The 144,179-nt window shown below is 39.2% G+C and overlaps 3 protein-coding genes across 4 annotated transcripts; 1 reads left to right on the plus strand and 2 right to left on the minus strand.

The window, feature by feature from the left end:
- Window positions 1–13,766: 13,766 nt before the first annotated feature.
- On the minus strand, window positions 13,767–17,837 carry LOC137272598 (haloacid dehalogenase-like hydrolase domain-containing protein 3). 2 transcript variants are annotated; one of them, XM_067804990.1, is made up of 2 exons: window positions 17,784–17,837; window positions 13,767–17,125 (listed from the first exon to the last, which is right to left on the minus strand). In XM_067804990.1, exons 1-2 carry the CDS (start codon window positions 17,815–17,817, stop codon window positions 16,353–16,355), a joined length of 807 nt encoding a protein of 268 aa, XP_067661091.1. In that variant the 5' UTR covers window positions 17,818–17,837; the 3' UTR covers window positions 13,767–16,352. The 2 variants fall into 2 exon arrangements, with proteins under 2 accessions (XP_067661091.1, XP_067661089.1); XM_067804988.1 differs by having other exon boundaries at window positions 17,772–17,820.
- A 6,169-nt stretch (window positions 17,838–24,006) lies between these two features.
- LOC137273838 (centriolin-like) lies at window positions 24,007–92,103 on the plus strand. The gene is made up of 51 exons (XM_067806711.1): window positions 24,007–24,248; window positions 26,829–26,953; window positions 32,570–32,842; window positions 33,451–33,637; window positions 33,850–34,043; window positions 34,737–34,865; window positions 35,870–36,104; window positions 36,665–36,831; window positions 37,452–37,589; window positions 39,058–39,211; window positions 40,458–40,678; window positions 42,696–42,872; window positions 43,228–43,362; window positions 44,200–44,334; window positions 45,623–45,751; window positions 46,227–46,319; window positions 46,671–46,772; window positions 46,968–47,126; window positions 48,078–48,188; window positions 48,600–48,747; window positions 49,487–49,600; window positions 50,921–51,117; window positions 51,629–51,952; window positions 52,427–52,580; window positions 54,460–55,380; window positions 62,772–62,890; window positions 67,327–67,392; window positions 67,701–67,769; window positions 68,215–68,381; window positions 68,940–69,120; window positions 69,695–69,901; window positions 70,710–70,774; window positions 71,091–71,217; window positions 71,493–71,525; window positions 74,116–74,280; window positions 75,028–75,303; window positions 75,577–75,794; window positions 76,417–76,574; window positions 77,582–77,655; window positions 78,069–78,257; window positions 79,635–79,688; window positions 81,869–81,970; window positions 83,136–83,205; window positions 83,544–83,644; window positions 83,935–84,018; window positions 85,380–85,520; window positions 86,371–86,505; window positions 89,883–90,008; window positions 90,230–90,436; window positions 90,744–90,852; window positions 91,321–92,103. Exons 1-51 carry the CDS (start codon window positions 24,011–24,013, stop codon window positions 91,326–91,328), a joined length of 8,211 nt encoding a protein of 2,736 aa, XP_067662812.1. The 5' UTR covers window positions 24,007–24,010; the 3' UTR covers window positions 91,329–92,103.
- A 5,387-nt stretch (window positions 92,104–97,490) lies between these two features.
- On the minus strand, window positions 97,491–114,550 carry LOC137273839 (paired box protein Pax-6-like). The gene is made up of 6 exons (XM_067806712.1): window positions 114,518–114,550; window positions 112,824–112,971; window positions 101,289–101,444; window positions 100,406–100,648; window positions 99,556–99,737; window positions 97,491–98,716 (listed from the first exon to the last, which is right to left on the minus strand). The coding sequence occupies exons 2-6, from the start codon at window positions 112,966–112,968 to the stop codon at window positions 98,396–98,398; spliced, it is 1,047 nt and encodes a 348-aa protein (XP_067662813.1). The 5' UTR covers window positions 112,969–112,971; window positions 114,518–114,550; the 3' UTR covers window positions 97,491–98,395.
- Between the last annotated feature and the right edge of the window lie 29,629 nt (window positions 114,551–144,179).

Consider the following 144,179-nt stretch of genomic DNA (forward strand, 5'->3'; position numbering starts at 1 on the left):
ATACTTGTGCCTGTTAAAACAGATGTCTTGCCTTTGTTCGAGATCATCATCCCAAGCTCATTCCGATGATTTTACCACTCTACTCCATGGGAACTATATGCATTCTCTAAATAACACCTGTCACTAGACCTTTTATGTTGGTGCTCATTAACGGTGTTATGCAAGTGGCGTATTCAAGAAATCTCATAAACATGTCAATAGATAATTGATTGTGATGTCAGTACGCGTAGATTGGAGCAAGTAGTCAAATGAATTAATAAAAATCACTGTGTAACAAGATTTATATAATCATTTACAAGAATTATGTTACAGAATATTTAAATGGTGCGTCCCGGTCTATCATTTGTTTGTTTATGTTCGGCGTACATAAATTTTTAATTTATTATTCATACATAAAACAGAACTTACATAACTGGTGACTTTCATGAATATAAGAAATTCTTAAAGTGCTACACAATCATACATCAGCAGTGTCAACAGTGATAGTTCACTTCATACACAACTGACCCAACAAGATGGGAAAAAACTTTTCCATACTCTGTTATGGTCTTCCTTTCTGCTTGAAGATGGTTTTTTTTGTCTTAAGTCTATGGTTACTTCGGTGAGCATCCACAATTTTACCATCAAGACACCAAAAATAATCATCTTACCAATAGCATTCTCGTAAATGCTCCATATTGATACAATTAGTTTGTATGTGTGGAATGCACTTTACAAAGGTAAATAAACCAAAGTTCTAATACAAGATTAGCATATGACAAACCACGAGGTTAATTCTTCAATCATATATAGTATCAAATCTAAAAGAAGCAGTGACGATGAGGTAGGCAGATCTTAAGATGGACAGATTATTAAGATCAGATAATTCACTATTTCCATATAAGATTGTCTTCAAGCTTTACCCATGTTCGTTATTCAAATTTATATACATATGTGACAACACATGCTGTATTTAAATTTTGTATTGTATGTTGTATGGTACCGGTGTCGATATAAACTGTAAAGCTGTTCACAATCCCATGTCATTTTTTACCAATTAAAAGCAAACACAATAATCAAGCACAAAAATGAGATGTGTAAATCATTCCCTCTGCTGGTGATGGCTGTGTGGGATTAATTAAACGACCAAACCCAGTTGAGCATGCCTTATAATTCTCTTACTCTTAAAATAAACAACTTTAGTCCAAAGAGGATACCACTAGTGGGATTATTTGGCCGATTTGAGTTAGTGTTTTGATAACGCTTAGTCTTGATGAACAATGGTCTATTTCAACAACATGGTCAATTGGTAAAATTCATATTAAAGTGACATACCTTTATTTACATGTTTCTCAAACCGTTGTGTACACGTGAACTGTCCAGTGTATTTCTTGGTTGGAGAAGTTACAGAAAGGAAGAGTAACTCAAAGTAATTTGATGACCTTTTGAGATCTAAATACATATATGAACACCCGATGGGAAAATGCAGTTGATCATTGCACGCCAACATACGGACATTTTTGCTATCGTGAATTTGAGACTTTACATCTACAAAGCCGTTCAGAATGTCTGTCAGCGATATTTCCTCAGAGGGCACATTCAGCTCAGGTGAGTATATTGCAGATGATGCAAGTATATTATTTGTAAAATCAGTAAGGCAACCCTGATGATGCCATGTGTTCCTTCAGCAGCATGGTTGTTGAGAAATCTTACACTCAAGACTACCATTTCATTTAGCAGGGAGCTCAATATACAGAGTCGTAGAGTATCCCTGCCATTCAGTAGGTGTTTAGTATATTTAATCACGATATGAGAACAACAGCCCGACTAATTGGCTGATCAAAGGTTTATTACATGTCATAAATATCCTTCCTGGGACTTAATCAGGCTATGGGGGTGCAATATATTCCCCAGGTAACACCAGCTGTTTTTGTGGTTGAGCTGAAGGATTACCTGTTGCATGTAATTTCAATCATAATGTATAATCAGTATAAGACTGATTTTGGACATATTCTTACAGATGTAAAATGTTCTGTTTTATGTTTTAAGAGATAGGTTTCATCAAAAACAACAATGACGGAGCAATACAGACTAATCCCAGTATTCATGCATATACGTATTTTGGGTTCCCATATCACACGTCATTATATGGATGGAACAGTGACTTTAATAGATATATCCTTTTAAAAATCGCTAAGGCATTTCAAAATCAAATTTACAAACACAAATATATTTTAAAAACTAAATTGATTGTTTATTCCTTTGTAAATGTTTATAACGTTTTCAGACAAGATATTCTTATACGATGTTGTATTAGCAGTAATTCGACTTTATTTAAGACTTTAGTTGTAATACCTGCTAGTCATTTTGTTAGGTTTTTCAAAATGCTAATTGCATTTTCCCCATGAATTTACTTTCACAGACAACTGTGAGGCAGGCTCTACGGAATGCTGAGTCTGTAGAAGGAATGACTCTAAATCCACAACAGACGTAAGAATATACTTTAATATGGTATAAACATATTTATTTCCAGAAGGGGATTTGGATTGGTAAACAAGCAATATATTGCTTATGTTAATACCGCTCCAGGATACAAGTAACTTATATACAGCAGTCGTGAGGAGAAAAGCATGCAAATATCAAACAATAAACAATAGCTCTCTGTGAATGTAACAATCAAAAAGTGATAATATAGCCACTTATAACATTAAGATCATTAATGTCGGAAGTGCAGTTTCATTTTACTATTACAACACAAATCTGCCTGAGAGTACAATGAAAGAATGGATAGATTCTAATAGTTTGTGATTATCGTTAGCAGATCCACTAGAGTGGCCGTATAGTATTGATTTGATATCACATCCTTTGATATAGAAGTGCATTTTGTGTCTTATGTCAGAGTAATTTATGCACGAAAGAAAATAGTGAATTGGATCTTCGTAAGAGTAGCCACAAGAACAAGACGGATTTGAAGATAAAAATCGTTCATATTTGTGTGCGTTTAAATCACTGCAACCGAGCCTGAGCCGCGAATGAATAATCTGACAGAATCTTGATCCTGAGTTTAAATTAAAGTAGGTTTGATTATTATATGACACACTAATTTTTTTCTTAAAACTACCCAGAGTAGCCGATTCTCTATGATCAGTAGACAAAGAATTCCACAATCTTACAGTATCTGGGAGAAATGACTTAGCATAAATTGTACTTTTGCTATCGATAGTTTGGAGCTTCAAACGATGTCGAAAACTGTAGTTTGCTGTGCCAGATACATTAGGAGGGACGAGATTGCTCAAATATTTTGGAGTGAAATTATTAACCATCTTATAGAAAAATGTTAGTTTTTGGATGTGTCTACGAGTACATAGTGGTTGGAAATTTGTCTCATCATAAATTTTCTTATGCCTCGTACCGCGAACAGCACCGCAAATAGTTCTGAGTGCATCAAGATTAAGTTTTTCAAGTGTTAATGCTTGCTGTTTGGTACAGTTGTCCCAGATGTGACAACAGTAGTCGAAAATAGGCAAAATAAATGTATGTACATTGTTTGCAACGTATTCCGTGAAAGACGATATTTTAAACCTCTAAGACAGTTTACCATGGGTGCGACCTTTTTAGCGATGCAGTTAACATGGTCTGTCCAGGAGCAGTCAGACCCGTGAAGGTCCCGGGCTAGAATAGGCCTTCAGCAACCCATGCTTGCCATAAAAGGTGACTATGCTTGTCGTAAGAGGCGACTAACGGGATCGGGTGGTCAGACTAGCTGACTTGGTTGACATATGTCATCGGTTCCCCATTGCGCAGATCGATGCTCATGTTATTGATCACTGGATTGTCTGGTCCAGACTCGATTATTTACAGACCGTCGCCATATAGCTGGAATATTGCTAAGTGCGACGTAAAACTAAACTCACTCACTCACTCAGGAGCAGTCATGCTGTAAAGTAAGTCCCAAATGTTTATGGCTATTAACACCATTAATGTTATAACCCTTCATTGTTAAATTTAGTTTTGGGCTTGGCCGCACTTTACGAGAGAATTGTATAGAATCTGTTTTATTGGGATTAAATGTAACTTGCCATTTGTCGGCCCAATCAGAAATTTTACGAAGATCATTATTAAGACACAGAGCAGTTTCGGCAGGATCGTCTATTATAGCATCAAGTGATGTGTCATCTGCGAAGAGACGGATATTGCTGTTAATTCCTTCAACAATGTCGTTGACATAAACTATAAACAGCAGGGGTCCTAGGACAGAGCCTTGTGGAACGCCGGCTGAGAGTGATCTTTGGTCAGACGTATAACCAGTTATAACAACTCTTTGAACTCTGTTGTCTAGATAACTCTCAAACCATTTCAACAAATTACCCCCGATACCATAACGTCTTAGCTTGTGTATAATACCTTTATGCCAGACCTTGTCAAAAGCCTTACTCACGTCACAAAATACAGCCCTAATTTCCTTATCTCTATCGACTGCACTCGCTATAAAGTCATACAGGTACGCTAGTTGATTTACTGTTGAATCACCTGGCACGAAACCGGATTGTAAGTATTTAATTATCCCTAAAATGATTGAATACGTGTTTGAAAATGCATCGTTCAAAAGTCTTTGCTACACAGCTTGTTAGTGCGACTGGTCGATAGTTACAGCATTCATTTATACTGCCTTTTTTGTGAATAGGAACAACTAATGCCTCCTTCCAAATATCGGGAAACACTTTGTTCTTTAATGATATATTAAAAACTTCAGATAAGGGAACTGCTAATTCTCTTGCATTCATTTTCAGGAATTTGTTGCCAATACCATCTGGGCCTGTTGCTTTAGTGGTGTCAATAGAGAAGAGAATATCGTAGATTTCTTGCGAACTAAGTGTTAGGTCACATAATGGATTATCTACCGCTGAGTGAATTTCGGGAATATCCCTGTTTGGAGCATCTACTCTTGCCTGATCTGCAAAGAAATCATTCATAATGTTTGCTGTTTCAGCACTGTCATCGTATAGTTTGTCGTTGTGGATTATCGAAGGAAAAGTGTTAATATTGGTGATATGTTTACTTTTTACATAATTCTTAATATGATTTAAATACAGTAACTGCAAGAGTTTCAATGCATTAAACCATTCAACAAGTAAAACTTCAGGTTCTTCTACAATAACCTCGACATGAATTTATCTTCACTGTGCTGACAATACATTTAGAATTGTATTTTTTAGGTTGGAAACAGGACAGAATAAGGACGCTAAGGCAGCTCTCCCTGTTATTCCGCACGCTGAGTTTCAAGGTATTGCAGTTCTGCTTAATGCTCTGTCCTATATGCATCAGTGCACAACAATAAATGAGCACAACCCACTGTCATATAAATAAGAATGCTCATTTCTTGAGCTCCAAACAGTAAAATTATGTAACAAACTGTGATGTTCATGGGCGATTTTGTTCAACCGTTTGAATCGGGTGCATGTGTTTGGTGACGACTTCTTGCTATAATTCTGTAATCACTCTATAATATACGTCAGTTTTATTGAAACATAAAGTTTCTGTCAGGGTACTGTATTTTGTTTGCTGCAGTGGCTATGACAAGATGTTTGCAGACAAAAAAGGAAACCGCCTCAAGAAAGAAAAACAACCAAAACAAACACAATGATGTCACGAGAAGACGTTCCAGAAAAACTACAGTAAGTAAACATGAAAACCAATTTAAGTAGCTTTCGGGAATCAAGAATTAGATGACATTTTTTTAAGAGGAAATTGTCTGCTTCATATGCTGATACGCCGATGGCTCATAAGGTGGGGCCCATAGTGTGTTCAGAAAGATGATGTGTTTGATGGGCATTTTAGAAGTATGGCGAGTCACAAGAAAGAAAGATTCTTTATGGATAACAACTTTTTGTACTGTATATGATGCGTCGTTTCACTATGGATTGATATACCGTTGTCAAACAAAATCATATACACTATGTTGTTATCCATAAAGAATGTATGTAGAGATGTTGGGTTTTGTAAACCCATCTCTGAATTTGCGTTCGATCCAATAAAAAATCATCTCAGTAGAGATGGTGAACGACTGGAAACTATAATTCGTCCAAGTACAAAGCAGGACTTGAAACTGACAAGCGTTTGCACTAGTCTCCGTGAGATCCAGTCATCCGAGAAAAACGGATGTAGTTTCTTTGCAACCCATAGACACAACTGTTGAAACAACTTCTTCCCCCAGCGCTGGGGGAAATTTAGTGAATCGCTTTAACTCCGAATTCGTGGGTTTTTTCCATCGCGTTTTTTTTTCTTTATAGGTTGAATTGGCATTTCTTATGATTTGTTTCGGTAACTGCATACCAAAAGGTATCAGAATCTGCAAAGTTGTGTTGTCCTTTTCCATGTGACCTTTTAGAAAGTTTCGTTCCATGAGATAACCTATCAAAATAATGCAACATATCAATAATGCCCTATGTTCCAGGGTGGGCAGTTCTCTCTTGATGTTTCTTTTTCTTTGGGAGCAGTGTCTGGCCAGCACTGTGTTGCACCATGTTCAGTTTATTAATTTGCGTCTCCAGTCCAACATGAAATTTATCATCTCGAAAACGTTGGGATGGGCTTTTCCAACAAGTTACTTCAACCTCCCATGCCAACCTCCAACCTGTTATTTGTCCAGGGCACATTCCTGAAGGTTATTGTTTAGTTATGTTAAATATAGCAGCATGTGTTAACCGCAACTAGCCCGTGTACAACAGGTGTAGTCCCACGAAGCCTAAAATTATTCAGTTGGCTTATGGGACTTCATGCCTCAATGATTTTATGGGATTATGGTGGATTGTTGCTTGGCTGACCACAGAAAGGAAGAATCAACAGAAACAACAAAAATCAAATATGATTGTGAAATATTTCAAAAGGTGACCTATCCCATCTGTATCACTGGTACTATTGGTAATAGTTGGATCGACCACATGATTCATAGCAACATATACTGTCATGTGTTATGTTATCACAACACAATCTCTATCATTTAGCATATTATCAGAGGTAACAAGGTGATATTGTTTATGGTTATTGTTATTCACTGTTCTCAAACACGAAATAAGTGGGATACTGAGTCGGAATTCTTTTCTAAACAGCTTGCGCATAGTGAAAGACACACTCATGCATCTTCACTCCACCGAACACTGTAGTAAGAGCATCAGCATCCTACCCCTAACAGAGTAACCCCTGTCCACTGAACAGTGGTCTGTCCCACTCTTATTTCACGCCCTAATTACCTCATTAATTATGTCGAGGGGTCAAACTGTAATTAGCCTTTGGTATTTATTAGGTGTGAATTTGAGGCCTTGCAGACCGTTTTACCATCACCCACCAGTTATCTCCCCTTGTGGATCTTTACAAATTGTAAATGTCTTGTAAACATCATCTTTCCAAAATTGTAAATGTCTTGTAAACATCATCTTTACAAAAGATTTACAAGCTTGTAAAGGTGAACTTTTTTTCCAGTGTTAGCAATGAGGAAAAAAGTCTTTTCGCAATGTCAGAGCTACCAGTTTGGAGCTGACAGGGACTCTCCTTTATGTGCCAGGATTAAAAAAAGCAATTACTGGCTTATCCAAGGGAGACTACTCTGTACAGTGAATTGTTGCACCTTACACCACTAAAGAACTCAAGCCTAACTTGACAAGTAACGGAAATAAGAGTAGACCTGTTGCGATTCATCCATGTATTCCCTGAACTGGAACATATCCCTTCTTAAATTCGTTTTTTTATTTGCGATGATTGAAACTGAATTGCTATTGATAAATTTACTACAACATTTTACTTGAATTCAGGTGTTACTGGTCAAATCAAAATATGCAGTGGAATATCCAAACCTGGTAGATAACATTCAACACCTGTTGTGCATTTAATTTGACAATTATGTGCCCACTGCAGCAGGTTATTGTCTGGACAAAGTAACACTGTCAGATTGGTCAAAATATTTCAAAGAATTTATTTCATTTTTTGTTAAACTGAAAAAAAATGTATAATACACAAACTGAGGACTTGTTACTGTATTCGTTAAAATATAATAAACATCACTGGGAATTCACTGTGCATATGTAGCAGCTCAAGCGTAAAGCTTACTCATGCAGATTAAACAATATTTGATGTGATGTTCCTGAACTGGTATATCATGGATACACTGTTGTCATGCTAAGGATCACTGTCAGGGAAGATCTGATACTGATGCACCTGATCCTCACCAAACCAAGGGAAACAACTCATGTAAAGAGCATCACCTTGGCCACCTGTCATGAGTGAGTGAGTTTAGCTTTAGTCTGCTTTTGGCAATATTCGAGCAATATCAAAGTAGGGGACACCACAAATAGTCTTCACACATTGTGGCCATATGGGGAATCAAACACGGGTCATCGGCGAGATGGCCAAAAGTTTTAAGTATGAGGCTACTTCACTGCCCCACCTGCTATTAAACCACACACATAAAGCATCAATGTACATTTTTTCAGACAATACAAGACAAAGGTCACACAAAAACACTACAAAATATTGCACAATTTCAGCTTAGATTAATTACAAGTAAGCAAAACGAATACTTTGTTACATCAGTTCTATTTGAAAATAGCACAGACTGTCACTAAAATGATTTTATTTGGACTCAGTTTGGAACGACAGAGAGACGAACAATCCCAACTGAACAAAAATATGTGCAACTTTTTGTGCAACGTCTCAAGACACAAAGACCAGCTATCAAAAAAGATACCTGCTATTCAAGCAGTGTTTTCAGCAATAAGTACTGAAGATGTCCACCATGGCACAGCTCCGTAAAAAATCTAAAACAACATCAGGAAAAAACACTGCTAAATTCACCATAAACTCATTTACACTGGCCAACTATCTCAATCACAGCATCAACAAAACAAATATAATCTCACATTCAGTATCAAGATCATTTATCATTTCACCATTAACCACATTAATAAATATGATTAAGTTACACAATATAAGTATGTCTAGTCTTGATGTATAAGCAACTAGGACTTATATTATATATTCCTAACAACTCTTTGATATGGAGACAGGTGCCCTGAGTAATGTTTAACAAGACACAAACACTGGGCAACCACTGAGACCAAGACATTACCTTCCTAGTGTATACTCCATTGTGCTATAACCAATGGTTTCATCTTACTGTGTTAAAAGGTTTACAATCACATTCTCCCACCTTGTCTTGTGTTTTAACATTTCTTATAAAATATATTATCACATATATATATATAATCTTTAACACCTGGAAACCACAAACATGGACGTGTACACAGTAATGTCAAGGTAAATCTTTTCAACTGTGCCAAAAATGACTATTTTTAAAAAGAAAAAAATAAAAGCAAAATCAATCTTGAATATATTGTGTATTTCTCATAGCCTAATATAAAGATAATTTAAATATATATTAACACAAAGGACATTTTAATGAATGGTTTAGATATGCATCTTCAAGTTATCATGACAAGAGTGGCAAACAAACAAAAACATGCCAATATCAATGCCACTCCCTAACAATACAATTACATAAATAGTGACATACACATGGACTGGGTGCAAAAATAATAATAAGGGTAATAGTCCGATTACATGGTGCTTATATCCAGGCACCTTGCCTGGTAATGGCGCTACGTACATAACTATCCCCGGTCATAGGACACTATTGTACTTTCCAATATGTTTTCAACTCCCTGGGGATCATACAGCCATGATGCCTATTAGGCGCATTGAACTAAACACTCTCACTGTCAGCAAATCCTCACGGCTACCCATTTTACAGTTGGGTAAACCAAGGTGCCTCCACTGGGGATCGAACCCAGGACTTTTTACCACTGCACCAACGAATTACCACTGCACCAACATGCTCTACAAAACAAAATGTGAGACAGCTTACAAAGAATTGTTTAAGGCAAAGAAACTCAGTTTAAAGATTTAAAAGTACATGTAGTTGTGAAGTTACCAGCAAAACTCTGCATATACTCTAGAACTAAGTTAGATAAATTGACAGAATTTGGGGGAAGGTATGCTATACTTATATAAATCAATTGAAATGATCTTCACAAAAAATGGTCATTTACAGTGCTATAAACCTTTTATGTAAAAAAATGTTAGACAATGCATTACACGTCATGTCATATAAGTGAGTGAGTTTAGTTTTACGCCACTTTTAGCAATATTCCAGCAATATTACGGTTAGGGACACCAGAAATTTTCACTCATTGTACCCATATGGGGAATCAAACCCAGGTCTTCGGTGTGATGAGACTCCCCTGCCGCTGTTACTTAAATACAGCTGTCAACCATATGTTATGTTATATGATATACCAAGAATGTTTAATAAAAAGTTGCTTATTTTAGAGCTATAAACTTCTTATGTGCGTACATATTATATTTATGTAAATGTATTATTTATCATGTAGATAATAAAAATTACTGTCCCAAAGAATGCACAAACGTAAATGACATTTTGCAGCATGATCCTTCTTCGGTTATTTGCCAGTTAACATTTTAGCATTAACTGTACCATATTAAGAACATTAACTGCCAATTGTCTACAACTCGTTGATCTTTGAACTACATACCCCTGCAAAACAACCAGGTTGTTCTTACACCCATCCAAAGGTCCAACTTATGGGATCTAACCGCACTTCCTTATGAAAGATGAGAACATTATGATGTGAAATTTGCATGTGTACAATTTTTATTTTCTAAGGAGAAAAAAAGAGGGAAATGGCTAGAAATAAACACTAACAACTGTGTGATACGAGATGATTGTTTTAAGGTGATTTATCAGCCTGCCTGAAAACCATAAAAATCAAGAATAACACCCCCTGCACATGTACAGGGCTACTTTAAAGTGCATGTGCACCCTATGCATTGTGCTTAGGAGTTGTGATGAAGTGAAATGGCGGTGTGTTCATAAAATGTTGTCTGACTCAGCATTCTGCAGATGAGGGAACAAGAGTTAGCTTTGAAATGTCATGTAAATAATAAAAGAAGTGGCTATTAAAAACACTTTCCATATATTCAAATGCTATTCAAGAATTTTCTGTACTGATATGAGGTTATTCAACTGATCGAAATATTTTATTAAATCTTGACATTTGATGGCACTTCTCTAACATACAGGAATTTGATAGGAGAGCATACAATCTTATTTTGTCATTCAAGTCTTGTTTTCACTAAATGAACTTTTCTATCACTATGCACCTACATTGAATGCACTTCATCACAAGGGAGGGAACTGAGAGTGGGTGGGAGAGCACCCAATGGAGATTGAAACATTTTGGGAAAATAAATGTTACAAAACAATTATGCAACATGGAGAGTGGGTGAGTTTAGATTTTAGCCAACAAAACTACAGTGGGGGACACCCAAAATGGGCTGCACACCTTGTTCCCATGTGGGGTATCAAGCCTGGGTCTTTGTTATGACAAGCCAATGCTTTAACAACTAGGTTACCCCACCGTCCCCGCTAGTTCAAACCCAGTATCATGTTTCTGACGGGCATAAGGAGTGGAACTATACAGAGAGAAATTGCTATATCTCATATGATTGTGATACCCTACAGGCCCTCATGTCAATGCAAGGATTAAAGGGGCACTGATGCGGAGCGAATAATGTTTCTCGCCAACGGTCTAATTACGGAACCAAACTACAAATTGGTCAGCGCCCGCTCTTTCGACCGTGACGGACAAAGGAACAGAATATTAGCAGAATTTCTTCACCCAAAAGAGTCAGGAGGCCGGATGCCCATCATATGCCATTATTTAAAAATATCCATGGTATTCCTTGTCTGATCGTAACAAAATATCCCAGCAGTGTAGTTTTTTTCGGATGCTTGGATGGTATAGTTACTCAATTTGATCATATTTCTCTGTTTTTAACCTCGATATTCAATCATGTTACATGAAAATATGATGTCTACAGGCACGTAGCAAGCCATTTGTTTCACTCCAGAAGATTGCAAAGCTTCATATTTAGGTAATTTTGAGTGTTGGTTCAGCTGTGATAGCAAATATCATACGTAAATTTCGGTAGCTATGGTAGCTACAATGGTTTATTATTTATGATAATAAAAACACACAGTTGATTTATTTGAATTCATAAACAATAAACGACGACTTTGCCTTTGGTAGAGAAATCTGAAAATTTTCTTACGTAAACCTCCCCCCCTTATTTCACCTATTTACCCAAGTACACAGCAAATGCTTGTATGTATTACTTATGTAACGAAATTCCGTTGGTATCCTCAAAACAGTTTCGGCCCATAAGTGTTTTCAGGCTGCATGCGACACAGAGATTACATCTTCCTTGCTGTAACTCGCGTTTGATGGTGTAAACCTACACGTGTTATTTGTCATCATTCTCTGGATGGTCAATTAATGAATTTATAACAGGTATAATTAGTAGTAACACCATTCAGGTTACTCAACAAAGGTTCCCATTTGGCTTTTCTCCTGTCTGGAGTAAATACTCAACATTATAAATTAAGGTCTGTAGCGGCAAATGTATTGCATGTTATGTAATATGTGCATGTAAGTGATGCAAGAGGGTTTATCAGCTGAGTTACAAAAACAAACATCGATCAAAGGATTAACCGATAACACACTGACTGATTAATTACTTTTGTCAAAAGGTAGTGTGTGTAGATGACTACACCCTGTCGTAAAGTGCGATTGTAAAAACAACATCCTTCCTTCAAAGAATTAACCACCCTTGCGTTGATTGATTGATTGCTCATTATTGGTTAACTAAATTACTTAGAATAGCGGACATCATAGAATTAGTTGTCAGGTGTGCTATCTTGGGTGACCAGTGAGAGGTTTATCAGGTTTTCACCAACGAAAGACGTGAAACGATGTGTTACTTTTTCGCAAATTAGACAGTTGTGTAAGACACGCGACACAGAGCAGGATTATTTACCAGCTGCAGATGAATGGAATATGATTTCTTTTACGTGGATATTGATGGATACATTCCGGAACAAGGTAGTAGCCTGACATTGTTGCTATAAAATTAGTCTGTTTCACATTCATTATTTGCATTTTGTTTTAATTTATTTGTTGTAGCATTCAGCAGAATCGATATGACAGAAAACACACACTAGATCGCGTATGTGTGTGAAATAGGATCCACATTGGCAATCTATACAATGTATAAATGTTGCTGTTATGTTACAAATTTACTATGAGTATAAGCAGACTGTGTGTTCTTTTATTAATTTTCAAAATCATACAAATATGACAATAAACTAATTAGGGTTATGAGACAAAATATAGAAACGTACATTGGCTTCGGTATTTTCCTGTCCTAATAGTTTTTTACCATTTCTACCACTGACAGATGATTAATCTTCAAAGTGTTTCATTTGTTTTCATAATACATTTGTAATGAAGTAAAAATGACTTCACCTCAGTTGATCTGTCTATAATTAAACTATCAGTTGCACATACGGACTGCGCAGCAGAGGTCACGAACCAGTCACGAATTCTGGGATATCATCCAGGTACTCACTGGAGAAAAACAATAACAAAAGTTTACACCAGTCTACAGAAATTGCTCCGCATCAGTGCCCCTTTAAAGATTTTTATAAAAATATAAACATTTTGAGATGACCCACAACTTGAAAGGCTTTACAGTGCAATATATCTATTGTACCGTGAAGTGTTTCAAGTCAGGGGGTCATCTCAAAATTTATATATTTTTTAAAAAAATCTTTATTCCTCACAATGACACGAGGGCTTGTGGGATACTCTACCTCCCATGTGTCTCTTGAACATGGTTACTGTTATCTCTGAATATAGTGAAACAAGATTTGGGTCTTGGGCACACTGAAGTTTATAATTCCAAGACCTTGCATGAGATAAACAGACTGAAGACTACCATTGTACGTCAAAATGACATGTCTGATAACCTTAACAAAATAACTATCAAATTTACATAAATTTGGACATGAAAGAGTCGTTGTAATTGCAGACAGTGTTCAAAATAGAGCAGTCGGACAAACCTACAATAAAAGTTTTAAGTGACTGAGTATGGTTTCCTGCTGCTTGAGCAAAAGTCCACCAGTGTCACGGCAGGGGACACCTGAAATGGGCTTCACACCTTGTACCCACATGTATAATCGAATCCAGGTCATCAGTGAGACAAGTAGATGATGTAACCACTGGACTACTCCACCGTCTCATTTTAATTTTTAGAGTGTATAGGATCCTATTCGGGAAGTATGGATCAGGATCAACTTATCTCTGGACATATTGCTGACATGCACACTTTTCACTGCCACTACCTCAAGACAAATGACATATCTGAAATATTTCTGGCTTTATGTATCTGCTTCCAAAAATATTGAAAAGGTAGGAAAACATACTTAACACTTCTTAACAACAACTAACATGAGAAACAGTATATCAGAATATTACCCTGATGATCACATGAACACAGTCGTAAGTTACAATTGTTAAACATGTCACTAGTAGGAATACAAGTAGTAACAGATATTGCTTTATGTCACATGAGCAATTTCCCAGCTGTTTGCAGCTTCCTGTAGACGTGAGAAGTGGTTCTAAGAGCTAGATGCCTTGTCCTGAAATTCCATTGCTGTTTCTAGTGTGGCATTTCCTTTGAAAAAACTGCTGCTACAGAAAAAACAGGTTGATGTCTTACCTCCATGTGAAATACATTAATTTCTTAGGTCAATGACAGGTTAACAAGCTTCCATGTCACCTCTCCCAGCAGGGTGACAACTGAAAAAAATATTACACGCTGCCATGGTAACCACCAAACTCTGTATCGCTAACAACAGTATGACGACATAATATGACACATGCAGTGCCTGGAGTTAAAAAACCGTTGGATTTGCAGTTTTTGAGTTCACTGTGTAGTCATTAATCATTTTGACTTTCACTGCATATTTACACTATTTTTATACACTGAACCATTTGCATTCTCAACTTGAACATAATAACTTAATAATCTTGAAGCAGTTTTAAACTTGTCAGAATATGTTGAGAGGTAGATGCCATTTTGTTGAGATGTAATATTTTAGGTATAAAATGGTATTTTGTACATTTAACATGCCAGCGAGGTAAATATGTTGTATGCTTCTCCCTCGCATAATACGGTCTGATGTACACCTCTTTAGAGCAGTGTTATTCCTTGACTTCTGGACCAGGTAACAAAGCATTAGTGTTTCCTTTAGACCACACAAAGGGCAGGGTGAAGTTTCTACAGAAAAGGGCACCCTAGTTTGAAAACGGCACAAATCACAATAAAAACCAAAACAAAATGATCAGATTGAGCCTCATGTATTATTCAGCTACAGTCTCCTTTGCACTTTTCTTAGGAAGCTTTTCACAACAGCTTCCAAGTTGAAGTCATTGTGGCTGTCAGTCTTTAGGCTGATCACAAGATTACAGTTGCTGACTTTCAGTCTGTTCCTGTGCTCCGTCACTACCAGCAAGTACTGGGCAGATCGCAGTAAAAAGGGGCAGGGCGCCAGAAAAAAGGGCAGGGCGCCAGAAGAAAAGGGAAAGGCGCCAGAAGAAAAGGCCAGGGCCCAGCGCCCTTTTAAAATGCTCTGAAGGAAACACTAAGCATGTATACGTCAGACTGTATTACCCTTGAGAGAAGCGTGCAACTTATATTATTTCCAAGTTCATGGTATAACAGGACAATTTCATACATGTATTTTGATAGACAAACTGGCAGTGAATCTGAAGACATATCTTTTCTAATGGAAGTGAATGGCAACAAAAATATTCTTATCAATGTTATGACTACACTTAGCCAAATAAAACAAGAATGTTTAAAAATAAGTATATAAATATTTCAGTATCTCAAATGTACATAACTGTAGTGTTCGCACAGAATGTCTTTCATGTCAATCTAATGTTTTTAAAATTAGTTTACAGTTAAATGTTAAACGGACGGAACATTACCATGATTACCATTACATTAATTCACGCATCAAATATTCATCGTCATTTTAAATTTACCCACCATGTAATAATCCAATATGCACATGTAATTAACCTTTATTCAAGTCAATTTTCCAGTTATATTTGTTTCGCAAGCATCATGAATTTTGTGTTGTGACTCTAAATACCCCTGAAGCTGGGATTACAAGACATCCTACCAGTTTTCTTCCTTTTTCCACCTTCCATCAAACTAATTATAACAACAAAAATATGAAAAAGGGCTGAAAAATATGAGCAAAATAAATGATACTTCTCAGATTTATCTTCCAGTTTTGTTCAAAAATCTACATCCAAAGCTGGACTAAAACACAACATCTACACTCCACAGCAACTCAGCCCACACTTCAATATAAAACCTGAAAAAAATCATTACAATTCAGTAGACATAGTACGAACACGAAGGCACTCAGGGAGTTCACCCAGCTCTTGAACAACAAACTTTGGATCTATGTTCTTTAAAGGCTCATTTCCTTTATGTACAAGATAACCTGTCATACCAACATTAACAGCACCTAAATAATCTTTCTCATAACTATCACCAATATGAACAGATTCAGATGCAGGGATTTTTGACAAAGCCAATGCATGTTCGAAAATACGCCTGTCTGGTTTCTCATACCCAACTTTTGCTGATGCAGTGACAAAATCAAAGTAGTGCCTCAGTGCCAGACATGACAATATTTTTTCCAATCGTCCATCAAAGTTTGAAATAGCACCAATCATGACACCATCAGCTTTCAGACTCTGGAGGAGATCCTCTGCACCTGGTAAAATCTCCCATGCTTTTGCTGTGGAGAAATGCAGATACAAATGATTTGCTATCTGAGTCAGTGTTTCATCTTGGTTGGTTGTTGGCAGTACTTGAGAATTAACACTGGCATCTGCTACTGATTTGAAACAGTCTTTGACCAAATCAGTCCACCATTTGTACGAAGACATTCCAACTGCTGATCCAAAGTTAGGATACTTTTCACTGTATTGCCTATATCTGTACTTGAACGATGTGTTGATGTCGCTGACTTTAGCCTTGACCCCGTAGATACTGGCCACTGCTGCATACTGGTGTCCTGGACTCCCAGATATCTTGAGGAGGGTGTTGGTGACATCCAAGGTCACCAAACGAAATCTAGACATGGTCCAGCCTGTGGGCAAAGATGATAGGAAATCTCAGCAAACAAAGGTCCAAAATAACACAGAAATAATGTTTTAAAACCTAAAATTAAATACCCATAAACTTTGATATAAGTCTTCCAAACTTATTAGGTTGTCTGCATTTCAGTTAAATTCTCATTGCTGTTAAAATAGCCAGTTTCAAATTTGTAAGAATTTCAAAAATATGGCAGTTAAAGTTCTACAACGTTTTTCAGCTTTTTCGATAAGTTTTTAAATAATCAGCCTTGATAAATTGAGTGTTTGATCTGTATTGTGAAGGTATGTAAAAATACGCTGTTGGATGCGGGCATATCATATGTCAAGTTGGTGTCACAACCTCCTCACATAATCGTTTTGCCGTTTTAACTGTAACCAATAAATATGTTTAAATACAGTATATCATGTTATATAAATCGGCCTACTTTTCAGACATTCCCCACATACGATTGCATCTTACATTTCAAACACTACTCCAGCTTGTACAAATTTATAACATGGAAATATTTTGGCCAACGTTTTTTTCGTCATTAGTCGGGGTCCAAATTTAATGTTTCCAGTTAAGTTTACTCGGCGTTTACACTTCAGTAAATCGATACTGATACATGAACCGAATGCCGGTTCAAGATTTATGTTTACATCCACTGTCACCTTCACAAATGTCAACAAAGTCGTGTTCAAGCATGTGCCAGTGTTTACATCCGGATTACGTCGCACTTCCTAGAAGCCTCGAAAACAATTTGTGGAAATAGATTTATCGTCTACACACAAAATACGCTGAGCATCTGAAATATGTTTGTATATTTCTTTGGTTTTCAGGATAGCTTCTTTGTGTCATAGAGCAATTAGAAATATTTTTCTATTGAACCTTGTGTCCCGTTGTTGTCACAGACTCGCAGAAACTGGCGGGTAAACAACATGGCGTCGTTCGATACTCGAAAATGATATATTTTCGTGCATTTTGGCTGGTGAATTAAATTGTTGCAGTTTGAACGCAAAGGTAAGTAGATGTTTGTCCAAAGAAGCTACGAATCACCCCCTCCTTTGTTTAAAATATAAATTACAACTTCTGACACATAATAAATCAGCTTCTCAAAGTAGAGATTTCGAGTCATGAAGATTACATATGCATAATCGCAGATGATATATTGTACCCACTTTGGGTTCGCATTTGTTCCTGAAATGTATAAATGGTTGGTGTGGGGTGTACTGCACTGATGAATTTTAAGAATATTAGTTTTATAATTTTGAGTTCAGTCTCCAAAGTTGACGCAGTGTTAAGGCGCGGCTGTCACCCTGATAGGTGATCGGTTCCGCTGTCGATCAACTTGTTATACCTGTTTTGTGAAATTCTGCTTTCCGAAAGAAGTCTGGGTACACTTGTTTTATCCAGGATGACAACAGAAAAAACTGACAATGATGCATTTGAATGTATTTTCTCAGATCAATATAGTCTGCCAATGTAGATTTAATGGGTTCTGTATCTTTGGTTACTTACCACGCTTACATTGAGAGTTCAATGTACTCAAAATATATTTCCGCATACAAGCTGAATTCACCTTTCTGGAGACCCAGTCACTGTCATGAGAAGTTTTATTGACAATGGAAATCAGGAAATTAAGTTGTATAAGAAGCAAACAAATATAAATATTATTTACCCCAGATAATTATCACAGCGTCATACGTTTTCATACGTCATATGTTTTCGATCAGCCATTATGATTCCCATTTATGGAAAATCCATGAGAGGCATCCTGCATGTTAACAACACGATCCCCGCTATTGGTGGGACATAAATATACTATGAATCAAAGTTAATCGTCAACAACAGTAAAAAATCAACAAAAGATTTATTTTAACTAGGGAATCATTAATGCAATATCTATCTCATAATCAAATGCATAAAAACCCTAAATCTTTACTCCAAAGATGCCATTCATGTTTCACCTGCATGGTTTACATACTACCTTACAATATCACGTTACTAGTCATATGACCACGCCGCTAGAATATTTTCAGGGCTCGCCAAAATGGCAAAATTGATTACGTAAAATCAGAATTTAATTGCAAAATTCATTTCCAAGCAGATACTAGTGTCGTTTAAATTATTTTGCCCCATGAAGGCTATCAACGCAAAAAGGCCAGATACCGGCAGTGTAATTATTAGGCTCTAGATAATGATGATAAGGGGTAGCTGGACGGGGAATCCTATTTCTTTCCATCTCATATGGTACACACCATTATAAATGACATGGGAAATCTACTAACGCAGGTGGTTTGTTCCAAGCTACAGTTAAAACTGTTTTAGAGCAAATTAGAAAGGGAAATTCTTTATTATCTCTGCAATCTGAAATGTTTGACTTTACAGTGAGAGTTTTTGATACATTGGGCATGTCGTACTATCACAACATTGCTAAATATATTCAGCCAATGAAAGGATCGAAAACATATGATGTCACGTCCGGCGAAACTTTGAGATTTGCTTCGATAGAAGTGGCGGCTTAATGATAGAAAATGTGTGATATGCATGGGAATATAATAGTTTATGAAATAAACTTCATCTTGTCTGAAGGTAGGCTGAACGATATTAAAAGATTGTATTTATTTTTCATTTACAAAATGTTTTATTGTTATCCAATCGAAAACCTATTATGCCAGGATAATACCATTTTAGATGCAAAATCACAATTCCTGTTTAATAAAAAATAGAAGGAGAAAATTCAGTAAGATCAGTCATCTGCAGCTGACAGGCAATATATAAACAGAAAGCCACGTGATGACAACTCTACTTTGCAATGCAGAGAGAAAAGTACCCTAGCCAGGATGAATGTACAGAATCGTACCCTAGGATGATCCCATTCTACATCGGAATCAGCACTGAACCGGTTTCTCAAACACATACTTGTATACCTGCCTGTCGAACCACAGAACAAATGCAGCATGGCAGTGTGTGTTTGTCAAGAACAACCACATATCTTTCTTTGGCTTGTAAAATATCAGCTCCGTATTCGATTGTGTTAGAATACAAGGCTAATAAAACAATTTTTAATGCCCAGAAAGTGCTCGAAGTCAGGTGATCTGGAACAATACCACAAACTGGTTTCGGTTTTGGCTTGAGGAAAGTAGACTCGTCTGCTGTTTAGGGTACCGGCTGCGTTTCTGTACATTTACTTTGGCAAGGGTACATTTCTGTATACAGAAAGGTACCTGGGGTACATTTCTGTAGTACCTGTGCCAACGACCCCATCAGTTTAAGCACCTAATCACCAGCACACAGATTCAGCCAGAATCACTTGAAAAAAATCAGGCAGATGCCCATCGAGGTGTAGATTTTCCCCTTTAAAATCTCAAGGCTCTAGGTCCAATAGCAAAGGGGAGATAAATCAAGATTAATGAATTTTTTCCAATTTTAACTTCAAATATCTCCAAAACTACTGATGCTATGAGTTCCAGATTTCTTGAGCAGATGTGCAATCAAAATGTCTAGAATTTCACCTGGACGGGTCGAGTCGCTAAAATGCACCGTTTGGCCGCTATTTTGGATTCAAGGTTTGGTGCTGTTTTTCAAGCAAAATCCCAACTGCTTTGCTCCCAAAATCTGCTGCACTCAAACTACAAGAGCTACGGCTTTCAAACTTTCCAGACTTTGTGCCTATCTTGACATGTTGAGTCACTAAAATGCACCCCATGGCCCCTGACAGAATGTGCTTTTACAAAAAGAACAAAACCACATTTGAGGCGTGCCTGAAATGGAAGGAAAGAGTGCGGAACAAAGTCGGTTGAAGCTAAATCACACGGGAATTACGTTTGTAAGAATGTACCAGTCATGATAAACAATATTGGCCCTCAAAAGTCACAAGTTTTGGCAGATGAAGAAAATAGGCACTTCTTTATATCACCGACGACCCAAGGATACGCGACGGAATGTGGGAAAAGTTTACCCTCACTAAGCATATGACGATTATGGCCTCTTCTTCAATCACTCTGTCGAGCTCTTTCATGGAGACTAGCTAGAAATCTTTGTGCAGGACTACGCACCGCCACTCACCATAGTCTGCATGTTCAACAATTCCATTCAAAGTTGAGTAATATATGTATAAATATATGTGCTTTTGTGTAATAGTTATTCCGATATTTAACTTGTGAATGGGCTGATACGCCAGCAGTGTAATGACGAGGGGGCCCTTCCGAGGCACATTTGGTGTAATCACTCATACACCGTGTACACTCGGAAAAGTATGGAAATGCAAACATCAATCAATTTTATAAAATAAACAGGAGCAGTTTGATTGACACATTTATATGAAAAGGTAAAAATCTTGTATTGAACTCGAAGGTTGGCAAGGTGTTGTTTGAGATTACTTCTTAGTTTGGGTCACAATCCATGCTTTATCAGTGTTTTGGACACGCTGGAGTTCGGTAAACTGTTCCTGGGTTATATTTCCCAATCAGCTATTTACATAGTCAAGTTCTGCTTCTTGCGGTAATAGCTGTCGCTGCTTGAGTTGTGAAACGGGCTAATAGAATTACCACTGATAACAAAATTCCACTGACATTCCAAACTGTATGAAGAATAAACTGTCGACACATTTCGTTACAAAATGAACAAATGTTTATTTGGTCACAGATATTGTGAACCAAACTTTCTTATTAACACATCTATGTTGTGTCAGCTACAGGAGAAATGCATGATCAGAGACACTCAAACTGTCCCACAATGTTTCTTAATTTTAAAGTATCGGAAGTTCTGAACAGCAGGTATTCCACATTTCACGAGGGACTTATTCTCCATCGATCACATGATTGTCTGGTTTGTTTCAGGCCGCTGTCACAGAGCAGGAATACTGCTATGCGACTTGATGCAAAAACTACTTCCATTTTTAGTCACATTTTCACATTTGAATGACAGAGTGCAGGGCCTGCTTCCTGCACTGACAAAACTCTTGTCACCGTGGAGTGTTGGTCTTGTTTTGGAAACATTAAGCTGTTGAAGAGAAGTTGACCGCAGCTGTTCCAGATGCAGAGGGGCTAGGCAGTGAAGAGCTTTAAACACGAACATCAGTTTCTGAAAGCCTTATAAGATGGGCGTAATTTGCACATGCCTACATGTTCCTTTTATCAATCTTGCCGCTAAGTTCTGTACCTTCTGAGGTTTGTGCATGCGTAGTTGAATTGATCCAGGCAGCAGTGAATTTCAATAATCAAGCCATAATGTCACAAAAGCATGGACAACTTAGTTTCCGCAATGCATAAACACCACTTGATTTCAATGATAATTCGCAGGAGGTAGTAAGCAACCACACTTCCAACACACGCATCCAATAAAAGGCATTCGTCACTGAAGCTGATATCATTGGCCTAAACCCGAGAGACAACGCTGTGTCACCTGCATGTTAGGGAAATGTGTTCCATTAATATATTTTCTAGTTTTGTGACTGTTTGAACAAAGTTTCCCTTTCTTTTCAGATTCATGATAACTAAGCAATATTTTTCAATCTAAGGAAAACGGTTTTGAGAACAACTTCAAGAAACTTCCAGTAGTTCGTGTTGAAGAGCATTCGACTATTAGTGATATCATCCATATTAACAAACACTTACTACTTTCACACGTCAACGTGTGAGTTACAAATAGTTGGATTGTATTCAAGGCAAGGAGCCCTCATCGATGCTTGCCACTATATTTTCTTCTTGTGTTTGTTTATTGTTATATCAAGGTATAAGTGACTTATGCAGGTTCCAGACTAAACGTAACTTTAACAACATACTTGTGTTCTTGTAACAACAGGAAGTATCCTCAATCATCTTGATCAAAGTTTTTATCACAAGGGTTCACTTGCAACAGGGCAGGGGCCCGTTTCACAAAGCTCTCTATTAAGCCTAAGATCTCGTAACTTTTCTCGTAGCATTCCTGCCTCCTATGTTACAACAAGGGAGGTACGAATGTTACGAGAAAAGTTACGAGATCTTAGGCTTACGAGAGCTTTGTGAAACGGGGCCCCAGGTGACTTCAAGAAAGTAATTTGCCTTGACTAATTTTCCACTTGCCCTTATCTTTATGACATAATTATGATGCTGTTATTATGAAGGTATAAAACAACATGATGTTTGATGTTAATGTTTAGTGAACTATTTATTGAGAAGTAATAAATGCCAAAGAAAGTTAACTCTGCTTTATGATCATTGTGAAATTAAATAGCCACATTTTGAACCAATATGAAATGAAATCCAAGTTTATTTGAAGTTTGAAACTCTCAGTAGAAATTATCTAGTAGCCCATGGATGAGTAACATACCATTATTGATTGCTCGAATGAAAACTGGCTTGTCCCACAGATTAGCCTAACCTTTTTCATCTGTCACTAAACATGATTGGTCTAAAGTATGCTTTCAGTGACCAAACTGTTTTTGTTAAATTTGCTGTTGCACATGTTTACTTTTCACAAGGAGACTTACAAAGCCGAAGTGCTAATTGCTTGAAGAACATGGAGAGACCATTCTTGCCAAAGGTACAGACCATTCTGACTTTGCCGGTTTGTCTCATTCAGATGGCAGTGACACTAAATGAATCAACAGGGACCACCAAGTTATGCTTTGTAAACTGTGCTTTTGCACATGTTTATGTTTACCTCACTAAAACGAATAGTATAAGTAATTCTTTGATAACAGTATTTTAACACCTTACCTCAGTTTCCTATTTTTGATACAGGACTGGCTACATGTTCACAGAGCCAGCAACCCTGTTCAGTTATCAGCCCAATGGGCTTCCTGTTTTTTAGGAGGTTCATACACTGTTATCAACCTGCGTGCTTCAACTTCAAGCAATAACTAGCTCTAGTATTTTTTCATTTTTACAGAACGTTATCACCAGCATCCTCTACGATGAAGAGGAGTACTGGACGAGGCATGTCCAACCTGCCAGTCCCAAAGGCATCCAAGGGCAGCCCTTCCACAGCCACGTCCCATCTGGCCAGGGGGAGGGGCAACATTGCCCGGTCTGCTGAAGACCTCCCCCGTCAAGTCAACCTCACCGTTGGTGGAGGTCAGGGCACCTCGGCCAGGAGAGCTGTTTCTCCTGGCAGTGATCAGAGGAAAGGCTTATCACCAGTTCGGACACCAAGTAAGTTGTGGCAATTCACAGCAGTTTTGATGAAACAATGTCATTTTGTGGTTGTGCATTAACACGTGTTCAAAGTATGTAAACTTGGCACCAGTCTAAGTAAACCTAAACCTAATCGTTACATTATTTGTTACACTCCTATACTGTGTCTAGCAAACCCTAGTAGGAGGTCAAATGATTGCTAATGCCATTTTCCGTACTATCGATGCCGGTAGATGCACATGGAGCACGCCACAACAGTGAGTAAACAGTCACTGAAAATAGTGTTTCGTCAGTATTCACGGTTGTCAGCTTACAGAAATATTAACTAGTGGTAACCATGTCAACAGAAACCTAAAAGCGTCTATGTTGCGAGTCAAATATCTGCGTTTTATGCAGATTTTCATTTGTTGAGATTTCAGTGTCATTGACCAGAGAATTTATAAACAGTAACTGTTGTCTGATTGGTTAAATCCATTTGACATTTTGATTGGATGTTCATAGGTCGCTCAAAGGTTACCTGACACGACCTCCTACTAGGGTTTGTTGGACTCAGTGTAGGAGTGTAACAAAAATTATTGAGACTAAATTTACATAGACTGTCTTAGCACAAGTAAAAAGTTAATAAACCATCTGTAAGATTAATCTCTTCACTCAGTGTTGGGGTCATCAATTGTTTTCAAGTAGGAAGGAGTCAATTTACTGTTTAACTCACCTAATGTTATCTAATTTTTACAAACATAAAACTATAAATGTATTTCCAAGTTTGCCTGCCCGTTGTCCTTTGCCATGTGCACCAGATTACTTCCCTCATCACACTACTATCAACATGCTATGATAAACGAAATGTTTCTACTACTTATCCATTATATACGGTAGGACAAATAAGTCTGATTGTTCACTTACATTAATTTTTTTAGGTTAAGAATACTCTGTGCAAAAGTTTCTGGGAACTTCAACATAAGGACAGAGCCTCTTTTATTACAATGTCTACATGCATGGTGAAATTAACAAAGGGCAACACCATAATCAATATGCATTCACCATCACTAATAGATTGGAGCCTGTGTTGTTTATAAGGCCTGTGTTCCATTGTTCAAAACAACCTTAGCTAAGATCAACCTTAAACAGTAAGATTAGACTTATGATCACCTTATGTGAAAGATATGCCTGTTGCACAAAACAACCTGAGGGCAACCTTAACTCTGACTCCAAACTTGGACAATTTTACTTCTTGTAATTCAGTTAAACCATATGTTCAGCATGTTCAGGGTTGTGATTTGTGTATGGAAAGGGAGATAATTTGAACTTACTAAATAGAGTAATGTATCCCATTGTCCCCAAATTACCAAATCATGATCTATTTATCAGGACACTTGTGTTTTTCTTGACAATGCCTGGGTAAATGAATATCCGCATATCTGAACCACAGGCCATATGTAGAAAGGCTACAGATGTAATCAACAAATAAGACAATAACAAAAGACATCAACAAATAATTATGCATACACAAAATCACATCTTGTCAAATACAGTAGTAAAATCAATAACATGTGTGAACATATCTTTACATGTAGATGTGCCCACTTGAAGAAAGAGATCAAAGCTTTTTTGTACTGGCTTTGTAGAAAAGCTACTTCACTTTCAATAACACAGTGAGTTCAAGTTTGTCAATATCACCTGCTCACTTGTAGTAAACAGGAAAAACAGCAATGGGCAAGATTTGAATCGTTTGATTTACAAAGGTTAGCTGAAGTGTACGATCCAATAACCAAGCTTCAAACAGTTCATAATTAACACTGAAGTGTTCGGTAAGATAAATATGTTGTTCACTGGTCCCTCAGGGCCCATGGGTTGATGTACCCTTTCGTTTTCTTTACTATGTGGTCATTTTCACATACAAAACATTAGTTGTTCGCTGGTTACGAGGGGCCCATAGGTTGATGTTTCGTCAATATTTGTTTATGTTCCTTGAGCCCGAAGATAATGTTTTGCATGTGAAAATGACAATATGGTAACGAAAACCGGATTTCCAGATTAGTGGGTAATTTTACAATGTTGTGAATTCATTTTAAGGAATTTCTATTCAGAAGGCGAGTTTCCAGTTATCTGAGGTTCAAATAGGACACTGCTGTGTATATATCATTTTAGGCTTTTTTGTATCATTACTCCACTTGTCAGGATTATGTTAATGTTACTGAAAGTGGATATTTCTGCCCTGCCACATTTACAATATCCCATCAATAATGTCTGAAGTTTAGAAATATGAGTGTTATTCACTTTGAAAGAAGAGAACATCACAACGATCGAGTTATGAAAAATAATACTGTATCAGAAGGTGTTGTCAGTGTCCATGTAGGATTTATTTTGTTAACAGGGTTTTTGTTAACCCATGCTTGTCATAAGAGGAGACAAACGGGATTGGTCTGGCTTACTGACTTGGTTGACAATTGTTCAACACTTGGTGACATACTGTTGATCACTGGATTGCTTGGTCCAGACTTGATTGTGTACTGCCATATGGCTGGAATATTGCTGAGTAGGGCATAAAACTTCACTCACTCACTCACTCACTCACTTGGTATATTTCTGCTGTTGCAGCATCTCAGCCTGGTGTTCGTTACATCACGGAGGAAATGATCAAAAAGATGGCAAAGGAGGACAACTTTGACATGATAACAAGCCTCAACCTAACACTAGGCCGGGAAGGAGGCAAGAAAATCAAGGTACGGTTGTAATACTGCTTCTATCTGTCTATCTTTTATCATCTGCCTGTACAATAATGTGGGGGTGGGGGGTTATAGAAATCAGCTTATCCGTCTGTAATAATTTCTTGTCCAGATCGTGTCTCAGAGACAATCCAGCTTCAAACATCATGTAACTGGGCCAGCACTGGCATCTTTCTGTGCCATTGGTACTGGCATAATGTACAAGAGATAATGTCTAGAGCCAGTACTGGACCAATGATTGTTTTCCGTTAGTGACCCGTTGCAGGCAAAACTGTACTGGGCCATATATGGGTTACTGTAAATAGTGTAATACTGCACTGCAATACTGTACCAGCCCAACACTGGCCCAGTACAGACAGTGCACTTCCTGTCTAGTGAATTGTGGGGGATTATCTCAGGACCAAGTCCTCTGATCAGGAGAGGTTTCCAAAAGTTAAAGTGTGACATTTTCCACATTTCTGAATATAAATTTATTTTATGTTTGTTCAGAAACACTTATGAAGACTGTATTTTCAACCAAGGTTAAGTGTTGAGCAAAATGTTGAACAATAACATGCAGCCTGAATTTCACTGCGACAAGGGCATTTGAAACATTCAGTGTGCGTTGTGTTGTTAAATCATGGAAATCCCGAATATGACATATGTTGCATTTGACCACTTTCTAAATGGCATCGTGTAATCAAAGAGGTTTAAAGTTAGCTCCCTTCCATCGATTTGCAAAACTTACTTGATTTTCATGTCATGCATGATCAGTGTTATTCCAGAAAAAGAAGTACTACCACGAAGTAACAAATGCGTACAGCACTCCCAGCAGGGTACATGGAAATGTTACTTGCTTGTAAGCGGGGTACACTGAAAGTGATAGAGGAGCACTCAGCCAATCCGAAAATGACTTTTATGTGTGAAGTAAGATAAAGAAAATATATTCAAGGCTTGCAGTAATCTACAAGCTCATCATTTTTGTCTGCATGTTCGACCAGTTTAGCAGATTGCACAATGTTTCTGTTTACCAGCAGTTAGCGGTATTTTACTGATAAAATATGCCCAGTACCGGTAATCTCCAATGTTGTTGGTTCAGTGTACCAGTAAAAATCATATATATGCAGTTGGCTATTAGACAAATGGAGGTAATAATACATTAAAAACACGCTGACATGCAATAAAATCAACAGACTTTTTGGTCTCGTTTGTTGTCTTTTCAACAAGGAAAAAAATGATTATGGAAATCCCTCTGATCTATATATAGAAGTCACCAAAGTGATCTTGACATTCCAATGTTCTGATTAGATGAAAAAACGATTCACAACAACTCATGTCCTCTCTGAGTGGCAGGAAGATACGCATGGTTACAATGGCTTTCAAAGCACATGTCAAATGGCAGCTCAAAAGCAGACAACACTGTCCTCCTTTTTTGTTTGGTATGGGTCAAGTTCACTCCCCGGAATGTAAGGCAAACAAAAATGAGGAAGCAACTGGTGACAGTAGTAATAACAATGATGGCAAACAGGATTCAAACTGTCACAGTGATAAGAAGAGAGTGAAGCAGTTTAATGAGACTGGTTTCATGAATTTCACTGGTTACATACCAAAAATGATCTTGAAAGGGAGAATTGAAATGTTTGCAAAATATGTGAAGCAGCTGTTAAATTGAATGGATTAACTCGTAGGTGCATTAGTTTACAAAAATCAGCATTGAGTTTGAAAGACCACCGTGACAGCAATAGTCATCATGAGGTTGTTGTATTCATGTCCCACAAGAGTGATGGATGCTGTTGCTTTCAAGCGTGTCCTTCTGGCATAGGTGTCACATCATTTGAAAAGAGCTGTGACGTTGAAATCAAGGAATATTTTGATGTACTTGCTGATTTTGCTGTACTTGCAGATTTATCACCGATATTTCCATTAACAAGTGTTGCCAGCCGAACAAGGATTTAGCTTACAAAACAGGATCCACACCACCAGTCGTAATCGACTGACCCACCACAACGGCAACTATGCTTGTTGTAAGAGGCGACTAACGGGATCAGGTGGTTAGGTTTGCTGACTTGGTTGACACGTCATCTGTTCCCAGTTGCACAGATTGATGCTCATGTTGTTGTTCACTGGATCGTCTGGACCAGACTCAATTGTTGACAGACCGCCACCACATAGTTAGAATATGCCTCAGTGTGGCGTAACTAAACTCACTCACTCACTGACCCAATGCAGTTTAAACAATTTGATGATGTTAAATTGGCATGTGTTGGACACACCCTTTGATTTTTCACTTACTGCAAAGTTATTCAGAACAAATAAAGACATGAAGATTTGAGGTGTGAGCATTTTGTGCTTATTCTATCAAGTTTAGGTTATAGTATAATACTGTTGAAAATCATAACATACCAACAAAAATTCATTCTTGTTGATACAATGTACTGGTGGTTTGAAATGTTAGTGGAAACACCGTTGCAGGTTAGCATTCACTTTGTGCTGTGGTTCCAGCAAGTGTTCCTGAGCCAATTATGTGTACTGCACTATGGTCTATAGCCATGAAGATCACTCTTCAACTTGGGGTTCAGCAACCCATGCTTATCTTAGTGTGAAGATGCACGTGAGACTTGGTCTTCAACAACCCATGCTTACCAGTATCTTCCTTTGAAGATCATGGTTAGACTTGGTCTTCAGCAACTCATGCTTATCTTCCTGTGAAGATGTGGGTTAGACTTGGTCTTCAGCAACCCATGTTTATCTTCCTGTGAAGATCATGGTTAGACTTGGCCTTCAAAAACTCATGCTTATCTTCCTGTGAAGATATGGGTTGGACTTGGTCTTTAGCAACCCATGCTTATCTTCCTGTGAAGATGCGGGTGAGACTTGGTCTTCAACAACCCATGCTTACCGGTATCTTCCTGTGAAGATCATGGTTAGACTTGGTTTTCAGCAACCCATGCTTACCTCTCTGTCAAGATCCAGTTTACAATTGGTCTTTAACAACCCATAATTGCCATAAAAGACAACCAATGAAATCGAAAGGTTAGACTCGCTGACTTTGTTGACACATGTCATGTTATCCCAGTTGTGGAGATCAATGCTCATGCTCTTTATAACTGGATTGTCTGGTCCAGGCTCGATTATTTACAGACCACTGCCATATAGCTGGAATATTAGTGTGTAAAGTAAAACTAAACTCACTAACTTACTCACTTAACAGGGTCATATCAGGCTAGATGACGTTTTTGACACATGTCATTGTATCCCAATTTTCATGTGAGTCACTTGATCATTTTCATCCAGATTCATTTACTAACAGACAGTCTCCATACCATCATAAGCTGCAGTATTGCTGACTGCAGCATTTAACAACAGAAAAACAACATGTAACTGAATCTACTACAACAGATTCTGTAGTTTATTTGACAGTAATCTTGTGACAGTGTCCCATTACATGCTTCTCATTCTTCTTTTACAATCTAAATGCCAGGAATATTTTCAGATTTTAATCAAACTGGCAAGACTGATACTGTTCAAACCAAACATTCTCATAACACAGTATGGAAATTTGATGTACTTTATGTACACAGCAACCTGTATTAAACCTACCTAGACAGAAACTAGGGATGTGTGCAAAGTTGGATCAATTTACTGAAAAACATAATTCCACAGCGTTTCTGTATAGCTGATAACAGTCAGAAGCTCCATATAAATTGTGTACTTTGCACAATTCAGCATTTTGTAGTGATGTGCATTTGGAAATTTTTTCTGTATTTTTTTAAGGGCAAAAAAATGCTGTATGGTCTGTTCCAATTTGTATTTTCCAACTTTAGCAGTGTAGGGGTGATTTTTATCATAAAAGTGGGTGAGTTTAGTTTCTTGCTGCACTAAACAGTATTCCAGCTGTATGGTGGCTGTCTAAAATAATCAATCCCGGACTGTTTAATACAGTGATCAACAGCATGAGCATGGATTTATGCAGTTGAGATACAATGACATGTGTCAACCGAGTCAGCGAGCCTGACCACCTGATCCCATTAGTCACCTCTTACAACAAGCATGGGTTACTGAATATCAGTTCCAGCATAGATCTTCACAGGTTTTTAGCCTATAATGGGTTTGTTGTCTCTGCTGGATTAAGCCTACAAAAACATGGTGTCCATGGGGTATTTTTTAGGATATGGATGCAAATATGACAGGTGAAGTAGGTGTCAGAACTTCCTGCATGGTTCAGTGATCAATTCTGGATGAACAAAAGTGATTTATTGCATTTTTTGTCCTTTTGACAGCAATGTGATTGGCAAGATTCAGGAAAAGAGTGCTAAGTATGTGGGACTCGATAATGTGATACTGCTGGAATATTGCCATGAAGGACGTTTAAAAAGTAGTCAGCCTCACCTAAAATATGATACAGATGCAATTGTTCCAATGTTTTATTTTTCTACATTTTATCTGTCAACATCAATCAAACTGGTTTTGCTCTGTTCCAGAAGCATGATTCCCATTTTTTGTAGCTGTTTGTCTTGGCGCGTTTGTCTTGCAAAAATCTGCATTGAATGTATCAAAAGCATCATGATACAAAGTATGCAAGAAACATTTTGTTTGTTTGATATAGACGAAAGTCATTCAAGAAGAATTTCAGTATACTTGTATTTGTGAACAGTACCCACCCAACTTTCTGATGTTGCAGTCTTAAAGACATCCCAATATTTTCATTTATTCATACTTGATGTCAAAGGTTTAGACTTCATGCTGAATTCTCACACAAGTGTCAGCTCTCAGTATATTGTAAACAGTGCCAGCTTGAATATCTTGGCAAAATTTCATTTCTAAAGATATAAATGGGGCCCTGTCTAAATGTAGGTCAAGCAATCCAAATCTTTGAATGCTGATTGTGACAGGAAGTCTTCTAGTACTGTACTGAGCATAGTTTTATGACATTATCTGAGGGCATGCCATTATTTGTCCAGTACTGCTCAGTATGCTGTTCAGTGTTGTCCAGTACTTCCCAGTACATATCAGATCAGTTTTGTATTGTCAATACTGTTCACTAGAGATTAGTAGAGTTCACTTCTGCTCAGTACTGGTCATTACTGTTCACATCCTCACTGTTGCAGTACAGGGCTTAGATTTTCAACGCTCTCTTAGCGCTGTAATAGTCGTAAGTGCCATACATTAACATCAACTTACGACTGTCTTAGCGCTGAAACAGTTTAGATTATCTAGGCCCTGGTCATTAGGGCTGCAACAATTCACCCAGATCTTGATTCGATTTGATTTTTGATATTGGACCCTCGATTCAGTCATTTCCGATTTGGTTCGTCATACAAGTAAAGTCATCAGATTTCATTTTCCTCTCAGGGATCAAGTGAGTTGACCTTTACAGGGTGAAATCCATAGTTAACTTGGCAATGTCTGCTACTGACAGTGAATAATAAGCCCAACGTCAATCAATCATACTTGAGTTGACTAAAAACTTACGTTCTTACTGTGTAGAAGAAATAGAAGTAGAGATTCAGTTATCAAATTGGAATAGTGATAGTGGTTATGGAAAATCAAGAACTTAGATGTTAGATTTGATGAATCAAATCGAATTGTTTGAACCCTACCAGTCATAATTGTTCCCTCCCTCACTGTTTGCAGTACATTGAGAACTTGGAGAGGCTGAAGAAGCTACACACCCTCAACCTCAGCAACAACATCATCGAGAAGATGGAGAAACTGGACAAGCTACTGCGTCTTCGAGATCTCAACCTGTCACATAATTCCATAGTGAAGATAGAGGGCATCGAAAACCTGGTCTTTCTCCAGACACTCAACCTCAGCTGGAATAAGATTGAGCACATTCCACCATGGATCGGGAAGAAACTCAAAGCTCTTCGGAACTTTAATCTAAGTCATAATCAGCTTGCATCGGTAGGTTGAATCTGTGGTGAGAAGTCACCATTGCAAGAAAATGCCAGCAAGCAAATGCCACATGTTCATATGCACCAAGTTCACACAACTCACACACTCACATACTCAGACAACTCACATACTCAGACAACACACACTCAGACAACTCGCACACTCAGACAACTCGCACACTCAGACAACTCGCACACACAGACAACTCGCTCACTCAGACAACTCACTCACTCAGACAACTCACACACTCAGACAACTCACACACTCAGACAACTCACATGCTAAGACAACTCACACAGACAACTCACTCAGACAACTCACACACTCAGACAACTCGCACACACAGACAGCTTACACAGTCAGGGAACTCATGTGCTCAGACAGCTCCCTCCGTCAGACAACTCACTCACTCAGACAACTCACTCAGATAACTCATTCAGACCACTCTCACTCAGACAACTCACAACACCCACACAAATCAAAACACTCACAACTCACTCAGACAACTCTCTCTCAAGACAAGTTGCTCACTCAGGCAACTCACTCACTACAGTTTTGCCGCTGTTTGTCTGCCTCCTCATTCGCACATGCTCAGTTTACTCATGACTGTCTTTCAGCTGAGTGAGCTGTCCAAGCTGAAGCCTATCCCTGACCTCACACAGCTCGACGTGAGTAGTACCCCACTGTCAGAGCTGCCACACTCCCGGCTGTACATTGTCTTCCACCTGCGCACTGTGGCCACACTTGACGCTTCTCATGTCACAGCTCATGAGCGGGACCTGGCTCAACAGAGGTTTGCACAAGGTGACGTTCCAGCTTTGTCATTGGACTTACTCAGTGTGTTAAAACAGAATGGGTGTTTATACAGTGCCAGTGGATAACACTTTTTTTATGTGGTTACCTATTTGTGAGGAAAGTCCTGACCTTCTCTTTCTGTCCTCTTCTCCTTTCCCTCCTGTACTACGCCACACCACACTCCAATTCCACCATCCCTACTCTGATTGACTGTTTTCCAGGAGAGTTAGAGAAGCTGGAGAAACAGCTTGAGCAAGAGGAGGTAAAGAACCGGCTGCTAGAGGAGAGCCACAACAAGTCACTTCAGGAGAAATCCCTGCAGGAGGCCACCACCAACCAGATGAAAGTCAAGGACAAAGAACGCCAAGATCAGGTGTCAGAGCTACAGAGAGAACTGCAGGTCAAGAACGACCTGGTGAGCATGTCTTTTCTCTTCAGTCAGTTATCAGTGATATGACACTATATCCCATGTAATACCATATTTATGAAATGAGTGAATGGTTTGGTATCCAACGAGCGAAAGTGAGTTAGATACCGATACATTTTATGAGTTTCATAAATATGGTGTTACATGGGACATAGTTTAGTGTTTTATTCATTTTTCACCCAACATTAGCCAAATAATATCAAGCAAAGTACTTCTTTCCTAAGAATTTGACGAGTGTGATGGCTCAGCTTTCTGCAAGGTCTAATACTATTGTGACAGAGGTATTAGCATTCTGACGTCATGACTGTAAAACACTTTGCCGTCATACATATGGCATAATGTGATGTTATTTCACAATGTTTAATAACTTTGTAAAATTATTAAACAGTGATACCTTCAATGGATGAGTAACAATTCATGTTCTCCCACTAATTTTCAGGTGACAAATGACATACAGATGCTATTTAGATGTTATTAAGAGGTGGTACAATACGTGAAGCCGGGTTTTTTTTGTCCTCCACCACAAAGTTGCCAGATTATTGCTCAAAGGGGCAGAACTAAACACACTCACTGTTATGAGGTAGTAATTGATATACTGTTACGTAATGATTCTGTGCAAGGAGGCAGTACACCATACTCCCTGTAAAAGTCTGATGCTTCATCTGTGTTTTCTGTTGTCAGCTGAAGAAGAAGATGCTGGAGCTGAACAAGGCGTGCGAGAAGCACTACCAGCTGGAGCAGGAGCTCGCCTTCTACAAGATAGACTCCAAGTTTGACAGTCTCAGTGAAGTCCCTCGGCCTCAGGCCATGGTAGGTGTTTGTGCAAAGTCACACTTACCTTTATAAGATGCCTGTTTATCTCCCCATTCAGCAATATTCGAGTTATTGCCTCGTAGCCTGTACATCTCTGCCAGGCAATCTAGTGATTCATATTGTGACCAATGTTTCATGTCTATTCACATCCTGTTACATAACTGTTAGGAAGGTTCGTTGGTTAAATACCACTGATGTTTAATGCTGCTCTCAGCAGTATTCCAGCTGTTTGGCAACAGTGTTTAAGTAATCAAGTCTGGGCCAGACAATCCAGTGATCAACAGCATGAGCATCAATCTATGCAAAGGAGATACGATGACATGTGTCAACCAGGTGAATGAGCCTTATCTCCCGATCCTGTTTGTAGCCTCTTACGGTAAAGAAGGGTTACTGAAGACTTAAGAAAACTGAGAATGTTGGAAATAAACAGCTTGTCACCCTATACATTACACAAGCCTCTGCTCAAAAGAGGCACATTTTTCACAGTTTCATCACACCTACGTCTGATGTAGAGTTATTTTAACCAGAATATGTTCAAATAAAACTTGTATTGAACAATTTCTGGCACATGAGGTACACAAAAGTAACCTGTTGCTGTTTACATACACATACCATTACCTTGTCACCCTATACATTACACAAGCCTCTGCTCAAAAGAGGCACATTTTTCACGGTTTCATCACACCTACGTCTGATGTAGAGTTATTTTAACCAGAATATGTTCAAATAAAACTTGTATTGAACAATTTCTGGCACATGAGGTACACAAAAGTAACCTGTTGCTGTTTACATACACATACCATTACCTGATTATCCTTCTGCAACTTTACATCTGACAGGACATACATGATGGTCAGCTACAGGTTTGGACGACTGCTGGATCGTCATGGATGATCATGTTAAGAGGCAGTTCAGAGGGTTGAAGTATTGGGCATGTTGATGCATGTAAATACACTTTTATTAAACAAAATATACAATATGACTCATATTTCCATGTCCAGGACGATGATGAAGATGACAGTGGCCTGCTAGGTGAGAGCCCCTACATTGGCCGAGCCCGCTACAAGGCTAACCAGTATTCCCAAGAGGGGTCTGTGCTGGCCACGCCCCAGAAGATACACATACACTCTGTAGCATCTTCCCCTGCCACACCCGCACAGCGACCCGAGGCACTGGGGCAGTACCACCAGGCACTCACAGCTCAGGTTGCAGACAAACAGCGAGAGATTCAGTTAGGTAGGTTTTTACACTGGGTTGTGACACATCCCCTCTGTGTGGTTCATTCCCATTATGAGTGAGTGAGTTTAGTTTTACGCCGTGCCACACCACACCACACCACACCACACCACACCACACGAACCACGACCCAACCCACCCCACCCCACCAAACCACACACCACACCACATGAACCCCACCCTAACACACCACACAACACCACACCACACCACACCACACCACACCACACCACACCACACCACACCACATGAACCCCAACCCAACCCACCCCATCCCAACCCACACTACACTACACCACACCACATGAACCCCAACCCAACCCACACACCACACCACACCACACCACACCACACCACACCACACCACACCACACCACACCACACCACACCACATGAACCCCAACCCAATCCAACCCAATCCAACCCAACCCACCACACACCACACACCACACACCACACACCACACACCACACACCACACACCACACACCACACACCACACACCACAACACACATAACAACACACCCCACCATTGTAATATTTATCACCATCTTGTTCAGCTGAGGATCGGTTGCGAAGTCTCCAGTCCAATCTAAGCACCACAGAGGATAAACTGGTCCGCGCAACGCAGGAGCTGAAGAAAATGTCTGAGCGCCAAACTCCAGAGCCATTCCATGATGACAACAAATACAAGATGAGGCAGAAGCTGGCCAGGAAGATGAAGTCGGTGAGCTCCTCTCGAGAAGCTCCTGAAGTTGGAGTGCTGATGGAATATTCAGATCTTACCATGGCCATGTGGATTAACATGTCATGGACAGCATAAAAATAGTCATGGAGACTTTGAATCAGTCAAGGCTTTTACCAGTCTCAGTAAAATGAAATGTTGAAATTTACCAAAATTGAGATACAGCTCAAAAGTTCCTGTTGGAGGTTTGAGTAAGCAGAGAGTGTACAGAGATAGAACGTGTCAACTGGACATGCTGAATTCACGTGGTAACTAGAGACACTTCCATTACTTCTGCGTTGAAGAGTTCAGCCTTAGTTAAGGTTACGGCTAAGGTTGGAGTAAGAGTTAAGGTTGCCCTAAGGTTGTTTTATGCAACGGGCCTATCTTTTTCTTAAGGTGATCATAACTCTAACTTTAGTGTTTAAGGTTGATCTTAGCTAAGGTTGTTTTGAACAATGGAACACAAAACATTATGTGTAGAGGTCCTGTTTGCACATATGAGAAGTGATACATGTGCTCTGAAAGTTGGTTTGGCAGTAAATGTGATTGCTGGAGCTTGCTACATTGCCAGACGGCACCTCTTGTTGGCATCACGGCATAGTACGTTTGTTTTTGTGTAGGTAAATGAAATGCGTGACAGTGCAACCCAGATGGAGACTGAGATCGACCGCCGACAACAGAAGGTACAGGAAAACAAGGGCAAGGTTGCTCGCCTTAAGGAACAGATCGCACATCTTGATGCCAGGGACCCAGACGTTGTAAGTAGCCATATTGACTTTATGTCAAAGACGCTGCACAGTGCCTTATGACCTTTGTGTTTGCCAAAAGGGAGTCAAAACTTGAGATTCCTGTTTGTGTGAGACACTCATTGTAGCTTATTGAAGAACAGTAAGTGAATTTTACATATTATTTATTCTGAGTCAGATGCTTTTCTGAAAAATGAAACTGTTGACCCTTGATGACAACCGTCCGAGTTGCATTGACTGAAAAATAGCAAAATGAAATGTCTTTTTAACCAAAGATTTGATACAGGAGCTTTTGAAAACATTCTCGTAGGGTCTTACTCACAGATTTTGAGGTATTCTGTATATTCAGAAATGGGAAATCATTATATTAGTAGGTACTCATGCTGTGTTATTCAAGTGGAACAAGGTCATGTGTAGATTTAGCCAATATAATTTGTAATCAAATGCTCGGTCAGTATCAATGGTGGTTACTTCCCTGTTGGTATTGCCACACTTACTCACTTACCACTTCTTACTTGTGACCGTTGTTTAGTTATTATAGCTTGATTAAAAAATGCCTGTTTACACTGACTGAGGTAGAGTACTTTTGTATAGACAACTTTCCCTTCAATCAGAGGCAGAGCTCCAGATAATTTTCCAAACAAGTGGGTATTTACTCCCATGTCTTGTACACTCCTACTAGTTTTGAGTTTTGTTTTGAGAATTGAATACTTTCACACAGAGTTTCTTATCTTTATTGGGTGCTGAGCTATTCTATGTATATGTATAAATATAGATGCTACTCATTAGACTAAAATTTTTAAGTAATTGTCATATTGCCAAACATATAGAAATACTCAACATGTGACTTTTAGAGTAAACAGTGGCTGTGGCTCTAATAGTATATGTATATAGAGGCATTGTCTACCATAAGCTAATGCTGTCGTAGAGTTGGGTGCCACGGCGAATCATAAGCAAGCCCATTTAGTTAATTGAGTAGAGTACACTAGGTATTATAGACCTGTTGTGTTTTAAGTGATTCCTATGCGTTTTTTGTGCACCCAGATTTGTAATTAATTGAGTAAATGTGATTTTGATTGAGTTAAATACACAAATACACATCTTATCTGGAGCTCTGCAGAGGTAGTTATTGTGAATTGAAACCTCTTTCCTGAACCTGAAGGGCAATGATGTAGCCTAGTGGTTAAAGAGTTCACGTCATAATGAAGATTCATGTTCAGTTCTCTACGTAAGTACAATTTGTGAAGTCCATTTCTGATGTCCCTGCCATGATATTTCTCGAATATTGCCAAAAGTGACACAAAAGTGACATTAAACAAAACTCACTCACTCACTCACTCACTCACTCACTCACTCACTCACTCACATCTGAACCTGTAACGTTTTCTCAAGCCATGGTGATGACATATCCACTGGCCTCATCACTTGCATGTTTGGCTGTCCCATCAAACCCTCACTGATTCATTTGTTGCTATGGCAGCCAAAGAAGAAGGCGGAGATGGTTGACAAGGAGCAACAGATCTCGGAAGACAACCAGGTGTACACCGAGCTGCAGAACCAGCTCCAGGACATGCTGCAGACGGTTGCCAGGGAAACAGCTGACATCAAGAAGCTGGAGCAACAGCTCAATGAAGGTAAGTTCAGGCTGCAGGTGCAAGTCTGCTGGCCAGACTATCATCCATATATCCTAGAGATAAGTACTAGTACTACTATCTCATTCTACCCTTGCCCATGTAGATCTCAGGGCAGTGTTGATCCATTGTCATCCATGTAAGTGTCATTCTTGATGAGTGGTCTGACATTGTGAATAGTAACCCCAATAGATCCATGACTGTTATCACCTTTACTTGCATGTCACATCTATTAATTGTATCAGTGGATTGATGACTATTATTGATGGTCCAACCTTACCCGCATGTCAGATCTACTGATTGTACCAGTGGATTGATGACTATGATCCATGGTCCACCATCCACCCTTACCCGCATGTCAGATCTACTGATTGTACCAGTGGATTGATGACTATGATCCATGGTCCACCCTTACCCGCATGTCAGATCTACTGATTGTACCAGTGAATTGATGACTATGATCCATGGTCCACCGTCCACCTTTACCCGCATGTCAGATCTACTGATTATACCAGTGGATTGATGACTATGATCCATGGTCCACCCTTACCCGCATGTCAGATCTACTGATTGTACCAGTGGATTGATGACTATGATCCATGGTCCACCCTTACCCGCATGTCAGATCTACTGATTGTACCAGTGAATTGATGACTATGATCCATGGTCCACCGTCCACCTTTACCCGCATGTCAGATCTACTGATTATACCAGTGGATTGATGACTATGATCCATGGTCCACCCTTACCCGCATGTCAGATCTACTGATTGTGCCAGTGGATTGATGACTATGATCCATGGTCCACCCTTACCCGCATGTTAGATCTACTGACTGTACCAGTGGATTGATGACTATGATGCATAGTTCAGCCCGTACCCAAATGTGACACATATAAATGGTACCAAGAGATCCGTTACTGTGGTCTGTGGTTCACCATCTACCTACATGTTGACCTAATGGACTTACCGGTGTTGAGAAGTTTCACCAAAGTTGTAAAAGTTGACATCATGCATCTTTGTTCCTTCCTCCAAGGCATTATTTTAACAAATTCTTGTTCACTGACTTCCTCCTGTGGTGCCCTTGTCATCCAAGGTGCCATATTTTGATGTGCAGATTTATCTCCCTTTAGTACTCAAGGATCAGATGATCTTAGTCTTTACATTGCTCATTGGTTTCCACAAAGTAGGCATCATTCATGATCCCTTTCCACTAAATCCTGTTCATTCAAAACATGGTGATTCCTCCAGAGCGAATTGAGGCCAACGAGGAACTGCGTCAAGAGCTGGACGATGTAGTGGATGGTTTACAAGGTTATCTGCAGAATGTCAAGGACCAGAGCGCCCGGCAGAAGGAGGATTTTGAGCAGGTAGTGAAGGAGAAGGAGAGTCTGGAGGAGCGAGTGCGACGTCTGGATGGGGAACTCAAGATCATCAACAAGAAGGCTGAAGAGGGTCACACTTGGCAGAGGGTCAGTTGAAATTACCACACTTGAAATGCAAGGCTTGGTGGATGTATAACATGCAAAGATTTTTTAACCAGATGACTGATAACTGTGAGATTTTTATCCGTGAAAGCTTTATTGATCCAGCCAGGTGAGTTTGAGAAATTGAATCAGCTGAGATTCTGATTCATTTTTGGAAAGCTAAAATATCTTAACAATTTATGTAACCTATCCACCAAGTTAGATTTGAGTTTGAGTATGATAACAATTTAGACATAATGTTGTCAGACTTGTTTCTGGAAATCAGGAACAGGTTTCTGGGTTACTCACTCACTCACTCACTCACTCACTCACTCACTCACTCACTAGCACAACATTGTCATTGTTGCCTGTTCTTTGTTTGAGTGGAGGTGTGCCCAACATCAAACCGACTCCAAAGCCCCCATCCATTGAATGTCAAATCATTAAATGCCAAATCCTTGATTGTCAGTTCAGAGTCCATGGCCATATGATTGTATAGCATTTACTACAGACCTAACATAATGTTATCATTTGACCTGAACTTTTCGGTATTTGTCAACCTCTTTGTCACTAGACATGCACAAAGGGGCAGATAACCCCTGATAAGCTGACTGTATGTTTCATGGCTAGCCTGCTATGTTTGACACCAGGGGTACTGCGTGTGGCTGACCTTACAATGCTGTTGTTAAGCCTGGTAATACATACCAGGACATTGGTGTTATAACAGGAAGGTAGGAATATAGGGAGTCTAGTATCACTGTTGTGATCTGGATTTTCCTTGGACGATATAAGGTATGACATAATGCTTTGAGAGTTACTTAAGGAGACATTTTCATTTGGTTTCACCCCTGGTAAAAGTCTTTGACCATATTGTCTTGGATATTCATTTCACATAACAAGCCATGGTATGAGTGTAATGCCAGAGCTCACACACTCACCCACTAACTGAACCACTCACTGACCCACTCTCACTCACTCATTCACTCACTCACTGACTCAACCACTCACTCAACCATTCATTCATCGACTCACTCAACCACTCAACCATGCACTTAATCACTCACTCAACCACTCAACCATTCACTCAACCACTCAACCATTCACTTAACCACTCACTCAACCACTCACCCAACCACTCACTCAACCACTCACTTACCCACTCTCACTCACTTAACCACTCAACCACTCAATTACTCACTTACTCAACCATTCACTCAACCACTCAACCATTCACTCAACCACTCACTCAACCACTCAGTCACTCAACCACTCACTCAACCACTCAGTCACTCAACCACTCCCTCAACATCTCACTCACTCAACCGCTTCCTCAACCACTCACTCACTCAATCAATCAACCATTCACTCACTCACTCAACCACCCTTTCAACGATGCTCAGTCACTCAACCACTCACTCAACCACTCACTTAACCACCCACTCAACCACTCACTCAACCATTCACTCAATCACTCACACAACTATCCATTCAACAACACTCACTCAACCACTCACTCACTCAACCACTCAACCATTCACTCAATCACTCACTCAACCACTCACTCAGCCACTCACTCAATCATTCTCTCAACCATCCTTTCAGCCTCACTCACTCACTCAACCATTCACTCAATCACTCACACAACTATCCATTCAACGACACTCACTCAACCACTCACTCAACCACTCAGCCATTCACTCAATCACTCAACTACCCATTAAACAACACTGACTCAACCACTCACGCCGCCACTCACTCAACCACTCACTCAACCACTCAACTATTCACTCAATCACTCACTCAACTACCCATTCAACAACACTCTCAACCACTCACGCAGCCACTCACTCAACCACTCACTCACTCAACCACTCAACCATTCACTCAACAACTCACTCAACCACTCACTCACTCAACCACTCTCTCAATCATTCTCTCAACCACCCTTTCAGCCTCACTCACTCACTCAGCCACTCACTCAACCACTCACTTAACCACTCACTCAACCACTCGCTCACTGCAGCGTGTCGAGGAGGTGGAGCTCCAGCTTCAGCAGGCCCAGGACCTCAACAAATCCCTGAACGACCAGCTGCATCGCAGCCGGCAGCTGGATCCGGAGCTGCAGGACCGTCTGGAACATGCTGAGATGGAGGCTCGAAACCTACGCAGAAGTCTTAACGACACAGAAAAACGGTCCCAGGTACTTTGATGGAAAACTGTATTTACTGGAATTGGATTAGAGGATAAATGTAAAGTTGAACCTATTCCATTTTGGAAATCAGCCATCTGCAGTTCTGTATCTTAACATGTTCATGTTAGGGAGTTTCAGCAGCCATAGCACTAATCTATCTTACTTTCTTAGTGGAGGAATAAAAACTGGAAGATAAATGTGGAGACTATTGTATGAACATACTTTAGTCTGTATGTTTGTACATAAGTATGTATGTCAGTTTGTAAGACTATCTTTGTTGTTGGGTTCGTGTATATTTTTGCTATTATGATTGTGTGTACGTCTGTGTACCAGTAAAGTCTGTAATAAGGTGTGTGTGCCTCAGATGGAGAGGAAGAACATGGAGAAGCAGTTGCAGGCAGAGAGAGGAAGAGCGGAGCAGCTGGCACGGCAACAGAAGGATGGAGGCAAAACCTTGGAGCAGCTGAGGAAGATGGAATCCCAGCTTGAGGCTGCCAAGGTAGGGAAAAGGGTTACAACAGGGGACCAGGGTATCACTAGCGACTAGGGGGGAACACCAGGGACCAGGGGGAATACCAGGAATCAGAGAACACCAGGGACCAGTGGGCAACAGTCTGGAACACCAGGGACCAGAGGGGAATACAAGGGATCATTGGGAACATAAGGAACCAGGAGGAACACTAGGGACCTGGGGAATACCAGGAATTAGAGAACACCAGGGACCAGGGAGAACATGAGGTAACAGTGGGGAACACAAGGGACCAGTGGGTAACACAAGGGACCAGTGGGGAACACAAAAGGGTAGGGTTTGGCAAACACCAGTTATGTAAGGAATTACCACAACGCTTCCTTTACACTTTGATCATTGCAAGGCCATGGAAGAGTAACTTCTATGAAATACAACTCATTTTGGCATCTTCCCTCATTTATTGTCCAAACATCTCATGTATATATATCACCCAAGAGTATTACTCATGGAATCCATTGAAACGTCACCTATACAGAATCAAGAATTTGTATATTCATAAAAATAGTCCTCATTTTTCATGGAAACGTAAGCTATGGTAATTATGTGCTTTATGGGATATGAGACAGGTTTGAACTGAACCCAGAACTTTTCCTAATTACAAACCTGATTTATGCAATCAGACAATGACCACTGAACATCAATGAATAATCAGTAATTATATTCAAATAGTTATAGGCGGTATAAGAATATGTTAGATTATGTTTCATAATGGTAAAAAACTCTTGGATATCATTTTCACACAGGTTTATATGCTTGCAACTCCAAATCAGTTAGATAAAGGTTACTTACGTTGGTCTGTGTGTCCAGGGTCTGAATGCCTCCCTGCGGGAACAGTTATCGGAGACAAGGAAGCAGAGTGCTTCAGATAGCAAGGACACCTTCAGACCCAGTGACCTCAAGAAGAGACTGAAGGACCTCACTCACAACTTCAGAGCTGGCAAGGTTTGTGTCAAGTTATTTAGCTAGCTGTATATCCACTCCCCAATAATCACATCCCATTTCAAACTTACTTCATTCCTATCACATCCCATTTCAAACTAACTTCATTTCCTATCACATCCCATTTCAAACTTACTTCATTTCCTATCACATCCCATTTCAAACTTACTTCATTCCTATCACATCCCATTTCAAACTTACTTCATTTCCTATCACATCCCATTTCAAACTTACTTCATTTCCTATCACATCCCATTTCAAACTTACTTCATTCCTATCACATCCCATTTCAAACTTACTTCATTTCTATCACATCCCATTTCAAACTTACTTCATTTCCTATCACATCCCATTTCAAACTTACTTCATTCCTATCACATCCCATTTCAAACTTACTTCTTTCCTATCACATCCCATTTCAAACTTACTTCATTCCTATCACATCCCATTTCAAACTTACTTCATTTCCTATCACATCCCATTTCAAACTTACTTCATTCCTGTAGAATGAAAGTGCAGTGCACAAAGCCAACAACCAATGTTTATCTTACCTCACACATAAATGTTGCTTTCTGATTGTATTATTGCTCTTCTATTATTCTATGTACTACATAGGGAATACATACTCATTTGGTACTTCATGTTAGTAATTCTTTATCTCAAATAACATTGAATCACCTATGACGTGTGGAAATAGCTGATGTTTTGCAAATGCAAATTGATGAAAGGGAGATAAGTCTAAGTCTTTTTTCTTGTCGTCTGCAAAGTCTGGCAAAGGCTACAAAACGTTTTCTACCTGTGTCTCACACAATTCAAAGTTAACACTGACATGTTCGGTAAGATAAATAAGCTCACAGTTAATGTTTAAACAATGTTTTTAATGTTAACTATTGCAGTACTACCACCATCTATAGTCACCCCTCATTTTGAAAGTAATCATGGTTGTGCGAGAACCTTCTCAGTACCTCTGTGCTGGCACTGTTTCGTTCAACTTCAAGGACAATAAGGTGGCCTAGTGGTTAAAGTGTTCAGTCATCATGCCAAAGATCCAGTTTCAATTCCCCACATGGGTATAATGTGTGAAGCCCATTTCTGTTGTCCCAGCTGTGATATTTCTGGAATATTGTTAAAGGTGGTGTAAAACTAAACTAACTCAGTCATATTCAGCTGCCGGCTTGTACAAATGTTTCTGGCAGTATTTGGTGGTCAACGAGGGTTAGAAAAGTCTAGGATATGCAGATGTGGCATTTAACAACATTCAGTGAGTCCCCTATTTCCTTTGTCTTGGCAGGGTCCGCTCCCCCCACAGGGCAATGAGGACGTTCTAGGAAAGACCTTCCATGACCTGCACCACTATGTCCAAGACAAGCTGAACAGGAGCAACCGTGAGGTGGAGGAGGCTAGGAAGAACATACAGAAGGTCAGCAGGTTTTGGTGTATTGTACAAGAAAATCAGATTCAGTGACAAGTTCTTTAAGATTGTTATGGCACTTATGTTTTAAGAACAGTCTGATATCTATGTGACCCAGACAATTCAAGCAGCATATGTAGAACTAGTAGGTATGTGTGGCAGGTGTGTGTGGCAGATGTCCATGCTACAGCTTGTGTAGAAGGTGTCTGTAACAGGTGTGTGGTGGGTGTCCATGCTGCAGGTATGTGTAAAATGTGTAAGAAGCATGTGCGTGGGGTTGGTGTCCATGCTAGAGGCATGTGTAGAAGGTATCACTAGCAGAAGCGTGTGGTGGGTGTCCATGCTACAGGCATGTGTAGAAGGTATCAATAGCAGGTGCGTGTGGTGGGTGTCCATGCTACAGGCATGTGTAGAAAGTATCTGTAGCAGGTATGTGTGGTGGGTGTCAGTGGCAGGTGTAACAAGAATGATGTCCATGTTCCAGGCTTCTGTGGAGGTGCAGACTCTCAAGGAAAACCTGAGGAAGGCAGAAGCAGACCTCGCCAAGAGAGAGGAGAAGAAAGACCCAGAGAAGATGGTGACAACACTTTTCATAACATAAACCCCTACTGACAGTACCGATGTACCCGAACTGTGGCACTGAGAGACTGACCTAAGCACGTCTGTGAATCAGAAAATGCCTTGATATATTTTCATTGGTGTAATCTTTTTTTGTCTTAGTAACATCCAGAGTTTACAGATATTTACTGAAACAAGATGTTGGTCATTTAGTAGAGATTTCATACTCAGATTAGTTTTCAAATTTTGTGAAGATGTGGATGTGATTGTAAACAGCTAGATGAACTGTGTCAGCTTGTGTCTTGAGGAAGCCCTACGTCAACACGGAACTAGATGAAGTGGTGAATGTTTTGTATGTTCCCTGTTCCAGAGGAATGACAGTCGGAATGAGAGTGCAGAGATCAGCAGGCTTGAGGATGAAATTCGAAGGCTGAACAAGGCTTTGCAGGATGCTGAAAACAGAGCTCGACAGGTCGGTGCATTTTGACATATTGTACATGGTTGAACAGGGAATTTTCACACAGGAAGTCATCAGGGTAGATTTCCTTTGGGCAGTCTCCTGATTCTTGGCCCTGTTTGTCATAAGCCTTCCCAAAGATGAAAACCATTTCTCATGGTTTTTGCCATCCTCTCAAACACAGCATTATTATTGAGCTCTTCTTTTCAGGAGCGTCCGAGGACCCGTATTACATATGCACCAAGCTCTGACTCAGACAGAGCCTCGTCCCTCAACTCGGAGGAGAAGGCGCTGTATGATGAGCTCCAGCGTGAGCTGATGGAGCTGAGGAGGAACATGAGGCATCAGGAGGAGGAGAGTGAGAGAAGGGTAGGTTTACAGCATAACTGGCAGTAACAGGGTGACATCATCTTAACCATCCTTATGTTTCCTCAACAAACTCTATCAGGATGGGTTCAAGGGTGTTCAGTCTTACATAATAATGAGATGTGAAGGTCTGAGGTAGAATAGGTCTTCAGCAACCCATGATTGCCATAAAAGGCGACTATGCTTGTCGTAAGAGGCGACTTACAGGATCAGGTGGTCAGGCTCCCTGACTTGGGTGACACATGTCATCGGTTCCTGGTTCTGCAGATCAATGCTCCTGCTGTTGATCACTGGATTGTCTGGTTCAGGCTGATTATTTACAGACCTCTGCTATATAGCTGGAATATTGCTGAGGGCAGCATAAAACTAGAATCACTCACTCACTCACATAATAATAATAATGTCTATTTAAGACACAGCTATTTTCTCACACTCGTGCATGCTCAAAGCGCTAACACCTTACTACCCTGGATAACCCAAGCTGTGGGGCACTAGAAGGGTAACAGTCATGACTTATCCCACTGGGTATCTATTCACTGCAATTCATGAAAAAACTCACCAAAAGTGAGACCACATGTGTCATCTGTGCTTTGTTGTGGGGCAAGACCTTTTCCAGGTATCTTCACAAGGTATGTATTGCACTGTGAGTGAAAATCCGGAAATACATAAAGGAACACTTTCCCTTATTCGTTTCCATGAGTATATATTTGTTGGAATGAGTTGTGCAGTTGGAGAGAAAATAAGATTGTGTCTGATTTATGGACTTTATTGTTTGAGTGGCATGGTCAGATAAGGTCAAACTTTATGGATAAACAACATCTTTATATTGGTGATACATCATATAGTGACTACACAAGTGTTGTTTTGGTGGAGCTTAGAGGCAGGTATATACTTCCATAAGTATTGATGACGTAATACATAGGCTGATGTGTTCATCTGTCCTTCTCCATGGAGGTGTTGGATGCTGAGAATGAGATCGCGTTGCTGACAGAGGAGATGCAGCAGCGGGAGGAGGAGTTTGAGAAGGAGCTAGAGAAACAGAGGCAGGAGGCGGAGCTGATAAGGGTGAGGAGATGATAACATCATGGGCGGTGTTCTTGACAGGGTAGAGTTGCCTCCCTCAGACCAACCTGTATCTGGTGCTATTCTTTTGGTTCATGTGGACTTGGGAAAATTAATGCTCTGTTGTTAAGGAACAGCATCATACCTTCGTTCTAATGTTGTTGGGCCACAGTGTACTCAAGTGTTAAACTTTGCCTTGCTGCCTGACAAGGGGTGCTGGTTGTGGGTGTGAATTCTGAAGTCAGTGCATTGCTTTTTGAACTGGGATTGGTGAAAGATTCCAGTCCTGCTGATCAATGATCATCGTTACATTACACTTTTTAAAATATTCCTAATAAACATGCAGACAGATATCATATTGAACATTTTGGTGAGATTGAAGTGATGTTAAGTAGTGTCCTCCCACTGCTGTAGGAGAAGCAGGAAGCCCGCATCCAGGTGATAGCAGATGACCTTGATCAGGCCCAGCAGGCTGCAGATCACCTGCAGGGCCTGCTTGAGACGCGCGAGGGGCAGATGCAGGAGGACATGCAAGAGGCAGACATGTCCAACCAGATGATGGGTAAGTGGAAAAGGACATAACATTTTCAGTTTTAGGATTATTCCAGCCAAGGTGAAGAAACTGCCACTGAACTGTTTCAATATCTCTATACCTGTAAAACATTTGAAAATTATCACCTTATTTGAGAAAATATAACACAGATGTTTTGTGATAAACTGAATAAACTCATGGTGTCCAAATTGAGGCTTACTTTACTGTCTGTACAGTAGGGCTACAATGATTCACCCAGACATCCATTCGATTCAGTTTTCAATATTTGACCCTCAATTCAATCATTTTCCATTTGATTCTTCATACAAGTGAAAACATCCGATCAGATTTCATTAAACCTTCAAGTTGGCTTTTTTAGCATGCAATCCATCGTTACCTTACGATAACTACCAACAACAAATCTCATTTGGACAATCAACCAGTCATGTTTCTCCTTATCTCAGCTCTCAAAAGTTCCAATCAAAATTTTGCTCTTGCTGAGTGGAAATAATTTAAATAGGTATTCAAACATCAAATTGAAATAGTGATAACAGTTATCAAAAATTGAATCAATTATGTCAGATTCAATTTTCGATGAATTGTTGCAGCCCAAGTGTACAGCAAAGTCAAGGAATTACTGTTCCAGTTTCTCTCTCAAATGTTACACTCATTCACTCTCACCACCTATCTACCCATCACACATGGGCTAACTTCCTGTACATACTGTATTTACTGTACTGATGTCCCCACTGTACCTACTGCCCTGCAGCTGCCCAGGAGGAGGAGTTGACCCGGCTGTATGACATCCTGGATGCCCAGAAGGAAGAGATTGAGAACCTGAACCAGATGCTGGACTACCTGGCACAGCAGGGACCCGAGCGAGGTACTTTTCCAGGGTGCTTGTAACCACTACAGCTTGTTTAGCTTGACCTGAGCTACTCTACATATGCAAGACACGGGATGATAAATGGCACAAGTCAGCTTCATTAAATAGGGAGCAGAGAATGTTATTAATATTGCATTCGTGTGAAACATGCATACATGTATTCATAACCGAACTTTTTCTGGAAAACAACACTTCTGTAAAAACATGCTTAAATTCAATTGTTTATACAGTCTTATAGCTAAAATGGATAGAATTATCATGAAAACGACCGCTCGTTAACAGAAATGAGCGGTCCACTGTAACTTGATAACGCCCGCAAAATGCTTGACGACGGGCCATTGTCAAGCCCGTTGTTATGTGACGTCATAAGTAGCTCAGCTGTTGAAGTTCAATCACCTACGGCTCGTTTGAACTTGGGTTCATTATTAACCATATATCTGGCGCACATTCGTCACATGTGCCTGTGCCATTATGCACTTTCCTGCTTGTGCCATCCATAACGATTGTGCCATAAATGACAACATACAGCAATGAAAATATCGACTTGAAGTCTAACGTTGTTGATCACTGAAAACAATGGCGGCTGGTAGTATGAGTAAAGGTCAAGGTCGAATGTCGTCACTTTCAACAGTGATGTCAGCAGTGTTGTTCTATGACGTGACTATATTTGTAAAATCTGTGTCAGTGACCTCCGTCGTTTTGTTGTTGGCAGTAAATGCTTCTAAACCGATGCCGCTGTTTTTATTATTCTTTTATAAAAAATTCTGTTCATTTTAGCTATAATAACGGTAACGCTATTTTTTCAGGGCATTATCATTTGCAGAAGCCCTCGGTCTTTTCAACTGCCCTCCTACGTCGGGCAGTTAATGAAAGACCTCGGGCTTCTGCAAATGATAATGCCCTGAAAAATAGTGTTACCCTTATAATATACTATCTTGTTTGGTTTGCAAACTTTACAATGTACAGACATCAGTTCTTTCACAATCTGATTCACTCTCTACACCTAGTTGCTGCTGCTGCTTGCTGCCAAAAAGTTCAAATCGGAAACATTAAACAACCTTTAGCTTCTTTTTTATGGAAAGTTAGGACATTGTGGACAATTTCTGAGATGTCAAACAGTGATCCTGTCTCACATATTGACAGTCAACTCCACAATAACAGACCCAATGAGTTGTGACACAGTCACATTGTGCATTAGGATTCACTTGATCAAGTCAAGCTTGACAAGCTGATGATGGAACATATCTGCCTGGTGTCAGTCTGCTTCCAGTCATCTCATTTGCACTTCTCACGATGTTCTTGTCATCTCCATTTCAGTTGGCCCTGGGTTTGATGACGAGTTGTGGCGTATCAGACAAGAAGTGAACAACTTGAAGGAGACACTTGCCATGCAGTCTGCCTATGTCCAAACCATGCCCACTGACCATGCCGGGGCTTCAGGAGTAGCAACACAGGCAGGAGTAGGCATAGGGGTCGGGGTTGGGGCTGCACCCCCTTACAGACATCCACCTGTGGTAGGTACCACGCAACACACCTGGGAACTTTGGGTAGAATGGGTCACTGCCGTATGTCTTCCTTGGATTGTATGGTCCAACTCCGTGGTGGCAGGCTGCACATCTCCTTGATGCTAAAATGAGATTCTATAGTTGACTGCCATAATGGAATATTGCTTATGTCAGCACAGTAAAAATTGAGGCTTGTGTATGTTGTAAAGTCCAGATAGTATCTACAGCCATGTTGTGAGAAAATCCATGTGACAGAGGACCATGTGAATATCTATGTCATGTGAAGATTTTTAGGATGTGGAGATCATGTCATGTCATGTCGATGTATTTATGATTTGAAGATCATTTCATGTGGAGGTCCTTGTCATGTGAAGATCTTTATAATGTGAAGATCCTTGTCATGTGAAGATGTTTATGTTATTAAGCTCCTTATCATGATGTGGAGATCTTTGTCATGTGGTCGTCACAGGATGTGAACATCTATGTTTTTCTGATCCATGTAATTTTCACTCTTTCCCAGGTGCCACAACCGACAATGTTTGCCCAGCAGAATGCACCCCCTGGGTCAGTGCAGGTTGGATCAGCCCCACCGTCCATCCGTCCCACAACCCAGCATCCCTCTCGACCCACAACTCAGCATCCCACACGCCCCGCATCTAGTCCACCACAAGCCCCAGCACCCCATTCCTCACCCCCAAGACGGACTTCTGCCCCCCTGCTGCACTCCTCCCCAGGCCATGATCCCTTGCTCCACAGCTCCCCAGGACACAGTCAGGCAGCTTCAGGACACAACAGCGTTCCCCCACCCAGTGCTATGTCCGTACCCATCGTGGGAGGCAATCTGGTAAGTTGTTTAACCATGCATCCTGAATCTTCATCCTGAATCTTCAAAGAATCCTGAATCTTTAGTATCATGCATTAGTTTCCACATTTGCAAAGAAATTGGTGGCACGTGAACCTGACTTTGAATTGAATAGGGGTTGCCTCCCTTGGATGTAGCTGAATCTGGTGTCCTCATATTTTTCCAAACTCCAAAGACCTGAATCATGAGAAACTTAACATTAACCTTTTATTCAGAGAGATTAAAGTGGGGTATCCTAGTGGTTCGCAACTGCTCTTCACACGGAAGACCTGGGTTCAATGCCCCATGTAGGGACAAGATGTGAAGCCAATTTCTGATGTCCCCTGTCATGATATTGCTGGAACAGTGCTAAAAGCTGTGTAAAACTAAACTCATTCAAAGTACATACATTTTAATTGAATGTGTGAAAGTGGTTATTACTAGTGCGTTGGTCATTGTGTGTCTGTTCAATGGCAGGGTGCTCACCTCAGTTCACCTCCTCGGATACACATGCTTGAACACCTTGGCACCGAGAGACGTGAATCAAAAGCGCCTCCTGCTGCCAAACCTGGCAGTGGGCGACCAGCGGAGTCAACTCCGGTCAGACAGTCAGCACCACCTGGGGCAGAAGGTAATATTGTTAACATGTGTTTCTATTTGATTCAAACCGAAATGGTGCCTCTCAAAATCCATTTTAGCCAGTCTGGAAGATCCCACTGACAATCAGTTTGTTTCAGTTTTAACTGGCATCACTTACAATCTTAGCAATGAATCGGAATTCGTTATCCTCACAGTGCTATGCACGGTTTCCAACATCCAGTGCAGTGCCTAAATCAATGCATGGAGTTTGTAATAGGTCACTTATTCAACTCATGCTATGCATCTATACACTGCTTAAGAGTAAAATTCTACATTGGAGAACGGTAACTGAATTTGAAGCTAGTTATCGAACCAAAATGTCAAGGGCAAAATCTCTCCGTTCTTGTGAAGTAACAGTGGCAAATATTTTCTTTTTTTAAACAAAAAGATCAAAAGAGACAGAAGATTAGGGAACAGTTATGGAGTCAAATTACAATTGTAATTCAGAAATTGCAATGAAAACATAGATTGTCAATGACACGGCCATCGCAGTGGATGTTGAAATTGAAAGCATGATGATCTTTCCAAACAACATGGCAAGTTTTATATCTGTCAGTTTTGTCCAGGAAAGTCAAAATAAATCTACTGATCTAAAATGAAAACAGATTGTCACTGAGATATAAAGTTACAAGATAATGCCTTCAATTGACATCACATTAAATTAACAGTGTTTGAATTATCATTTATACAGTACAAAAGAACAGCAGTAATTTAAATGATAAAACCACTGAAATTACTGAGTGAATGAATTGTCTCCCTTGCTTTTTCTGATGACCCAGGTCCACAATGACAAAGGTCCCACTAGTTTCATTACTCATGACCCCAGGACCCACTTCATCTGAAAAGTAAAATAAACACTGTTAGTCTATATTGTTTAAGTAAACTGAACCAAAACCAGTTGCCACTTGGTGCAGTCGATATTTAAATGTATTTAGGATTGATTATTTTACACTTGTTCATGACATTGTAGCATATTAAATTGTGTACTAAAGTAGACGCCTCATGGTGTGGTCAGTCTTTGAATGTGTTAAGGGATAATAATTTTTGGTATTTTAGACTTTGGCTCATGTTAAAGTGTGTGTTAATTTACAAACAACCAGTATTGTTTGACTTTTTGTGTAAGTTGTGTTGTTGGTTGTGTTTCAAACCTTGTATCTTTGTGGCATGTGTTGTGTGCGTTTTTAGCTGCTAGTATGTTTTAGCCTAGAGTCAAGGCTAGCTTCATTATCACCGATTCTACACTGAAAAAAAGGCTGACATGTTTTGTTGTGCACAGTTTTGCAAAGTACATTTTGTATGTTGAAGGTGATAGTCTGTTCATCAGTTTTAGTACTTGCTGTGTTGTATGTAATATCAAAATGGTAAACAAGGTTTAAGATGGTGTGGCTGCTTTAAGCAAAGTGTACAGATGTTTTACTCCCTATATTCATTAGCATAAAAAGACAGTTCCTATAAATCATAAAGTAAAAATTAGTAACACTTTAGACAATGGGAATATGGTAACATTGTTCAGCAAACTTAAACACAAACCCAGCCTATATTCAGGATACCTGTTAAGATCTGAGTAAGAAATGATCTTCAGCAACCCATGCTTGTCGTAAGAGTCAACAAACTGGACCAGATGGGTTGGCTCAATAACTTGGTTGACACACATTGTCATATCACACAACTGCGTAGATCAATGCTCATGCTATTAATCACTGGATTGTCTTTTCCAGATTCGATTATTTTCCGCACACTGCCATTTAGCTAGACTATTGGTGAAGGGGGCTTTAAGCACAAACACATCTGAATGATGTCATACCGTACATGTCATATTTCAGCACCTGCATCCAGGTCACAATCAGCATCCTTTGTCCTTTTTGTTTCAGTTGATGATGCAGAACGCCTCAGTCAACGCAGTGGTCGTGCCGCAAGTCGCATTTTTGGGCATAGCCGAGCTCAGACGCGTAGGAAAGCTTCGCAACCTTCAGCCTTTGAGCCAGTGTACAGACCTCAACCTCACCATGCACAGTACCACTCTCCCCCACCCCCAGGCTACCTCCTAGCGAACGTACATGTTGGGAAGACACCAGCACAGCCTGTGGGTGGAGAGGGAGGAGTGCCGCCCTGGGGAGTGCCGACTTCGTCAGGCATTGCTGGACCACCACATGGTGTGCCTGTCAATGGCCCTGTGGTTAGTGGTGGCCATCCAATGCCTGGCCCCGCCCCAGGAACTGCTCCGGGTCATGTTGAGGGTACATATGCTCCCTTAGACCCTAACCACACCCAGGGATTTCCTGTAGCATCACAAACAGATCCAAGAGTTGCCTTTGGTCCAGTTAATACTGAATATTCCTACCCTGTAGGTTATCCTGAAGAAGACTACCCAAGATACCAGCCTGGTTACCCTGGGTTACAACCTGGGGTACAAGCTGGGATACAACCTGGGTTCCACCCCCTACCCTCTGAGGGCTCACCTGTCCCCCCTGGCAGTTATCCTGTGGGTCAGCAGCTGTATGTCCCAACAGGGCCTGCTCAAAGTGTGGGGTATAAGCCTGGTAGAGTCTATTATTCAGCAGGTGGAAAGACTCCAGTCAGGATCTACTACCCTGCTAATGGAAGAATCCCCATGCCTTCATCTGGTCCACCCCCTCCACCAGGAATGCAAAGTGTTGGAGTTATCTCCCCTGGACCTCGCCCAGGATCTATGCCAGTAACACCTGTTGCTACGGGGACTCCAATTTCGAATTCCAGACTTTCGACAACTGTCAACTTTGATGGATCATTCATAACACCACCAAGCCCAATACGTAAGTATTGCATTATTTTTATCCCCCAACATATCACATGGTTAAAATTTGTATTTCGTCCTTTATTATTGGAGTGTACCTGACACAGAAGTACAAAGTTACGAATTCCAATTCCATGTTATTGTTTGGATAATTCAATAACTCCTCTTGTATACAAATGGTTAAATTTGGCAGAAATTTTCTCAGCGTTTTTAAGTAAAGCTTCAAAACTGAGTAAGTAAGCTCATGGCCTCAAGAAATAGGTTAAGGCCCGTCAAGCTCACCAGTTTTCCTCTGCCTCGCTTACTTTTTCAAACAAAGCCTCAGAGGTTTTTTACAGGTTATGAACCGACTGAGGATACCGGTTAGATATAATTCTAATATTTTGTATTTACTGCTGAAATCAAAAGGTCTGTGACTGACAGCCAACACCTTGCCGCGCATGTGTAATGCATGTCAGCTGCATGCGCTATCCTTGTCGGGCACGTGTGCCATCTGTACTACTCATCTTGTGAGGAGGAATGCATGGTTCATACTGACAGTCTCATTCCTCACAGCAGTCCTTTGTAGCCTAGTAGATACAGTTGCCTAGCTAGTAAGCAAAGGATTGCAGGTTCGAAATCAGATGTATCTACACTACATATTGGAAGTTTTAAAAAATGTGATATTTTTCGATCATATTTAGTGATACAAGACAAAATTATATCAATTTTCCCAGCAAGTAATGATTCAAGGTCAATGGATAGTCCCCAGAAAATCCCCAGGATGGAGGCAATTCTATATTAAATCCACAGAATTTCATTGAGGATGCCTGGAAAACTGCTTGTTTACTCACTAAAAGGAGAACCTCGCAAGACAACAAAGTAACATCTCTGAAGGTTTATAAGTAAATCATGTCAGATGATATGTTCTTTCAAATGTGTTAGCACCGGGGGCATTAGTCTTCTAATGATTCTTGTTTACCAAATTCGGCATGGCTAATGCTTGATCAACCTAATAAAGCTTGCTTACACTAGTATGGGTATACAGTTGTCAATTCCTATAGGAAAGTTGGGTTTTTTTTTTACTATTTCAGATCAATTCAGAGATCTATTAAGATTCTGTAGCAAACTTGACACAAGGACCTTTTTGTGGTTCCATCGTTTCATGTATTTATTTTTCTGTATCTTTACCAAATCTGAAAACAGATTGGGGACATTTTTAATGACAGTCAAAAATTGAATTGATTTAAAACCATAAGTTTGGATTCTTTTTCATAGAGATCCTCCTTGGGTACTTATAAGCATAAAAATGTTCTTTGATATTGAATTTGATATAGTTTATGACTAATTGTAAATAGTGGCGCCTAATAGTTTTAGTGTATTGTTTAGGAGATAACTCTACCTAACAGCATTGGGTCAACAGCCCGTTGCAAGTTCTTTAAGTAAACTTACAGTTGAATTATGATACTGTTTTGACATATTCTACACGAATTCCATCCATTTTGCTATAACAGGGGAGTGAAATGAAGACCTAGGGCTTCTGCAAATGATAATACCTTGAAAAGTAGTGTTACCCCTTATAGTGTAGGGATGCATTCAAAAGTTTCAGTGATATGGTCTTTAAATTGTGACTGTATGTGCTCATTATACGGACATTTTAGCCATTGACCAATCAGATTTTGCATTGAACTAGAATGCACTGTACCATTCATATGGACCTCATTAATACTGTTGGCAGTCTTTCATTTAATATCTTACCATACACCTCTCCCTGCCTATGTGTTAATACAAACCTGGGGCCGTTTCACAAAACTCTCAAAGTCTAAGATCTTTATACTTCCATTGTAGCCATTGTACTTCCTATACTGTAACATGGGAGCTACAGATGCTATGAGAAAGGTTACAAGATATTAGGATTATGAGACCTACGTGAAACAGGCCCAGGACAAAGTCATTGTTATGGTAAAATGTTTTGACACTCTGATTTCATATTTTACTTAATCTGATAAAAAAAAACATAATGAGATATTGCAATTATTTCATTCCTTACAATCTTCTTTTTTTTCTGATGTATGTGATCTGATATACACTGCCTGGTTTGTTTGCATTTGGAATTAGTATTATTATCTGATCGATTTGCAACTGTGTGGAGGAATGGTATTGTTTGACTTAGGATAGTCATCATAATGTCCATACTTTAATGTGGACACAGTGGTCAGTATGCTTCCTCATGAACTTTTGATTGTTGTCATATCCGAACAATCACTTTGAATTATGTTTGTATGTTTGTTTACTTATTGCATTCATAATGCCAATACTTAAATGTTGACTTGCAAGTCACTTTGTCCGTATTTCCACATAAACTTCAGATTGTCAAATAGTTTCGACTGTCTCACAGCTTTGATAACATTTCAGACAGATTTTTGATTCTTTATACATATTTATGGAGTCTATTTATAGTCTAATAAAAATAGAACACTACAAAATTCTACACAAGCGCTCTATTCCTTAATAATGAATGATACTGTCACAAGGTAAATATCTTTCCACATAGTCGACCCAAAGAGCTCCATAAACTCAGCTTTAGTCATATATCTGCTTTGTTGAGGCAGCACCTGTTGAAGCATATCCTGTAGCGATCAAGGGGCAGCAGTAATCCCATCTCACAATACCTGTGGGTGGTTTGCATTTGCCTCGTTACAGGTGTGCTCATTTCAAGGTAATACGACACTTGATTATATCAGTGAGGCACACGTCAACAAGGTTTCTGTCCCAGTGATAGACAGAGCATTATTGATCACTGAACATAACGCAGGAAAACAGTGTATTAGCATAGAGTTTTTGTTGACAAATATTGGTTATGTTGTGTGGTTATGTTGAGTGCCTGTTGACAAAACTATGGTTATGGTATGTGGTTCTGTTGACAAAACTATGATTATGTTGAGTGTTTCTGATGACTAAACTATGATTATGTTCATGATGTTGAGTGTGCCTGTTGACAAACAATGGTTATGTTGTGTGTGTCAGTTGACCAACAATGGTTATGTTGTGTGTCAGTTGACAAAACTATGGTTATGTTGAGTGTGCCTGTTGACAAACAATGGTCATATTGAGTGTGCACAAAACAATGGTTATGTTGAGTGCCTGTTGACAAAACTATGGTTATGGTATGTGGTTCTGTTGACAAAACTATGATTATGTTGAGTGTTTCTGATGACTAAACTATGATTATGTTCATGATGTTGAGTGTGCCTGTTGACAAACAATGGTTATGTTGTGTGTGTCAGCTGACCAACAATGGTTATGTTGTGTGTGTCAGTTGACCAACAATGGTTATGTTGTGTGTGTCAGTTGACCAACAATGGTTATGTTGTGTGTGTCAGTTGACAAACAGTGGTTATGCTGTGTGGTTCTGTTGACAAACAATGGTTATATTTTTTGTGCCTATAACCAAACAATGGTTATGTTGTGTGTGCCTTTTGACGAACAGTGGTTATATTTTGTGTGCCTGTAACCAAACAATGGTTATGTTGTGTGTGCCTGTTGACAAACAGTGGTTATCTTGTGTGATACTGTTGACAAATAATGCAAATAATTGTGTGTCCACGCTCTATTCTCGCAGCTCTCTCTTACAACAACCATGAGTTGTTCCAAGTAATATGTAAACCAGATATTCCTGGGCAAGTCAGACCAGTAATGTGACCTGTCCATCAGTTGCTTCAGAAAATTTAATTCAAAAGAGACAGGAAGAAAATTAGCTATTACATAACCAGTAGATGTGGCTTATGTTTGTGGGCAGGTTAAATGCACACTGTCATTCCACTCTTCTCTAAAAATCAATACTAACTATCAGCCCCCAGCAAGGCACCATGTAATTTATTCTGAAAAAAAATTACATATTAAGATTACATTATGAAATTAAAAAGATTGAAGGAATTAATGTGGCTTTGTATTATATCGACTTTTGTGCTCTCTACTGACTAAGCTATATTTTAAGTGAACCCCACAGAGTTATGTCCAATAGAAACCTCTTCACAAGTATCTTATCAACTTCTGATTGAGGCCGGCTAGGCAAACCCTGACAACATCACGTGTATTACTTTACTATGTACGGAGCAATGGTTTCCATTCTATATGTGGCAAGTGTTATTTATAAGTATAAGTTTCAATTATCGATTTCAGGGATAATAAGTCTTTTATTGTATCAACAGGAAGCTCAAGTGAATGCATATGCCCCAATAAAAGTATGTTCTAGACCAAACTAGTGTTGAAAAAACATGACTCTGTGGCTTTACATTGTAGGACTATAGGGGAAGTCTCACTTCATTCTGTTACCATGGTACATTTTTTAAAAAATGTTTCTTTAACAACTCATTTTCGCAGTACAACCCATAAAATAATTTGGGTGTGAAACGCAAAGACAATTTTAAAAAATTCTTTTAGTATATCCACTACATTTAAAACCCCCAGTGCCACAAAACATGACATAGCCAAGGGTTTATGCCATGTGCTTGGCACTGTGTACTGGGCTGTGGCAATGGTGTGTGTGCTGCCAAGGGTGCTAGGTGGATCTGTAGAATCTCCTTTCATGCTGGAGTGAAAGGCCTCCTCCAGCCTTTTCTTGGCAGAGCAATTACAGCTCAGTTACTGGTGTATAGTCCTTGAGTGATTCGGTAGGTCAGAAGGAGTTAACTGGAATCACATAATTACATTGTAACTAGCTGTTGTTGGCCGTGGAATCAGTGTATGGAAGATTGGGGTGCCAGTCAGGATTACTGTCGTATGAGAGGTGTGCGGCAGACCTTACGTCTGTGCAGTCACAATACTTCACCTACACTTGTAAGTTGTTTGTAGACACGTAATATGACTTTAAGTTAGTATGTCACATAAGAAACTGGCACCAGTCCTTGCCAAACTGCTTTTTAGTTTAGGTATCCTAAGGAGAGGTAGAAATTTTCCTTTTTAATATCTTTTGGACTGTTGGACTAAAACTGTTAGTTTATATCTCTTCATGTTGGTTGATGTCATTAACTGTCTACATATTATATCCAAAATCGAGAAGGTTGGCCTATTTGGCTGCAGTTAGAGTTGCCTCCCATTGTTGTGTAAGGATCCTTTCCAATCCAAGATCTGTCGCAGTTATGACCCTTTATCTGTTGCCAGGAAAAGTTGGAGGTTATGGCTCAAGTCTTTAGCTTTGCAACAAATGATTTGGGAAATGAGATTGGGCTTCGGTTTTCCTTCTCTGTTGGTCATTATAAAACATGTGACCCTTTAGTTCACTATCTTAAATTTCCATGGTTGTTTAGGAAGCATGTACAAATCAAATTAATCTTACTTTTGAAATTACAAGGTGCTATCAATGCTTGCAGAAAAATTGCTGAAACAGTTTTTGTCATGACGGTCACATACATCCAGTTCTGTCCTCATGATGGAGGAAATGAGCAGGATAACAGTAGAAAGGCATGTGAAATAGTAATTGCCATAAAACAGTAACAGGATGTGTCACAACACAGATGTCTCCTCTGTATTTCGGCATAGGGGTGCTACTTGTACACAAAATTTTGTTGTCAGAAAATAAATGCAAAGAACTGGTTACAAAAAGTAGTGGTGCTTAACTTTTGTCAAATTGTGTTACAAGTGATTTACTGAAAATTTTTGCTAGATTTTCACAATGACACTGTCTGGTTGATTGAGAAAGTATATTTCATTCAAAATTTAGAGATTTTTATTTTGAGATTTATCAAGTGAATGATGTAAAATATGGCATATGAACTCTCCTATTCAGGCCATACATAAAAAAAATTCTGAGTACACCTGTTTAAAATTTAGGGTAGGTCGGGTAGGAATTTTTTCTTTTAGACGGAAAGTGACAAGACATTTATGAATGTGTTTTTGTTTGTTCAATCAAGCTTGTGGCCATGTTGACGCTCTCTATCAGAATTACCAATGTGCCCGAAAAAAAACAGTGGTATCTCAAAGGTTATTTATAAATACCACTTAAAAAGGATAGGGTCGGCACCAGGAATTCATTAGGCTGGTCAGGGAATCGGAACCACAATATTTTTTAGACATTATTGCTCTTTCTTCTTTCAAATAAAGAACAATTTAATACTACTTATATAATACTAATAATAAATGGCCAATTTTTCCATTGTACCATTTTCAATTTTGAATAACTGCTGAGATGACTGAATAAGGTTTCTGAACAGGTCCAGATCACTCTCTTCATTATCAATTATGGCATTGACTTTATGCTAGTATAGGACACAGGACAGGACAAAGCCCTGTGAAGACAACTAGGAAGAATATATATGAAGGTAGATTTGACAGTATATGATACACAGACCATGAAAGGGCAAAATCCTTTGATATATATGAAGATAAGTGGACCAACTGGATGGTACTGTACATGGTACCCGGCCAGGTCAGGTCAAGCAGGGTCAATGTTTGTGTAAACAACACCGGTCCTAGCTTGACAGACAGGTGCTTGTATCAAGAAGTCAAAGATATAGTTTCACTCCCAGGCATCATCATTATTGATTTCACCATTAAAAGATCAAATTTGTCCTGAATGTTTCAATTTAAATGTGAAAGGGGTGATTTTTATCATTTACCGTCTTGAGTACAAATATACACAATCATGCTGAAAACACAATCAAAGATAGAAAATGTCATTAAGGATTACAATTAATTGTGGACTTGAATCTAGTCAACTTTTTTTCAATATTGTTTTTAGTATGTTCAGTATTTGTTGATGGGCTTTTTTAATTGTTATGGTTTGTGAAAATTGTTCTAACACTTTCATTAGTTCTATTTGTCAATTGCTAATTAGGTTCAAGTAAGACAATACATGTACTTAATTAGCCAATGAACTAATCAAACAGCAATATTGGTTCAGCAGATTCCAAGACTTAAATCCCTGTATTACAAAAGAATCTAAAAAAATGTAATTGGTTAAAAAATTCATTCATGGCAATGCTTTTATCCCCAAGTTAATCTTGCTGTGATCTCTTATTACATTGGTTCCCATAAGATTATCCCCAACAAATCCCCCCCTCTAATTCCGATCACAACTGTTGTCTGACTGGCGGCAAAACCTGACACACTTCTAATGGCTCATTCATACTTGCCCGGGCATGACAAGTCACATGATCTCGTCTCACTGTAATTCTATAATCAGCCTGACTTGAACAACACGGGCAAACAAGACCCAGCTGGGAGAAAGGATCTTCATGCTGTTGTTACCCTAAGGGAGGTAACTGAGTTTGAGGTGTGAATAAATTCAAACTTCTGTCAACATGGAGTAGCTGAAGCGTCTGTGGATACAAGATGGCCTGAGTCTCTCAGGCTTTGTGAGGAGGAAGCATAGTGTTGGACAGTTTGTGTTTTGAGCTGGTGTGCTGAATATATTGTGTTGCTATCCTACAGGATCTGTTGCCATGGAGTCTCCAGTAGCTCCCAGGGGAATTCTGAAGAACAATGGAGACGGAGTTCCTGTGGATGATGACAGCTATCTGTTCTGCAACGTCCCAGAGCATCATGACCTGGTAGGTGCTGTTCTGGTCTATCCTGTTTGTGAGGCAGTTCTGTATGTGTGAGTATGTCTGTCGTGTTTAGTATGTCATTGTATGTCAGTTCTGTTTTAGGTTCCGTTGTTCGTGATCAACAAAGGTATCATAATTCACAAGGTCATGAATATGCATTTGTTTGTTTTCCCTGATTAATTGCCAAAGCCATCAATATTATGTCATTACCATTGTCACCTATATCACAACTGTCTGTATCACAACTCTAAGACACTGTCTTTTGATGCCTGTATTGCATTTAGACACTATGCCTTTCTAGGTGTATCTTACTGAGACACTATGTAGTAATTCCTGTTCCTTTTTGAGACATCGTGTACTAACACCTGCTTTTTGTTCTCGCATGGAAGATACTGCAGTTTAATATTTTTACATCAATATTACACTAGTATTACACTAGTGTAATACCTCTAAACATGTAGCATCATAACAGTTTACAGTTCTAACATAATGCTAATGCCTCTATCACAATGGTATTAGATGTTGCTTCATTCATGGAAAGCTGAAAGCCATCACACTGTGGGCAGTTTCTATCAATTTATGTTGGAGAGTGACAGAGTGCTAAACTCACTTCCAAGAAATACCATTTTTATCAACACCTGTACTGCACTGAGACACTATGTCATTACACCTGTAGTTTACTGAGATGCTATGTCCTAACACTTGTATCTTACTGAAACACTATGTCATAACACCTGTATGTTATTGATTCACTGTCATAATACCTGAATTTTACTGAGACACTGTGTCATAAGGCCTGTATGTTACTGGAACTATGTTAAAATACCAGTATCAGCATAGTCACAGTCAAATCTCAACAGAGAGACGTCCAACCTACCACCTAAACCTTGTAAAGTCAACAGTTGTATGTCAACAGATATGGGTGTTGTTTATGTTTATTAACTCTTATCTCCACAGTGTGGAATTGTCTTCTCAACAGTCAACACATAAAGGACATTAGCACACACTTGACCCCGAGATTGAACCTGACTATAGTATTCTACCAGAGCACTGGTGTTATAAATATCTCCTAGTATAGGGACCACTCTAACTTTCCTGTGCATTATTGAAGGATATTGGCTTTCATAGAACACAAGTGATCGTAAATCAATGGAGATATGATAGACTAGGTGTGTGACTTCTTCAGGATGAGTGTCTTGTTATAAATTTTATTGGCCCCATTTCACAAAGCCGTGTTTGCAGCACAATCTCTGTCATAAGTCTGTTCAGGTACAGTCAAAATGATTAGAATATTTTGCCTTAACTTTTGTCTCCTCATGTCTGCTGTCAAACCCATTCAACAGGAGACTTGCATAATGACATCCCCAGATCTTTATAGAATATTATGTTCAACTTTCTATCCAGGATAAAGGTACAAATTATCAGTTCAATTGTTCCTTATTTAATAACACCCCAACTGTTTGAACTCACACTGTTTAGAGCACCTTATGCTGTAATTATTTCTCCAGGCTAAAGGTTAACAGTTCCAGGGCTTAGTTTTCAATGAGCAATCTTAGTGTTGTAATGATTTTAAAGCCACTGTTTGGATTAGGCTTATGATTGTTGCATTAAGATTATGTTAGAACAGGTATTAGTGCTTTCATATTTGTAACAACTTTTGGACATCGAGTGTAAAGGTTAAGAGCTGATTGTCATTAATGTAATGGTCTAAGATAAAGTATTTTTTCAGCCTCAGGTTTGAATTATTAGGATTTATTTGAAGTGTCAAGTGGCATGCCAAGATAGCCACAATTTAGTTTGGATCAGCCTTAAAACATGCTTAATTGATTTATAAACAGGATCAACCCCAAAAGATCCAAGGTAGAATAGGTCTTCAGCAGCCCATTTTGCCATAAAAGGCGACTATGCTTGTCGTAAGAGTCGACTGATGGGATTAGGTTGTCAGGCTCATTGACTTAGTTGACACGTCATCACTTCCCAATTGTGCAGATGCTCAAAATGACTACTGCCGTATAACTGGAATATTGCTGAGTGTGGTGTAAAACTCACTCACTCACTCATTATAAACAGGATCGGTATGATTAGTATATGTGGCTCTAGATTGTAAGAATAATGGTAATAATAATGCAATAATTACAATCAAATGGATCACCAATTTTAGTTAATTGTAACTATAATACATTTTATAAATTTTATTTACGTATTGTAAATGAAGAAATTGTTACATTAAGAACACACTGAAGTATGAAAATAGGTGCTAGCAAAATACAAAATGCTTAAGCTATATTATGATGTAAGATTCTTGAAAATTAATATATGAATCAAATGAACTTACCCTTTGGGACACAGTGAAGAGAACTGCCCTTAGAAGGTGTAGAGTGAAATACATGTATGTCAACTGAACACACAAATTTTGACCAGGGTGTCTTCATGATTGAAAAGATCATGCAGAACCAGAGAACAATAAGAACGTAATCACAAGGCCAAACCAGTGACCGACCTAGAGACAATAGCCATGACACTAAAAGTTCCAGAACTACCTGAGCTATGAACATAAGCTGACTTGGCACTTGAGTGGCATTTTAGAAGTGGGGAAGTACAATATAGAGCAATCTTTTGGATGACAGCTTCTTGTTTTCGTGAGAGCGACATTTATGTACAGATTTTTGTACTGTTGTCACGCATATATTATGCTGCACAATAATATGCTTGACAGCACTACAAGAATCTGAACTGAAATGTCGCTCTCACAAGTGAAAGAAGTTGTTATCCAAAAGTTTGTTCTACATACACTAGCATACCTATGAGTTTCGATTTATGTAAGTGTTAAAGTGAACACAAATATTTAAGAAATAATGTTAAATATTTAAGTTTTAAGTATTAATTTGGTTGATAGTTTTATTTAGATTATTGTAACGATGCTTTCAAATCTGACAACATACTGTAGACGATGCTGCTGCTATACAAACAACATAAAAAAGACATCAAGAACCCAATTTAACCCCTCAGATTCAAAACTGACTTATTCTTGACAGTGACCCTTTATTCCCCTGCACCCCATGTTTAATTTACAGGCCATGTTGAGATACCTGCTTCAGATAGCCCCCAACTGACCTGCACTGGTCATAAGTGATGACCAAATGGATCAAGGTGCTGTTGGGTGCCACCTGTAGCACCCATTATACCATTGGTATAAATAAGTTTGTATCTGCTCTGATGCATACTAAACCTAACCCTTACCCTAACCCTAACCCTAACCCTAACCCTAACCCTAACCCTAACCTTTACTCCTTGACATTTCAAGCAGGGCTTATCTGACGCTGTTCAGCTTATAATTTTCAATGATCCCGACTGACTTCCTGAAACTGTTGTTTAAAGCAGTTTTAGTGCTAAGGTGTTTGTAACTCCCTTACCTTAATATAGACTAACAACTGGTGTAGCGCTAAGACTGCTTTCTGCAATAGCACCAGGAAGTCAGTCTGGGTCAGTGAGCATCATGCATTGGACAGTGGGCTCATTATTTACAGGACATCTGATCCAGATGGCATTATAGAACTGGAGAATGCCATTAAACATACAAAACCAGTAAATAACAGATGGGTATTAACTGGTCACAATGGCTGTCTTGTTTTGTCTATATGTACATGTGTAACAAGGATGAACATGACGTTGTTCATTGAATGTTAAAGATGTGCAGAAATTCTGTCTGACCATCCCGATGTCTGCAAGTTATTTTCTAGTCCTCTCCAGTGACCTGACCTAAGCAGCAAGTTTTGAGTAATGGCATATGTCCAATTATGAATGATTCAAGTCCCAGGTCAGGGTGCCATTGTACAGAGTGATCTTTGCACTAAGTTGACCGTAACTCCCATACCTTAACATAGACCTTAGGTAGTTAAGGTTGTTTTGAATAATGGCACCCTGATTCCTAATTCTGGACAGGGTCTCCTTTCAAGAAACACCCTTCACTAAGTTTAACCTCAACTCCCATTCTCTAACATTGCACTAAGATTACCTTAGTGACTTATGATCACCTTAGTGCTATCTGCAGGGATGGCAATTTTCCGCGAATCCAGGGAAATCTGCAGATTTAAATGCAAATTAATCGATCCTGGACCCTGTTGGGGGCTTGCTGAACTCAGACCCCAAGCTGATTTTCAGCTGAAATCACTTTCACCTGTTGCCATCCTTGTGTCTGAAAGAAGACCCTGGACTCACTCACAAAGCGACCTTAGTGCAAAGATCCCTTTGTGCAAGTGGGCTCTGTTCCACAAAGTTATCTTAGCTCTAGGTCTGTTGTAGGTCAGTGTTAAAGTGTAGGAGTTACGATTGTTTTAAAGCTATGGGAGCTTTGTTGAGATAATATTTGGAAAGTTCACATTTTCCTTGGTTCATGGACATTTGAGCATCAAACTGATACCTTGTGTTGTGTTTTGCAGGAGGACTACATTGCCGAACTGCAGGAGAAACTGAGAAAACTTAAAATCAAGATTTCACATCAAGAGGTTTGTGATATTGATACATGATTGCTATAGATTACATGGATGACTTATAGAGACTTATCGCTCACATTGAACCCTGGCTTATCCAGGAAGGAAGGGCAAAGAAATGGTTCAGATTAACAATGTAAAAATATAATGTCCTTTAATTTTCTGAGTAAATGCACTTAAGATGGATTTAATATTACAAGGCTTTCTCCATATGTTGTTTCCAATTGGTTCTGGGGTTTCAGACTTTGCTTTTTGTAGTTCGTAGAGGTGAATCAAGTGGTTGCTAATGAACCTGATCAGTATGAGTGTTGCTATGGTTACAGGACATTCATGAGGAGATAATTATGGATGAAGAGAAGAGACTCATCCACAGACTCAAGGCTGAGCTGGAGGTGAGAGGGAGAGGTGGTGCTTGAGGGTGGAAAGGAGGAGATGATGATGTTGTGTTGGGTGCTTTTGAAGTCGCCTTCATCTGTTGGCATGTCGGCAGACCAAAAGGAGGAGAGTGTTTTTGAAATGAGAATTATCTGTGACCTCAGTGTACAATATGACATATAATGCCACACATTATGTTATTAAATTCCCACCTAATTTGACTAGACGGGAAAAAGTTTTACCCAAGAAAACAACAAGGCCTTAATTTCAAGATGTCTTCCTGACTTGTTACCATGTTTTTCCCTGTCAGCACATGTATGCAACCTTCAATCCATGATATTGAAGCGGCCCTGAGGTACAGAAAGTGGGTCAGATTAGGCAACTTAGATGGGTCTGATTGAGTATATATGGCATTAGGTTAATTCAAGTGCGCCCAAATAATTCAGAATATTCAATATGCAGGATCGTCGGGATGAGTTAGAAGGCCTTGACCTTGCCATTGAGAGGCAGAAGAAGAACCTGAAGAAACTGAAGTATAATGAGAAGAGCATCCGAGAGAAGAGGTCATCAGCCAAGGAGGAGCTGGAGTTCCTACGCATGAAGAACATGAGGAACACCATCAGGAGCAAGTCAGTGGTTCTAGTTTTTAGTTGGGAGATGAGGGATGGGACTGACCTGTCAGGATTGAAAGTCATTCTCCACTCCTTGGGGAGTATACAACCCAATCTTCCTGTGAGAGCAGGTTAACAGTCACAACACCTACTCTTTCTAACTTTCAACACATTTATATCCAATACAGTATAGCCTAGTGGTTAGAGTGCTGAATGGTCACCCACCCATGTTCATTTCTCCACATGGGAACAATCTGTGAAGCCCATTTCTGGTGTACCCCACTGTGATATTGTTAACAGTGGTGTAAACACACACTCACTCATTATAACTAATATTTGAAAATGGATAAGCCAAGTTAAGGATTGATCATCATCTCAACCATTGGTTTGACAGCTTCAGACTCCTCTACTTCAAATTATCTCAAAGAGATATCTCATGGCTACAGTTCTATTGCTTATTGTAAAACAGTATTATATCATATACCTCGAGTATGATCACTTCCTGACAAGGTATCAGTTAGGTTTTGTTGTTTTAAACCTGATCAGATCAGTAACTGGAACTTCTTGTCCACGTAGACAGAGGAAGTATGAGGAAGACGATAGCCTGGATGAGTCAGCATGTCGCAGCCGCCAGACGTACCTGCAGGATGAGATCGCGTGTCTGGAGAAGACTCTTGCCAAGAGAACAGGGCAGCTTCGGGAGGCAGACAAGCTGTTGAAGGAGTGTAATGCTGACCTCAAGGATGCCCGTGAACAGGTAGAGGCAGATAACTCTCCATCTGTCATGGCTATACAGAGTTAACATCTGATTGGCGTAAATATCGCTCTCTACTTCAGTTTTAGCTGAAAGAACGTTGATTGATCAGACAGTGTCTAAAAATTCTTTGTACACTGTTATACCTACATTAAGTTTGGTGATACGACAGACATAGATCTATGATCATTTTATGGATCTCAACTCTTTTGTTTTCATTTGCTATCTTCAAAGACCATCGTCAAAGGTTATTTAACAGAGACCTAAAAATGAATTGAGACACTTTCTGTGCTTGAGCCAATATTTGCATGGTTAACAGAGTTATTGTTGGTCATTAACTGATTGATCTACAGGGGGTCCTTTCACAGAGCAACCTTGACTAAGGTTAACCTTAACTCCTATTCTTTAACATTGCACAAAAGTTAACTTACAATCACCTTAGTGCTATGTGAAAGGAGGCTCAGGAAGCTGTTGTACAAAACAACCCTAGCACTAAGACTGTTGTAAGTCTATGTTGACATACGGGACGCTAGTTTGTATCTCATCTTCATTTTGTATTCCTCCTGTGTGTGTCCAGGCCCGTGACACTGTGAAAAAGTACGACACTGCCTCAGTAAACCTGCAGACTACTGCTCTCGAGGCAAAGGAGCTGGAGAAGAGAGCCACTGAGTCCGGCATCCAGCTGGTCAAGACACAGGAACAGCTTGCAACACTCAGGACTGAGGTCCGGGGATTGGAGAGGAAGAGGGAGAAGCAGGAGAAGTTACTCCATGAGGTCATGCAGGTGAGAAGAAGTCGTGTAATGTCACACACTTGGAAATTCTTGCCATGAATTATTTCTAGTAAAATATTGATCACTTATTCAGGGCTGTCATCAATGTGGATGAGTTACCTTGAAGTGAGTGTGTTTACTTTTTTGCTGCACTCAGCGATATTGATGCTATATGGCAGTGATATGTAAATAATCATGGCTGAACCAGACAATCCAGTGATCATCAGGATGGACATTGATCTACACAACTGGAATATGATGACAACAGTTTTCTGTCAGTCAGCGAACCTGGCCACCTGATCCCATTAGTCGCCTCTTATGACAAGCATTGGTTCCTCTTCAGTGGGAGACAAGCATGGATAACTGTTCCCCCAGCAGGAAATGCGTACCCAATGGGATAAGTCATGTGACTATAACCTTGTAATGCCTAACAGGTAGCTTGGGTTATCCAGGGTAATAATATGCCGGACTTAAATGTTAGGGCTATATAAATGCACATGCAGTCAAGTCTTGTTAATCCGACGTCTGTTTATCTGACAATCGGTTTTATCTGATGCTTTTGTTGGTCACAAATTGAATAAGTGTAACTTGGTCTCATTTATTTTGTCCAATATCCTCATTAATCCAACAATTTTCTGTGCAACGGATGATGTCGGGTTAACGAGTCAACTGTATTGTTATTATCATTATTGCTAAAGACCCAACCTAACCCATATCTTCATGAGTTCAGTCAGTTAGGAACAGAGCAGACTTACATCCTTCAAGCAGATTTACTGAGAAATGGCTCAAAGACTGTTCTCAGTTAAGTTTTCTGTTTCAGGTTTTGGCAAAGAAAGACAGCGAATTCAAAGAGATTGACACAAAGCTTAAAATCTCAACAAAGAAGTGAGTCATTTGTAGTTACATGTTCAGTTTGATATTTGATAAGGTCTATTTCTATTTTGGATGTGATATAAGTTGTCCAGCTACCAGTATCACAGCAGCCATCTTATCGTTCACTGATGCAGTCAAGGTGACATCCTGGTACTAATCAGGCATTTGCCTCTATGAATTTACAAAATATTGTCAGGTCAGCTTAAAAACAAACATATTCTTGTATATATACTGTAGTCTTTGTCAGAGGTGAGTCTAATGTTGTCATGCATATTTAATTTTCAAAAATATATCTGATTTGATTATCTGTGAAACTTGTCAATTTCAGTTTGCATCGGGTGTCATCGGAGCTGAAAACATCCCAGATGAAGGAGAAGGAGACTGTAGATGCTCTACGAGAAAGTGACGACATCTTGTCAAAACGACGGATGGAGTTGTCAAGGTTACGAGATCAGGTATGTGTTGTCATGGTAACCATTCATCCTCATGAATGCTGCAGTCCCATGCTGTCACAATCTTCACAATAATAGTAGCAGCTTGACTTTATTTACTTTTTTAGATGTATTATTCACTTTCACTACTCACAAAGTCTAAGAACACCTGATTTGTTCATATTACTTTCAGTTAGTAACTGATATCTCAGGGAATATCATCCAATCAATCACCAGTATGTCCATGCACTAGATATTCTGTTATCTTCTTGACCATTATTTCTTCACTTCTTGACCAGTATTCCAAGGTTAAGAGTGCCATGGCCTCCAAGGTGTGTACTTCTTGAATTACTTCAGTGACCTTGAACTTTTACCTGACCTTGACCTAACGTGTGGGTTTTTTTCTTGTGATGGTTTTGGAAAATTTGCATGGTGCCCCTTTGCATGGTTACCTTCCCTTTGCATGGTTGTCTCCTTTCTGCATGATTTTTCTCCCTTGTTTGTCTTTATGATTTCAAATAATGGTTCTATTTCCTTTTGCAAGCAGTCTTTTGGTGTTAATACTTGCAAAATGGTAAAACCATACTTCAAATATATTATTCTTGCTAAACTTAGATTGTTTTGAGGGTGGGAGAGCTGGGGAGGAGGGGGGGTGGGGTGTGAGGTTATTTGGAATTTGTTTTTCCTAAAGTTTAGAAACCAAATTTTGTTATAATATTATATCTGGGCTGAAAATTTTGTTCATTGTCATGTCATTGGTGTTTCCAGTCACAGGACTGTAAACCATTGCACAATGGATGGCACTATTACCTACACTATTTAACAGCAGTGTTTTGTACTGTATCAGTTATCTGCATTAAGTCATTGTTAAATAAAGACATCTTTTATAATTTCCAGGGTATGTGATCCAATAAATCTCTGCAAGTACTCTGGATGCATCTACGGCTCAGCCCAATAACTTTATTACCTTCCTTTGCTGGCTCGACATTCTAACATGAGCCAATCAGCTAAGCTGCTGTTACAATCAATTCACTTCCCAGCTAAGACCCATCATTGGATAAAAATTCAGCCAAGACTGGTAATCAAATCATCAGGCCAAGCCGTAGATTCATCCACGAGAAGATTTATCGCAGCATATACCTTTGAGATTATTGGAGATGAATAAAGGAGACATGACTGGTTACATTTCATGGTTTACAGATACATCTTTCACAAATAAGTTTATTAAAGACATTTATTTTAATGAATATTTCATGAAATGAGAGCCACGTACAAGGCAAAATTGGTCTGGTCTATTTATCATGGAACAGCATGGGTTCAGGTGTGAGCAAGGCTTACTGTGTACTGTGTTTGTTTCTGACCTCGTGACATATTAACCCTTGGGTACTGCAGCTCATCCTAACCTCATCCTTTACTAACTGATCTGTGGTGTGTTTATTGTGGCAAGAGTTCAGGTGGGTTAAGGTCATTCATTGTCTTCGTCCACCATGGATAATGATGATAATTATAATAAATGCAGGGAGAGTGTTGTACAGTTTCCTTTGATTTCGAAGACTAATTGATAGGAGTCACAATGAGTTGGGAAATGCACCCATATATGGACTTTTTAACAAATGGAAAAGTTTATTTAAGTGTGAATTCAAGCAAAATTATCAACTATTTCTATTGATGAAAGTATTTCTGCACATCTTCATGTACATAACAATCAATGCACATTTTTGGTCTTGCAACATCTAACAAAATGGCAGTGACAAAATAATTTTTAAAATGTGAACTGTTTGGGTCTGTTTACTGTTTTTATTCAGGTTCATAACAACTGAGACCTGTGAAGGTCCAGGGTAGAATGGGCCTTCAGCAACCCATGTTTACCATAAATGACAACTATTCTGGTCGTAAGAGATGACTAACGGGATCAGATGGTCAGCCTGGCTGATTTGGTTGACACATGTCATTGGTTCACAATTGTGCAGATCGATGCTCATTCTATTGATCACAGGATACGCTTGTCCAGACACAATTATTTACAGACCACTGCCATACAGCTGGAATATTGCTGAGTGCGGCGTAAAACTAAACTCACTCGCTCACTCATAACAGATTAATAGAAACGTAATTACAACAGCATCAGTAGAATACAGATTTATAATAGTCAAGTAGTAATCAAATCATCGATTGGAAGGACAAAGATATGATGACTTTTTTTCACCTCACTTTGCATGTTCTGCGTGTTGGTTGGTTTGTTTGTTTGCTGCTTGTTCTAGACATTGTTTACTGTATGTCCTGGAGTTGCAAATATGTCGCGATCAGATATGTTCCGCATAATGATTCTGGACTAGAAATTCCCTCAATCACAGGTTTGTCTGCCCACAAGAAATCTGTGGGACAGTATGTGACCATGACTTGGCATTCAGAGTGTCATTGGTGTTCACAGGCACCTAGCTAAAATAACATTGACTGCAGCACTATTTTGAACATCAGTTTGCCCAAATTACACTGACCTGTAAAAATTTGTGATGAACAAGCTACTAATGTGCCCTACAACCCTTATACATTAGTATTTGTTGCCTTGCCAACAAAACTTGATGCTGTTTTAGTGGCTGACTAGTGTGTATGTGAAAGCTGATACCACTGATTGTGGATAGCCAGTCATGTAGTATCACAGTTTATGAAATACACCCAAAACCCATCCAGACATCAGGGCTGGTAACTTTTTAGCAATTTTGCAACAGTATCATGGCAGAGGACACCACAAATGGTTTTTACATTTTGTACCCATGTGGGGAATCAAACCCGTATCATCAGCGTAATGAGCAGATGTTTTAACCAATAGGCTACCCCACCGCCCCTCTAGTGTATGTAGAAGATCTTCAACTCTCTGTGAGTGAAGTGTGTTTTTGTGACTGGTGTCTGTCTGCTGTACAGCTGGATAGTCAAAGGTCAGAGCTGGAGAAGTTGGACCAGACAATGGGGAAGAAGAAGACAGAGCTACAGCTGATGACTGAGACAATGGAGAGACGGCAGACTGAGCTCAATTCCGTGTTGAGAGAAGCTGAGACTGAGATCACCAGCAAGCACAGGGAACTTAGGGTAGGTTTCTCACGGTTGTGGTCTGTGGCAGACATTCAGGAGCACTTGTATATTACCCTACAGTGGGTGTTCTGGGGCACATGTATTTTACCCCATGGTGAAAGTTTTGGGCACTTGTATTTTACACAGCAGTAGGGTTTCTGGGGCACCTGTATTTTACCCTGTGGTCGGGGTTCAGGTGCACCTGTATTTTACCCTGTGGTGCGGATTCTGAATCACCTTTGTTTTACCCCCTGGTGGGAGGTCTGGGGCACCTATATTCTACCCCATGGTGGAAGGTCTGGGGCACTTGTATTTTACACTGCAGTAGGATTTCAGGGGCACCTGTATTCTACCCAGTGGTGAGGGTTCAGGGGCACCTGTATTTTACCCTGTGATGGGGGTTCAAGGGCACCTGTATTTTACCCTGTGGTGCGGATTCTGAATCACCTTTGTTTTACCCCCTGGTGGGAGGTCTGGGGCACCTATATTCTACCCCATGGTGGAAGGTCTGGGGCACTTGTATTTTACACTGCAGTAGGGTTTCAGGGGCACCTGTATTCTACCCAGTGGTGAGTGTTCAGGGGCACCTTTATTTTACCCTGTGATGGGGGTTCAAGGGCACCTGTATTTTACCCTGTGGTGGGGGTTCTGAAGCACCTTTGTTTTACCCCGTGGTGGGAGGTCTCGGGCACCTGTATTTTACCCTTTGGTGTCATTACTGTTATGATCTCATTGCCAACACATTTATGATCTTCTTGCCAACAGGATCAGAAGGAACACATCAAGACAACCGAACAACAGAAACTGGACATTCTGAACCTCATCAAGTCCAAGCGGGCAGAGCTTGCTCGCCTTAAAGGGGAGACGGAGCAGGAGGATGAAGTCCTTCAGCGACTCATCAGCTCTGTCAACAAACACAAGACTGAACTGAAGCATGTGTATGAGATGCAGAAGTATGAGCAGACAGAGCTGGAAAACCTGAAGGCCCAGCACAATCTGAAGATTGCCGAACTGGAGAAGACACAGAGGTCTCTAATAGAGGTAAGAGACATGTTCTTGAGTAAGTTATTTAAGAAGGGAAATGGAAGTCATTTCAAATATTGAATACTTAATTCTTAGACAGTTTTCCTTGGGAAATTTGAACTTGAGCTCTATAATTTAACCTTTCATTAAGATTGATGTGGAGTTAAAATGTCAGATTGTCCAATATTGGAATATTGCTGAGAGAAATATAAAACAAAACTCACTGCTTTCAAAGCAAAGTCCATGATAATGATTTTATTATTAAGCCAAATTTTACTGGTATCTCTCCAGGAGAAGTCGGAACTGGAACAGCTGAACACTGAGACCAACAGGAAGTCATCAGAGGTGGAGAGACTGCGGCAGACATTAGAACGAGAGAGACAGGATGTGGACCACCTGACAATGGAGAAACAGGCGCTAGAGGATCGTATCTCCACATTGGTACGGGAGCGGGACATGCTGAACGAGAACTGCAAGACCCTGGATGACAAGCTCAACCAGATGAAACGGTGGGTTGGCAGATAACTGCTGGATGCAGCTGGTCTTTCAGGGACAGGGAGGGAAAAACAAATTGTCAAGTAACCTGTTACTAATTACTTTTTTTCTGGCTAAAGCCTAACTGAAACTGACTGGTTTTGTTTCAACCTATTGAGAAAATATATTTATTCCTTCATTTTTTTTATGGAATGGTATGTATGCTGCCAATGTATTCATATACTCGAAATTGAGGTCAAAAGGCTGAAGGAGAAGTGGTTCCAGTAGAAAAATGAAAACCTTTTAACCAAGAATCAAGTTGTTCAGGTGCACAGTAGAATATGACAGAAATATATTGGTTTTCATAACATGAGACCTGATTTTCTTTTTAGAAGAAGAACAGTGTTTCTGTGATGTATGAGCAAGTGAGTTTAGTTTTACGTCGCATTCAGCGATATTCAAGCTATGTGGCAGCTGTCCGTAAATAATTGAGTCTTGATCATACAAACCAGTGATCATCAGCATGAGCATCGATCTGCGCAATTGGATACCGTTGACGTGTCAACCAAGTCAGCGAGTCTGACCACCCAGTCCGTTAATCACCTCTTACGTGTTAGTATGGGTTACTGAAGATAAATTTTAATGGGTCGTATTTAGGAATCATCGAATCATGGATGAGAAGATTGAGTCATCGTCAGACAGGTTGGAAAGGGTGGAGTCAGAACTCCGACAGCGGGAACGAGAGATGGATGATTTCAATCATCAGAGGACTCTCATGCAGAAGGATGTCAGCTCTCTCAAACAGAATGTCAAAGGTAATTCTCAGTGATACAGCTCTCTCAAACAGAACATCACAGGTAACTCTCTAGTGATACAGTTCTCTCAAACAGAACATCACAGGTAATTCTCAGTGATACAGTTCTCTCAAACAGAACATCACAGGTAACTCTTTAGTGATACAGTTCTCTCAAACAGAACATCACAGGTAACTCTCTAGTGATACAGTTCTCTCAAACAGAACATCACAGGTAACTCTCTAGTGATACAGTTCTCTCAAACAGAACGTCAAAGGTAACTCTCTAGTGATACAGTGGCTGAATGAAGACTTTTCTTGCTACCATTTTAATGGAACTTTAACAGAACCCATCTTCCTGCTGTTATAGTAAATATCAAGCTCATCTTGCAGCAGAAACACACAGAAATACTGGGAGCATCCTATGGTGTGTGTTTAGATGGTGGGGCTCTAGGATTTAGTTGGTAGCATGACATTATGCAAGATAGATAGATTGGATATTTATATAGCGCACATATCCATGCACTAGTGAATGCTCAAGGCGCTGGTATTTTTCCCTCGATCACCGGATGTCAATCTCAACAGCACATCGTATTTCAATCTCAACTCCCTGGGGAGTATACAACTCTTGCTGCCACTAGGCGCACCGAGTTTATTGTCCACAGGGTTGTGTACTGTACACTAGGGGTTGTGACAACACTGAAAGAGTCTGCACACAAAGTTGACTCCAAGGTTTTTTACACCCGGTCACAGGTGGGCTCGATCCCGAAACCTCAACCTCGCTGGATCACTAGCCTGGCGCCTTAGCCAGCTCGCCCACCATGCCCCGTGGATCATTGTTTTCAATTATGTTTATTGGATTGTCTTGTGAAGAGTTGATTGCAGACTATATATACCGGTAGCCATGTTCCTTGCGTCTTAGTCTTGCATGGAATACCAATATAAAGCATCTTGATTCTGATTGGCATCACATCGTAAGTTGTTGGAAGAGCCTCTCTCCATGACTGACCTGTTGTGGTGATGTTCCAGAGAGTCGGACAGAGCTGCAGACGCTGGAGGAAAACATCCAGGAGTCAGAAGAACATCTCCGGCAGCTTGAACAGGTTAGTCAGTCCACCAGTCTACTGTTCCATTAGTCTGTCAGTCAGTCAGTCAGTCAGTCAGTCTATCCCCATCGGTCCTTCTGTCAATCCATCAGCCTGTTGGTCCATTAGTCTGTCAGTCAGTTAGTCTATCCATCCTTCAGTCTATGGGTCAATTAGTCCATCAATCTGTCCTGCAGTCTGTCAGTGCATCAGTCTCTTATTCCATCAGTTCTCCTGTCAGTCCATCATTCCTTAAGTCCGTCACAAAGCCAGAATTTTTTGTCTTCATATAAATTCCAAGAGTTGCATTAATTATGTCACCCACTGTAATTTCTCAGTAGGACTTTTACACACTGGACAAATCAACACCACTCCTACCTATAGCGCAATAAATATCAGTCACATGTATAAGTTGGCAACTGTGCTTCTAGAATCTGCGGGAAGCACACAGCCAGCGGGATGAGGCTAAGGTAGAGATAGAGAGACTGAACGAAGCAATACGTACAACAAGGTTCTCCCATGAAGAGGCGCTACGACAGGAGAAGTCCAAACAGGTGGAACTACAGGACCTGCTTCACACATACGAACATCATGACCTGGAGATCCAGACTGCCAGACAGGTCAGTTCCAAGACAGTTCTTCAGATGTAACATAATGTGCCAGTGTGTTGCCCCTGGCTATTAACATTTTAGATTAACTTTTTAAATCTCATTTTTTAGCTTATTGACTCCATTCAACAAAGCAATTATAGCACTACAACTGTCGTAAATCTACAGTTCTCGGAATTACGATCATCTCAGATCTACAACAGCTTGTGGAGTGGTAGCTGGAGCTGATAACACTCTTTGAATCATGCTTTGGTTCCACCTTTAAGATCTGCTGATAATTTTCAGAAATTGTACCTTTTGCAAGTTATCACATATTTTAAGAGATACGCTGCAAATGGAATTCTTCCAGGTTTGTTTCCTTGGCTCTTTCACTGTACACACAATAATTTTGAAAAGGCGTGAAGAAAGTGAAATTACAAACAAGTGTTGGTTTTAGCCTAAAATATCTGTTGAACCAAGTAGAAGGATATATTTCTATAGCAGCATCCTAACATCTGTAGATCCTCAGTTCCAAAATGGCTCCCATAGGAGATTTTGCTTGAAGTAGTTCCAGCAATGGTCTCCTTTCATGAAGCAACCTTTGCTAAGGCTAGCCTTAACTCCCTGTCTTTAGCAGTGCTCTATGGTTACCTTAGTGACCTACAATCACCCTAGTGCTTTGTGAAAAGAGGCCCAGGTAAATATTGCCACATTTAATTGCATCCAATCCTTTGAAAAGTGTTGTGATGCCAACAGTTGCCAAGACATTACAATCATTCCACATCACTAATCTTTCTGCTACTGAAGCTGTATCTGTACTAATTACACACATAATGTTGAATATTACTATTTTTGACAAATCCGCAAAGAACAGAACTCATGTTTATGTAACTGTTGTTTAACGCCGTACTCAGCAATATTACAGCTGTGTGGCAGCAGTCTGTATATAATTGAGTCTAGATGGAACAGTCCAATGATGCATGAGCACCTTTCAAGGACTGATATGCATCAGCCATGTGAAATTAGTTACCTCTTACAAGCATGGGTTGCTTAAGACCAGAGTCCACTTGCACAAAGATATCTTAGAGCTATGACTATCTTAAGCCTATGTTGAAGAGTGGGAGTTACAAACCGTGAACAATTGTAGCACAAAGATTGCTTTGAGCAGGTGAGCACCATGCAGTTAGGTAGCCCAGTGGTTGAGGAATTAGCTCATGATAAGGACTCAATTTCAATTCTCAGCATGGGTACAGAAGTGAACAAATTTTTGGTATCCGCCGGCGTGATATTGCCAGAATAATGTGAAAAACAGCATAAAACTGTACTCACTTACTTGTTGAAGAGCAGCTATGATGCAGATCTTTTCTAGGGCACATAACTTTTGATCCACAAAACAATATTCTGTCTCAGGCTCTGAACAAAGTCCGGCAGGAGGTAGAGACTGAGGAGAATAGACTCAATCGGGTGAGTGCACTTACATAAATGGGTGACAGGTATTCTGTCACATACACCTTTCACAGATCTCATACCACAGATTTCCAGGAAACATTTGACCATACATTTACCAATCTTCAACTAACCCCATTGCTTGTTATATAGTCTTTGTTGCCTTTGTAGATAATTTGTAGACACTCTTGCAGCCTTTATTCACCACTATGTACATATTAGTTCCTGCTTGTCCAGAAATGGGAAATTATTCTCCAAGTACATAGATTGTAGATCATGTAGATGATATTTTAACATATAGATGTAATTTCTCAGTTTGAAGCTCAGTTGATCTGTTAGCATCCAGGTTGTGCTTTCAGTACAGAAATTTTGTTTTCTGTAAACATTTCCTACAGAGAAACAATAATTAGTGAACCAGAAAGCAGCTTAAGACGAAATTCCAGGTGTGAGTCCCTGTTCCTCAAAGTGTAGGCAATCCTTGAGTGCCTATTTTTATAAATGATGAAAAGTATAAAATATCTAGGAAAGATCTAAGAAATAGATGCTACTTAGCTGAAAGGTGAAAGACACAAGATTTACTGTATCCTGCAACATAATACACTTTCGGAGTTACCTCTGAATGGACCTCATGGCACTGGTCCCTGTTGCCCCTGGTAACCTACCAAGTCCAGTCATTCCTGTTATTCAAGATAGCATGTCCCCATCAACAGCTTATTATTAGCGAGTGACATAGTGATGTTCCTGTTAGAGTTCAAAGTGGAATGAAAGCCAAAATCTTGACTGAGCTTGTACATGGAGAGATTGCATTGCATTTCCTAGTTTTAATAGGATTAATTTTTTTAATCCAAATGCATCTGTTAACAGACAAACCCTAATTCTGAGTAAATGCAGTAACAACTATTCTCACTTCTCCTAGCTTGGTAGTTAGACGTTTCAAGGGGTTCTTCATAACCAATGCAGGCTCTGTTGACAACTTATCTACAAAGCAATCTTGTAGGGCATGATATTTACAAGCTTTTTCATGTATTTATACAGGCTTTTATATATACTTTTGCTTTTATATTTTACCTGTTATATATTACCTGTTTCTCATTAACATCATATTTGTGTATGTTTGTTAATTTGTCTGTATATATATTTGCTTATGTTGTTTGAAAATGTAAAATCTTTGTGTGTTTGAATTTTTATAAACATTGATTTGGTTTGAGATTAATTGTTTGGAATAATGTTTAAAGTATCGTGCGGAGTGATGCAAATGTTTTTCCCCCAAATGTTTTTCCCCCATTTTGTCATTGCTTTGGTTTATGGGAACCTGTTTGTTGGTAGGGATGCTGGCCTGCGCATTCTTGCAAGTAATGGCAAATAATTTACCTAGTTACTGAGTTACACAGTTACTCACGTGTTAGACCCCATTTCAGAAAAGCTCCCTGTTTAATATTCTGACTGATATTTAGTGTAGACTTTACCAGTAGTATTTATTTGTATGTGACTGAAGAGTCACTGGATGGATGAACTCGTTCTCGCCTTCAACATCGAACATTCAGAGTTGCATCCCTTTGTTGTAGCAGGATCTGTTGATTTCTGGTTTGAAAGATCAAAATTGTTATTTTGTTAAGTCAAATCAGTGTCCTGACAGTGTGTCTACGTGTTTCATGGTCAAAGAGTACAAACGTTTGCCATATTCAGGAAGTGTTGTCAAGGGTTTGGAATGGTAAACCATGGATCTGTCTGTAAGAATAAGAGTTGGAAGCAAGAGCTGAATGACTGTCTTGTGAATAACTTAGCTTCTCTTAAAATCATTTATCCACATGGCCCTTGGGTTCTTGTTTTGGTATATTGAGATAATTATCAGATTGTGACTGGCATATCGAGATATGTATTATATCATCACCTGCGTATCAAGACCATGGTGTATGGCAATGACTAAATTGAGACATTCATAATCATTTTTATTCAAATACATATCATGTTGTGGCCTCCCATATAACTGCTGCCCTTGTGCGTATCATTATTCTTTCACACATGCATCATAGAATGTGTGATGGTATTCATTGTCCCAATCCTGCCGCGATATGATGACGTCCCAGTAAGAGTTACCCCCCTTGCTGCATGTGCATGAAAGCATCCCAAGCCAAGCTAGCTGTAGTTTTAGATGTATTAACATTGTGTTTCTTTTTTGGTTTATTTCCATCACATAGCTTGTCAGTAACGCTAACATAGAGTTGGACACGCTGCGTAGTGAGCTGAACACTAAACATGAGGAGCTGGCATCTGTCACGCAGGAGATCGACTCTCTCAAGGTTTGTTACCGAGCATCAGCAACAGGTGGATTGGATGTGAAGCACGTGCTTCTGTACCACATGCTTCTTGTACCACTTCTGATTATCAGTGCTTATGTACTATGTGCTTGTTGTCTGTAACAGTATAGAACAAGATTTTATGCTCATTCCTGAAGCAAGTCATTATAGTGTTGAGGTAACTGTGTTTACTTTTCCTCTTTTATGTTCTTGTGTGCCTTGTTGTCATCCGAATAATTTTTCTGTCATACATTGGGTTTCTTTAACCAAAATGAAGTTGTTTTGTTAGTCATTGCATCAGATTTAAAAAATGCTGAATTTGCATAATTTTAAATCGGTTTTGTAGTACATGATATCAGCTGTCAAAAGGCTACACAGTGTACCTGACACTTTCACATATATGTTTCAGTTTTGTGGAGTTTTGTAGTAAATTTTTTTGTCATTTTTAGATGCAGTGTTTTTGTTTTCAATCGCTTTTAAGCTCCAGGCCATCTGTAAGTGACTTAACAAATACACTTAGTGCAGCTTTAGTTAATAATAATATGAACATGGCAATATGTTATGATGAAGAGTTTAGAGGTAGCCCTAATACATGAACTACAGTATGTGTGTCAGGCTACCATCAAACACAATCAACACACTTAAGTTAACTTTCCATACATTGCAGTACCTATTGCCACAAAATGGTAGTTATGTCTTTTTTCAGTTCAAACGTGCAAAGTTTTTGTTCCTTATTCACTTACCTTTTCTTGTGGATGAAATGAGTGAAAAACGTTTCTTCAAGCTTCAACAGAGAATCAAAATTTTACCATTATATTTGTGCTGTTTAAATTCCTGACAAAATCAGGTTAGATTTAAGATGCTAAGTTTGAACAAAATCTGCCCTTTCAATACAGTTTACAAATCTAATTTAGTGTTATATATACTTAAAGTAAGGTTTTGTACTCGTGAACATTCATTACTGTCCTGAAATTGGTCTGAAATTATGGACATCTAATGTGGCAACAAGAGTCCATATCCAGCTTTGTACTTTGAGGTAACTGATGTATTGCACTATGTAGCATATGTTGTATCATGTATCGTGTCTTGAAGTACTGCCTTAACATCAAGGCACAAGGAGTGGTAAGGACAGTTTTAGTCATGGCCGATGTGGACATTTGTATTACAGACTGAAGCCAGTGACATCCATGAAAGTGGTGAGAAGTTTGCGGAGATGGACAAAAAGATCAAAGACCTAGGTGAGATGTTACCTGTAATATATTAGATCAGATGAGACATTACCTGTAAGATATTAGATCAAGGACAAAGGTGAGACATAACCTGTAAGATATTAGATCATGGATTAGGTGAGACATTACCTGTAAGATATTAAATCAAGGACCAAGGTGAGACATTACCTGCAACATATTAGATCAAGGGCCAAGGTGAGACATTACATGTAAGATATTAGATCAAGGACAGCCATGTTTTGTGTGCAATATGGTTTACCTGTTGAAGGTGATGTCAAGATCTTCTTGACAATGTTGAATTGTTTATGAAATGTTGTTGTTACATATAACACTTCCTCCTCTTACAGAACGAGAGGTCAGTGATCGGAATGAAGAGAAGCAGGAGCTGGCTAAAGCCTTGACCTTGTCTTACGAGGAACTTCAGAAGCTGAGACAAGACAACAATGAGGTCAGTCAACATGTAGAGAGGAGGTCGACTTTTGCAACTTGTCACTAACGTTCTAGGGCATCAAATATACCCTGGGAATTGCTTTCTGTGGTTGTTTACTGACATTTTGAAGCCAGATTAATTATTCTATCTTGGGTTGGGTATCAGTGCAGTAGTACTAACATCTGTCAAACCAGCATCAGTCATTGCTTTGTGTTCAAAGTGGCACATTGTTGGGCATGTTTGCAGTCCTCACAATTGTCTGAAAATATATATGGTCAGTGTGGCTAAACTGCCATGGATGTCCACAGGAACAGGAACGGCTGAACACAGAGAGAGTAGAGCTCCAGAACACACTGCGTGATGTACAGGAACATCTAGAGACAACAAAACAGGTACCAGAGACTGACTCTCCTCTGCAGATAATGTAGAAAGGAAAGTGAATCTTTTATTGTAGATTAGGTGGAGATGGAGATCCTGTAGTGTAGATTAGGTAGAAATGAAGATCCTGCACTATACATTGAGTAGAGATGGTGATCCTTTACTGTAGAGTAAGTAGAGGTGGAGATCACTTACTGTAGATTAAGTAGAAATTGAGATCCCTTACTGTAGAGTAAGTAGAGGTGGAGATCATTTACTGTAGAGTAAGTTGAGGTGGAGATCCCTTACTGTAGAGTAAGTAGAGGTGGAGATCCCTTACTGTAGATTAAGTAGAGGTGGAGATCCCTTACTGTAGATTAGGTAGAGTTGGAGATCCCTTACTGTAGAGTAAGTAGAGGTGGAGATCCCTTACTGTAGATTAAGTAGAGGTGAAGATCCCTTACTGTAGATTAAGTAGAGGTGGAGATCCCTTACTGTAGATTTGGAGGTCACTTACTGTAAAAATGGAGATCCCTTACTGTAGATTCAGTAGAGGTGGAGATCCCTTACTGTAGATTAAGTAGAGGTGGAGATCACTTACTGTAGATTAAGTAGAGGTGGAGATCACGTACTGTAGATTAAGTAGAGGTGGAGATCCCTTACTGTAGAGTAAGTAGAAATGGAGATCCCTTTCTGTAGAATAAGTAGACATAGAGATCTTGTACTGTACATTGAGCAGAGATGGTGATCTTTACTGTAGAATAGGTAGAGATGGTAGTCCCTTACTGTAGGTTACTTAATAAGTAGAGATGGTGATCCCTTATTGTAGAGTAAGTAGAGATGGAGATCACTTACTGTAGAGTAAGTAGAGGTGGAGATCTCTTACTGTAAAGTACATAGAGATGGAGATCCCTCAGTGTAGATTAAGTAGAGATAGAGATCTGTATGTAAATTTAAGTAGAGATAGAGATCCTTTACTGTAGATTAAGTAGAGATAGAGATCCCTTACTGTAGAAGAGGTACAGATGGAGATTGTATACTTTAGGTAGTTTTTAGATTGAGATCCTTCACCCCAGAAATAGGAATTAACTGAAAATTCCTTAAATGGAGATTCCTTAAATTGATTAACACTGATCCTTTACTGTAGATAAAGTACAGAGAGGGACCTTTTTCTGCAGATTAGATGCATTCAGAGTTCCGCCAGTTAGGTAGAGACATAGGGATTTGTAGAGATCTTTTTCCGGACATTATGTAGATGTGTAACTGTAGAGAACTGTCAATAGTCCAATAATCAACTACTGCCAAGTATGGCTTGTCCTCAGTAACAGCATTCATTCCTCATAGGTTAATGACAGGCAGACTGACAACAGACTAATGACATGCTTCTTTTGGTCAGGAAATGGCCTTGATGCAGTCAAGGTCAACTGGTCAAGTTTCGGAGCTCCAAGATATTGCAGAGGAACATTATAACCGGGCCAATCGGCTGAATGATGACCTCTCAAGGTTAAAGAGAGAGGTGCTTAGTACTAAGAAACAGGTTAGCCTTATGCTTCATGTTTCCACCTGTGTCATGGATTAATGTAGTGGCTGCTGCCATGTGTGTCATTATTTACTGTCAAACCTTTCCTGCAATTCTGTTACAACCGAAGTAATGCTTGTGTAAGAAATGTAGGATAGTGTCTGTAGTTACGATAATGCTTGTGTACACCATGTAGGATAGTGTCTGTGGTTACAGTAATGCTTGTGTATACCATGTAGGATAGTGTCTGTGGTTACAGTAATGCTTGTGTATACCATGTAGGATAGTGTCTGTGGTTACAGTAATGCTTGTGTATACCATGTAGGATAGTGTCTGTGGTTACAGTAATGCTTGTGTATACCATGTAGGATAGTGTCTGTGGTTACAGTAATGCTTGTGTATACCATGTAGGATAGTGTCTGTGGTTACAGTAATGCTTGTGTATACCATGTAGGATAGTGTCTGTGGGTACAGTAATGCTTGTGTATACCATGTAGGATAGTGTATATAGTTACAGGAAGGCTAGTATAAGCCTTGTAGTATTGTGTCTGTTATTACAGTATCGCTTGTGAAAATCCTATGAAATAGTATATCTTGTGTTAATGGGAATGATTGTATCAGCCATATTGTATGGTATGCAACAGTAATGCTGTGAGGAGTTATGTCCCTTTGGTGAAGGTCTATGATTATGGATTTGAATCTGATTTTGTGTCTTGCTTTGTCAGCACCACATGTGTTACTCGTCTCATTCTTGCACAACTTCAGTCTTTGCTTACAATCTGACCGCCATGATATGCGTTGGCATCAAACTCACCTCGCTCATTTGATATTAAGAATCAGTGGTGATACATGGCCTGGTTACTTTCAGCTGTTGTCACAGGACATGTTAAACTTAAGGCTGATTACACTAGAGGAGGCACTTAGAACACGCGAGCAGAGCCAGTCACTCGTAGAGCCAGTGCGTGATACACCTTCAGACAATCACGATTCCGACCAATCAGATGTGAGTACACACCAAGCATGTGTATCACTCATCCCACATGTACTCACCTCACAGTTGTACCCTGAGTACTCACCTCAATTTTATAACCACGCACAGCACTCTCATCTCACATCTTTGTACCATACTGTCATATTATCTCGCACAGCTAACGCCAATATCAGCGCCAGAATAACAAATTTACTCTCAGCACTTATTATCATTTATCTGTTTATTCAGTTTGTTGCTATGGTGTTTTTTCTTTCTTTAATTATTGAAGGAGAAAAACATATTCCTCACCTCCTTACCTCATCTTTCTGTCTGTCGAGGGACAGATGGTTAAGCTTTCAATTCATTGCAGTAGTTAGTTTTACAAATACCAAATACTCACATTTTTTTATGTCAGTGAGGTTAATCTTATGCCGCTTTAAGCAATAGTCCAACAACATCACTGTAGGGGACACTAGAATTGAACTTCACACATTGTACCCATGTGGGTAATCGAACCTGGATCTGCGGACATGATGAGCAAACACTTGAATCAGTAGGCTACCCAACCCCCTTGTTTTTGTTATACAGTGAGATCCAGTTGTGCATGATTTTATGAGGTTGTAGCACGTTTGCAATAAACAGTAAAGTTTTGATTAATACTTATGTTAATATTTTGTGAAAATATTGATGATTCTTCTTCTTCCTTTTACAACAGTTCATTTTGATTATTTGAATCTAAACAGTTCACCTCTTCAAAACCCTTCTGAACTTCTTTTGCATCACTCTCAAGTTGTAGCCTTCTTCAAGGCAGTGCTTGTTACCATTACACACTTGAAACCTATACAATCTTATATTGCCTGTTAGGGGCACTGCCCTACAGTCTAGGCCTGTAGATATTCAAAAGTTTTGTTCTGTTCATTTTTCAAAATTTGAGTAAAGAATTTTCTCAAAATATTTTCAAGACATCTGGGCCTAGATTTTCAAAGATCTCTGAGTGCTAAGATAGTTGTAGGTTAATGATAATGTATGGCACATATGACTATCTTAGCCTTGAGAGAGCTTTGAAAATCTAGGCCCTGGTATCAAGGTCGCCATAAAAATGATGTTGATTCCTGATTCTTTATGTCAATTTCTTCTTTGCTATTTCAATGGTCTGTTAAAGGTCGTTCTGACATGACCTATAGTGGGACATTGTCAGATCTTAGTTTAGATGTTGATTCCTGATTCTTTATGTCAATTTCTTCTTTGCTATTTCAATGGTCTGTTAAAGGTCGTTCTGACATGACCTATAGTGGGACGTTGTCAGATCTTAGTTTAGATGTAGCAAGAACTGAGATCTAAGACCTAAGATGTGCCTTAACTTAAAATGTCTCACTGGAACTGGAGATGATTTTAAGTTTTAGGGATAAACTATTTTTTTTTTGTGATTGTTACTGTGAAAATGATGTATCAGAATCAGCTTACAGAAGTTATGGTATTCACAGCAATAGCATTGTCTCCTCATCCTCAAAGATAACCCATGAAGGTTCAGGGTACAATAGGCTTTCAGCAACCCATGCTGCGCATAAAAGGCGACTATGTTTTTTGTAAGAGGTGACTGTCAGGGTCAGATGGTCAGGCTTGCTGGCTTGGTCGACACATCTCGTTGGTTCCTTATTGCACAGATTGATGCTCATGCTGTGGATCACTGGATTGTCTGGTCCAGACTGGATTATTTACAGACTGCCACCATATAAATGGAATATTGCTGACTCAAGCATAAAGCTAAACTCACTCACTCAAAGATAAATCTTTTCACTTTTTCCAACACACCCTGTTGATGTTGCCTGCTTCAGGACTCAGACCCCTCCCCTGCCATGCCCACTGTGCACCAGATCCAGCCACACCTACAGAGACACATATTGGACATCAGACACAATATGTTGGACAGTAGATGCATGTTGGACATTAGGCACAATATGTTGGACAGTAGACACATACTGGACGGTAGACACAATATTTGAACAGTAGACAAATGTTGGACATTAGACAAATGCTTGAGGCTGAGGTGCAGGATAGTTGTCAACCTTCCATGTTTTGCCAGAAACTGACTGTCATGTTGCCAGTCTGGTCATGTTAACCACAATCTCATAACACCCATCCCTTCAGCGATTCTTTCAGTAGTTGTCCTAACTTGAGATATAACTAATGTTTTCAGCTCTGAAGTTATCAGTTGTGAGAATTAAGAATTGACTGAAATGACAGTAATTACAACTGAAGCGTTAAAAGCCAGTTCCTGCTAGTAAGTTATTGAAATTCTTTTATGAGAATTGAACATAGTTGTGGACAGATTTCTAACCACTGTGCAGTGCTTTCCATTTGCTTTTGTTTTTGAACACGTTTAAAGACTATTGAATCTGTTATCACACAAACAGACAGAGGTGCTGTTCCTTGTATCTAATATTTTAGTACAGTGTAGTGATTACTGACCTTGTTTACAGAGCACAGGATCTGTGAGTCTTCATGGTCTGAGAAACCTGCTATCCTGCAGCCATGTTGACCAGAGAAATCTGTTTTAGAAGGATTCACTAACACTAACATTTTGCTTTACTCCAGAGGACTAATTATACCAGTTCTGACTTATTTTGTTTGTAAAGCCCTCAACTGGATGGTGCACATGGACATTTAACTTCAGTCAAAATCAGTACTGAAAAACATTATATAACTGGATCTAAACCCAGTTGAACACCTTGTCCTTCTTCCCACAGTAAGTTGACTATGTGTGATAACTGAAATATTGTTCACAGGATTACTGTTAAGCCAGCTTATTTGATCAAGTCCATTGATCTTGCTGATATCCAAGATACAGAATTTGTCCCTAGTATCCCCAGTTCCCCTCTTGATATGGGGGCGGTAGGATAGCCTTGTTCTTAAAGTATTCACTTGTCATGTGAAAGGCCATGGTTCAGTTCCCCACATAGGGAAATGTATGAAGCCCATTCCTGGTGTCCCCAGCCTTGATGTTGCTGGATATTATTTAACCACACTCACTCTCCCACTGTTGAGATATGTTGGTCATGACCAATGCCTTGCCAGTGAGTACAGTTTTACGCCACTCTTAACAATGTTCAAACTATATCATGGCGGGGGACACCAAAATTGGGCTTCACACATTGTATTTATGTGGGCAAGAAAACCCAAGTCTTCAGTGTGACAGGCGGACACATTAACCACTAAGCTGCCCCACCATCTCACTTGTCAGTGAGGACTGCAGCCTGGTAGAGGTGTGGATCAACTCTCATCATCACTTTGTAGGCTTCCTTCTACAAAGACTTGCAACAGGATTTACCAGTGCTACAAATGCTACATTTTCAGCCAGGGATGTTGCTTACCGTTTTCTTCAATACTCAACTTCATATTTGTTTTTGCAGACGGACAACAGTTCAGACAATAAAGAGAACCGTCTTTCTAGACGTGATGTGTCTATGTCACTCCGAGAGGAGTGGAGAAAGGAGGCTCTCAAGGACAAACTACTGGAAGAACAGGACTATCTCAGAGTGAGTACAGGTTTGCTAGTGGTCTGCAAGTTGTGGTAGTTTGGAATTACCCAACAAATTATTTAGCTTCTATCTCCAGAATGAAATGTGTATTTATATACATGAAGAAGCAAGTATTGGTTCTTTTAACAAAAAGTCTTAAGTATTAAGTGGTGGACCTTGAGGTATACACAACTTTTCAGAATTTGTCCTCATGTATGTATGTGCTGCCACCATTTCAGCACCAGCTGAGACAACAGATGCTGCGACACGCTGAGTCAATGGAGTCAACACGACTGCAATCAGAGGGAACAATTGAAAGTCTCAAACGCAAACTCAACACACTACAGGAAGTGCTATTTAACAACAACAACCATCTCTCATCTGATATACATGCAATACATGAGTTGACAAGGTCAAGGTCAAACTCTCCGCCAAGGTCACCCTATGTAAGTTTGTATGTTCTCTATTTGCATTTTTTGTTTTATTTAATAGCAAAGAATAAAATTCCAACACTTCCTTATTGAGTTTTGCTGTCCTTTGTCGACAGATATTTTAAATTGATTACCTTGTTTTCATCACTATGTGACTGTAATATTGCTGATGCAATGTAAATTTTAACTCGCTCACTTTTTGAGTTCAATACTACGTGACTGAAGTGATTCTCTGGAGCTGGATGCCATCATCTGAAATCCTGAAGTTTATATGATGAGCCTGTCCAGATATTGTTACTCACGAATCAATTCTACTTTCCAGTCTCGGAATACCTCTCAAAGTCCAAGGAGTCGGTTTAGCTATCTGGCAAATAGAAGGTCAAGGTCAAGGTCATCTGAACGACCAGGTCAACTGATACCTGAGAGAGATTGTAAGTATCAATTATTAATGTCATTAACAAAGCCTGGATGATGTCTGATTATGACTAACAAGAATAATTAATGTGATAATTATAAGCAAAGTGTGATAATTAAAAATAATGGTTTAACAGTGATGAAAATAATGTGATGATTATGAAAATGTAATGCATATGAACATAAAATGATAATCATGAAAGTGTTGTGATTGGTACTTGATGGTCTGAAAAGGATTTTATGATAATAAAAATATTGTTCTTAAATAGTTCAGTGTCAGTAGAACGACAAGCAATTTCTGCGATCATCACAAGTGGTTGTATGGCGCACTGTTGCATCTGGTTCCCTCTGCAGAATAATAATGATACCTTTGTAACAATAGTAACTGTATCCCCTCATCTTCACATATATCTTCATCATATTTTCAAGGTCAACGTCAAAGTCTCTGTGTCAGTTAAAATTAATGATGACTGTTCACATTTCAGTGATGTAAAGAAATGGTAAACGCCTATCGTCGGTCTCCATGGTTATACAACAGGAAGTCACATGACAATCAGGAAGTGAGGGTGGCAAACTCATAGTGACTGTTTTGGCCCGAGTAAGGGGCGTTTTACTCTGCTGGTGCATATCAAAAGCATGTGTGTCAGTTGCTGGTGTGAATGGGATCTGTGTACCTATAGCTTGAATAGAATTGTAGTTGTCATAAATAGATACAAGGATCAGGAAAGTGCTTGAACTCCTCAGTAATATGACTTATACATGTATTTTGTGTTCACCATATTGAGCACTCTGTGTCAAGTTTCCTTTGACAAACTTGATTTTGACTACAATAAAAAGTAGAATTCAAGTTAAAGTTTCACCAGCCTGGAAACGCTAAAAACCCTTTTTACCTCAAAGGTAGCACACAAATTCATTTTTTCATTTGTGGTATTTACCGGTAGTTAAAAAAAGTTTGTAATTAGTTCATCTCTTTAAAGATACGTAATAAAGTCTTGATGCTCAGAAATACAAAATATGAGTTATGAAGCGGTATTCACTTTACTGATTACAGTCCAGATGTTTGCTGACTTTGCAGAATTTCTGCTGAGTGAGATGGATTATATATTACGAAGTGTGAATGTGAGAACTGTGGTTGAGTGTGTGCAAGCTCTCTACATACAGTATTATAAGTTATTTTAAAGTTTGTTTGTTCTGAATGTCTGCAGACACACTGCAAACATACAAGTGGTTTGTACAAGCTAGCTGTGATATTATTGTCTTTATATTTTATCTACTTACCATCCTTGTTGTGATACTAGTTCATATAACACTAGTAGTAGTAACTTATCAGTTGTACAGGTTTACTCACTACATTGTATCATATGTAAATAACTGTACATATTCTTGCTCCATGGAGGCCATATTTACATTGCAATTATCAGACAAGGCAAATACTGCTAGAGATTTGTCAAAGTGTTTACACTGAGTCAGTGTCAGTGTTCTCATTATACAACGTATGTTAGTAGAACTGATATTTTGGATGGCGTATCAGGACATCGTAGGGTTTCATTTGACTTATTAAAATGTCTTGAATAATCATGTATGTCTGTTGAAAATGACTTAATATGGAATGCAAAAGTTCATAATTCATGTTATCTTTATCAAAATAGGGCTATCATAATTTATAATGACTTCTTTTGTAATGGTTTTGTAATGCATATGATATGCAAGATGACTGAAGTAAATATAAAAGTTGACTTAATGATAACTGAAGTAAAATATGAGCTCCTCTGTTCAAATGCTCATGCTGTTGATCACTGGATTGTCTTGTCCAGGCTTAATTATTTACAGGTCACAATCATATAGCCTGAATATTGCCAAGTGTGGCATTAAACAACAAACCAACCAGCCCACCTCTGTTCAAAAATATTTCCCATTTGCCTGCTAAGGGTACTTTGATGAAAATTTTCTCTGATTTCCTTTCAATATAAACCAACTCAAAATGGACAAGTTTAGTACTAGTAGGTTATTTTGCTACACTGGGAGAATTGTTTGAAGAATAACATTTTGAAAAATGATCTGTCTCAGCGTTCAATGTACAACTTGACAGTAACAAGTTTGTCTTGAGTTACTTTGTATGGGAATATTGTACAGATTTATGACTGATTGTTGCCATGGTTTATATGAATATTCTGTGAATGTTGTGGTATGTTTATACATTCCATATGTGTTTGACGTATCAAGCACTGTTGTCCAGTAAGTGCCCCAACAAATATTAACGTTGGAACAATTAAAATTGTGCCTGTTTACGTATGTATGATATATATTTTTATAATAATGTTACAAGTAACTGTTAAGAAGAGACTTTTTGTTTTATCAGTGTTTGAAATATTGTTTCACTACCACCCAAGCAATTTTACCTTGTTTTTGGTTTTAATAAGCGCCCCACTGGTCAGTTTTCCAAATCCGTGGATTGCACTGTATCTAATTACATTTACGAAGCCAGATGTGATATGCAGTAACATTGAGTCATCAGTTTTAGGGATGTTGTATTTTAGTTTTATACATAGACATGATATGTTTGACAGCTAAGACAGCTTGGTTAGTTAGCAGATATCTAGCATCTTAACAATGCATCTTTTTCACCTGTATACTCATATAGTTCTGAGCATAATTATCAAATCAGGTTACTCCAACACCATTCCTGAAAGAGGCATTGGATCTTCAAATTCCAAGACAAAATTATTTTTGCATCCCCATTCTTTAGTAGTTTTTCCAAATGTATTCATTTCTTCAGTGTTATTATTTTGGGAGCTCTGAACATGCTATGGTTCTATGAAAGTGTGTTCTCCCTGGACGCCTGTAACAAGATTAGCCACATTCCTTGAACTACATTTATCTGTCTCTTGCTTATGTTTGTTAACAAAACATTTGCTGTGAGGTAATGTTTCTCAGGGGACTGAGGAAAACATATCTGATATACTATAGATACTGGTACATACCCACATATATTATTGTGCAGTGATCAGTTATATAATCAAAGAATTTGTTGGGCAAATAACATTTTTGGATGTTGATATATATTTGCTTATTAGGCTTGTCATGTATATATATGCAAGAACACTATGATCATTTAATGAGTAGAGATGATAGTTCAATATCAGTTTATTCTTAATATTCTACATCCTATGAAATTCCCTGGCAGATAATGGAAGATTTAGTCACAAATGTTTGAAACCCTCCTCACATGTTGGAAAGTGATTGATGGCAAGAAATCCTGATAGATCATTCTTGCAGATCTATTTACAAGTCAAATCATTTACAGTGGACTTACATGCATTTCCAGACTTTAGATGTTCACATTGTCCAGTGTCTGTGTTGTCAATAAACCCTTCCTTATACAAAAGTTGGTAATGCAAGAAAGATTCCTGTACAATGGTCTCCCACCTCTGAGTGAACAAGAAAAACAGTTTGAAAATATTACATTGAGTAAAAGTATTGGAGGACTCGGTATTTTCGTATTTCTATACACTCCAATATGTTTCCAAATATGGTTACCTTCCTTCTTTATGTGTGTGTATGTGAGTGAGTGAGTGAGACAAATTTCTGTATTATTTCTTTAGTATTTTTGAGAAAACATTCACTGTAAAGATGTTTGTTTTTTTTCTGTACTTTGAAACTTGAGTATACGACAGTGTTAGTTTTTGGTTTAACAGATTGTATAGACTAATGAATCACCTTGCTAAACATCTTAAAGACAACTCCTCACAATGTTAAACAGATATTGCTCAGGGATCAGTGTTATGGCAATTACAATGAAACAACTCATTTTGTATACATGAAGTTCTAGGAAGGAAGTAGGAAAACGTTAGATACAGTTCTTAGTTCAAGGGGGGCGATGGGGTACCTTAGTGGCTAAAGCATTCACTCGTCTCACCAAAGATCCGGGGTCGATTCCCGACATGGGTACAATGTGACGCTCATTTCTGGTTTCCTCGCCATGATATTGCTGGAACAATGTTAAAATTGTATAAAACCCAACCCACTCACTTACAGGAAGGAGGCAGTAATGTTGATGAAGATGCTAGCTTGCAGTTATAAAAAGCACAACAATCTGTGTATATAACTGGACAAGGTGTTTATGGGCCGAGATTTGGGCACAACTCCTTGCGTCCCTAATGCATGTACGAAACCTTTATTGGTGGATCCAAGTCCTTGGTTCACTAGGTGATGCATTGAGCATCACAGTACCTATGCTGGTTGGTGGCATCAAAAAGTCGCATGTATCAGAAACCTGCATCAGTTAGAGCATCAGTACTGTCAGGTGACTGTTGACATTGGTGTGAGACAATTCACCAATATTATAAAACTGCGTAGTTCTTAACGTGATAACAAGATAACCATGTACTCGGCCGATTGTGAACTCAATACATGTTGTTGTTATCTGCTTATTTGAGTTTTCCACACTTGGAATTATGATCAGGTAACAAAATCTTCCACCGTAAGTTTTTGCAGATTTCAGGACATTTGGGGTCATTTCCATGAACAGTTTAGTTCATGTCCCAGACAGGCCATCTGAATATTCTGCAAACATGTCAGACATTATAACAAATGTCTCTATTAGAGAAGGTTATAATCTGAAGTGAATCTATTCCATCACAGTTACTGTGTATACATGACCCGTCCTTGCCTTGTACTCATTGACAAATAAATAGTCCCAAACATAACATTTGTGTCATTTCTTAATTGTGTCATTAGAGTTCCTGGAGAACCAGCAAATGTGTCTATTGGAAAGGTTATAAGGTTTTGGCACAAAAAATATACTTTCACGACTATAATTCATGTTGAAACTCAGTCCCAACCTGACATTCAGACGGTTAGCTCATGTGAAACTGGATGGTCACATTCCATCAAAACCAGTCATTCAGACGTTTAGCTCATGCAAAACTGGATCACATTTCATCAAAACCAGTCGTTCAAATGTTAAGTTCATGTAAAGCTGGATGGTCACATTTCTTCCCAACCAGCCATTCAGACATTTTGTTCATATAGCGCTGGATGGTCACATTTCTTCCCAACCAGCCATTCAGACATTTTGTTCATGTAGCGCTGGATGGTCACATTTCTTCCCAACCAGCCATTCAGACACTTTGTTCATATAGCGCTGGGTGGTCACATTTCTTCCCAACCAGCCATTCAGACATTTTGTTCATGTAGCGCTGGATGGTCACCTGACACTGGTCACTCGGCGCCTGACACTATCACGTCGGACTGTAAGTGTCATGACAAGATGAGTGAGTGAGTGTGGTTTTATATCAATTTTGGCAACATTCCGGCATCATCACAACCCGAACACTATCGTGCACATGTAGAAAATCGAAAAATACCCATGATATGTCGAGCTAACACATTTGGTAGCAGTAGGCTACCTCACTGGCCCAACAATTGACAATGCATTCAGTTAAGCCTCAGACCAAGGCACACAATGTCGGTCACTGGATTGCTTTTAAGAGGGAGACTCTTACAGTTGCAGACTATTCCTGCTATTACAGGTCTTATGTATGAACCACTGGTGATTAAGACATAAAATGCACACTGTCACATTTTCGACAATATTTTGATCTAGATTACATATATAACATTCTCGATATCTCCAGATTGTACGTTCCGATAAATCTCCACTACACTCTGGATGCATCTACGGCTCAGTCCGATAATGTTACTACATCCCTTTGCTGGCTCCACATTCTCACAGTAGACAATCAGCATAGTCGCCGTTACAACCGAGCTTGCCGGTATCAACAAAGGTTTGTTCTCAGTGCGACTCAGACTCGGGGAGAAATCATACAAACTGAAAGGTCCGAAACTAACTTTAACAAAATATGCAAAATCTCCTTCTACATCTTCCAGAGTACCTCTGCATCATTTGTGTTGCCAAGTTTAATCGTTTTGATAATTGAAAAACCGAAAGTTGGTTTTCCCAGCGTAGACACCTGATTGAGTAAAATGCCAGCCAAGAGAGGTTACCGTAATAAATTCATTGGGCCGAGTCGTAGGTGCATCCAGGGTATAATGGTGATTTATCGGAAAGTATACCCTGGTGATCTCGAGGATGGGTGTGATATGGTGCCTTTAAACGACAAACTCAGTTTCAGCGGTTGATCAGTGCGCCAGTAAAATCGTTATGCGTCGACATGGAGAATTTTGATCGTGTTTTGCTTGTTAGCAGCATATGCATGGTCTTTTTGAAACTTTGATGGGGAAAAAATGTAATCGATTACAATTAACATAACAGAGTACATTGCACGGATATAATAATATCGTGATCTAATTCCGTTACCCATAATGTTAATGAATGCTGATAAGAGAAAGGTTTGGCTTTAAATATATTGAATTACAAAATAAGACAATATATCGCATGATTCACAAATTTCAGCCTTACTTAATGTAGCCTCTGGCCTTTGATCAAACTCAGTCCACTGCTTCCGTTTTGTTCTACTTGCGTTTTGCCTCACTGCAAACATGCTGGTTTAACACATTGTACCAATGTTGTGGTTTAACCCTGGCTTCCGAAATGACACACCAACGATTTTACCAAAGCTTGGCTACCACGCTGCCCTTGAGCTCTACCCAAACAAACGATGAGGTTGTGAAAGATAAGACAAAGGGTAAAAACTTCAAAACACGTTTTCTTTATTGTATGACGTAACTATATACACAGAGAAAATGTACAGAGAAGGATTTGCATATTCATGCCATTCAATGACTAGATGTACGTTTGCATTGACTAGAGTTGTATGCGGACAACTAAATGATTTTATATTAACCACATGTTGGTGAAGTGAAATAAATTACTGTCCATTTTTAACTTGTGCCTATGTCTTTGACTTTGTTCAGAATATTCCCAAATCTGTCTCAAAAGTATTTTATCATGTGAAATAAAAGTATAACTGAAATAGCACTGTCCTGAATATGGGCACAAGTTCGGTTCTTGCCTCAAGTTTGATATATTGCTAACAACCGTCTTGCGTTGTTGTGGGTAGTTGGTTTAATAAGTGCCGTTTCCATCATGTATTTCCTCAACTAGAAGAAACAACATCCGACTTTACAATTAGCTCACACTCTTGACTCGAACCGACACGAGCGATCGAACCAGTTAGCTCCCCCGTTGATTTGCGCAGGAAGCATAGAATGAAATAATGAAAAACAATTTCAACAAAATAATTGGCATCGTAGTACCATGGCACACGGCGTCCTGCACTGTGACATCCGGAGTGACAGGGCGCGGCGTCCGGTGTACCAAAGACGACTTGGTAGGCCATTACCACATGAGCTGTCCTGTTGGTGTAAGCGGACCTTCCTTGACCACTCGTCCTGGTAACCAGGAGGGATCTTCTGAAACCGGACTGTTTAGATGAAAGAATGTTTCGGAGCCCCGGATGACAATGCGATTATTGCTTCAGAATGATGTAACTGTATACGCCCCTTTCAATGGATTCACAATCTGTAGTGGTGAATATTGTCTTTGGAAGCAGTTCACCAAATATGGAAACAACTGATGACGATATATATAATTGCCGTTCACGAAGGGGGAGGGGATTTAGGCGTGGCTGATTCCGACGCTGGGGACTTCTCCGGCGGTTGGAAAGCAGAATGTTCACTGCCCAGAGACAAGCGTGGAATTGGTGGGGTCAAGGTCTCACGTACAGAGGTCAGGCGGCTGAGGTCACTCGCGCTGGCTAGTGACGTTGTGGGTAACCCAGGCAACAGGCGGAATGTTTCCACTGGCGTGGGGTTGGGGACTGGAAGCGACGGGTAGCGGAAGACGAAGGGAGATGATGTGTGAAGGAGTTTCAGACGCTGATGACGTCGCCATTTCGCCCGTCTGTTGGAAAACCACACCTGCAAGAACATAATGTTTCTGATTAGAGTTATTGTTTAGATCACAGTTAGTGTCCTGTCCATTGATCTCATGAGTATCCAAGGCGTGTTATGGATTCCTAATATACAGGATAGAACATCACAGCAGTGACTGTGAGTGACGTCAATGAGACAGCTGATGACCAGACATGCACAGCACTGAACAGTTAGAATGTCACCTTATACCCTCAGTATATGGCATTATAACTAGGTAGACATTACACCCAGTAAGCAATGGGTTCGCACTATAATCAGGTTGCCATTAGAACTAGGTTCGCAATATAATCAGGTTGCCATTATAACAAGGTTTGCACTATAATCAGGTTGCCATAAGAACTAGGTTCGCATTATAATCAGATTGCCATTATAACAAGGTTTGCACTATAATCAGGTTGCCATTATAACTAGGATGTCATTTCAACAAGGAATTTCAAGGATCAGTTGGACTGAAGAGCAACTATGTGTTTTCGCTCACAGAAAAAAGAGTCATTTTTTTAAAAATTTTCATCGATTACTTCCAAAGAAAACTGTATCAGTGCATTCAATTATGAGACTTCTTTGTGAAGGAAGAACTCTTCGTTCTTTATCTTTATCTATTTCGGTTTCTTGTGAACAACTGACTGTGTTTGTGATAAGTGTCACTGGGTGTGCTGACCTTTTGTAAACGCCCGGTATTCATGCGATGTCATACTGATTCAAAATCATGCAGTCAAAAGCATACAGTGAAATCTGCTTGTAGCAGAGGTTTCTCGTGACTGTGGAAAGGATTTGGGTTGTTGTTTGTTTTTCTCCCTATGTGTTGAAGGTGTTTCATGTCTTACCTGTACCCTGGCCTCCGAAAGGTTGGTCTTGGCGGCAAGGTCTTCACGGGTGGCAACCCCAGGATAGTGAGTCCGATGGAACTCCTTCTCAAGTACTTCCAGCTGCTCCTGGGTGAAAGTGGTGCGGTTCCTCCTCAGCTTCTGGTGATGGTCAGAACTGTCAGGGCTGCTGCCTAGCGGATCTGGGAGAAGCAGTACTTGTGTTACAATAGACCCTCTGTTGTAGCAATTCGGAATCATAATATGTTTCAGTCATCATAGTTTAAGTGTGGGTACAATGTGTGAAGCCCATTTTCTGGTGTCCCCCGCCATGATATATCTGGAATATTGATAAAAGCGGCGTAAAACTAAACTCACTCACTCACTTAAAGTGAAAATACTTCAGGCACCGTCTGTTTGTTTTGGAGTGTTTGTTTCTTCTTAATGTTTAAGGAGGTGTTGGCTAAGGTGTGGTTTCGTTTGAGTTTCTACATTTTTTTCTTTGCTTGTTTAAGAGCCCTATACGGAGCAGACGGGTGGTGTTTACAGAAGGGGATTTCCCTTGTGACGTGTTCAGGTCACGTGTTACGTTAGGTCTGGAGGAAGTGTGAGAGTGAGTGAGTTTAGTTTTACGCCGCTTTTAGCAATACCCAATCAATAACACGGCGGTGGACACCTGAAATGGGCTTCACACTTTGTACCCATGCGGGCAATCGAACCCAGGTCTTCGGCTACCCCACCCACTAGGCTACCCCACCTCCCTACGAGGAAGTGAGTGGAACGTTGGGCAATGATGGTGCGCAGGACAGATAAAGCAGACTCAGAAGCTGATATTGACAATATTTTGGACATATTACGGTCCTACACCAACCTTCATCTGATGATTCACAATCTCTCTCTAAGATCCATGGATCTTGGGGTTTGACAAAGGGGCGACTACTCTGCTGAAGACTGGTAGGTGGCGACACTGCTGATCCCCATAAAGGATGATAGAGAGGCTGCAGCACGTGCGTCGCCATCTTAGCGTACTCTGTGGCAGCGCGCTCTGCGGCTCTGTTCCGGAGGATGCGATTGATGGAACTGACACTGGGGAGGTTGGACTGAGTGCACACGCCTGAAAAACATTATACTACAGTGTCTTTTATAACGATATATAGCAGTGTCTTTTTTAACAATACATAACAGTGGGGTATTTTTATAACAATATATAACGGTGTAGTTTATTACAATGTATGACAATGTCTTTTATGACAATATATAAACAATCGTCAAACCACACAACAGAATATCCAGCAAACGATTCTTTTCCTAAACCGAAGTTTTTTGGATTTTTTCTAGCAGTTTTTTATGTATATTTTTAACTGTGTGTATTAGCAACAAAATATTCATGACCCTAATTGTTTTGTTCGATATAGTTATATTAACAAACAAGTGATAATAAGCTCTAGCTATCGCAAGTTCATAAAATATATACAAAATATTCATGACTCACACTTTTTCAGTACAGTTAGATTAACACACCTGTAGTATTATTACTAGTTTTTACCGCGGAAAAAAATCGAAGTATTCATGATCTCTAATGTTATTGAACAGTAATATTTTGAATTTGAAAGGTGATATTATCAACTGAGGGTAACGTTATCAGTTGTGTAACTCAGTTCAATACAGCCTGGATCCCGGGCCTACTGCTCTAACGCAGTGTCGAGGCGTTAGCGCAGGAGACCTCGGGAACGAGGCTGAGTTTGCCCTTTTACCTTCCGCTAAAAGCCTGTCACGGATTTCCCAAGCAAACATAGTTGGGTTGTTCCTCTTGAGGTCCTCGATCTTAGACACGACACCAGGTGTCGCGACCTTTGGCTTGCTTCCCCCAATACTGTTACATCGAAACGTGAACGGGTCATACAGGCGGCCTGTGAATATAGAGTGAACATTGAGCGAGATGACATCGACCTTTGACAAAACTTGACATTAAAGTGAATAGAATCCTGCCCTAATAGTGAGTGAGTTTAGTTTTACGCCGCTTTTAGCATTTTTCGAGTAATAGCGCGGCTTTGGGCACCAGATATGAGCTTCACACATTGTAGCCAGTGTAGAGAACCGAAACCAGGTCTTCAACGTGACGAGTCAGCACATAAACCACTAGGCTACCCCACCACCAGGTATTTCGTTCAGTTTGTATTTTGTGTAATCATTCAAATACGAGTGGCGAATTCCATGTTTGATCACTTTGCACACGACAGCCGTGGTTTATCACATATTCATAATAATAAATCCCTCTATTGAAATATATGCACAACACTGCCGAGGACATGACTTAAACACTTCACTCTTTCTGCTTACAATAATATTTCACAATAGGCAAGTGGATTTTGATGAACAAACAAATGAGAAAAACCTATATCTCAGTTAGATTTATCATGTATTTGATTTTCCAATGAACAGATTTTAAGTTTATACTATAAAAAACATTATAATTTTTAAAACACCAGTACCTTGTCAACAGATAAAGAAAACTGTATGTTTTGATTGTATGAACCAAAATTATATTCAAAACCTTTATAAGTCAAAGAAAATGCTCCGCCTGTTTTGCACACAAAAACTGGTGTCTGTTTTTAGACACGTTATCTTCGAAAATCAACACTTTTTCGGCTCATGTTTGCAACACGTCAAAAGTCGCTTTATTGTGTATCTGTTTCTAAGCCATTTCACCACTGACCCAGTATATTTTCACACATAATAACCCTGCCATTGACTGCTTGTAACAAAACCGTTGCAGGAATTAGTGACAATTCGTATAACAAAATCTTATTCAATAACACTTCTTTCAAATTTTAATTATAAATAAAACATACCCAGTATACTCATTTTGCACCTGTTAATGTTTTTCAAGCCATTCCTTATGCAATCTGCTTATAAATGAAAGCCTACATTTCCTACTCAGTGTGGTAATAACGGATTTTAATTAATATGAAAAGAGATGTTAACCTGAGCACAAAATCTCATGATGGATGATTCCCTTGAAAAGTACCTTCAAATACATATAACGTTTAAACGTAATGTATTCGATAAAATTTCCCGATTAAATTGAAAAAGTGAAAGTGCCCCTAAGTGCGGTTGTGTCAGCATCCCCCCACTTTCTGTTACACACAATTACACATATTATGGTACCACTACTTTGAAATATTAATTGTGTATTGAAAACCATTTTAACAAATTAATAAGCCGTAACCTGTCAACTGTTTACGAACGTGATTGACGTTGATCGACTAATGCGATATGTGAAAATAGTCAGTTCATATGTTATGCATTGAAAGCGCAACGACTGTCACGTCTCAGAGTAATTAAAATTTATGCCCTGTTCATGAGTTTTTAACAGTGGGGATTGGTAGAACTAAACCTTATCTCACATGTGTTGCACGTGCATGAAAATACGACTGGATCTGGTGTAGGACACAGATCATAATTGCGGTTTCGAAGCAGATGTGTCCCTGGAAATGGTTTATTTCATCCTCCGCTATTCTTTTTTTGTTTTGTTTTTTTTACATAATCAAAATGAGTAAGTGATAGTTTTGCGTCATTTCGAAATAAGTGCATACGCGACAGCAGGTTGTTGCTTTTAGTAAAAACTTTTAAAAGTTGTTGATTTGGTTTGGGATAATATTCATATTATTCATACGTCCGTTAACGAAGAACTTGACAAATACATTCCACATGCATGTAATGACATCAAAGGTATTGAATACGGTATGTCGTCATTGTTCACACTAATACAGTTTCTGATCACAGAGACCGACAGATCCACACATGCTTGCTCCCACGCCCATGGGTCACAGAGGTTGAGGGGTTGGCTCGTTACCCCTGAAATATTTCCATCTACCCACATCCCCCCGGTGGAAGTCACGCGCCCCCCACGCGCTCCGCACGAGCCAAATCTTCTTCTAGGCACGCGCCGCCACCTGTTGGGCCGGTTTGTTTTAAATGAATTAAATAAGTGATAACACAAGTATTAACAGGTGTTAGGATTTGCGCTCGTACAGCAGGAAAACTGTCAGATTACACCACCAGATCTGCTCAAGTGGACATGAAACGTGATTATTTTGTTTCGGAGAAAGCTGGATGGTTCTCATCGTGACGCTCGTTTAAAACGCTCCAGTTAAAGATAGAAGGCTTAGTGGGTGTTTAAGCGATTTTCGATACGTAATTTGTTCCGAATGTAATAAGACGTACGCACTAGCGTAAACACTATCCTGTTTTACACCAACCTTTGGATTATTTGTTTAGAGAACACTGACCCTTTATTATAAACAGCAAGTTCTGTTCTCTCTTGATTGTGTTTTGTTCCTTCTTTGAATTAGCATCGCACAAGATATATCGATTTTCATATCTGCGTGCTTAAAATTCTACAGAAGCGGAAAGTCACTTTTGGAGTGTTGAAATAGAGAACCAGAACAATACACTACGAAATAAATTTGAAAATTTTCAAAGTAGGCATCTATTAACTATATTTCAGCTTCATACATGCTGCTGATAAAACTAAAAAATATAATTTATCTTCCCCCTGTACTATGGGTCATGTGACTTTTATTAATAATCTTGATTGATGAACAGAACAAAACTAATAAAACTAATGAAAAACTAAGTTCAACTTAAATATCTTAAATCAAATAAATCACTTGATATAAAAATGCATTTTGTTACTGCATTGTGTAAGGAGGGTTCATGCCTGAAGTTTGATTGTCCAGATTGCACTACCAGGCAACAACGGATGATATATAACGACCGCAGTTGTTTAAGAATTATAATAAAATCATTTTGCAATGATTATGCTTTTAAGTTATACTTTTGAGCCCCATGCATGTAATTTTAACATTGTCTGTGTACAGTGAAACTTTTAATCTTATTCAGTTTTAAGTTCCATACATGCCAATTATTTACAGCAATAAAATATTATTAGCTTCTTCTTTTCGATAAACAAAATAACAAAATAACATTAAATTAAATGAATCAAATGAGGTTATTCTCAGATCCACATTGAATTCTGCTGATAAAATATTGTACACATTTTTAACGTAGTCAACATTGCCATCGGACAAATATATGTATTTTGTGCCCTCTGCACATTTGTAGACACGACAATCTTATCAAATTTAGCCTAAGAACATGTATTTTACATAAAATCTATGTAACATCTTAGGGGTTCACAAACACCTGCAACTAATAACAAATTAAACAGAAAACATTACTCTGTATGTATGCCATTCGTTAATCCGTACGATGTCACAAATAACAGTGCGTATTCCGGTCTAATTAAGTTACACTTTAACGCATAGACCTGATCGTTGTACATGAGGCAGAAAACATATGCATGAGAAGAAAACATATTTTTTATGAAGTTTTTATACTGTATTTAACCATACCTTCATTTATATGCTTCTTTGTAGAATTTATAATGTATTATATATAGTCTCTCAAAGGTTCTTAAAGGATGGCTCAATTTTGCGTTATATTTTATAAGTATGTTAATATATGTGTCAGCTGTGAGGTGAGACCTAAATAAACTATCTGTCAGTCCGTCTGTCTGAGGTGTTGCCTTCTGTTACCGTGAGCACTCGCTTCCGATGAGTACGGAGAGTACACGTTTATCTAGCGCCTGTCAATCAAACGTGCTGATGGACATTGATTACTCTTTATAATCAAAACACGTCGTTGAAATTGACAAGAGAGGCCCGATCATATCGTATGATTGAGCAGGTGGGTTGATACGAGTCATGTGAAAGGAAGCGAATAAAATATATACATGTACCACATAAGCAGAGAATAAGGAGTTTCATATCATTATTTTCTGACATATAACGAAGTCCTGGGATTATTATGTCTATTTTTAGTATTTGTGTTTCAAAATCTGTCAGTTATATAAATCAATATGGTGTACACTTTACGTATTGTACACCGTAATAATGAAATATTAAAACATTTCCCAGACACTACTTCGCCAAAGTCTATTTTAATTTTGTTTAAAGTTTGGAAGAGGTGTCCTGTGCTCATGTACATTACAAATCATAAAGACAACCCATCAAATAATAGTTTTAAAATGTATTAGTCTACAAGGGTTTTCACAGTTGCTTTAACCACAAGGTCGACCCCGTTGTGGAGAAACAGGTGACCACTGGGGACTTAAATCGGAATATACATTGTTTCATTGTTTCATTGTACCCAAGGGTTCTTGTTAGGACAGCTTACTAGCAACATATGCAGCTGACTGCATGAATCAGTCACATTCGGTGTCCTCCCTTAAACAAAATACCAGTCCCTCCATTTGTTTAGTACCGCCGAGATTATGTAAAGGTCTAACAGCTGAAAAACAACAAATATTCATTCATTCATTCATTCATTCATTCATTCATTGTTATTTAGATACCCTTTTTTGTGTCTCATTCGTATTGCAAACACAACGGCAATCAAGAGCCACCTGTGCGATATCAACTCGATATTAACGAAGGAATGGATTTAATTGAATTATTCAAAGAAGTTGTGATGTTCAACCATGCATGTAAGCACCACAGTGCCAGAGTGATCAGTATGTACCTTCCCTGTTATTAAAATGTTTTATTGAGTGAGTGAGTGAGTTTAGTTTTACGCCTCTTTTTGCAAAATTTAGACAATATGAAGGTGGGTCCACCGGAAATGTGCTTCACGCATACTATGAGGAAACGAACCCGGGAGTTCGGCATGACGAGCTTAGCCACTAAGCTACCCCACCGTCACGGAAGAACTTTAATAGATAGGCTTCTCATTGTGTTGCGTTGAATAAATCCTGGAATAGATTACGCCCTCTAAGTTCTGTAATTACTCAACAAGTGATTGCGTGAGTTTAGTTTCACGCCGCACTTAGCAATATTCCAACTATATAGCGGTGGTCTAGAAATAATCGAGTCTGGACCAGACAATCCAACGATCAACAACATGAGCATCGATCTGCACAGATGGGAACCAATGAGATGTCTCAACCAAGTCAGCGAGCCAGACCACCCGACCCCGTAGTCGCGTTTTTATGGCAAGCATGGTTTACTGAAGGCCTATTCTACCCCGACCTTCACGGGTTACTCATCAAGGGTTGCTTAATACCCTGGTTAGGGCAGTTAACTAATCTGTGATATACCTAGGGATGTACAGCCAATGGTTACAGCAATAGAATTATATCATTAGATTTCATATCACATGGTATGTTTTGTAAGAAACAGTTTCAGCATAAGGGTAACTGTACATGTTTTGTTGGATGGCAGTGGTTCCTTATTTTCTTCTTTCTTTTCTTTCTTCCTTATTTAAAGGATTTACTTCATATTTCCATCATGCAATCATCCATTGTGATATGTATGTATTTATTAATCGTCCCCCTGTCCAACTGATGAAGGTATAGGCTGTGAAAGCTAACCTATTACAACTTCATCATGTCATTAAAGGCTATGAACTTTTACGAAATACGTTGTTCATCACCAGAATTCATCGATGGTTCTTGGGGATGATGCAGATTACGGTCGCGCTTTCCGACGATGCAAATTGTTGTTCATGGCATCATAGACTGGTTTGGCTGGCCTCGACTTATGTGATATAAGTAGAATATCGATTAGAGGGGAGTTAAATATCTGGATATCACTCACTCACTCACTCTGGCTGCACGGGAACATCTACACACGTAAAACCGCATATTGAACCCTCACCTTCAAAAACTGTAAATAATCACTATGAACAAAAAATACAATAACCCGGGTACGCACCTGTCACCTTCGGTAAACCAAAATAATTTGTCTGCATTAGTTTCGAATGTAATCGAAACCTCTTATGACAATAGTTTTCATGTCAACTTTATCAGCTGACATCCTCGAACAAACGGTCTATTCTGTTTTAACAGCTGTTTCCGGTTTAACATTATACCGTTACATACGTCAAGAGTATTTTACTATTCCGCAACTTCATTTGGAAACACTTCAGTCCTAATCTCTCAACTCCAATGGAAACAAAAGCCCATTTAGTGATTACTTGTCAGTGACGCATATGTTTATAAGCTTTTAGTGACAATGGACAAAATATAATGAATATTTTATCACAAATATCCATTTTATTCTAATAGGAACTCGATCCAGTAGTGTAGATATGAACAGTATTAATCCCTCTTTGTATACAAATGTTGATTGCCATACGTCGTACTAGTAAAAGCTGGTTATTACAATAGTCGTTGATTTATTAAAATCACGTGTCAGTGCAATATCGCCATTGTTTGCACACTGTGCGTCTTCCGTTGTTATATATGGAATCAATAGACGTATATTAAACTTATCGCTCGCAAGATCCTAATTACCTACAATCTGGCAAATTTATCTTGAAAAGTGTGAAGCCTAAAGCTTTTGCTGACGGTGATTTCAGTCAGAGAGTCAAATGAAAAATGACGAGTTGCTCGCACTGAACTTCTCGCCAATCAGTTCGCGTTAAATTTGGTGTCAACCAATCAGCGAGCGGCAATGAGATCTGGCACCCTCAATAGCTATGCAATTACCGGAGGAAAAAAATTCTCAGCAACCGGCTCTGTTAGCATAAGATAAGCGTTAATTAAATACATTTGATTGTCAGTCGTTATATATCTGATAAGTTGGCTCAAAAGGCCTCGCGCATCACGTGATAGTATTGACAGGTCGGCACCTGTCGTCAACGCATGCTCAGCAGAGTCAAGAGGTGCTTGATTCTCATGGGCTGATCAAAGCGACGATGGGTTATTATTTGCGCACAGGAGACAAGCAAACGTTTGAAACATCATTTGTTTGTTAACATGTGTTAGAACAGATTTTGTATAACACTCTGTTTATTTGAAGGAGTGGGTTGTATAGATGTACGAACAATACAGTCTATTGACAACAAGCCCAACAAATTAATATTTTATCGAACCGATGTGTGAGTAGTTGTTAAACAACTGCGCAAACCCGATATCTGTATTCTATTCTATAATCATGTGACACGATTTCGTCTCTAAGCAAGTCAGACGGCGACGAAAACACCTGTTAAACACTCCGACTTATTTCGACAGCCGTGCAGGTATAGCCATACACCTAGCCGCAGGTAGCTTCAATTGCTGTGCATAGCTAATACGGCTATCAAAACAACTACAGATCGATATTATCACTTTATCTACGTGTACCAACCCTGCTACTGCAACAACAACGACGACTCGTATCACCATTACCACTACTAAAAAGGCTATCGACTTATGAAGGTCCAGACCAGAACTCATCATCAGTACTCCATGCTTGTGTCCCCATGAAGATCCGGGACAGAAATGGTCTTCAGTAACGTATAATTGTCGTAGGAGGTGAATAACGGGATCGAGTGGTGAGACTCGCTGACTTGGTTGACACATGTCATCGGTTCCCATTTGCGCAGATCTATGTTCATGCTGTTGATGCCTTAACTGTGTGGTCCAGATTCGATTATTTTCAGACCCCCGCCAAATATTGCTGAGCGTGGCGTAAAAATAAACTCACTCACTAAAATCATCAGAAGCTAGAATCGATTGAACAGGAAATGAGACAGTGAGGGTTGGAGGAGAGGAGTGGCAGGGAGGGTATTTGTGTCCTTATTTATTTACTGAATTATTTGTATTGTCTAAATCCTCCTTCAGGTTTATGCGTGAGAAGTTTGTTAGAATAAAGATTTCAAAATATCGATTTGCATATATGTAACTACAACATACCCTAATTAGCATGTAGGACCGTTCTTACATAAAGCACATGTCTGGAACATATACCAGAGTATGCATTCTGATCCAATGTTCAGTCATATATTTGATCAAAGTATATTTACTGTCAGGCATGCTGTACTTACGTACAACAATAGGTAACACTTTATTATCTATTTCAAAACTGAACTGACTGATAAATGGATATTCAGCAAATATGCCGTATAAAAGCTTTAATGGTCATTGATTTTTTACTGAATTCGGTTTTCCAGCTGTGACCTCTGTCTTCAGTACAAACTGTTTTTATCACTATACATATATGATCAAAGTGTATCGACATTATAATGTTTATAAATGTATTCCTAAGTATATTTAGATCTTGAATAAAATCAAATATATAGCAATAAAATTTATGCAAGGACATCCTTCTAGTATTTAAATTCCCTACAATAAACTCTACCTGTTTTAAATGTATGATTGATGACATCTGTCAACTCTCAGTTGGTTCCCGTTTATATTATTTAATCTTGCATACTCTTTTTTATAATCGGTAGATAAAAATACGCCGAGGATGCTGGCTGGATAATTAAACAGTGACAGTATTAATGGTAAAAATGATAACGATGCCTTCCTATGACAACGATGTCAAAAATCACTATGCCACCTCCTATGATGCAAATCGAAATTCGATTTTCGTTTTTTTAAATGCTACTTTTTGTGGTATCCACTGTGTGGTATTGAATACCGATTCAAGATCTGTGGGTTGAATAACACAACCTGCTGTTCCCACTGACTGCATCACAGCGTGTTGTTCTAAAAACACAAACGCACTCACAGGGAAACAAAAAGCTCGTCTATTTAGAAGAAAATATAATTCAACCCACTGAGTTGCATTTCATGAATGTTTAGATCTAATTTTACCCAAAGACAAAACTACATTGATTTTAGGACTTGAAAACCAACCCGCATAACGGTGATTCGAGGGTTCAGTCAGTCGGGGGCGGTGTGATTCATTCTATGAAATGTACACTTTTTTCCAAAGAGGGACGTTGTTTCTATTTAAGTGAAATTCGTATTTGTGCGATGTTGCGATACTATATCGACTGTAGATTATATCATTGACGAGAAAAATAAGCGAGTTCGGGTTTACCCGTTGTGTATTTCTATAATATTGCCACCGCAGCCACGCGTTCGTGGGTTGGTTTGTTTTGCCACCACTGTTATGCTTTGTTTTTGCCACCACTGTTCAGCTGGTATTTCCTGACAATGATAACTGAAACAATTAACACATTGTGTTTTTTCCGCCATCAAATCCGATTTTTTTATATTACCAGCAGAAACCCAATGACGTCGCATTACAAAGCGAACGTTTCGAGGAACCCGTCGAAGTTTGTTCGTGATTTTAATGAGGGTTTCGTAATTAGACACAGAACATCTGTTGCCAATGATATGTTTACAGGGAAACGTCCCTTATGTTTGACTGGGTTTTCGACGTAGTGGTGTACGTAATTTTTAACGTCTCATGCGTAACGATCTGCATGTGAGATCATTGAAATCAGTTTTCCTGTATTGATATCGCATTTAGCATTATTTCAAAACTTGCATGCCAAAATTCATTAACAATAAGAATGAAATCTGACCTAATGATTGTTAGCTTAGCGAGTGTCTGTGCTTTTCTTCTATGCCAGGCTGCAGAGTATGACTTCATAAGTTCTAACGAACTTTCCATTTATGACTGACGCCTCACGTATGTCTTGGCAATGATATTCTAGAACAGGCCCACCACTTACCCTTTCTTTTTATCAAGGAGTCACATGACTTTATTTAATACGAGGCGAACAAAGGTCCTTGGGGCGAAATTCAAGGCTTAAAAGACGAACAGAATTCAGGGCAAGGTGTACTGCACTGATGAGTGAGTGAGTTTAGTATTACGCACCAGAAATTGGCTTCACACATTGTACCCATAGGGGAATAGAACTGCAGGGCGAGCAAAGGGTTTAAACACTAGGCTTCTCCAGCACCCTTTTTCGAACGAATATTGAACCATGGGCGGTCACTACAAAGTGTAGTTTAAGTCACTTCCATCAATACATATATGTCGTTATTTGCCTCTGTGGAGAAAAAGGCAGTATTGTTTTGTGCCGCTTTTAGAAACATTCCAGCAATGGCACTGCGACTGGCACTCAAAGAACGTGCTTCACGATTTGTATCCATGAAAATGACGAAACATAACGTGTCATTTAAACATTCGGCTTCCGAGTCTGCTTTAATAAAGAATGGGATTCTCGTTTTTCAACAATTCTGTTCAAACATACGGGTGGTGGTTGTGCACATTCAATAGACAAGTGACCCACATATGTGCCTTGCAATTAACACGAGACGCACTTAGCGTACGGGCTTACCCTCAAAATGTACAAATTAACTCCAGCAGTTAATCACAGTGGGTCATAGCACACATTATATTACCATTCGCCTGTATTATGCTCTGAGATGTCTTTTGCTCAGAGAAGGAAAATGTGCAATTGGGTTGATCTATTTACACAGCAGTTAAAGAAGTAATTATCTACGTAAGCAGGAGGGTGATCAGTATGTGTTTACGGTCATTGGGCCGAGGACAACTGTAAATATAAATAGTTAAATTGATAATGCGTTACTCTTCAAAAGACTCTTTTTAAATGATGATGATGGTGATAATGATGATAATGATATTATATATTACTTAATCTCAATCTGTATTGATTATTGAGGCGCATACGAATCAATCAATACCTTTACACCTGGCGATTATAAAATGTAATATTCGTTTAATAATATACATGCCTACTTGATTCAATAACAATAATACTTCTAAGAGCATTAACAACATCATATGCAATCAGCGTTGCTGATTAAACTTGCGGTCGGCGACAAAAAACGACCAAACCATTTTTCTAATTACATGTAATACCTGATTACCGTGGCGGCCAATGTTCGATTGTGTTTATCATTCAAAATCAGCTTTGTCATGTTAATAATGGTAGTAGATCTGCACTATCGTAACATACGGGTACTAGATAGACTACCACAAATATATGCAACAGTTTTTCGTTGACATTTTATCACATGAAATATGCCAACACTGATTCAATGGTGAAACTACCGCCGATTTGTAACTTTATGTAGTGTGTAATCACATCGACACGTAGAAACATTCACCTGTTTGTTCTTCTGGTTTTATCTCCCCATTTCCTATAAATGTAGAATTTTATAGCAAGCGCCGTTGTTTCAGAATCTTACAAAAATAATAAGTTTGATAAAAACTTTACATTAATTTGATTATTAAATCGACGTCAGCAGTAAATAGACAGAATACGCTTCATTTGACTAACATGTTACAAACGCTATCAAATGTTACTAAGCTATAAACCGCAAAATGAAATTATGAAACCACAGTTGTGGCACCCGTATAAAATACGCCACCATCGATTTCTTGTTTGTTTCAACTTCAACGTATGTTTATACGATGGTTTGCCTGGCAGTTGTTTTGAGAATTTATCATTAATGAAAATAAGTATATAATACTTACTCCAAACTCTTTGCAGGTAGTCACGTGATGCCAGGGTGTGTCGAGCATCGCCCGGGGGTGGGGGAAAGAGTGGGGGGAGGGGCAGGAAGGGGTTTGGTGGGGGAACGCGAAGGTTTGGGGGAACTGAGGAATCGTTCAGAGACATCGTCTGGAAGAGAAAACAAAATCACTAAAATCATAACACACAGATTCTTAAAAGGTGATTAATTGAAATTTAATAGTTCAGTCATTTCATATGGATTTATAAGAGATTAAACAGTAAAATATACCAGTGTCAAAAATAAGCATTTAGAACATGTACATATAAATATAAATAAACACACATTGTCTTGTATACTGGACAAAATATGTTTGGGATACTGGTATTTTTATGATTGATGTTTTACCGGAGTGTCAATGAGTAAATAGATTATACCCCATTTTTGTCCAGTATATCATCCCAGGTTTAGTCTGTTATAAAAGACACGATAAAATTTGACGGTAAAAATAAATTTTAAAAGAGTAAACTTTTTCATATAAAACAATCAACAACGACTTAATCACACATACTAAACGAGTGTTGTAAAACATGATATTCAACTTCAATAAAATGTTTACAACAGAAACATTTTCTGTGTCCCGAAGAAGGAAAAGCGGTGGCTCAGTAGTCTAAGCTGTACAGAGCTTCAAACCCCAAGAAACGCCACACGATTGTGATGGTGCGTTCGATTCCCATTTTGCCCAGATGATGTTTCTTGGTTTGACCGCGCCTTTGCCTTGTGCGCTGTTTCAAGTTTCAAAGTCTGAAACCTACAACCCTAATATAAAGTGTCTCCCTCACCCAACCGACAGTCATGTTAGAACTTTAGCTCCTCTAATATTAAGCAATTCATAATGGACACCCATCCTGATAAAATTATCCCCATTGCGTATTTTAATTCCTTAAGAATCTTAAATATTATATATGATAAATGTAATGTTTTTCCCTCGTCAAATCTAGTAACCTAGCATTCTAGAAGCTAATGAGTAAATAAGGGCGCATATCACTGTATGGGTAAACACTTCTTGTTTATTGTAAAAAACGACGTTTATGTGACTTGCATAGTCATTAAGTGTTCTTTATATGTATCCTTGAATCGTTATCAAGTGTTCTTTGTGTGTATCCTTGCATTGTTATCAAGTGTTCTTTACGTTAAATCTCATCACATTCACGTTGTAGATACATATGTTAGCACAATGGAGTCAACATATATGAAATCACATACATTAATTGCTTCATAAACCGATATAAAGAAAAAAGCAGAAAAACGACCGTATATAAACGAAAGAAAGACATTCAAAACAAGACGACTTATATATGTTGCGTTACATGAAGAAATGACCAATAACCAAGAAATTACATTTTGAATAAAGAGTGCAGTTTACAGCCCCACTATGAAACTAAAACAAACATAAAATTTTCAACGTACTCAAAAATTAATGCAAGATTTTAAATCAGATTTGAAAATTACTAATATTTACAGCCAACCTCAAATAACACAATGCTTCAAACTAAACATTTTGCTAAATAAATGCATAGTTCAAACTTTAAAAGCGGTCAAATAGTTGTTTGATATGCTGCATACATAAGAACATCGTGTTATTTAAAATTATTTTATATAAGCAATTTGCAAGGAACTAATTCCTACAACCCAAATGCATGACAAAGTACTTACTCTTGCAGCGTGAAGGCAGTGCCGGCAAATTGACAATATGACTATTTAATTGTGTTAATCATAGCTTTATACACGTAGACGCTTCTTCTCATCGATTATCCTCCGCTTGTCTACCTGTAGCTGGAGCAATCAACAGGTGCGCTTTTAGCCACGCCCCTTGAGCCTACTAGACACGCCCCCGCTGAGACCGTGTCAAAATAATGTGGAAATTCCACGCTAAATAACCCACCCAAATGGAGATCGCTTGATACGATACTGGTCACAGGATGATGACCGTATTAGTGGTCATGATTTAGTTGACCATGATGACCTTCGCACGCGTTGTGCAGCGTGACAGTTTATCAATAACCGCGACCTCCAGCCAGGAAGAGAATTACTGCAAGACTATTTCACTAGCAAGTCGATTGAAAGGCGATAAAACTGTCACGTATAAACGAGCTTGATATTTTCTGCTAAATTTGCAATCAATCAAGGAAAGTTGGACGGCTAAACAATTTTTAAATATATACAAAATAATTTAAATAATTTTAAATATTGTTTTGCTATTTTCTTTCAATACATGTGTAAACGTTTAAACATATAAACATGCAAATGGAACCATGTTTGATACTGAAATTGAAGAAACAGAACCTGAAGAATACTAGACTTGCTTTATTTTGGAACCTTCGATTAACAGAAGGATCAGTCAAAACGAGAAATGCACATCGCACGTACAGACAGGACTGTTAACGGTAAAACTCACCAGATTACATGTAGTTGTGTTTATGGCCAGCGAGAGCTCTCTGTGTTAAGGACACTAAACGACAGAGTATACCAAACATTTAAATACAACATATTTTAACCAGATAGTTCTAAAATGTCTGTACTCTCTCGATGACACAATGTGTGTGTGTGTGTGTGTGTGTGAGAGAGAGAGAGAGAGAGAGAGAGAGAGAGAGAGAGAGAGTAGTTTTTATTTATGTCTATAGCAATATTCCATCAACATCAGGGCTGGGGGCACTAGAAATGTATCCATGTGGAATCGAACGCGGGTCTTCGGCGTGACGAGCGGACGCTTTAACCACTGGGCTACCCCGCCGCCCGGAAAGATTTTCAGTGTAATTTTTGTGATAACCACAACACATGTGTCAAACACAAACATCTCTGACTTGCTGAGACAAAGAGAATCAACAGTATTCTGCTCTGACAAATGAGTATATGTGTTCTCAAGAAGCTGTAAAATCTCTATCGCGTATACACACGTTTTTACCTCCACGTAGAGCTTCTCGCATGTGTAAATGAAACTAGTTACTTTTATAGTGAGTGAGTGGGTTCAGCTTTACGCCGCTCTTATCAGTATTCCAGCTATATCAAGGCGGGTTACACCAAAAACAGGCTTTATACATTGCATCCATGCACATGGAATCAAACCCGGGTCTTCAGCGTGAAGGCCGAGGACGTTAACCACAAGGCTACCCAAGGAAGTACTGCCCCCTAATTACCCACAGTAACATGTCATCGTGAATTACGGTCCTGGATCGGTGCTGATACTTTCGCTCACTGGCTTTCCTTGTCCAACTTGGATTTGTTACTCTGCCGTTATATAGCACTCACTCACTCACTCACTCACTCACTCACTCACTCACTCACTCACTCACTCACTCACTCACTCACTCACTCACTCACTCACTCACTCACTCACTCACTCACTCAGAATTGAGCTTCCTAAATTGATAAACTCCTCATGCAGACGCTGTGCTGGTAAGTACGCCGGTACCCAACAAAATGTATTCACATCTATCCATTGTGAACCTTTACGACAATTTGATTGAATTCACATATGTTGTTTCACATTAGTGCATTTATCCGTGAACCTTTCATCAACACGAATGAAAGAAACAAATATAGTTTCTCTGTTTTCACATTGCTGACATCGATCTCCCGTTTAAGAGCCCCAACGCAGCTTCAACTGGTACATTACCACAAAAAATACCACGGCAACAACTAAACACACAAATATAAGGGAATAAACATAAAATATCAAATACAATCTGTGTTAGCGAACGTCAGTCAGATAAAAATATTTCAAACGCGCGTGAGGGATAGATAATGTTGCGCAAAATGTTTGTCCGGCACGTGGCTCATTCTAGTTGAGTGCGAGCACTCTAAGGCCTAATATGGCCATTGAAGATCGAATGATATCAAATCGCCAAAGGAACCGCCGCAAGGGGGCGCTGACATGGTCTGATGACGTCAGGGATGCAGGTGAAACAGAGATGTGCACCCGCAAGCATATGCATGAGGTTGAGATTAGCTTTATGGTTCGTTCAGACAAAGCAATGAAAATGTAATCTCTGGAAACAGAGAATTAAACACAAGTGCGATATGCGATTGATGAGATGAAACACAGCGGCGGGTGTGTGATTAGTTCAAAAACGAACCACTAATTTCGTAGGGACTTGAAAGGAAGTTGGTCTGGCTAACAGGTAACAATCAGTGAGTGAGTTTAGTTTTAAGCCACAAAGGCAATATTCCAGCTATAAGGCGGCGGTCTGTACATGATCGAGTCTGGACCAGACAATCCAATGTATGCACGTTAAATTAAACACCAAGAACAAGTAGTGTTGGTCTAAGTTAACGCTCATCGCTTAGAGCTCGTACATTTGTTTCACTGTCTCAAATACTGCGCTTACTCCTGGCAAGTCCACATTGTGTATTACAAAATTTGGCAAGTCCATATTGCGTGATAGAAACTAGGCAAGTCAATATTGTGTGATACACACTAGGCAAATCCACATTGTGTGATACAAAACTAGGCAAGTCCAAATTTTGTGATACAAAACTAGGCAACTCCACATTGTGTGATGCACACTTGCCAAGTGCATATTTTGTGATACACAATAGACACGTCCACAGTATGAGACACACTAGGCTAATCAACATTGTGTGATGCACACTAGACAAGTCCACATTGTGTCATACACACTAGACAAGTCCACATTGTGTCATACACACTAGGCAAGTCCATATTGTGTCACGCGTTGATGAGACTATCAAGATCTTGCGGTATTTGTGAGTTTAGATCCGTACTGTCTGGCTCAACATGAACTGTTTTGGCTTAACATGCACTCTATGATACTATGGAGCAGGTTCTTAGATAAAAAGTGTGTGTACATTACAAGAACGTCTTAAGTAGTAATATCAGCTCATCAATACATGTTTCAAGAGAATATCCGATTCACTTTAAGTTTACCTGGATGATTTGTCAGTATCTTCACATTTGTTAAAACATCCTAATCATTAGACCTGTGAAGATTCGGGCTTAGAAATGGTCTTCAGGAGCCCATGTTAGCCTCATTGCAAAAGATCCGGGTTACAACTGGTCTCCAGTAAACCATGCTTGTCTCCCCGTAAAGATCCGGGTTAGAACTGGTCTCCAGTAAACCATGCTTGCCTTAAGATGCGTATGATGCCTTGTAAGATGAAGACGTTATGTTTATGTCGTGGAACCTGACCACCCGATCCCAGTAGATGACCAATAAAACAGGTATGTATCCTGACTCTAACCCAGGATCATCAAGGACATACTCACGGAAACAAATAAGAGAACACACGAAAGTACAAGTGTCCTGCAAAGCATGAGAAGAAGCCTAGAAAAGAATATAAGAACACTTTTACTTTCATGTGTTCGCTTATCCGTTTTCATGAGTATGTATTCTGAGATATGAACTGTGAGAATTACTTTAACATCACTTCTCACAGGTCCAGTTGGCCGAGATTTGGCTTAACGCTTAAAAAGATTTACATCGCTGCTTGTTTGATTTGGTAGAAAATCCCAAAGTAATGTTTTTATATCCCTGGATGCTGAAGACCAATTTTAATGGGTTACAAACCAAGGGTAAAGACCTTGATAGAGATCAAGGCGTCAATGATTTTGTAAAATATTAAATTAATTTTCAAATTAAGTTATATGCAGATTTATAAATGCAAGTCGCTATGTATAATAAAGCCTCCATCCATCCAATTAGTAGTTAAACATACTGTGCTGGAAAATCAGAGTTTTACAAAGGGATCATATGCCTCTGAAATACTTTACTTAAAGGTCACATGCAACGTGATACACAACTTTGCAGATTTTGAAACCTTTCGATATGCAGTTACCGAAACAAATCGTCAAAAATGCCAATTCAACCGATTCACTAAATTTCCCCCAGCGCTGGGGAAAAAGTGGTTTCAACAGCTGTACTGCGCTGCGCCCAGAACGCATGCGCAATGAATAGGTTAGCGGAGCTTGAAACAATATGCATGCCTGGAGTATGAGGTCGTGAGCAGTAGTCTAATCTTGGTTGTGTGCACAAACAAGTAAATAATCTACGCCTTATATTGAAAAAAAACTTGTTGATTGTGGGAAGCAGCCTCTGTCACAGAGAAAAGCTCGATGTCTGGTTTATTGACACCTGTGTGTCTGCCTGCCTGTCTGCTAAAGACAATATGCAATACACAGCTTCAATCATTGACCACATGCAATTTACACTGAACATCTATCAGGCTATAAGCCATAAACAGAATAAACTTATTTATGACTCGTGCACCCTAGTCCTGTCGCTCCCACATTATGTAATTAGGCAGGTATGATACTTGTACACGACATGCCTTTATGTCTGTGGGTTGCAAAGAAACTACATGTACATTCATTTTTCTCGGATGACTGGATGTAATGGAAACTGGTGCAAACTCAGTTTCAAGTCCTGTTTTGTACTTGGACGAATGACAGTTTCCAGAAGTTCACCATCTCCGCTGAGATGATTTTTGATTGGATCAAACGGAAATTCAGGGAACATGTATTTACAAAACCCAACATCTCTACATATATTCTTTATGGATAACAACGTCTTCTAGTGTATATGATTTTGTCTGACAACGGCCATGTTTCTAAAATGCCCATCAAACAGATCATCTTTCTGAATGAGCCCGCGGCGTACCAGCAAATGAGCCATCGTTACATTTGAGTGCACATCCACACGCTATGACTGGGTTCTGTCTCCAAGGGCTTCGTTTCGGGGGAAGTAAGCCCAAGCACAAAATATCGCACTTTTGAATCGCGATTGTACGCTTATAATTTTGTTTATTTCTTTTTTCACAAGTGGCAATGTATATTATATGTCATGAATAATTGATAATTGTGTTTTCATTATGTTTGATTTTTTGGTTGCATGTGACCTTTAACAAATCTCAATCCAACATTTATTGAAATCATGGTAGAATGTATGATATGGAAAGGCATTTAGTTTCATGACCTAATTTAGCTTTCATTTACAACAAGACGGACGAAAAATGCGCTGTTCAGTAAAGTTCGACTTAAGCGTCAAATTTTGACATACGAGACTAGACATTCATACTATGTTCCTATTTATACGAATCAATTTCATAACAGTTTCAGCTATGTGTTGCATATGTGTCTCTCCAATTCATGCTCAAGGTGGTGCAATGGTCCATGGTCCAGTCTTAATCTGTATCTTGGAGAATTAAAGTCGATCCATTGTAAACAAAATTAAAATTGTATGTCACGTGATTACAACCAGCAGTTTCTATAGAGGGGCACGTGTGGCACGTGCGCAGCTAACCACCAGTTGGTTCCATGACGTTTCAAATACGCAACAATGCGCTAACTAGTCCGTTGGACGAAATCGGCAATAGTAGGTTTGGGTTTATAGATTGTTGTCTGACCCGGGGCAGTGTTTCTGTCTTCGGTGTTTCCATAGAATGTTGCATCGTTGTCGCGTGGGCAAAGTAACAGTTGTTTGAAATTGATGTTCTGTTTATTATGCAAACATTCCCTGAAGCAAACTGACTTAAGGGCGGGGCACGGAGATTGTGACCGATTCGCTCTCCGGTTCTTCCGATCGGCTCATCAGATTAAAAATACATGTATTCATACGAGCGTTATCCTTTGTTAAGAGTGGATTATTTTAGCGCGAACACACGGGTAATTTCTGCACAGTAAACCACAGTTGTACAATGGCCGCAAAAATAATTAGCCAATCAGTCACCATTAACCGTTCCACTAACCCCAGTTCGCGGGGTAAATTTTCTATGTGATGTATCTAAAGTATTATCATAAACACTCGCTTAAATGGTTAACGTTTCTTTGGACGGTATTTATTACATATATGTATAAATGTTGTCTGTAATAATGCATCTATGTAAGATCCGGGTTAGAAATGGTCTTCAGACTGCAAAGATCAAAGCTGTATTCATTAAGTAGTTGAAGTCAACCATTCAACCTCAACCTCAACCTCAACCTCAACCTCAACCTCAACCTCATCCCAAGTCGGAAGCTGTCCCATTTAAGGCAGGCACTCTCACTCACTCACTCACTCACTCACTCACTCACTCACTCACTCACTCACTCACTCACTCACTCACTCACTCACTCACTCACTCAGAAATATAATCTCACAGAACCCAAGAACAAATTTAATTCAACGTAATTTGCACACACAGAAATTATTCCACGAATTGCAAACGACTTACATTGAAACTTTAGTGAAACGATTAACCGGTTGAAACATTAAGTAGTAGTACTTCTTGTAATCGGAAAAGTGAGAGTTAAACAAATAATGTATCCCTCACAGAGATTCTGTTCTCTAAATGTTTGTACGTTTCTATTACAAGTATCACTGTTGCACTCGGGGATTTAAACATACACGGTATCCGGGCGGCAAATGACCGCCACCAGCCATCCCACCCCACCCCACACACACACACACCCATCCCATGCCCCCATCCCCACTCACATCACCACAATTCACCACCATAATCTATGAAAAGGTCATATGTCAATACGACATGTGACTTGCTCTCCAACCGAGCTTATCTTATTTTCTTTTAACTTCCATCTCCCCGCCACTATAAAATACAACATTTTGCCCTTGTAAACATGCTTCACGTTACGCCGCGGCTTCTGGTTACCATGACCTGTGTAGCACGCTTCGTGGCTTTTCACCGCAAAACTCACCTTTCCCGAAATGGTTGACTGGTTCCACTATCACTACCCCGTTCAACCTGTTGCAGGGACAGCTAATGCTTCTCGGGATTACATTTAACATATAATTGCTCCAGCTTAACCACTCAACCGAAACGCATCTTTTCATCAGAAGTATTCTAGTGCGGCTATTTGACAAATGTTTAGCTTTTAGCCTTACTCTGATGTCGTCATTGGCTAAACGGAAAGGGTACTGTACGTTCGCGAATCTACAAAGCGAAAAGCTATCATAGTTTCATGTTTAACCAAACGCCGAGCCCAAATAGACCGGAGATGTGGATGGGGACACGGTGTATTTGGCCATTGTCGATGCTGGTGTTGTCTGTTGAGATAACAGACACGATCGGTTGGGCTGCGCCGGCTGGTGCTGTCGTGTGGTGTAAAATTACACGTTCCCGTAGCTGGCCATTAGCTGACGGTGGTATAATTGTTTACATGTTATCCGTTTGTCAATGCGGGTTAGCTATCAGCCTGTTAATCATGTGGAACTTATTCTTGTTGTCCACGATACATAGAATAACATTATATACAGTAACTCTTTAAAGGGATGTCATTTGTTAATGTTTTCCATCTCTCTCTCGCCCTGAATTTTCATCCCCATGTCAAATAATATATATGTATAAGTTTCACTTTCTCAGTTTCCCCAAGTTTTCTCTGTTGAAATTTGAAACCTGAAGGGACTACATACCCTTACCCTTCAAGCTCATAAATTATAGCTTCATCTCTCTTTATCATCACTAAAAAAATTCCGAAGCAAAACGACTCGAGGTACATCATAAATTAATTTTTAAATTTTTATCAAGTGATTTAAATTTGAAATTTGAAACATAATTTGCACAATTAGTAAAATGAGCATTTAGTCATTTTTAGGTTGAGAAACATGAAACATACTCATTGTCTGAGCTGGAGAATTATGTAATTCTATTGACACAAACTATCCAGAGAACGATGCATAATTTAAAACTCAACACCACTTCAGTTCTTGACAAAACTCCCGGTTGTTGTATGAGGAACAGTTGGAGATTTGTCAAAAAAATAGATTTTGTCCCTATAAATAAAATACAAAGCGAATAAACACGCGTTGCCTCACAAACGACGCCACAAAAAAAACAATCACACCGTCAATAAAATAAAACAGGAAATATTAATGCGATTGAGTGTAAGAGAGAACAGTTTTTAAGACCATTTCATGAGGTACTGCTACTATTAAAGCCAATTGTTTCACGGATGTATTCACACACTTTCACATCATAAGAACAGTCATGCTTACCGATAAAGTCGACTGCGCAATAGCCAACACATTAAAGTTCGCTGGCGAGTTCGATCCATATATACCCATTGCTGGTTGTGAGTCCAGCGTCTTATGACTGGAGTGAGTGAGTGAGTGAGTGAGTGAGTGGGTGGTTGGATGAGTGAGTTAGTGAGTGAGTGAGTGTATTCACGTTTTGAACAGTATTCTGTTTGTCACTTCTTGTCAGTATATTTTTCTGGTGTCCCCCGCCCTGATATTGCTGACATATTGGTAAATGCGGCGCAAAACCAGACTCAGTCTTTCACTCACTCACTCTTGTCAGTGGGATGTGTGAGGGAGTTCGTGAGTAGGGTTTCAGATCGCTTTGGATAATTTTCTATTTATAAAAAGTGTATAAAAAAGTGTATGGATGGCAACTTCTTATTTATTCCGTAACACAACGTTTCTGGGCCACTTCTTGCCCCTTCTTCGGGTGATTAAAGACGAGTATAAAAACATGTTACATATTTACAGGAAGTCAGAAAGTACATGCATAAACACTCAATTTACAACAATCACGCTGACAGATACAAAAAGCAGTTATATAAAAAAAACAACAACAATATTTGGGATAAGGTAAAGCCAGTTTACACAAGCAATGAGGATAATGTGAACACAGCAGAGAGATATATAGCTAATTAAGAGACAATTAGATTTACAGGAAGCCGGAGTAGTAAATGGTTATTGTATTATATATATATACACACACACACACACACACACACACACACACACACACACACATACATACATACATATATATATGTGTGTGTATATATATGTGTGTGTGTGTGTGTGTGTGTGTATATATATATATATATACACACACACACACATACATACATACATATATATATATATATATATATATATATATATATATATATATATATATATATATATATATATATATATATATATAGATAGATAGATAGATAGATATATATAGATATATAGATATAGATATAGATATATAGATATAGATATAGATAGATGTATAGATAGATAGATATATATAGATATATATATAGATATATATATAGATATATAGTTTATTGAGGGGTCATGTGTACAAATAATAAAATATGTATTTACAATCCACGAATGGGGATGTTTTGGGCATCGGTCTTTAATCACCAGAAGAAGGGACAAAAGGTGGCCCAGAGACGTCCTGCTGCCATCCATACATTGGTCGTATATATTCAGCATATTCTGAACGCCTCCCAAGAATCTCAATATTCTTTATATGTCACAACACATAAGTTGGATTTTGAGGAAAACCCGAAATGATGCTAGCCCTACGTTCGTGAAAACTATTTTGTGCTGACAGTTTCAGAACAAAAATGATTACGAATCAGGATCCTTGCACGTCAAAGGTACACAACTCTCTGCATGCACAAAATCCGTCTAAAGCGACCTTACAAGCATGCATCGTCTCGAAATAATTCATGCTGCATAGCCTCACGCCGATCCATTGGGTAAATCCTTATGTTCACTAACACTTTCTTACTTAAGAAAATATATAAATCACGGCTGTATCGAAAGTCGAAATAATCTTGACTGGTAGGTACTATGACACAGTTATGCGCGTGGTAATGTATGTCCAGTTGGTCTGTAGCTATAAAGGTCAACACTTACAATGACTTTAGGTTTCTTCATGGTTCTGCTTTACATTTAAAAAGATATCTTTCGGAAAAGAAGTTAACCGGAACTGAATGTCAGTCTTGGTGCACCCCTCTCATTTCTAAATAGTTAATCTGTCTTCAATACCATGTGTTCCCCGCTGAGACGGGATTGTTTCTGATCCAAGAGAAAGTGGTAAGTAATGATCCAGTGATCGAGGGAAATGATACCAGCGCCTTGAGGATGTACTACAATGTATTTGCAGTGAAAACGTATCAATGAATATCATTTAAACAAAATAGCAGATCGATTCTAATCGTTTCATTGGTTTGTATTACTAGGGGGTAAGCGCAGCAGTTGGAACAGTGAAACAAATGCTCGTGCGGTACGTGATAACCGTTAACATAGACCAGCCCTCCTTCTTCTCGGTGTTTCATTTGCTGTGCATACCCCCTTGTAATACAAATAAATAAAACAATTTTGAATCTCTGATCGTTTGTTAAACAATCTTTATCCTGAGTTAAAAAAACTGAGGTGTAAATGTTCAATTGGCAAGGTAATATTATGAGGATTCGCTATCTGAATTTCGATTTACTTTCTTGTTTAAGGTGAAAATTCTCCAGTGCGCTTTCACTGCAAACAGATTATAGTTGCCTGGATATGTGCGCCATTAAAATGTCCTGTAATACATGTATTAATATGTAGTTCTTCGCAGATCCCCTAACTTTATTGACGTCATGTAAAGTGAACAATGACTTGCCTTTGCGTGTGTTTGGATTGCCGCAGGATACGCTAACGGGAACCACCCGTGAAGATTCATGTTAGGCATGACCATCAGCAACCCTAGCTTGTTGTAAGAGCAACTACCGGGATCAGGTGGTCAGGCTAGAAAACACGTCATCCTATCCTCACTACGTAAATCGATGCTCATGATGCTGGTCACTGGATTGTCTGGTCGAGACTCGATTATTTACAGACCGTAGACATATAGCTGGCATATTGCTCACTCACTCACTCACTAACCCAGCATATTTGGTAGAGATTTAGAAACTTGTGGTCATAATGTAATTGGAGTCGAACAATGGGCTCTTCTCTTAGAAGTCATTCTCACAATTGTAAATCGTTTTGTCTTTCTTATGTATGTAACATGCACATCGGTTAATGGTTGCTTATTTAATACGGCACTGAACAATATCCCAGCTGTGTCACATGACCTGACGCAAGTCAGGTGACTTATACCAGCTTCCTGCCATATCAGCCGCTACGAACATTGACTCTTTGTACGTCTCACACGTGTGTGGAAATCAGATAATTCGATCTGCAATCCATGCATTTATATCAAATCATTATGAAGTGTATAAAAAGGAAAAAAAACTAAATAAATAAAATCTGAAATCCAGTAGTATGCAGATTTACAGAGAACGGTCGGTTGTTAATTAAACCCTGTATAATTCTCTACGTTAAAAAGATAGTAAAGGAGGATTAGATGTTAAATGTGTCCCTTGTATACCACTACTTCCTTTTTGCACCAGTTTGTACCAGTTGTGGTGTAACGGGATCGGGGGTTGTTTTTAACCACTGTGAAAGGTGACTTTGTCTTTCAGAGATAAGTTACCTCCTTTTTTCAGAACACGGCCTGGATTACACTTTTGAACCGCCGGTTAAATGTCCGTGGGACATTCATTGCACAATTCGCTCATAAATGTGGTTTTGTTCATACTGTTATTCGGACTGCGAAGCTGTTAACACCTGAAGTGATGCAAAGTCTAGTTTGTGGTGAATGTAAAGAGCAGAAGTTAGAAAGCGACACCACTTTTCATTATGCGTACATGAATGATGAAACCAGAAATCTCGATTTATGATTGTTTCAGGATTATGGGAAATACAATGGCTCGGAGTCAATTACAGTGACATCAACAGACATCGCAGAGTGTACTCTCAGTGCTGATCCGGGTAAAAAGCGCATAACTAACAGATCACTCAGCCACTCCAACAGACATACCAATCTGCATAACCATTTAGCTGAATGCTGTTGTTGTTATTTGTGTTGTCTATGACTTTGCCGTCTCAGTTGTCTAATTTACAGAATATGTTTTACTATCACGTTTCACCGGTTCACAACGTATGGCACTACTTCAAAAAATAAAAAAAACTCTTTACCCTGTACACAAATCTTGTTCATGTACATGAGTTGTCGAAAGTGGGCTTTTTGAAAAAAGTAAGAGGCTTGAGAAGAATAAACGCCTTGTTTGCACGCGGTGCGGTTAGTGTTGTCGCTCAATGCCACTTAAAGGCGCGCAGGACATTGCTGTCATTTTGAATGTGCATTAAACCGTGTCGAACCACATGTTGCTCTTTAAGTACTGCCACATTGCCTCATTGAATAAATTATGAATGTCTCTATTATTTGGTTAACTTTTTTAAACGAATGTGAATATTCATTGTCTCTCTTACAAGCCCGGTGATCTAATTTGATTACAGCATATTTTCCGTGCCATTGTTACTTATCTAATTCCTATTCGCTTTTCCCATCCCACGTTTATCCCCAACTCACTGCTGGTATCGGAATTTCATCTTTTCATGTTCGGTTTCCCCTTCTCTTTCTTGTCTGAGATTCATATCATAATACCGTTTATCTCATTATTCTAAGTTTTAGCACACCATCTATCTTATTATTCTCACTTCTAGCACACCATCCATCTTAGTATTCTCAGTTGTAGCATACCATTCATCTCATTATTCTCAGTTCTAGCACACCATCCATCTTATTATTCTCACTTCTAGCACACCATCCATCTTAGTATTCTCAGTTGTAGCATACCATTCATCTCATTATTCTCAGTTCTAGCACACCATCCATCTTATTATTCTCACTTCTAGCACACCATCCATCTTAGTATTCTCAGTTCTAGCACACCATCCATCTTATCATTCTCAGTTCTAACATACCATTCATCTCATTATTCTCACTTCTAGCACACCATCCATCTCATTATTCTCAGTTCTAGCACACCATCCATCTTATTATTCTCACTTCAACTATACCATTCATGAAGTTAACCTCAGTTCTTGCATTCCATCCATCTCATTATCCTCAGTTATAGCACACCATCCATCTCATTTGTCTCACTTCTAGTACACCATCCATCTTACTATTCTCAGTTGCAGCACACCATTCATCTCATTACACTTAGTTCTAGCACACCCTTCATCTTATTATTCTCACTTCTAGCACACCATTCATTTTTTTATTCTCACTTCAACTATACCATTCATGAAGTTAACCTCAGTTCTTGCATTCCATTCATGTTAATATTCTCAGTTCTTGTATTCTATTATTTTCACCATCCATCTCATTATTCTCACTTCTAGCACACCATTCATCTCATTATTCTCAATTCTAGCACACCATCCATCTTATTATTCTCACTTCTAGCACACCATCCATCTTATTATTCTCAGTTTTAGCACACCATCCATCTTATTATTCTCACTTCTAGCACACCATTCATCTTATTATTCTCACTTCTAGCACACCATTCATCTTATTATTCTCACTTCTAGCACACCAGACCCGTGAAGGTCCCGGGGTAGAATAGACCTTCAGCAACCCATGCTTGCCATAAAAGGTGACTATGCTTGTCGTAAGAGACGACTAACGGGATCGGGTGGTCAGCCTCGCTGACTTGGTTGACACATGTCATCGGTTCCCAAGTGCGCAGATCAATGCTCATGTTGTTGGTCACTGGATTGTCTGGTCCAGACTCGATTATTTACAGACCGCCGCCATATAGCTGGTATCCATCCATCTCATATTCTCTGTTTTAGCACACCATCCATCTTATTATTCTCACTTCTAGCACACCATTCATCTTATTATTCTCACTTCTAGCACACCATTCATCTTATTATTCTCACTTCTAGCACACCATTAATTTTATTATTCTCACTTCTAGCACACCATCCATCTTATTATTCCCACTTCTAGCACACATCCATCTTACTATTCTCACTTCTAGCACACCATCCATCTTATTATTCTCAGTTTTAGCAGACCATCCATCTTATTATTCTCACTTCTAGCACACCATCCATCTCATTATTCTCAGTTCTAGCACACCATCCATCTTATTATTCTCACTTCAACTATACCATTCATGAAGTTAACCTCAGTTCTTGCATTCCATTCATCTTAATATTCTCAGTTCTTGTATTCCATTATTCTCAATATTCTCATTTCTAGAAGACTATTTATCTCATTATTATCATTCGCGTATTGGCATATACACTGCAGGTCTAATAACTATGTTTTACGAGGAGTTTCGTTTGTCGAGGGATCGGTGTCAGTGACCGCGAAATTTTGTAAGTCCCGCCAAACCCTAAACAACAGCTTGTCTGATTGGTTAAATCCGTTCGGCCTTCTCGCGTTTGATTGGACGGTCACTGGTCGCTCAAAGGTTAGCTGACGTGACCTCCTACTAGGGTTTGTCAGACGCTGTAGAGGAGTGTAGCGAATGTAATTGAGACTAAGTTTACTTTAACTAAAAAAAGGAGAACGCGATGGACAACTACATTCGGCTAACCCATCTGAGAAATCGATTCCAGACTGCCAGACATTCCTGGCTTACGTTCACTCAGTTCCAAAGCTGTACGGAACTGTCTGAGGGAGCACAACACCCGGCATTGACTGCCTGCAATACGTCCAAAGCTCCTTCAGTGTCACTGGCAGGTACGCCTAGCCTGGTGCAGACAGCATCTACAGTATAAGAGAGTTTTGTTCTCTGACGAGTCACGATGTATGTCTGGACAGCTCAGATGACAGGACAAGGGTGTACAGACGGCGAGGTGAACGGTATGCTAATGCTTGTGTTGTTCACCGTTGTCAATCTTGTGGGAACAGCGTTATGATGTGACGTGTAGGCAATCAAATCGGACGCAATGGCAGTATGACGGGATACGGGGGTGAGATCATTGGGCCTCACGTTCTGCCGTTCATTCATGGACATAGATGTAACTTCACACCGTCGACATGTCTCTGGAGACAGACTTCGTAGGACAGGAGAAAAGTCTAATGCTCCAGTGGCCTGCTGTTTCTCCAGACATGTCCGCTTGGAATGAAATGGAGCGACTTTCATGTCAAGTCCAGAATCAGACAAAGATATTAGCTGAATTGGAATAAGGGCGGTTCAGACATGGAACCATCCTCGATATCTCCAGAGTATACGTTCCGATAAGTCTCCACTATACCCTGGATGCATCTACGGCTAAGCCCGATAAGTTTATTACCTCCCTTGGCTGACTTTTTATCCAATCAGGTGTGTACGCTGGGAAGTTGAGCGAACCAATCACAACACACTTTCGCTTTTTAAATTATCTAACCGATTAAACTTGGAAGCACGAACCATGCACAAATTCTCAGAAAGAGGCAGAAGGAGTTCTTGTATATATTTGTTTTAAAAATTTTCGGACCTACCAATGTGTCTGTATGATTTCTCCTAAATCTGAGTCGCACTGCGAACAAACCTTCGCAGTTGCAACCGCTATCTTTCACTTTCAAGTTCAGCTGTAACGGCGGTATACCCTGGAGATATCGAGGATGACATTGAACAAGAAACCCCATGGCTAATCTTCTTCAATCGCTGATTGCCGTATATGCGTCGTTGTTTTCAAGCCTCCATCAACGTCAGTGGTGGACACTCACGATACTAAATTTCTGAACTGACTTTTCCCACCAAACATCTTGAAATGATGCCTAGACTCAAACCATACAGATGTTGATGTTATCCTCTCAACAGTCAAACAGTGATTAATGAAAACACCACAAAGTATGTTATTATCTTTTTACATTGAAAATGGCATTACATCAAATAATGCACTGTACCTTTATCCCACCAGTGATGCAGGATGTTGGATATAGTAAGTGTTGACCTTGAATCAAGGCTGAGAGATCATACGTATTATTTATGCATTCTCTGAATCAGTCTCAACGCATAGCTGGGATCTTCATAAAGATATATACCTTAAACAGAACAATTTTGACGGTCCATAAACATTGATATGAGGGTGTTGGTCCCTATTTTCAATATTGTCCAGTTGAAATGTTTTTGGATCGCCACCTTGGTCAAGTGTCTTGAGTGTATGCCCAGAAGTCTAATAACTGGTAGTCTTCATCACGAACCATTTATACATAAAAGCCATGGTGGGTGAGTGGTTTAGAAGGGGTTACACTTGAGAGTGTAAGATCGAATCCCGCATGGGACCCAATCCCCCGAAAGTACTAGAATCTGTACTATACTGAAAAAGTACAATCCCATATGTGATATGCGTTGCATTTGGCCATTTTGTTCTTGAAATGCATGTGCTCACAGTCGAGGAATAGATAGCAGTTCCTGGCCCTGTCGCTGGTTTAGTTACGGTTTCTACCAAACATTTACTAAAAAGAGTCAATTGGTTTGAAAATTTAATTCTAAGGTAAGTGAAACTATGATAATATCCTGCTTTATATTTCCAAAGGAGTGAGTTTAGTGTAACACCGCTGTTACCAATATCATGTCGGGGAACACGAGAAATGGGCTTCACACATTGTAACCATGTGAGTGAGTGAGTGGGTGAGTGAGTGTGTGAGTGAGTGTATGAGTGAGTTTGGGTTTACGCCGCACTCAGCAAAATTCCAGCTGTATGGTGGCGGTCTGTAAATAATCGAGTCTGGACCAAACAATCCAGTGATCAATAACATGAGCATCAATCTGCGCAATTGGGAACCGATGACATGCGACAACCAAGTCAGCGAACCTGACCACCCGATCCCGTTAGTCGTTTCTTACGACAAGCAGAGTCGCCTTTTATGACAAACATGGGTACCACGGTACCTTCACGGGTCAGTGTACCCATGTGTGGTATCGAACCCGGGTTTTCGGCGTGACGAACGGACGCTTTAACCACTAGGCTATCCCGCATCCTCGTCTCCAAAGAAGAAAGATATGTGTGCTTTTTTTACCGCTACCAGTTGTAACAACTTCTGTTACTGCATTATTTACATCATTTTGTGTTGACAGTAAAATGAACTTATTGTGTTTTAAAAGATAATGGATCATTTAGAAGTGTGTCATAACCATAAAGATGTAAGCGAACTAGAGGCTTGACGTTGGAGAGAATTCTTGAGTAATTGCATCATCATTGCATCACTGATACCAGATACGTTTCCAATTCATTTACAAACTTTAAAACTAACAAGGATGTAAACGTTCTCCCTGACTACCACCAGCTCCAGGAAAACGTAGGACACTTCTTTTTCAAACCTTACTCGCTGTTATTGAACATATTTGTTTGAGTGTGATATTAAATCAAACTCCGATTTTTGAAATGCTTTAGAAACCTCTATCACAGCATAGAGTACTATTCTTTTAGCATCTCCGCAAAACGCCCACTATTATATGCACTATGAGTGGGTGGGCTTAGTTTTTAGTTTTACGCCACACTGAGCAATATTCCAGCTATATGGTGACGGTTTGTAAATAATCGAGTCTGTACCAGAATGTCCAGTGATCAACAGCATGAGCACCGATCTGGAATTGGGAACCGATGACATGTGTCAACCAAGCCTGGCCACCCAATCCCGTTAGTCGCCTCTTACAAGCACAGGTACCTTTTATGGCAAGCGTGGGTTGCTGCTGAAGACCTATTCTACCCCGGATCTTCACGTGTCATATGCACTATGAATGTTCACCTCTAGTCAGTAGAAGAAAACCTTTGTAAAATCCTGTTTAAGATAGTGATTTGCTGGTTTCGATTAAGAGGACATAATAATCTTATGTAACGTGCGCTGGAAACAATTTTCCAAGGCATATTAAGGTAGCAATCGGTCCGTGTGAGTTATGATCAAGCAGATCACTTTTTCATCATATATGTTGGTTTTAATAATGTCTGTGAGAAATTCTACGGGTACGATGCCAGTCAAAAAGTCTGAGAATGTTTACCTATACAATGCACTTGATTCCCAACAAACCCGCACCCAAAGGTTGTCCAAACACCCATCCGAACTTTCCAATACCCTCGGTCTACCACGCAAAGCATTATACAACGGGCATAATTCATGCGACACACAGTTATCGCTGCACATTGACCGCCAACCGCAAGTTTATTTATCTGGATTCCGACCTGACAATCTAATATACACCGCGGCGTCGGGCTGGTGTGGTACCTGAGGATGCGCGCCATTAAACCGCCATGATGGATTTTCGAGCCTGCGACAAGTTTCATTAGAATGCGCCACCTGGTGAATGAAAGTGAAATCACAGAGACATGAAACTAGTTTTAAATGTTATTCACAGAAGATACAACGAGGAAGGCCTGTCAACAGCTTGTGAAGTGGTGAGGCAAATGTCATTTGAAACTATTGTGCGGGACGGTCCCCGATAAGCGCGAGGAGATAACCGCTCGCATGGTAATATATATAGTTGCTTAATGACATGTAATAGGCAATCGATCTGCTCTTGATATTTATGCAAATCTGACGTGCGGTCGTCCCATCCAATATTTTGTGCAAATTATTTTCCGAATCTGGTAACCACATTTCATATTCGCTGGTGTTTCAACGAACGATCAAAAAACAAAAAAGAATCCCATTCGTTTCCTGCACAAAAGGTAAATTGTCCATGAAATTATATTCCCAGGAACATATACAAAGAAAATGAATGTATGAGGAGAACACCCGTTTCATTAACTTGTTGCCTGGTTGTCACAATTTCCACGCTTCTGTATTCCACGGTGTAGGTGGTTAGCACGCCAGGACAGTCAGTTTCATTAAAATCAGAGGAGTTGGCTCAGAACGACGTCGTGTTGAGAGAAAATAATGACTCGAATTGAAAAACCATCATTACCCTACACAACGTGACACAGAGGTTAAAGGGAGTTCACGAGTCTTAATGGGGTATTACTTACCCACTTTTTTCATACAAAACAACTTTGTAACTCATCTGCATATATAGTTTAAACACGGTCTTTTGTCGTTTTGTTTCATTCATTCATTCGTGCGTTCCACGAATTTTATACCCGCAAGCAGTCATACTGAATAACGCGAAACAATATAGCTCTACGCACATGTAGCAGGAAGTTTAAACGCATATAACGAGCCACTGTCAACATAAAACTTGTTTTCTGCTTAAATACTTTATCAGCAAGTTCGTGATTACCATAACACAGTCTATTTATTTTTGCAAAAGCTAAATGCAAGATGGTAGTGTAGGTTTTGGCGTGGAATAAATTAATGCATTTTGGAAATCAAAGATGACAATACTGAAAGTTCACGTACTAATACCCTAGCCTGGGCAATTGTAATCCCCGTTCTGCACAATATATCTGAGGAAGATTTAAGTTTCCAGCGCAACGTCAACTGTGTTTAGCTATAGCAGAACTCCAGACCGTTTATTGTATTAGTCGGAATTTTACAATGAATGAATAAATAAATGAATAATAGTAAGAATTAGGAGCAAGAATTATATGTGAATGAATGAAAGAAAGAAAAAGAATAAACGAAAGACGTACATACGGGAATGAATGAAAGAATAAATGATACACCACGGCCATCCCTTTCAAAACATGTTAAAGAACGCTAAAGTGTCGCGAGAACATAGGTGTTAACATCAGCTGACCTTTAAAAACATCAACTTTGAGACATTTTTGTTTACATTGATAATTAATTCAGATATCTTATTGCATGTGGGGAACGGCATGGACATTAGTAAAATGTTAACTGACACTATCACTCCCTCTCAAACATAAAGTGTAAAACTGTCACAAGGCGTTCTAACACCTTTCCAGTTTTGTCAAATAACAAGATCAAAAAGAAAGAAAGAAGTTACAGAACTATAACCCTCAAGCACCACAAGCATCAATGGCGGATCAGATCAGATCGGCGATATGTTTTCACACACAACACCCTAGCATTTTGTTTAGATTATGAAACTATCACTATTACTTGCAAACACATTTCACCTGATGGCATATTCCCCTCATAAGAATTAAAGGCGTATGTGAAAGATGTTTTTGGAGTAATAACTAGAAACACTCAAACAACGGCGTGTAGTATTTCAATAGCGAATCAGATCAGATCAGCGATATGTCACAATTTTCACACACCTCAAATACATCCTAACATATTTTTAGATTATGAAACTGTCACTATTAATTGCGAACACATTTCACCTCATAGCATATTCCCCTCATAAGAATTAAAAGGTACATGTGAAAGATTGAAGAAATAACTAGAAACACTCCAACAACGGTCAGTAGTATGTCAATGGCGGATCGGAATAGATCGGCGATATGTCAAATTTTTCAAACATCTCAAATTTTTAAGTCATTAGACTATCACTATTACTTGCAAATAAATACCTTTCAACTAAAGGCATGTTTCCCTTCTAAAAGATAAATGAATGTGTGGAAGAAGTTTTAATCGGCACAGTTTAGTTTATCTTCGCGGTGAATCGAGAATGGAAGGCAGTGAACTTTAACATACCGACTTGAAACTTTACTACAAATCTTCTGTCCTAATACTGACACCAATACCAATTATTTGATTTAAACTGAAGTGACAAAATAGCTAACTTATCTTCTACATGTCGGATTTCAGTTGTTACAACACTCAGAGAATTTAATCAGCTGTTGAAAATAAACCGTGCTCAATCTTAAATACTAAGCTGCCGCCATATTGGATGCACTGGTTACGTAACGACCCGGGGCGTACGTTCAGGGTCTTTTCGAGGAGTTTCTTCTCACTCTCTATATAGCCTTTAATGAATTGTTAATTTGTTATGCTTATTTTGATACTTAGAAAAAAAATGGTTTTAAAACTTTTTAAAAATTAAATGAAAATAAAAATAAGTGATATCAGTGGTGTTCCATCTGTCACTAACTTTTTTAACTGCTAATTATACCTGTACATTTCAAACTCAATGCGACTCATTGAAACGTAAGCGGTTCAGCACATGTTGCGGGAATTCTGTAAACACATTTAACAATTCACTACCTGCATTTCACTTCACCCATTTTAAACTTTTTTCGCCAAACGCGACTCATGGCAAGATAAAGAAAGGTTATGGGGTATCACACAAGAATATGTGAATAGCTTTATAAACTCTTTTGTAATATCCGGTAAGAATTCAGAGATCCAGCAACCAATTTTTGTTGTCACAGGCTAGTGAGGTCACAGGATCAGGCTGTCAGGTTCGATGACGTAATGCTCATCGTGGCTCATGATATCAATGACATGGCTAGAATAAACAATCAAAAGCAAAGCAAAACAAAACAAAACAAACTACAGTGGAAGCCGTCAAACCCGGCATCAGACCAATCCGGCAAGTTGTCAACACCATCATAAAATCTCAGTCCCGTCCGTGGCATGTAAATTTACCATCAGCACCTATAATCCGACATGTTGTCTAAACCGGAATTTTTCTTCAGTCCCGATGAGTGCTGGTTTAGACAGCTTCCACTGTACATAAACAAAAACACAAAACACAACAAGACCAACAAGCGTTACTTTCCTCCTAAATCAAATCAGCATCATTTTATGCCTCACACCGTGTTAATATACTTGTCCATATGTATTATTCATGTCGGCGTTACATCCAAATCCTCTTGTTTTCCCCACATGTCAGCTATCCATATGAATATTTAATCTACTGAATGTTTGCAAATTATCGACAACCTGCAGATTGTACTAACGGTTTAAGCGTTAATTACTGTCAAGCAATGGACAGTCTGTATCACTGCGTATTGGCATAATGGCATCCTATGTTCTCCAGGTGCTTTGACGGGCTGCTTATCATCTGTTGGCCTCCAAAGAGGTTAATTCGACATCACCAACATCCGTAGACAAACAACGACGCTTGTGCTCTGTCAACATCCCAGGATGAGATGGAGGCACGAGCGTGTTAGGGATGCGAGCAGAGGCGGAATTTCGATCGTTTGGAAAAGAATACAATTATTGTTATCTTGGTGACGGTGTTCTATGCCGCGGGAGGCGATTGAGCACGTGCCACGGCTCCCTGCATGTACTGCTCACAACATATTAAAGACACACGAACTTCTTCTTGACTATGATTATCCAGCAACGTCAACTCTGTTCAAAGCCGAGCTTGTCCTTTCTTTCTTGTTGCTGGCGGTAGTAAAACCACAAACCAGTTCGAAGCGATATGGTTGGTCTTCACTTCCATTGAAATTTGTTACGGAATTTTGTTGAAAATACCAGATTAATAGTACTACTGACGGTCCCACGGCTTTAGCAGATCTTGGTATAATCATGTTTATAATAATACATGTCTGGCAAATGCCAACAACGAAATTTAACAAATGAAAGCTATGCAAATATCCCTTCAAAGATATTCTATATGACCTGCACTCATTGTTTACATGAGATACAATATGACTACTATATTATTCTTATCTGTCCATGTTATGAGTCTCGTAAATCGTAGGTACCTCCCTTTTATACCAATAACCCATCAAGGATGAAATTCTATAAGCGGGTGGCATGTAAAGATCTATCATTGATAAAAAAAATTGCTATATTTTTAAAGAAAATCCAAGTATTTAAATGAGTATACTATACAACCGCAACGTATTGACATATTAATACTTTTGTGATGTACTCTGGGACACGAGGCCATAAATTCTGAATAAAGTCTGTCTGTCTGTCTATATAACTGGTGCACTGGAGAGCGCTTACTACGGTGTATCGTTCTTCGCGCAACCGGTACTCCGTAATGTAGTTTAAATGCTGTTGAGGCTGACTCACTCATTTACTCTCGCGAATTTTAAGTCGACAACATTTTACAACAGCTACTAACGCAACATTTAATAAGTTCGATCAAACAACTGTGTAATGAAATATTTCTCACAAAAAAGTATTAAACATAGGTGCAAATAATTTATAAAAATTAATGGATACCCGTGGTTGCGTTTAAGCACGTGGTCGTGCAACACGTGGTTTGAGAAATATACATTTCTACGACAATAGACGTTAGTTAACAATATTGCTGAGGGATGTCTGCACGTGCTTTTACTCGGTGTACATCCATCAAAATTTAACTAAAATGTTAATTTTCATATGTATGTGTATTCAACTAATTAAAAGTGTTGGCGGCTGAATATTGTGCGTGTGTTCACTGAATTAATTGAACAGTCACCCGTGAATACCTCCATCGAGAATTATGAGGAAATATTATGTGGCACGTGCGTGGAGCAACGAACAGTCAAATCCAAAAACTGTCATAGTAATATTCATCGTTTTTCAATCAAATGTATCGTAACGCTAAAAATCTGAAAAAGAAATCCGTTTTAATTAACCGGGGTTTGATCACAATGCTGTCAATGAATGAGTATGCAGGAACAGTTGAACTTCGGGTACGAAATAATCATATATACATATTCATCGTTTTCACTGTTAAAAAATTAACATATCGCCTGCAACAGTTTTCACCCAAACATATCAACTAACATCAGATTGCATTTACACATATAATACATTTAGAGTAATTATGTTTATAACGCCATGATCTTTAGCATGTACTTTATGGAATGGTGTGCTCAGTCTTCTCGATAATATAAACCCTTTAGAGTGATTCAAACCTTCTTTTCTCTTCTGTACGTTTGGTTAAACAAAAGACGCTTATTCTGTGATATATACTGGTGTAAACAAATAAAGGAACACGAGAAAATACAAGTGTTCCGTTATTACTTTTCCGGGGTTGTTCAGAAGTTGTACAATGTACTGTGAGTGTATCTTGGAATATACTAAGGACCACGATAACGATGTGGTGTCCCCTTATTTGTTTCCCTCCCTATAGAAAGCATTCAGTAGTTATGGACTTAATGTTAGACAAAATAACGTCTCAATATTTCAAAACCTTGACGAATATATAAAGTTGGGTTCAGATTGCAAGTATTTACAAAAAGAAAAAAATCCGTGATAGCTGAAGCTCTTAAAACAAATTTGCAGTTACAATTTGTCCTGTTCAATTAAATATTTCATTTAATTCGATTGATATAATAATGAAACTTATTATGGCGACAGATGTAGGTTCTGCAGACATACCGGCAGTACTGATTGCCCTGTCACAAGACACGTACGGCCAAGGATCCCGTGAAGATTCGGGTTGGAATTGGTCTTCAGGAGCCAATGCTTGTTGCAAGAGGCGACTAACGGCATTGGGTGGTCTGGTTCAGTTGACTTGGTTGACACATGTCATCATATCCCAGTTGCGCAGATCATGTTCATAGCTGGAACATTGCTGAGCGCGGCGTTGTATAAGCAAGAGAGCAAACAAACAAACAAGCGTATGTCCACTAGCTGGAGGTTCCGATCAGTACATTGTGTAAGTGTCGTGTGCTGTTGTCTCACCTTTACACCTTCTTGGCACTAACTGAAATAGTATATGAATTCAGTATTGTGTGGAATTCACCGTTCTTCCTTCAGCGAGGTGGCTAGCTCTACTGGTGTATTTGACGCACGTTGACGGTAACGTCTATTGACTTCATCCCACAGATGTTCTGTCACATCTGAAAATCTTGAAGCCAGTGGCATGACGTTATCGTCTGAATTATGAACACAGAGACTCGTGTTGAGTGTGATGTAATAGTTCGTTCTGTCTGTTGATAATTCGAAGAGGGTGACGCAAAGAATTCTCTCTGTGAACCGATTTGTCGGAACTACCATCAAGTCCTAAGAGTCTGTATGTCTATTTCAAGACGTCGGGACCAGCAGCATTCAGACTCGGCCACATTTTACGAGATTGTTTAATTGGTCGCCCTCAACACAAGATTGTAATGGTATATCTCTCTGTGCAATCACGAAAGGTTATGCAAACGAGATATATTTAAACGTTTGATATTTTTTTCAGTTTCTAAATTGAAAGTGAGATTGAGGTTGCATCGTATGTACTTGCAACACCAGTGGAACGAATTGAAGGTTTCAAATACCACAACGCAGAATGCACGAATGTTTACGTGAGGATACTCACTTGTATTAAAGTTAACGACCCTTGTAACATAGGGGGTCGGGGTAAACCGTTTCGTGAAGAAATGAACAGTTATAATAGGTCCCACAGTCATCAAAGATACCTTCCGTTTGTTATTTACTTCATGGCGGTGATCTCCAAAATTACACAAATTGGGTCTTTATGTGTATTTATTTTATAGATGCAACATACGGGCGAATAATTACAAAGGAACATACTTGCCGGTTTTCAAAACTGCTCCCACGAGAGTATTTAATACCGAGAGAAGCATTGTAACATGACGTATGATATCATGAAGTCACCGAGGCTCGAACAGAACGATAGGCAAACACACGCCAACGCTACCACCGAGTCTGCTGTCAGTGATTTTATACGTTATTAACAAAGGCAAAAGCACTTCTTTTCATAACGAATTAACGCTGCTAAAAATATACCCATTCTTGCTGTAACTTGTAACCTGTTCACATCTGTCGCAAAGGGCCATTAAACTGATCGTGTAGTGGAACTCCGTGACCCGAGTGTTTGTGTCACCGTGACCCAGCATGGACAATTTACTATTTGAAAAATACGGTTGACGTCATTATTTTTAATAGAATATTTCCTGAATCACATCCCCCCATGGTGCCCGCATATTTAAAACCATATACTTAAAACAGACGCCTGTTGGGCATTTAGAAACTGGATGGTAGCTTAACAAAGTGTGATTTGGATTTAGTGTCATTCGTCTAACGAAGGGACCCAGAAATAATTGTAAATAATTAAGAAGTTGTAAATCCATACAATACGTTGTTATATATTTGAAAAGTCCACAAGAGTGAAGCCCCACCTGTTTCCAGTTTGCTTAAAGACTATACAGCACAGCGGTATAGCGTAGCGTTATAGCACATCGAATTATATCGTAACAGTTACGTTGTGTTAAACGAGAACTCACTGTGATGTACATCCTAAACCTGCTCAATAACACACAGCGACGTTTGTCTAAGTGCTGCTCGAGCCCCAGTGACTTAATGACATCGTTTTGTTTATGAGGATAGTTTAAATAATTTATGGGCACTGTCCTCTATGACTTTCTGGTTTGGTTAATAGATCAGGGTGTAGATGTAATGCTTTGAGGGGGCCAACGGTGCATTCTCAATTGTCTTTGTACATCATCAAGACTACCGAAGATTCCTAAATTACTTGCCTTGTTTGTGTGATTGAGTTTAGTTTTACGGCGTTGTAGCACTATTCCAGCAATATTGCTGGCAATGGACACCAGAAATGGGCTTCAGACATTGTACCCCTGAGGGAAATCGAACCCGGATCTTCTGTGTGACGAACTAATGCTATAATCAAAAGGCCCCTGTCTCACCTCCCCTACAAGGATTCTGAGTGAGTGAGTCTGGTTTCACGCAACTTTTAGCACTATTCTAACAATATCACGGCGGAGACACCAGAAATGGGTTCCACACATTATACCCATGTGGGAAATCGAACCCGAGTCTTCGGCTTGACGATCTAACGCTCTACCCACTAGGCTATCACACTACCCGTACACAGATTCTGACCCCTGGCCGGAAACGTTTATTGTCCATGACACATTATGTCGAACTGACGGCAGACCAAGTTTATTTTATTGATGGAGCAAACTACAAACAATAAACAACAAACAAGCCTAAATAAACAGATACTGGGTATCGGTACATTACCCTTCTTAAGTCATGAAATATGCTGTTGGCAAATTCGTATCCCATAATTAATGTTTTGTATGACAGTTTACGCTTGGAATGCCTGTCGTGACCGGATATCGTTGCTGCTACTCATCACAGTTAATGAAAATTTTAGATCAGACCTATCGAGTCTGGATTTCTTGATTTTCGATCAGAGGAAATGAACCAAGAGGAAACAGATGAAAACATATTTCGTTCCATTACCATGATAAATATCTTTACTGGTTTCTTGCGCATTGTTCTAACTTATACGACCGCTTCAGTCACTTTGCACACTCAAAATTGTCTTGTGTACTTTACGTGTGCTTCCCTAACGTAGCCACAGCATTAACCATAGTGAGTGAGTTAAGTTTTGCGCTCACTACTTAGCAATATTTCAGCTAGATGGTGGTAGTCTGTAAATAATCGAGTCTGGACCAGAAAATCCAGTGACGGACAGCATGACCATCGATCTGCGCAACTGGGAACCGATGGCATGTGTCAAACAAATCAGCGAGCCCGACCAGTCGCCTCTTAAGACAAACTGAGTTGCCTTTTACAGCAAGGATGGGTTGCTGAAGACCTATTCTACCCCCAGGCCTTCACGGCATTAACCATAAAATCAAGCACACGACACCCTCAGCGAAAGTGTATCCTTTCGCTGGTTTGGCAACTGAGACAGAAATAGATGATTTACCATATTGGCTGTATAATGTATGTCAAGTGAATATCTAATTGATTTGTCAAACCTGAATCGGTCAATGTTATTGAAAAAAAATACATTTACAATTTTCGACCTGTTTGTCAAAACGTCATCATCTTTTCCAGGTTATTGTTCCAAAATCAGTCAATTTCTGTCTCATCTATAATTTTCTGCTTTTAAAGTATATTTTACATCACCTGGGCTTACTTGTTGGGCCTGTGTTCTTTGACTCATGTCTTGGGAATTTTTAGGCACAATGTCACATATTTTGACAATATTTTAGACTATATTGTATGCACTGGAGCATATGCACTCACTTTTGCTTACTATTGATATAATAAAAGACTTATTATCCAGCACGACGTGCCTGAAATGGATAATGGAAACTTCGATGCAAACAGCTTCCAACCAAAGAACACTTGCCATATATGGAATGTGAAGTATCGAAAACTGTCTCACGCCGAACTGTTTCAATCATAAATTTATATTCGTAAACAGCGCCCCAATGGACATAACTCTATGGGGTTCGCTTGAAATAATGTTTTCGGTTGGTAATGGGCGCGGGAGTCGATTTAATGCAACGTTCAGTCCGAATTCATTCGAACCTTTTTCAATATTATTACCGAAATACGTAATTGCCTGGGGGGACAGATTATATGATAGCTTGTCTGAATGCTGACAATGAGTATTTTTTTAGGAAAATGCATGAATTTAATTTTAGAAAACTGTTGCGTGAAATAATGCCTTAAAATAATTTTGAGCACGAACAGCTCTGTGGGAGCGATAGTTAAGTCGCGTTTTGTCACTTCTCAGAATACGTATCTGGGTGTACTTCTACAGACAATCAGATATTCTTTAGCCAAAATACTCTCATTATTCTCCTTTTTCTGCAAAATTAATGCAGAAAAACATACCTTATTTGAAGTTTGAATCACATTTCAGATTTGTTTATCCAATAATCAAATACTTCACAATTCATCAGTGTTACCATAAATTAAATGTGCATGTTATGCCTTAGCTTATGTCTTAGCTTATGCCTTAGCTTATGTCTTAGCTTATGCCTTACCTTATGTCTTAGCTTATGCCTTAGCTCATGCCTTAGCTTATGTCTTAGCTTATGCCTTAGTTTATGCCTTAGTTTATGTCTTAGCTTATGTCTTAGCTTATGCCTTAGTTTATGCCTTAGCGTATGTCTTAGTTTATGTCTTAGCTTATGCCTTAGTTTATGACTTAGCTTATGTCTTAGCTTATGTCTTAGCTTATGCCTTAGCTTATGTCTTAGTTTATGTCTTAGCTTATGTCTTAGCTTATGCCTTAGCTAGCTTATGCCTTAGCTTATGTCTTAGCTTATGTCTTAGCTTATGTCTTAGCTTATGCCTTAGTTTATGTCTTAGCTTATGTCTTAGCTTATGTCTTAGCTTATGTCTTAGCTTATGCTTCAGTTTATGACTTAGCTTATGTCTTAGCTTGTGTCTTAGCTTAGGCCTCAGTTTATGACTTAGCTTATGTCTTAGCTTATGTCTTAGCTTAGGCCTTAGCGTATATCTTAGTTTATGTCTTAGCTTATGTCTTAGCTTATGCCTTAGCTAGCTTATGCCTTAGCTAGCTTATGCCTTAGCTTATGTCTTAGCTTATGCCTTAGTTTATGTCTTAGCTTATGTCTTAGCTTATGTCTTAGCTTATGTCTTAGTTTATGTCTTAGCTTATGTCTTAGTTTATGCCTTAGTTTATGCCTTAGCTCATGCCTTAGTTTATGTCTTAGCTTATGTCTTAGCTTATGCCTGAGCTTATGCCTTAGTTTATGTCTTAGCTTATGCCTTAGTTTATGTCTTAGCTTATGTCTTAGCTTATGCCTTAGCTTATGTCTTAGCTTATGTCTTAGCTTATGCCTTAGCTTATGTCTTAGTTTATGTCTTAGCTTATGTCTTAGCTTATGCCTTAGTTTATGTCTTAGCTTATGCCTTAGTTTATGTCTTAGCTTATGTCTTAGCTTATTGTACAAAACATTGCCGTATACAACTTTGTTATTACTGCATGCATGTATAATTATACGATAATAAACATCATTCTACATACAGTGTACAGATTATGCAATAGGTCCCTTACTATTGTTCCCATTTTCAGCTTTAAGTGAAGGTTTAAGAACGAAAATGTATAAAGTAATTGTAATAATATGTCTACATATGTCTACATTGTCTTGTCACTCTGACTGGCCCCGTCTTCCCCTGTAGTGTTATATTATTAACGATGTATTTTTGCATTTTTGCTTGCAGTAAGTGGTGAACAATAGTGCTTGCTATGATAATACTACAATGG

Source organism: Haliotis asinina, chromosome 2 (genome assembly GCF_037392515.1).
Source record: "Haliotis asinina isolate JCU_RB_2024 chromosome 2, JCU_Hal_asi_v2, whole genome shotgun sequence".
NCBI lineage: Eukaryota > Metazoa > Mollusca > Gastropoda > Lepetellida > Haliotidae > Haliotis > Haliotis asinina.

Bases quoted from the DNA above. Each gene is read 5' to 3' on its own strand.
- LOC137273838 (XM_067806711.1), top strand. From the start codon at position 24,011: ATGAAGAGGAGTACTGGACGAGGCATGTCCAACCTGCCAGTCCCAAAG. The intron at 49,601-50,920 runs GTACTTTTCCAG...TCTCCATTTCAG, and splicing joins ACAGCAGGGACCCGAGCGAG to TTGGCCCTGGGTTTGATGAC. The intron at 90,437-90,743 runs GTAAGTTTGTAT...TCTACTTTCCAG, and splicing joins CTCCGCCAAGGTCACCCTAT to TCTCGGAATACCTCTCAAAG.
- LOC137273839 (XM_067806712.1), bottom strand. From the start codon at position 112,968: ATGTCTCTGAACGATTCCTCAGTTCCCCCAAACCTTCGCGTTCCCCCA. The intron at 101,445-112,823 runs GTAAGTATTATA...CTATATTCACAG, and splicing joins CTACCTGCAAAGAGTTTGGA to GCCGCCTGTATGACCCGTTC. The intron at 100,649-101,288 runs GTAAAAGGGCAA...AATGTTTTTCAG, and splicing joins TGACAGGCTTTTAGCGGAAG to GCGTGTGCACTCAGTCCAAC.
- LOC137272598 (XM_067804988.1), bottom strand. From the start codon at position 17,817: ATGCTTGAACACGACTTTGTTGACATTTGTGAAGGTGACAGTGGAT. The intron at 17,126-17,771 runs GTAAACATAAAT...CTTTGCCCACAG, and splicing joins TTGTGAAGGTGACAGTGGAT to GCTGGACCATGTCTAGATTT.